Source organism: Ceratotherium simum, chromosome 2 (assembly GCF_057802395.1).
Source record: "Ceratotherium simum simum isolate JZ-2026a chromosome 2, ASM5780239v1, whole genome shotgun sequence".
NCBI classification, from domain to species: Eukaryota; Metazoa; Chordata; class Mammalia; order Perissodactyla; family Rhinocerotidae; genus Ceratotherium; species Ceratotherium simum.
In genome coordinates, this window is record NC_141901.1 from 44,377,911 (window position 1) to 44,519,836 (window position 141,926).

Genomic DNA, 141,926 nt, shown 5'->3' on the forward strand with positions numbered 1-141,926 from the left:
GGGAAAAAGTTCAATGTAAAGTCATCTACCATCACAAGGAAAAGCATGCAGAAAGAATAGGATGGTCCAAAACTAGCTTTGGGGAAAAGAAATCTGTAATAAACTCAAGGTCAAAGATAAAATTCTGACCATTTTATTTTGTCTTGGCCAACAAATGAACAAGGTAAGGTAACTCCTAGCTTTGCAGCTATAGGATTATATCAGCAAGTTTACAAAGAGGGATTTATTACAAGATATTAAATGGAGGAGAGGAGTTGGCTAGCTAATGAAACTGCCCCCCGAATGACTCCCAAATCCGTGCCATAGAACTGGGCCACCAAGGGAGCTGCTGGCTCAGGAAGCTGCCTGCTGAACTGGGAAGCCATGCTACAGCTGGCGGCTCCAGAACCACACAACCCATGGCACAGTCCACACTAGCAAATATGGGTACCCGTTGGCCTGCCTCTTTCCACACAGGACCCAGCTCCTACATCCAAGTCTTAAAGAAGTGCATCTAATTAGCAGAGCCTCAATCACATCAAAACCCTAACTACAACGGAGTCTGGGAAATAAAGTTTTACATTTTCCAACCTCTGCACAGTAGGAGTTGGCATGCTGATCCACCATATCTGCCACAGTGACGATTCTTAATTGTAAGAGAAGTCTTCCAACCTAAAGATTAAAGAAACTACAGCTCTAAGGAAAGGAGACTCTGACAGATAACCTCTTTGATAGCTACAGACAAAAGAGAAGCAAACTGGCCCATCACAGTAAGGCAAACCATCTCTCTCTCCATGATAATATGTATCAGTCCAGATTTACCCCTTTAATTTACATCTCCTGCCTCTTGGGGTAACTGTGTTTATGTTTATGGGTATTATGAAATTGGTGTTCAGTTCACAAATGGGCAGGTAAAATTGTAACACCAAGAGATATTATTAAGGGCTCAGATGTCCCCCTAATCCATAGCAAGCTTTCACAGTATAAGCCTCTTTACCTGAAAACAGAAAGAGAACTATCCCAGAAGAGAGGGCTCTGGGGCTAGGGGAGAGGAAGTATCAATTCATCTTCACAGTGTGTATGTAGATTCGAACAAATTCTAAAGCAATGTGTTATTCCCAGAAGATGACCCCAGATCTGGCATTCAGAAAGGTGGCTAATGCCAGGGAATCACTGGGGCACTGTATTTGTGTGTATGTGTGGTGTGTGTGTATGTGTGTTGGGGGTGGGAAAGGAAGGGGAGAATAACACACTTTCCTCACTTTAGCCCCGTTGCTTAAAGTATTTAGTAGGGAGCTAGTACAAGGAAAATAAAAACAGTATGGTTTGAAATCCTACATGGCTCTCCATGCCAACAAAAAAAAAGGATCCCACAATCGGACGTGCTGAAACAGCTGTCTAGGCTTCAGGGGCCACAGCCTAATAGTTCCCAGAGGGCAAACCTACGATTATGCCAACAGCCATCAAGGGAAACCATCTGGAAAATTCCACTCATTCTGCTACATGGCTGAGTTGTAAAAGCAGATCCCGCCCCTCTCCACACCCAGTTATGAAAGAATGGACAGCAGCGCAGAAAGTCAGTTTCAAACATGCTGCAGAGCTGACCCTGAAAAACACCTCATTTTCTCTCTTGGACTCATTCCCTTCTCCAAGTCTCCTGAACATGAGCCCATTACCTGTGATTTAATACTTTTCTACCCAACTCATGTCAATGGAAGACCAAGGGCAAGTATATAAACCTCTCTCTCAATCTGACCAATTTGAAAGTGATTGTTCGAGTACCTTTTCTAGCTCTTAACCCCAGAGGGATAGTAGTGAATAGAAATTCTATAGTTGGCAAATAATGATGGCTACTATGTGAATGACACCAAGCAAAGTTCTGTGGTGGATATAAAGAAGCAGATGCCCACAGTGCCTGCTCAGGGAGATTGCGATCTAGGTTGAAAGAAAATAGATAAAGCAGACAAAAAGTTAAACAACAACGCAACAGAGCACTGGCAAGGGTGAGCGGTGATGGACACCCCTGGTCACTGTCAATAGGAACGTAATTTATACAGCCTTTTAGGGAGACAAAAGTTGGCAATGTGTACCAGGATCCTTTAATGTGTTTTCTTTGGCCCAGTATTTCTATTCTTATGACTTTATCTTAACAAAATAATCAAAGATACTTACAAAAATGCCTATACAAAAATATTTGATGCAGCATTCTTTAGAATAGCTAAAATCTGAATATAACCTCAATGTCCAACAATAGGGTTATGATTAAATAAATTAAGTATTTAAGTACATGCGATACTATACAACTCATGAAAACCATGACTTTGAAGAATATTAAATAAGATGGGGAAATGTCTATGTAAAGTAAAGCAGGTTGCAAAATTGGTACATAATGGGATTCCTTTCTTTTTAAAATATGTTTGTCTGCACAGACACACAGAAAAAGACTAAGGGAAATAAATCCAGCTGTGTTTTAGTTTCTAAGGTAGATGTTACTGGCTGGGGAAATTGTTGTGTCCTGGAAGAAGTTTATGGGCTTATTTTAATCTTCTTCTCTTTTTTTTTTTTTGTTTTTTTGTGAGGAAGATCAGCCCTGAGCTAACATCCATGCCAATCCTCCTCTTTTTTTGCTGAGGAAGACTGGCCCGGGGCTAACATCTGTGCCCATCTTCCTCCACTTTATATGGGACGCCGCCACAGCATGGCCTGACAAGCAGTGCATTGGTGCGCGCCCAGGATCCGAACCCGGGTCACCAGCAGCGGAGCACATGCACTTAACTGCTATACCACGGGACCGGCCTCTGATCTTCTCTATATGCTGCTGTGTTATCTAAATTTTCTACAATGATTCTACTTTTACAATCCAGAAAACAAAACTCTAAATAATGTTTTTTAAAAGATCATGTGCATTTATTGAGGATCTACCATGAGTCAGGACCTGTATGAGATACTTCTCTAGCATTATCTTATTTAGCCTTCACAATAACCCTGTATTATAGTATCCATTTTACAGATGACACAACCAAGACTTAAGTAACTCCCTCAAAGTCCCACAGTAAGTGACAGTGTCAAGATCTGAACTCAGATATTGTGTTTCTTTCTATTCTGCAGCTGTCTCAAGGTGCTATTTGAGTAAGTATCAAACGTGTTATACTTTCAAAAGAGTGTGAGATCATTGTGGGCTGGGCAAGACTAGTCAGAGAAGATTTCAGGTAAGAGGTAGGATGTTGTCTGGTCTCTGAAGACTAGAATAAATTCAGATAACAGCTAATATTTACTGAGTTCTTACTACATTCCAAGTTCTGTTCTACTGCTTTACAGGTATTAACTCTACTCTTCCCAATAACCTATGAGGTAGGCTCTATTACTGTTCCCACTTTACAGGTGATTTGAACAAGGTAGAGAGCTAACAAGCAGTGGAGGCAGGATTTGAACCCAGACTCTCTCAGGTTTTACCCACTCTTCCCTGCTGCCTCCCCCGACATGGTAATGATGGCACAAAGGAATGTCGAGGACACAGAGTACCCAGGAGGCCACATGTAGTCCAGCAGGCTAGAGTGGACGGTGTTCACGTGAGAAAGTGCATGCAGGCGGAACAGGAAATGTAGGAGGTGATAAGTGAATGATAACTGGGAAAGAGTAAGTGATATGTGAAGTGTGATGGGTGAGGTCACTGAATTAAAAACTCTAAAAATCTAAGGTTTGGGTTATTTCTAATCCTTTGGAAGACAGAAATGACCCTCTTATCTAAAAGGAGGTGACCGGCAGAAAATATGTTCTTGTAATGTTCTAACCACTTTCCTCCAGCGCTCACATTTCAATCACATTCCAGCTTATAAAGATAAAGCAGGGTGGGGACTCATATTTTTCTTTCTAAGAAGTGCTGAGAACAGAGGAGGAAGAAAAAAAATGACCTCTGACAAGTCACGCCAAAACTAAGAGAGAGAGAAAATCCAGATGATAGAGCCACAGGGTCTGGGTGAGAAAGACACCTCCATAGAACACTAATTCATCTCGTTTCCTACCAAGACTCCCATTTATTTGCAAAATGGTATGTTCACTCTGACTGTAGGTACCGTATATTTTTTTAAATGCATGAAAATGGACAAAGTCTGGAGGGGATTATGTCTAAGTGAAAACGGTCATGTTATTAAAGTTTTCTGTAATATCATTACATCATCCTTTCAATAAGATTGACCAAAGGGGGGAAAAGTTTTCAATTAGCTCTCTGGACACAGAACTTGTGCTGCTCAGTGTAAAAATCATATTCATCACGTTATCCAAAACAGCTAATCAATGAGCAGCCCCTGCATTGTGGGTTCTTCCCGCAAAGGCTCAACCCGTTCCCTTCAACCTCTTCTGGGCACATCCATCAAGGTTCTGATGAGCATTAATAGCACTTAGCCTCAAGCCTGTTTTTCTAGAAGGAGGAGGGAAATGATTCAGCTTTGGTCCCTGCGGGAGAACTCTGCTCTGTCCTACCCCATTCTGGATGAGTCAGCGCACAGAGCTAGATTTCTTAGCCTTCTTACAAATTTTACAAATATTGAAATTTCCTTTCAACTATGTGATTTAAAGCACTGCAGGAAGTAGCAAATGACACAGAAAATGTGGTCACTGGCCTGCACAGAGTTTACAGTCTGGTGGAACAAGAGCTATGCATATGAAAGCAACAATACATGACAGAGTGTGAGGTCAAGAAATAGCATGGGTGGTGAGTGGTAAATGCTGGTGCTTGTCCTGAGGGTTAGGGTTTTCATGGAGGAAGGATTATAGCAGGAAAGGTTGAAAGGAAGATCACTTTGGGCGGGAGTTGGTGGGGGTGGGGAGGACAGAGAGGAACACGTAGAAAACCTGGAGAAGGCAAGAACTAGCAGAGCAGTGTGTGGAGGAGCAGGGAGAAGCCTGGCCTGGCTGCAAGGTGGGGAGGGGTATGGACTTCATCACAGCTAATGGGGTGGTAGGTTTGAGCAAGGTGTCTGAGCAAGGGAGTGACATTTCAGGACAATTAACCTGAACAAATGACAGACATGGTGGAGATTAGAGAGAGCGTACCAATTAAGAGTCTACTTCTCACTGGGTGGTCATGAAAAAAACAGGAAGATCTCAATGGGCTGATTTGTGATGATCTCCAAGACGCAATATGAGAGTGAAAAATAAAGTACAGAATGGTGTGCATCTGTCTGTCTGTAAGTGTGTCTATTAAAATACTATTTGGGAGGGAAATGATAGTGGAGAAATATATATGCATAATTACTTCAATGTGCAAAACATCTCCAGAAGAATATACAAGAAACTGATGAAACTGGATGCTTCCCAGAAGGAACAGGATGCCTGGGGGAACAGGAAGTGGGAAGGAGAATATTTGTGTGTCCTCTTGTATCTTTCAAATTTGAATCCACGTAAAGATACAAAAAATAATTAAATTAGACTTTAAAAATAATTCATTGCTTATTTAATATTTTTAAGAACATTCCTGTCTTTAGTAAACATGTATTGGTTTAATAATTACATCTTAACATTATTTTTTTAAAGGCTTAATTGTATACTGTAATAATCCCCGTAAGAGAAGTTAGGGTTTGGAATGAGGTGAACGCAAAATATCTCATCTCCCGAGCCCCCAAAGCTGGTACCTCTCACACTGTGGCTACGGGTGTTTGGGTGAGGGGCAAAAGAGACTAATTTCCAAAACCATTTGTTCTCAGATAAAAAGAGTTTACTCGTGTTATAGCATAAGTAGGGAGCACTTTTCTGGAGCTCCCACTTTACTTCATGGTGTCATTTAAAAGTTTTATATTAAAACAAACAGATAGATCTTCAGTATAAAACACAGGACTTCAAAGAATATTTCCTCCTACAGGTATTCCTTTTGGCTGCACCTTTTGGATACCGCCCCCAACACGAGCGCGCACGCACACACGCACACACAGGCAGGTGTTCACTTTCTTCTGCTAAGAGCAGCACTTTGGAGGACTCAGTTGAGAAGCCTGTGTTTGGCAGTCAGGCTCACCCCATGCCATGCAAATAGCCCCATGCATGCTGGCAAGCTTCAGGCATCCTCACACCTCTTCTGCCCTTAGATCCCCACTATTTTCCCTGACCCTCTGGGCTCCTCACTCTCAGAGCAGGTCCCATCCTCCCAGCATCTGACTTCTTTGATCATGCTCTTATTTGCGGCCCTACTTCACCTTTAGGACCTGAAGCACACCCTCAGTTTACATGCTAACAATCCTGACTTCTCTCCTTAACATAGAGTCTCCCTAATCTATGTTTTCTTAGACCACCCTGAGAAATCTAGAACCTTCTACACCACTGTAGTCTCCTGGGGAGTAGCACTCCCACCAGGCATTCTCAGGTCACAGATAGAGGTGCCAAGACACAAAAAAAATTTTTTTAAAAGGTAACAGGACTCAGTGACTGATTAAAAATGGATGGAAAATAGAAGTATTAGATGTACCTTCAAAATCTATGCGGCTGGGGGCTGGAGTGGCAGACCTCTAAGAGAAGCCCAACTGTAATGAATTATTATGTAGTACAAAGATTTGTCTAAACCAGATCCTGACTCTGACCTGCCATTAGCCCATTGACTATGCATTCCCTGCTGGGGTCTGTTGCCAACACTGTGGGTCAAGTATGTGACCATGGCACCTCCTATGGCCTCCACTTACACTTCCTGGACCAGGCTTTGGCTTCTTATTCCTGCTCCTCTGGCCTCCAACTCCTGGTCTGGTCCTGATTCTGCCTTCTCAGCACTGACCACTCATCACAGTGGGATAGGAAGAGGGAGAAGTCAAAGGAGATGCTTGAGTGGACCGAAGATTGAGCGGTCCATTGACAACATCAAGAAAGTCTGGAGGAGGGGCTTGCTGAGCACAGTGATGAGGACACTTGGGAGATAGTTGGTACAGTAGTTGAGTGTTGGGGCTCTGGAGTCAAGCAGACCTGTGATCAAATTCTGCCTGTTATTGTCAACTTTACAACATATTGATAAGAATGGGTAACATCTATTGCCTATTTTCTATTGGCCAGGCACTCTGCTGAGCTCTTAACATGCTTTATCTCATTTAATCCTCACAGTGACTCTTTGAGTTGAGTATTCTTATTGTCCCCACATTACAGATGAAGAAACTAAGCTGTAGAAATTTAAGTAATTGTCCAAGGTCATACAACTTTTTAAATGGTAGAGCTGTGATTCATACCAAGTCTGACTCTAAAATCTATGCCTTTAGTCAAATTACTAAATTGAATAGACAGAGAAGTCAGAAAACCAGATTTGAGAATCAAGTCTAGTCATTCTCCTTATCAAAGAACAACAGTCCCTGCCTGAGAGGCAGTAGCATAATCGTTTAAGTGCCCAGATTTAGGAGCCAGACTGTCTGGGTTCAAATTCTGGCTTTGCTACTCACAGGCTGTGTGACTTTAAGCAAGTTATCAGCTTCTCTGTGCCTCAGTTTTCTCCTGTGTAAAATGGAGACAATAGTAGAACCTACCTCAAAGAGTTGTTCTAGGATTAAATTATTGTATCTATAGCACCTAGAACAATGCTTGGTATATAGTTGGCACATGTAAATTTTGACTATTATTAGTTCTGCAACTCTTTCTCAATTTAAGTTTAGGAAGTTCAAAGGAGAAAGAAAAAATCCTGGTAGACAGGTTACATGCCAGAGAATATTACAAAGCCTCAAAATTCATCTTCCAATCCGCAGGTCCCTTCCTACCCTCAAGCTACATGAGGCAACGCTTTGTTGAAAGAGCAAGAGTTTCAGAGTCAGAAAGACTTGGATTCAATTCTTACTTCACCACCTACTCTGTGGCCTTGGGCAAGTTACTTGACCTCTTTCAGCCTCAGTCTTCTCATTTGTAACACTGACCCAATTATACTCATGTGGCGGAATTGCTGGGAGGAATAAAGGAGATAATTATACAAGATATGCATGTTGGTGCTTCCCAGCCACACACAGAGACAGAAGCAAGGTTGTTTACTCTAGTAAAGTCTTGCTCAGAAAGAAAAGTCAGACCTTTGGTACAGAGTTGATCAAACATTAATCAAGGGCAGCCTCTTTCACTAGATCTCTACCAAATGGCACTGCATGTTTGTTCCAGTAAAACCTCTCTGCATTCTGGCTTATCAAGTCATAAAATAAGGATATAACTAAAGTTCAGTCATTTTTAGGGCACTTCCTATGGGGAACTTAAACTTTTAAAATATTGCAGGCAAACGAGCATTACAGTTAGGATTCAAAGCAACCTTGGGGTCAGAAGACCTAGGCTGTCCTTTGTGACTTTGAGCAAGTTATCTAACTTTTCCGGGCCTCCATTACATCACTTGAAAGTTGAGGAAAACAATATGTGGCTCCAGAGAGTTTTGTAAGGATTAAATCACATAATATATAACCTACACTCATTCTTTTCTGCTTTTCTCCTATTAAAATGGACTAAACATGCTTCTTCCCCTCCAAGGTAATCCCTCCTCCTGTGCTCTGGCTCTCGTCTCCTCCCTGCCTTCTCAGAGATTTCACTCCACAATCGTCTACTCTCTTATGTATCTTCTTTCCTTCACTCCCTCTACCAGCTCATTCCACTCACTCCCATCAACGTTTATATATGCCTCAGGCTCTCCTATTAAAAGAAAAAAACTCCCTCAAATCCATATTCCACAAATTTCTTAAGAAACTCAAGCTGCTATCTCCATTTCCTCACCTCCTCCTTCTCAATTCTTTCTGATCTGTATGATGCCCATATCACTCCACTGAAAATGCTTTCACCCAAACTACCAAAAACTCCCTCCAACAGACCATTTTTAGCCCTTAATTTATTTGACCTTTCAGCAAGATTCATTCCTGTTAGCCATTCTCTCTTTCAAAACATTTTCCCCTTGGGTTCCATAATGCCTCATTCTTCTAATTTTCCTCCTGCCTCTCAGGTTTATTCTTATTCTCCCTTGTTAGCATCTCTTCTTCTTCCTTAAATGTTGATCTTTCTAAGAATATTGCCTAGGCCATCTTCTCTTTCTACATTAACTATCCCTGGATAATCTCATTTACCACACCTTCTTCCCCATTCAATTACCATCAATATAGTAACAACCCCAGTTGGATGTTCTACAGGTCTCTCAAATTCAACAAAAAAATTACAACATGGGTTTCCAGCCCAGCATGTAAGCTTTCAAGTCACCACTTCATTCTAACAACAAGTAAAAAGCTGAACAAACTGAAAAATCAACAACTTTTCTTAGATCCGTCAGAGAAGTGAGGTCATAGGCAAACCACTGTCCCCCAAAATGGAGATCAACAGGAGAATACAAAGAATCACAGCCCACTGGAGGAGAAACCTCCAGAGTGTCAGGGTAGGGAAACCTGAACTGTAATTGACAAATTACCAGAGGCTCAATGTGGGCAGGTCTGAGAGATAAAATCTCTAGGGAGACCCAGTCATTGGGAGGCCCCCAAAATTCTGAAAGTTTTACCTCCTGGAGCTCCAACAGGTTCTCACAGTGAATATTGGAGAAAAATCCCAAGTGCTTCCAACAGGGGGAGGAGAAAGGGAACCGTTTTGAAATACTCCAGAGCATTCTGTTGTCCTTAATAAGGTCTTCCCTCAGGAGAAACTGTTAAACAAGAGCCTAACTTGCTGGCGATTTATCAGAGCCTAACTGACCTGGGGGAAGGGAAATACCCAATTCCAGCTGGCTCTAGGCATCCTGTCCTACCTAAAGGGAGAGAGGGGACTGAGAAGCATAAGTGAAGTTCACAGTCTAGAGACACAGGCTCACTAAAAGACTGAGACCAATCATAGGACTACAGAACATTTTCTCTCTCCCCACACCTTACCACCACATTACTAAAGGCCTATTTACAGCAGTTCCTTTTACCCAGTACATCATGTCTGGCTATTAAGAAAAACTACAAGACATACTAAAAGGCCAAAAACATAGTTTAAAGAGACAGAGCAGGCATCAAAACCAGACTCAGCTATGACAGGGATGTTGGAATTACCAGACTAGGAATTTAAAACAACGATGATTAACATGCTAAGGGCTCTAATGGATAAAATAGACAGCATGCAAGAACAGATAAGCAATGTAAGCAGAGAGATGGAAATTCTAAGAAAGAACCAAAAAGAAAGATATCAAAAAAACTGTAACAGAAATGAAGAATGCCTTTGATGGGCTTATTAGTAGACTAGACACAGCTGAAGAAAGAACCTCTGAGCTTGAGAATATCTCAATAGAAATCTCTAAAACCGAAAAGAAAAGAGAAAAAAGACTGGAAAAAAAAAAGAGAACAGAATATCCAAGAACTGTAGGACAACTAAAAAAGGTATACCATATGTGTAATGGCAATACCAGAAGGAGAAGAAAGAAAGAAACAGAAGAAATATTTTAAATAATAATGATTAAGAATTTCCCCCAATTAATGTTAGACACCAAATTACAGATCCAGGAAGCTCAGAGAACACCAAACAGGATACATGCCCAAAAAACTACACCTAGCATATCATTTTCAAACTATAGAAAAATCAAAGATAAAGAAAAAATCTTGAAAGAAGCCAAAGGGAAAAAATGCCTTACCTATAGAGAAGCAAAGATAAGAATTACATCCAGCTTATCCTCAGAAACCACACAAGCAAAAAGAGAGTGGAGTGAAATACTTAAAGTGTTCAGAGAAAAAGCCACCGTCTTAGAATTCAGTATCCTGTGAAATTACCCTTCAAAGTGAGGAAGAAATAAAGATTTTCTCAGACAAACAGAAATCGAGGGAATTTGTTGCCAGTAGACCTGTCTTGCAAGAAATGTTAAAAGGAGTTCTTTAGAGAGGAGGAAAATTATATAGGTCAGAAACTTGGATCTACGTAAAGAAAAGAAGAGCATCAGAAAAGGAATAAATGAAGGTAAAATTAAAACTTTTATTTTTCTTATTCTTAATTGATCTAACAGATAATATGTTGTTCAAAATAACAATTGTAGCAGCAGGAAGAAAATCAGTAAGGACATAGTTGAACTCAACAGCACCATCAATCAACTGGATATAATTGACATTTATAGATTACTTCATCCAACAACAGCAGATTACACATTCTTCTCAAGCTCACATGGAACATTCACCATACTTTGATAGACCACATTTTGGGCCAAAAAACACACCTTACCAAATTAAAAAGAATAGAAATCATATGTCTGCTCTCAGACCACAATGGAATTCAACTAGAAATCAATAACAGAATGATATCTGGAAAATCCCAAAATACTTGGAGATTAAACAACACACTCCTAAATAACACGTGTTAAAGAAGAAATCTGAAGCGAAATTTTAAAATATTTTCAACTAAATGAAAATAAAAACACAACTTACCAAAATTTGTGGGATGTAGTGAAAGCAGTGCTTAGAGGGAAATTTATAGCATTAAATGCATATATTATAAAAGAAGATAGATCAGACTGAAGAGTCCTGGAAAAGAAACAAAAAGAAGAAAGATCTAAAATCAATCATCTAAGCTTCCACTTTAGGAAATTAGAAAAAGAAAAACAAATTAAATATAAAGTAAGCAGAAGAAAAGAAGTAATAAGAATTAGAGCAGAAATCAATGAAATTGAAAGCAGCAAATCAATAGAGAAAGTCAATGAAACCAAAAACCGGTTCTTTGAAAATACTAATAAAATAAAAAGAGAGAATACAAATTACTAATATCAGAAGTGAAAGAGGGGACATCACTATAGATCCCATGGACATTAATGGATAATAAAGGAATACTATAAAGAACTCTATGCCCACAAATTTGATAAACTAGATGAAATGGACCAATTCCTTGGAAGACACAATCTACCAAACTCACACAAGAAGAGACAGACAATCTGAACAGGCCTATATCTGTTAAAAAAATGGAATCAATAACTAATACGCATTCAAAACAGAGAGCAGTAGGCCCACTGGTGAATCCTACCAAACATTTAAGGAGAAAATTATACCAATTCTATACAATCTCTTTGAGAAGATAGAAGCAGAAGGAATATATCTTAACTCATTCTATGAGGCCACTATTACCCTAATACCAAAACAAGACAAAGGCATTACAAGAAAAATGAAAACTACAGACCAGTATCTCTCATGAACATAGATGTAAAAATCCTCAACAAAATATTAGCAAATTAAAACCAACCATGTATAAAAAGAAAATATACACCATAACCAATTGAGATTTGTCACAGATATGCAAGGCTGATTCAACATTCAAAAATCAATTAGTCATTCATCAAATCAACAAGCTAAAGAATAAAAAATCACATGATTATATCAACTAGAAGCAGAAGCATTTGACAAAATCCAACACTCATTCATGATAAAAACTCTCAGCAAACTAGGAATAGAGGGAAACTTCCTCAACATGATAAAGAATATCTACAAAAAACCTACAGCTAACATCATACTTAACGGTGAGAAAATAGAAGCTTTCCCACTGAGATTAGGAAAAAGGCAAAGACGTCCCCTCCCATCACTGCTTTTCAACATCATACCAGAAGTCCTACCTAATGCAATAAGACAAGATAAGGAAATAAAAGGTATATAGATTGGTAAGGAAGAAATAAAACTGTCTTTGTTCTCAGACGATATGATCATCTTTGTAGAAAATCCAAAAAAATTGACAAAAAATCTTAGAGAACTAATAAGTGATTATAGCAAGGCTGCAGGATACACGGTTAATATACAAAAGTCAATTGCTTTCCTACATACCAGCAATGAACAAGTGGAATTTGAAATTAAAGAAACAATACTATTTACAATAGCACCCCCAAAAATGAAATATTTCAGTATAAATCTAACAAAATATGTATTAGATCTATATGAAGAAAATTACAAAATCCTGATAAAAGAAATCAAAGAACTAAATAAAAGGAGAGATATTCCATGTTCATGGATAGGAAGAGTCAATATCATCAAGATGTTGGTTCTTCCCAACTTGATCTATAGATTCATCGCAATCCCAACCAAAATTCCAGCAAGTTGTTTTATGGATATCAACAAAACAATTCTAAAGTTTATATGAAAAGGCAAAAGAGCCAGAATAGCCAACACAGTAGTGAAGGAGAAGAACGAAGTTGGAGGACTGACACTACCCAACTTCAAGACTTATTAAAAAGCTACAGTAATTAAGACAGTGTGGTATTGGCAAAAGAACAGACAAATAGATCAATGGAACAGAAGAGAGTGTCCAGAAATAGACTCACATAAATATAGTCAACTGATCTTTGATAAAGGAGCAAAGGCAATACAGTAGAGCAAAGATAGTCTTTTCAACACATGGTGCTGAAACAACTGGACATCTACATGCAAAAAAATGAATCTAAGACCTTACACCCTTCACAACCCTTCACAGACCTTACACCCTTCACAAAAATCAACTCAAAATGGACCATAGACCTAAATGTAAAATGCAAAACTATAAAACTCCTAGAAGATAGCATAGGAGGAAATCTAGATGACCTTAAGTTTAGCAGTGACTTTTTAGATATGACACTAAAGGCACACTCCAGGAAAAAAAGAATTCATAAACTGGACTTCATTAAAATTAAAATTTCATGCTTTGTGCGGAGACACCAGCAAGAAAAGGAAAAGATAAGCCATAGACTGGGAAAAAATATTTGCAAAAGACATCTCTGATAAAAGACTGTTATCCAAAACATACAACAAACTCTTAAAACTGAACATTAAGAAAACAATCCATTACAAAATGATCTAAAGACCTTAACAGATATCTCACCAAAGAAGATATACAGATGGCAAATAAGCATATGAAAAGATACTCCGCATCACATGTCATCAGAGAAATGCACATTAAAACAATGAAATATCACTACACATCTATTAGAATGGCCAAAATCCAGAACACAAAGATGTGGAGCAACAGGAACTCTCATTCATTGCTGATGGGATTGAAAAATGGTATAGCCACTTTGGAAGACAAGTTTGGAGATTTCTTACAAAATTAAGCTTACTTTTACCATACAATCTGGCAGTCACGCTCCTTGGTATTTACACAAAGGAGTTGAAAAAACTTACATTCACACAAAAACCTGCACACAGATGATTACAGCAGCTTTATTCATAATTGCCCAAACTCAGAAGCAACCAATATGTCCTTCTGTGTGAATGGATAAATAAATGTAGTACATTCAAACAATGGAATATTATTCAGCACTAAAAACAAATGAGCTATCAAGCCATGAAAAGACATGGAGGAAGCTTAAATGCATATTACTAAGGGAAAGAAGCCAGTATGAAAAGGCTACATACTGTATGATTCCAACTATGTGACATTCTGGAAAAGGCAAATATGGAGACAGTAAAAAGATCAGTGGTTGCCAGGGGTTAGGAGGGAGTGATGAATACGCAGAGCACAATGGATTTTTAGGGCAGTGAAACTACTCTGTATGTTACTATAATGGTGGACACCTGTCATTATACATTTGTCCAAACTCAGTTAATGTACAACACCAAGAGTGAACTGTAATGTAAACTACAGACTCTGGGTGATGATGCATCAATGTAGGTTCTTCAGTTGTAACAAATGTACCACTCTGATGGGGAATGTTAATATGGGGGGGAGGCTGTACATGTGTGGGGACCAGGGTATATGGGAAATCTCTACTTTACACTCAATTTTGCTGTGAACCTAAAAATGCTCTAAAAAATAAAATCTATTTTAAAAAGAGCTATATTCATTATCTTCCCCACTCTACCCCACCCCACAAATAAAAAAGTTGACTTTTTCAGAGTTCTTGGTTTCATACAACAAAATTCACTCAGGCTTATTCAAGCAGAAAGGAAATTTTATTAAATAACTCAACTCATCTGTCTACTTCAGTTTTGCCCCACTCCAGTCCACCCTCTCCATTTAGCCAAAGTGAGCTTTCTAACATGCATTCTTGAAAACTCCGCAATAGATTTCATTTGTTCTTTGGACAAAGTTTAGACACTTGGGAGATGCTGTGAGTACCCTGCCCACAGCCCCTGGGCCCACCCTGGATATCACCTACAGACTGTTCCCACACATGGAACAGCTTCTGTCTCTCTCAGCCTGCCTGAGGGCATTCTCTGAGGAGCTGGGGCAGGCCCCCAGAAGCAACCTCCAACCAATGAGGGACGAGAGTGCTGGATAAATGCCACTCGTTCCCTGGGTCAATGTGACAACATAGAGGCATGTCCCGGGTCTCTCGGGTCTCCAGTGGCACTGACCTTCAGCTGCCCAGAGCAGTACCGGGCTGGTTAACACAGCCCTTACAGGCTTTCTTCCCTTCTTTGTCTTCCCAATTCCTTCACCATGCTTCCTGGAACCACCTTCCAAATAAACTACTTCCACCCAAACCCTTGCCTCAGTTTCTGCTTTTGGGCTATCCCAACCTAAGACAGTCCCCTTACATGGTCTACAATTTCCTTCATCATTGGGCCCCTGCTTCCTTTTCCAACACTAGCCTTCGCCACTTCCCAATTTGCACTCTATTCTCAAAGCGCATAGAACTTCTTTCAGCTCCTTTCATGCTTTCTCTCCTCTAGGCCTTTGCACATACTATCTTTCTCCTCCTACAACACTCCGTCACCTAGTCATAATCTGACCAACTCCTATTCAACCTTGATATATCTGCCTAAATGTCACTTCTTCCAGCAAGCCTTCCTGAATTCCCGATTTTGTGTTCTTTCTCTCTGCATTTTTTTTTTTTGTGAGGAGATCAGCCCTGAGCTAACATCTGCCAATACTCCTCTTTCTTTGCTGAGGAAGACTGGACCTGGGCTAACATCTGTGCCCATGTTCCTCCACTTTATATGGGACGCCACCACAGCATGGCTTGACAAGCAGTGTGTCGGTGGGCACCTGGGATCCGAACCGGCAAACCCCGGGCCAACGCAGTGGAGCGCACGCACTTAACTGCTTGCGCCACTGGGCCGGCCCCTCTACCTGCTCTTAAGGCATCCTTTTCTTCCCCAAACATAGCACTTATCGTATCATTTTGTAAAAGTTTCTTATCTCTATCTCCACCAGTATTCTACAAGTTTTGGGAGGGCAGAGATCATCTCTTTCTTGTTCATTATTGCAGCAGAACCATCTAGCACAGTTCCAGGCACAAAGTAGAACTTTATGAATACTGGCACATAAGTGCCAAAAAAATATTTGTGAAAATGAAAAGGAAAGAAGAACTGAAACAGTACTCAGAACACGTTACAGGATAACTTAGCCAAACTTCCAGGGCACAGTTCAGAGAAGCAGCATGAGATGTTATGGTTCAACCTCCTTCTGGTTCCCACCTGTGGCACAAAAAATGGACCAACCACCAACTCCAGAATTCATGGAAATAGCTTTCAATAAATAGGACACAAACTACACATGTCTATGGATAGTGTCCTTGTCAAAATAATTCATAATTCATGAACTGATTTAGAGTTGGCCTTAATAAGTTAGCAGCAAGGCCTCAAAGTCTAATAACAAATTTCTATAATTTGGCAACAGAACAGACAGGCTGTATCAGAGTAGGTTATTGCTGAGTCAAATAGCACAATAAAGTCCAATTAGATCTGGCGGCTCTCCTTCAAGTGGTGACTCAGGGACTTCCAGTCAGCAGCCGGGAAGAGGTAAAGAGGGAAGACAGAGTGTGAAGGAACTCACACCTGATATTTAACCACCTTAGCCCTGAAGTAAACTCATCCCTTCCATTTACATTCGTCTGCTGAGAACTAGACACACGGCCCCACCAGGCTGTGAGGTCGAGGGGTGGGTGCTGATGTAGCTTCTGGCTGGACATCTGCTTGCCAACAACTGCTCTACACCACGGAAGGGGAACGCAGTCTTTGGAGGTTAGCTAGCTGCCTCTGCAACCCTGCCAGAAGTATTATTCTATTTTAGGAAACCAAAGTGATCTGATAAGAATTGGGATTCCTTATTAGTACAACTATGATACCTTCATCATATCGAATGGAGACAGAGTCAAAGACGGACATTGCTAGCCTTTCTCACATTGCAATATTCTCTGCCCTTGTTGGTTTCCCTGCCTCCAATTACACTCTGCTCCACCCTCGCCTCCACTTCCAACTGACTATACCATTTGCTTTCAGAATACAGCCACGCGTCACTTAATGATGGGTATACGTTCTGAGAAATGCGTCGTTAGGCCACTTCATCATTGTTCGTACATCTATACACTGTAGGCTATATGGTACTAATCTTGTGGGACCACCGTCGTATATTCCGTCATTGACCAAAACGTCGTTATGTGGTGCATGACTGTAACTGCTCTAAATTCAAATCTGCCCCGTTTAAAGCACATCAATGGCTCCCTAGTACCTTTAGGATGATGTGTACATTCCTCTGCATGCCAAAAAGGCCCACCAAACTCCAGCTTCAGCCTACCCCTCCAACCTCACTTCTGCCACTCCCTCTCCTACTCTATGCCCCAAACTACCTGCAGATCTCCAAAGCATCAGGCTACTTCATGCCTTCATGCTTGTGCACATGCCATGCCTCTATCTGAAATGCCCTCTCCCCTTCTCCTGGGCAACACTTATATTATCCTTCAAGCTTCAGCTCAAGTCTCTCTTCCTCTGTGAAGCCTTCTTTGAATCTACCTATCCCCCTAACTATAGGTGATCATTTTCTCTTCTGAGCCACCACATTTCTTTGTACCTCCATTGATTATCCTACCACACTACAATTACTTACTTATACATCTATCTTACCTATTAGATTACTAGACTGTGAACTCCTTAAGTTAGAGGACCAAGTCTTTTCATTGCTGTTTTCAGAGCCTGACATAATGTCCAACACATACTAGGAACTCAATAAATGTTTGATGACTGAATTAATGCAAGTACATATATGTGAAAGAATCACATGTTTCTAGCATGTGACTAGAAAATTCATGAACAATTTCATTCTGATTTCAGATTCAGCTGAGGAGTCAAAACAGTATTTTCTCATTTCTGCTGATCCTTTTATACATATTCATGCAGGTTTAAACCAAACATGCAGAACTAACTCAGACACCCAGATGGAACACCTAGCAGGAGCAAGCTCCTGTCTAATGAGAAATCAACACAATAGAGAATTTATGCCCAGTCTAAACAACTTTCTCTGGATGAAGATGGACTCAAATTTTGTTTATTTTTTTTCACTTTAAAGTCATTATTTACTTATTTTTGTTTAATTTTTTTAATCTCCCTTTTATAACTAGAACCAGATAAACATAGGTAAATTGGTTTTATTAAAGAACTTTTTAGGGAAAAAAGTTGAATATTCACACTTCTTCTCAATTAAAATGTCCATGCTTATACCAAAAATAGAAGTTTTCTAAGTATCAGAAGACAATGACTTAATATAACCTTTCCAAGCCTGCCTATTCAACTTTGATCTAAATCATACGTCATAATTTCAGTGCTTGAGTTTAAATATATATTCACAATCCCATTCTTCATGGCTCAGTCCTGTTAATTTTATTAACCAGGAAGCTACTAGGAAATAACATTGATTGAGATGTAATATGTACCAGTTACTATGATAGATGCTGTTTATATATCATCTTTACTGTCCCTAACAACCTCATAAGGAAATGCAGTACGCCCTGGATAGGTTTTAGGCCGCGCATCATCTGAACTCCCTGTATACGTTTGAGGAATTGCCATCTTATGAGTCTTCTTGGAGGCAGCCTGCCTCCCTCTATAACGGCTGGAAAGCCAGGTACTCACTTACCAAGACTCCCTTACAACTAGGAAGTTAGCAGGAGGCCTAGGCCACCTATCAGATAGACTGATCCAGACTTGAATCAGAAGCTAGCGACCCAGAGAAGCAGGAACTATGAAGAATTTCTGCTAATTAAATTCTTTCCTGTGGTTGCGGAACTCACTGAAGGGAAGATTTGAGGGACAAAGCAGTCATAGACCAATCTGAACAGTATGGGGAATTCAAGGACTGTGGAGCGGAGTGGTTTCTTCTAATGTCACTGGACAGAATTAAAAAAAGACAATAATAAGCTCAAATTCTTACATTTTACCCTCATCACATGGACTGAAATCCAAAACTTTATATAACTTAAAAAATAAAGCTCTCATGTATTTTCCCACAATAAAAAAAAAGTTAGAAAAATAGAGATAAAACTCTTATCTCTTATGGCCACAAGACTGAGACAGTCAAAAAACAACAAAAAGTTTGATTCTCTGGGTCATCAAATTGCATGTTCAGTCCACAGCCTTGCAAGATCTTTTGTGTGAGATTTAGAGTAGAGCAGAAAGAATTTAACCCCAAGTACCGGCATTGGGAAATATGCTAGCATTGGGCTGACTCTGAGCACTCAAAAACCTCACTCTCCCTGAGTCTCCTCATCAACCAAAGCCGCCACTCTCTCTTTGTCTGATGAGACTGTTTCAGCCTCCCCTGATGATCCTGCAACTTGAGGGAAGCACTGTGCAAGGAGAAGCCAGTTCATCGCCTACTCCACCCACACAGACACTCATTATCTCTGAGCTGTTAACTAGAGTAGATCTCAGCATGCCCTGAAGAGCCAATTACAAGGTCAGACTCCTGATGCCACTGGTGAAACAGGCTTTGTGCTTGTGACAGCGTTGTTTGAGATGACTGATCCTGAATATCAAGTGGAAATAGGGATGCTGCCACATAATGAGGCTGGGAAGAGGACAGCAGGATCCAGGAGATCCTTGGGGTAACTCCTAGTACTGCCGTGTCCAATGGCCAGAATGAAGAGACATATAGACAAGATTGCCAAGGGCTTAGATCTCCCAGGAGTGGAGGCTTGGGTCATACCACTGCGTGAAGAACATCAGTTCAGCCAAGGTAAAAGGATGTAGAAGTCAAAAATACTTACTTTGGCCTTGTGACCTGATGCAGAAGCATGGAATATAGCATCTATCCATATTTTCTTTCTTGCTATGTCATATGTGTAAATACATATTTAAACTAATTTTCTTTCTCTATCTTATGTAGGATATGCTGGTGATAATTAACTTTACAGCTCAGTCTATATATTACCAAACATTGATATAGGATCATGTCAGAAGTGAAGTAGGAACGGACACCATCTAGAGATCCTGAATTTGGAGATGAACACAATAACTTATGAGACTCATGGATGCCCCTTGGGGTAAGGGTGAAAGCATTTTAAATTATACGAATTATAGTTGCATTAGGAACTCCACGCAATTAGGAATTGCGTGGGAGAATTTTTTTCTTTTGGAAGTGTAAATATAGGAAGAAGGAGGTAGGGCGATGTTTGATCACCAAAGGGATGAATCATAGTAGATTTTTTTTTTTTTTTTTTTTTTTTTTTGCTACGTGGCATCTGAATCTCCTTCCTATGTTTGGAGATTTTCCAATCTTAGGAGGTTTGTTGATGGGAAGAGCCCACCTCTCACCATAGAAGCTGAAATACTACATACTTGCTTTCCCAGACTCCTTCACTACTAGAGAATAGCAGATGACCTAAGCTCTCCAAGCAGACACACTTTACTCCAAACATTAAATTGGAAGTTAGTGACGCTAAAGAGCAGAGACTGCAGAGAATGCACGGTATCAGCAGGCAGGGCAGGAGGGGAGCAATCCTGAGTTTCTGTGAGCTAGTGGTGCCAACTAGCGTCCAGTGTCCCGTGCCAGCGGCATCAGCTACCAGGCATCGCTATCTCCACCAGACCGGCTTTGTAACATATTTGCACTTTGGTCCTGGCAGCTGCTTGGCCTCCCTTGTTCCTACGCATTTTCCTTTCTCGAGATTCTGTGAGCTATCCAACACGCTTTCAGTAAATTTCTTTTCTGCTTAAGCATGCAATTAAATGTGTAGTTGGTTTCTGTTGTTATAAACTAAGAACTCTGACTGATACAGGTGGATATTATCTCATTTCCCCCATATGGAAATTGAAACTTATATAGAGTTAAGTAACTCACAAAATAAGACATAACCAAGGAGTGGCAGGGTGGGGTTTGGATCCAGGCCCGTCTGTCTCTCTCATCTATGCTCTTTCCAATTTAGCACACTGAAATATCCAGAACTGAAATGTTTCCCTCCATGAAGGAAAACTGCTCAAATCAAAGATTCTGTTAAATTAATGTAGAGAAAAGTCATGCACACCATTTGAATGGAAGATTAGAAAAAATCGTTTTTTTCCAGCAACATTTCCCAAATTCTGTTTATCAGAATCAACCTCCAGAGTGGAAAGCATAGGAATGCAATACTTCCATCCTCTTCAAAACAAAATCTGTTTCCTTTTTCTGCCAGAGCATGCCAGAAAAAAATGTTCCTAAGAAAGCTAAGAAGACGTTAAAGGACAGTATCTTTTTCCCTCCTGCTATAAAGTGGAAACAATCTTTTGAATAACTAATTGACTAAAGGGACATAACTCCAAGGAGACTCAGGTTCCTGTCTGTCATTAAACAATTGTGGGAGGTGCACAAACTCCAAATCAACAAGGCCAGCCCTTTCGTAAGAACGCAGAGTTGGCTCCATGACTGCTTTTGATTAGAACAACACCCTGCCTCTTCCTCTCAGAGATCTTTGGACTGGTCGTGTCTTGCACGCAGTGGGCACCCAATAAATACTTACTGAATCAATACATCTTCACCATTCCTGCAGTAAGAGTTCAAAGCCATCTACCTGGAGTTCAGATCCTAAATAGATGGAGAGTCTGAAAAATAGAAATTATTTTCATCTTTTTTGAGGCTACAGTGTCTTCTTTCATTTACTTTTGTTAATGCCCCAAATTCCATTGCCTGATGTTGTTAGTGCTGAAGAAGATGAGCTGGAAGCAAATTAAGCATGACCAACAGGGCCAGACTTTCTTTCTCAAGGATCCCTAGAAAAGCAGAGAATTCCATGGGATAGGGAAGAAAAGCTCTGGCCCAGAAAGGATGGTGTTTTCAGCCACTGATGCCTGCTCTCAAAGAATATACACTGATAGAATTAGGCATGCTATTTTCTTATCCCTGAACTAAAAAGAAAGGCAAGACCTAGCATTCTCAGTGTCTGGGATACCCCTCTACCTCCACTGGGAAACCATTTATATCAGATAAATATTTTTATCCCCTCCAGGATCAATATGCAGTGATTCTGAAGATAAACCTAAGACATACCCTGCACAACAAGCTCCAACTCCTGTCTCTCATCTTTAAAAAAAAAATCTTTACCTTGAGGTTTAGGGTAGGCAGAATAATGCCTTCCAACCCCACACTCCCATGTCCTCATGCTATCCTTGGAAACTGTGAATACGTTATCTTACCTCGCAAAAGAGATTTTGCAGATCGGATTAAGGTTAAGGACCTTAAAATTAAGCAGATTATCCTGGATTATCTGTGTGGGCCCAATCTTATCACACTAGTCCTTAAAAGCAGAGAAACCTTCCTGGCTGGGTTAGACAGAAGAGACAGGAGAAGAAGGAGAGATTGGGGGAGTGAGGGGGATTCAACCTACCATTGCTGGCTTTAAAGACGGAGGAGGGGGGGCCATGAATCAAGGAATGTGGGTGGTCTCTAGAACAGCCCTCAGCTGACAGCCAGCAGGGAATTGGGGATCACAGTCCTACAACAGCAAGGAACTAAATTCTGCCAACAACCCAAATGGGAAAGGAAACAGGTCCTCTCCTAGAGCCTCTAGAAAGGAACGCATCCTATGGACACCTGGATTTTAGCCCTGTGAGACCATGTCAGTCTTCTGACTTACAGAACTGTAATGTAAGATAACACATTAGTGTTATTTAAGCCAATAAATTTGTGGTAATTTGTTACGACAATAGAAAAACTAACACAAGACATAAGCCTCCACCTGAGAGTTAATTATTCTTTGCCTGTTCAAGTTCACTTTAGAAACAAGTATACACGCAAGCCAACGGAAGTGAGCCTGCTTCTGTTGTTGCTATTGTTTGTTTGTTTTCTCATTTGTTTTCCTAACCAGCTATAAAAGTCTCTGTCTTTCTCTCCAGAGTGACTGCTAGCATATTCTTTCCTGTGTGAAATTTCTCCAGAATGAGTGGGCCATTGGGTTGTGGTTGTGGGCGGGTCAATATCTAAGCTAGTAAAGAAGGCAGTTTCTCCTCTGTGAATCACAGAATGTTGGAGCTAGTTAGGGGCCTTGAGGTCATCTAGTCTATTCTTATTTAGTGAAGAAAACAGATGCCCAGAGATTAAAATGACTATCCCAAGAACACACAGTGAGTTGTTTCAGAGCTGGGACTCTAAACCTGGTCTTTCCGTTTCCAGTTCAGGACTTGGTTTCCATCACACCTATGGTTCCCAGCCCTGGATGTGCATAGAATCACCAGGGGAGTTTTTAAAGAAACACTGATGCCAGGCCCGCACCCCCGGAGATTCTGATTCAGTTGGTCTGGGGTGAGGCCCGAATCAGTATTATTTTTTAAAAGCTCTCCTATTCTATTGTGCTTTACACCGGGGTTCTCCATGCTATTGATGGTGCTCAGGGCAAGCTACCCCAGGAGGCACCACTCTGGTATGAGGATTATTTCAAGCTGAAGACAATAAGGACTCAGAGAACTCAGGAAGAATATTTGAGTTTCCCCTCCCAAACTGCCTAAAGAATTTAAAACAAAAGATCTGTTTCAGGAAGGAGTTATTATCATGATGGCTGTAAAGATAATGTAGGATAGAGGTTACAATAGGAAAGGCACCAAGCCTCTTTTATCAAAAACTCTGTCTCTCCCTGACCACACTATCTATAGATGACCCTGAAAAGAATTGTCTTCCTGGCCTCTGAAGTCCCAGACCACTACCCACCCCCAACACGGTCCTCGCCTTTAGCTGTAATACTTAAGCAAGCAGCTTAGACAGAGGGACGAGTTGCTCATTTCTGAGTTTCTCCCATGTATACATGTTATTAAACTTGGTATTATTTTCTCCTGCTAACCTGTCTTGTTAATTATTTGGCCATCCATAAGAACCTTAAGGAAAAGGGCAGAGGGAGATTCTCCCTCTTCCCCTGACACTATGCTCGGCCTACAGAGGTCTCTGCCTTTCAGCAGCCCTGGTCTTGCTCCCCTGATGGTCTGCTACTGAAACCTGCCCCACACCAAGGTGAGGTCATTTTGTCCTCCAAAGCGGTGGTTGTGCACAGAAAAAAAAAACTATTTCCAGATGCTTTGGTTTGTAAGATTAATTTTTGGTTTATTAAAGTTAAATTTAAAAGCCCAGTATTTCTAGTATAAATCTTCATATTCTAGTTATTAATCAAGCAAAATTCAACAATCATTTTTAAGGAGTGCCTTCACAAATTAATTAAATGCCCTTAAATATTTTAAAACTGACTGTAGGGCTGGCCCCGTGGCTTAGTGGTTAAGCGCATGCGCTCCGCTGCTAGCGGCCCGGGTTCGGATCCCGGGCGCACACCAACGCACCGCTTCTCCGGCCATGCTGAGGCCGCGTCCCACATACAGCAACTAGAAGGATGTGCAACTATGACATACAACTATCCACTGGGGCTTTGGGGAAAAATAAATACATAAATTAATTAATTAATTAATTAAAACTGACTGTAGATTCAGTATATTTTATTTTTCTTTTTAATTTTTTTTTCTGATTAGTAAGACTTCCCATTTGGCTCTCAAGTCACTGTAATGTCATAATGCCACTTCCTCAGATCCTTCATGCCTAATGGAATTATGTTGTACACTTTTGCACTTTATTGCATGATTTGAGTTGACCAAATTCTGTATTCTTCTCATCTTTTCCTTACTTGGCAGGGACATAACTTGCAAATTTTTAAATAGCCCCCTTTGGATTCCACATGGCTCGCCTGGCTTTGTTTGGCTCCACAATCACTAGGCTATGTGCTACTGACCCCCCACTATATGCTAGTAGCACCCCCACACCAATGCCTTGCCTTGTCCCCAGTTTCTAACCCTCCCATGGATGTTAGGCCTGTCCTAACATCCCTACCTAGACCAAGTTCCAGTGCTGAGACCTGACCTACATGTTGCTCTTGTCTTTTCTCCTTCCTGAATGCCTTCTCCCTCTTCTCTACCCATCCTTCAAGGCTCAGCTCAAACCCTACCTTCCTTCATCACAGCCCGTGAGGATTTCTCTCTCCTCCACACATGTATTGCCCATTGATGGTCCTCTTCATTTTATATCACCTTGTGCATCATATTATTGCTAGTTATTTTTTCCTGCTTTTTTTTTTGTCTTTTCTTACCTAGATCAGAAACTCTTAGAAGGCAAGAGCTGTGTTTTAGAGTGTTTATAGCCCTGCTTACGGCCTAGCATGGTGCCTTGGGCACAACAGCTCAGTAAGACCTAGTTAGGTGATTGAAGGTTGACCTGTATAGCATTCCCAGAGGGTATGTCTAAATTCTGCTCCTGCTCGATATCCTATGGGAAGTCAATAACAATTGAGCAATATTAATCCAAACTAACCACTTGAGGCTTACGGCACATCCTATCAGGAGATAGCATGTAACTGTGCTTCTCAGCTTGCTTGATGCAGATTTACCGACTTCAACCAGCTAATAAATTCCAGAGGAGTCATATCTGGTACAGAGATTCCGTCCTGAAATTACAATGCCTGTAAGTTGTTCAAGTACTTCTATCTGGAAAATGTCTTCGCATGTGCTTAACTCCTACTAAAAAAAAAACGCTGGATAATATGTTTCAGCATGCCTTACTTACAGACAATGAATATGTGTGAAGAGACAGGGAACAAGAGAAGCAGCAGCTCACAAAAAGCCTTTTGCTAGTTTAGTTGTGTCAAGACTTCACAGGAAAACAGATCTTATTTTTATCGGAATTAAGTTGGCAGTTTCTTTATCTACATGGAAAAGCAAAAGGGTATATGTAGTTCCCTCTACCCAGAGGAAGGAAATAGGAGAAAATGTCCACACAACATATAGACCAAGTGTACCCCCAACCCCCTAGACCTGAGATGTGTGATTTACTGCAGGAACCAGGGGAGTTTCCCAACTCAGCTATTAGTCTGGTATTTTTAATTGAAAGCAGTTGTTCTCTCCCCACCCAGCCATGAGTATGACTCATCATCTGTCCCCCAGGCCAAGTGTTTTACAAAATACTCTCCATCACCATGGCAACAGCCCAGCATCTGCCCTCACTTGGGTGTGGTTAGACTAAGTACTACTGCTTTTTTTTTTTTATTTTTTTTTGGTATCTGTTTGACTAGTTAAAAATTTGAAACATTAGTCACAGGAAGAGGCCATTTGGCACACAGCAGTGCAAGAAGCAAAGAGAAAAAGGGGAGACCCAAAATAACACAATTAACCTTTTGTTAACAGCTACTATTCAATCTATGTCACTGCTGTGACTTTATTTTTTATTTTTATTTATTTTTTATTTTTTGTTTATTGCAGTAACATTGGTTTATAACATTGTATAAATTTCAGGTGTACATTATTATACTTCTATTTCTGCATAGATTACATCATGTTCACCACCCAAATACTAATTACAACCCATCACAACACACATGTGCCAAATTATCCCTTTTGCCCTCCTCCCTCCCCGCTTCTCCTCTGGTAACCACCAATCCAATCTCTGTCTCTTTGTTTGTTGTTGTTGTTATCTACTACTTAATGAGGGAGATCATACGGTATTTGACCTTCTCCTTCTGACTTATTTCACTTTGCATAATACCCTCAATGTCCATCCATGTTGTCACAAATGGCTGGATTTCATCGTTTCTTGTGGCTGAGTAGTATTCCATTGTGTATATATACCACATCTTCTTTATCCATTCGTCCCTTGATGGGCACTTAGGTTGCTTCCAAGTCTTGGCTATTGTGAATAACACTGCAATGAACACAGGGGTGCATGTATCTTTACGCATTGGTGTTTTCAAGTTCTTTGGATAAATACCCAGCAGTGGAATAGCTGGATCATATGGTAGCTCTATCCTTAATTTTTTGAGGAATCTCCATACTGTTTTCCATAGTGGCTGCACCAGTTTGCACTCCCACCAGCAGTGTATGAGAGTTCCCTTCTCTCCACATCCTCTCCAACACATGTTGTTTCCTGTCTTGTTAATTATAGCCATTCTGACGGGCGTGAGGTGATATCTCATTGTAGATTTAATTTGCATTTCCCTGATATTTAATGATGTTGAACATCTTTTCATGTGCCTGTTGGCCATCTGTATATCTTCTTTGGAGAAATGTCTGTTCAGGTCTTTTGCCCATTTTTTAATTGGGTTGTTAGTTTTTTTGTTGTTGAGATGCATGAGTTCTTTATATATTTTGGAGATTAAACCCTTATCAGATGTATGGTTTGCAAATAATCTTCTCCCAATTGTTAGGTTGTCTTTTCCTTTTGTTGATGGTTTCCTTAGCTGTGCAGAAGATTTTTAGTTTGTTGTAGTCCCATTTGTTTATTGTTTCTATTGTTTCTCTTGACCAGTCAGACATAGCGCTTGAAAATATGTTGCTAAGACCGATGACGAAGAGCGTACTGCCTATGTTTTCTTCTAGAAATTTCATAGTTTCAGGTCTTACATTCAAGTCTTTAATCCATTTTGAGTTAATTTTTGTGTATGGTGTAAGGTAAGGGTCTACTTTCATTTTTTTGCATGTGGCTATCCAGTTTTCCCAACACCATTTGTTGAAGAGACTTTCTTTTCTCCATGGTACGTTCTTGGCTCCTTTGTCGAAGATTAGCTGTCCGTAGATGTGTGGGTTTATTTCTGGGCTTTCGATTCTATTCCATTGATTTGTGTGTCTGTTTTTGTGCCAGTACCATGCTGTTTTGGTTACTATAGCTTTGTAGTATATTTTGAAATCAGGGAGTGTGATACCTCCAGCTTTGTTCTTTTTTTCTCAGGATTCCTTTAGCTATTCGGGGTCTTTTGTTGTTCCATATAAATTTTAGGATTCTTTGTTCTATTTCTGTGAAAAATGTTGTTGGAACTTTGTTAGGGATTGCATTGAATCTATAGATTGCTTTAGGAAGTATGGACATCTTAACTATGTTAATTCTTCCAATCCAAGAGTATGGAACATCTTTCCATTTCTTTGTGTCTTCTTCAATTTCTTTCAGAAATGTTTTATAGTTTTCGGTGTACAGATCTTTCACCTCTTTGGTTAAGTTTATTCCTAGGTATTTTATTCTTTTTATTGCAATTGTAAATGGAGTTGTATTCTTAATTTCTCTTTCTGCTACTTCGTTGTTAGTGTATAGAAATGCAACTGATTTTTGTATGTTGATTTTGTATCCTGCAACTTTACCGTATTCGTTTATTACTTCTAAAAGTTTTTTGGTGGATTATTTAGGCTCTTCTATATATAAAATCATGTCATCTGCAAATAGTGAGAGTTTCACTTCTTTCTTTCCAGTTTAGATCCCTTTTATTTCTTTTTCTTGGCTGATTGCCCTGGCTAGGACTTCCAGTACTATGTTAAATAGGAGTGGTGACAGTGGGCATCCTTGTCTGGTTTTTGCTCTTAGAGGGCTAGCTTTCAGTTTTTCACCATTCAGGATGATATTAGCTGTGGGTTTGTCATATATGGCCTTTATTATGTTGACGTACTTTCCTTATATACCCATTTTATTCAGAGTTTTTATCATAAATGGATGCTGTATCTTGTCAAATGCTTTCTCTGCATCTATTGAGGTGATCGTGTGATTTTTATTCTTCATTTTATTAATGTGGCCTATTACGTTGATTGATTTGCAAATGTTGAACCATCCCTGCATACCTGGAATAAATCCCACTTGATCATGGTGTATAATCTTTTTAATGTATTGTTGTATGCGATTTGCTAGTATTTTGTTGAGGATTTTTGCATCGATGTTCATCCATGATATTGGCCTGTAATTTTCTTTTATTGTGTTGTCCTTGTCTGGTTTTGGTATCAGGGTAATGTCGGCTTCGTAGAATGAGTTAGGGAGCTTCACCCCCTCCTCAACTTTTTGGAAGAGTTTGAGAAGGATAGGTATTAAGTCTTCTTTGAATGTTTGGTAGAATTCACCAGAGAAGCCATCTGGTCCTGGACTTTAATTTTGGGGGAGGTTTTTGACTACTGTTTCGATTTCCTTACTGGTGATTTGTCTATTCAAATTCTCTATTTCTTCTTGATCCAGTTTTGGAAGGTTGTATGACTCTAGGAATTCATCTATTTCTTCCAGATTGTCGAATTTGTTGGCATATAGCTTTTCATAGTATTCTCTTATAATCTTTTGTATTTCTGAGGTATCTGTTGTAATTTCTCCTTTTTCATTTCTGATTTTACTTATTTGAGCCTTCTCTCTTTTTTTCTTGGTGAGTCTAGCTAAAGGTTTGTCAATTTTGTTTATCTTTTCAAAGAACCAGCTCTTGGTTTTATTAATTATTTCTGTTTTTTTTTTTAGTCTCTATTTCATTTATTTCTGCTCTGATTTTTATTATTCCCTTCTTCTACTGATTTTGGGCTTTGTTTGTTCTTCTTTTTCCAGTTCCTTTAGGTGCATTGTTAGATTGTTTATTTGAGATTTTTCTTGTTTGTTGAGATAGGCCTGTATTGCTATAAACTTCCCTCTTAGAACCGCTTTTGCTGTATCCCATAAATTCTGGCTTGTCATATTTTCATTTTCATTTGTCTCCAGGTATTTTTTGGTTTCTCCTCTGATTTCTTCATTGACCCAATCATTGTTCAGTATCATTTTGTTTAATCTCCACGTATTTGTGGCTTTTCTGATTTTCTTTCTATAGTTGATTTCTAGTTTCATACCATTGTGGTCAGAAAAGATGCTTGGTATTATTTCAATCTTCTTAAATTTATGGAGACTTGTTTTGTGGCCTAATATGTGATCAATCCTGGAGAATGTTCCATGTGCATTTGAAAAGAACGTGTATTCTTCGGTTTTTGGATGGAATGCTCTGTATATATCTACTAGGTCCATCTGTTCTAGTGTGTCATTTAAGGCCAATGTTTGCTTATTGATCTTTTGTTTGGATGATCTATCCGTTGGTGTAAGTAGAGTGTTAAAGTCCCCTACTATTATTATGTTACTGTCTATTTCTCTTTTTATGTCTGTTAATAATTGCTTTATATATTTAGGTGCTCCTACATTGGGTGCGTAGATATTTACAAGTGTTTTATTCTCTTGTTGGATTGTTCCCTTGATCGTTATGTAATGCTCTTCTTTGTCTCTTTTTACAGTTTTTGTTTTAAAGTCTATTTTGTCTGATGTGAGTATTGCTACTCCAGCTTTATTTTCATTGTCATTTGTGTGGAGTATCTTTTTCCATCCCTTCACTTTCAGTTTGTGAGTGTCTTTAGGTCTGAAGTGTGTCTCTTGTATGCAGCATATATATGGGTCTTGTTGTTTTATCCAGTCAGCCACCCTATGCCTTTTAATTGGAGCATTTAGTCCATTGACATTTAGAGTAGCTATTGATAAGTATGTACTTACTGCCATTTTTTAACTTTTTTTTCTGTGTTTTAGTAGTCCTTCTCTGTTCCTTTCTCCTTCTATACAGAATTGATGGTCTCTTTAGTTTGATCTCTGTCTGAAAGCTCTACTCTTTAACTCCCCTCCTCCCTCATTTTATGTTTTTGATATAATATCTAACCTCTTTTTTGTGCATTTGTATCCATTACCCTCTTATCATGGAAATAGATAATTTTTCCTATTTGTGGTCTTCTTTTTTCCCCTTAAATCACTCCCTTTAACATTTCTCGTAGCACTCGTTTCTTGGTGACAAACTCCTTTAATTTTTGCTTGTCTGGGAAACTTTTGATCTCTCCTTCCATTTTGAATGATAACCTTGCCGGGTAGAGTATTCTTGGCTGTAAGTTTTTTCCTTTTAGCACTTTAAATATATCGTGCCTCTGCTGTGACTTTAGTTACAGACAACATTGAACTACCTGAGAATTATGGGAAATAGAGATAATGATAATTATTGAAGTTTTACTATGAGGTACCCTTAATCCTCATAGCATCACTTACTATTATTCCCATTTTACAAATGAAGAAATTGAGACACATGGAGCTTAAGGTTATCCAACTAGTAAGTAACAGAGCCAGGATTCAAACTCAGGCAGTCTGATTCCAAGGACCTACACTCTTAACCACTATATCTGATTACCTCAGGTTATAGGAGATGAAGATCTTCACAAGCTGTTTGGTTAGGTTTTTGTTTGTTTTTGGCAACTTAAGTTAAATTATATCAAGCCTTTAAAGATTAAAACAGGATGGATTTCTAACTTGACAGTTACCTGCTAAGTAGGCTGAAGAAGTGGTGTAGTAGAGACCTGGCTACTAGGATGGATATGCTCCACTCACAGATGCATGGAGACAGTTCTGTGTTTAGTGTCAATCAACCTAAATTCCTCTTTATACCGAGCAGCTTCACCCTCTTTCACAGCCACAGATTCTGCCCACTGTGGCCAGGCATCTCACAAATCCCACCCATCATCACAAGGGGAGTTCTGCTGGATATGGATCAGCACAAGTCCACTGCCATTACTGGAAACACAATTCACAGAACTTGTCCTACTGACAGAGGGCCATCAGGGACACCCAGGACAGCCTTATGCCCTGAAGAAATGTCCTCAATTGCCAGGATTCCCCATCAGCTGCTTGAATTGCTTGAACTTAGGAGGGCTATTAACTCTGGGTCCAGACCCGCTGAGACTCAAGATGAAAAAGGAGGCAATGACCACATTCATTTCATGCACAGCTAAGAGTGGAGGTTTGGTTGAATCTAAATTCAAGAGCAAAACAAGATTTAAATTTAACCACTTTTTTAGGCACCGAAGTGATTTAAGTATTCTGTCATTGTTGGCTAGCAATTTTCTTAGGTCTAATTCGGGTCATTAAAAGTAACATGAAGTTCCTTCAGGCTTACAGCATTATGCTGAATCATATGCTGAAATGCCACTATATAAAAAGCCTTATTTATCTAGTTCGTCTCTGTTTTGCTCATGTTCAGTTTTTCTAACATATTTACAGCCAAAGTGGCCTCACCAGAATGTTGGAGCCCTAACAGGGTGAAGTCAAGCACAATCACTTTTTAAAATTTTGATCATAGTCCCAACCAAGCACCTGGATCAAATTCAAAAGGTGAGTCAGATGGATTTCAGAAAAACAAACCATAAAGCCACCTTGTTTGCTATGAGTCCACTAATGCAGGTATGGCCAGTTCTGAGGAATGGCCAATCCCCATTGTTTTAATTTACAACCTCCTTCAAAGAGAGGGGTGCAGGCTGCCATCAACCTCCCCACATTACCCTGGGAATTTCTAAAAGGAAGGGGTCCAGGAGTAACAGTCTGGGGGAGGAGGACATGGGTGTTTATCTTGCAGCTTCATTTGTGATAGAAAAAGTATTATTTTACTTAGATTGCATATTAACTAAGGGGGAGTCTTCATGGGAGGTACTTATGAAGAAAATGAGGGGCTGAAGTCCCCCAAGTTGCCCCTTGGTTGCTGCCACTTCTCTCATTCCCCACTCAATGACAGGAGTGTTTAGTCACATCAAGGATTTATATTAATTATGTTTTAAGAGTTTTTTTGAGAATTTCATATATTCCCATCTCCCCCCACTGCAGTGAGATAAATGAGGCACCCTAGAGTGTTTCGAAGCTAGGCTTTGCCTAGATGAATTAGAAAAGGGAAAAGAAAAGCCATAGAAATGCTATTTGTGGGCCCGGCCCGGTGGTGTAGCAGTTAAGTGCACATGCTCCACTTCGGTGGCCCAGGGTTCACAGGCCCAGCCAGCGCGCACCGATGCACCACTTGTCAAACCATGCTGTGGTGGCGTCCCATATAAAGTAGAGGAAGATGGGCACGGATGTTAGCCCAGGGCCAATCTTCCTCAGCAAAAAGAGGAGGACTGGCAACAGATGTTAGCTCAGGGCTAATCTTCCTCATACACCCAAAAAAAGAAATGCTATTTGACCAGAGCCATTTTCCTGATTCAAGAACTTCCTTCTGAATTTCCAGCTAAATGTCCCAGTATGACAAGCATATAAATACATTCTTGTCCAAAAGCTGGAAATGTTTCTGAAGAATGGGCCTAAAGCTGCTAAAACTGGTAAGATTACTGACACTCCAGTTCAGTTACAGAACATCTTGAATGATGTGACTTTCAGTACCTTTGCTTTACTGGGTTCTTGCTTCCCAGCTCCTGCACCTAGGAAGGCTAGACACATATTGGCTGTTACCGTTACTAGATGCAGGCATCGGGTAAGGTGTTCTCCATCCCAAGCAGCAGCTAACTCAGATGCCTTGGAGCTGACAGATCACAAGTGAAGAGAGAGTGACCATGAGGACAAGCCCATTTCAGTTCCAGCCTATTGCTGCCATGTAGGAAAGAGGGCAAGGGATTTCCAGACCTTCCCATATTTTCAAGATAAGCTAGAAATTCAGGTCATTATATGAAATCTCTTGATTTTTAAGGTTGGCAAATTACTGGGATGTTTTTAAAAGACAGTATGGATGACCAAACATGTACAGGCTGCTAATTCACAACCTCTGGCCACTAAATGGCACCCCCTGCACCTTTGCTTCTGACCTTTAAAGGTTTGGCAACTTTGGAGCACTCATGATATTAAGTTTGTGCTCCATGTTATTATTCGTGTTGGCTGCCTACTGTGCTGGCTGTTGTACACCCATCATCTTATTTCATCCCCCACAACAACACTATGAGTTAGGGACTAGTACTATCTCCATCCACAGATGAGAAAACTGAGTCTTGAAGAGTTGGAGTAACTTACCCAAGGTCGCACAGCAAGTGCTTGGTGGGGATTTGCCCTGGGGCAGCCACGCTCTGTAGCTGAGGGCTGGGACTCCACTGGCACCTCAGCCCTACTGTCCTGGGATTCCATTGAGCCCATCCCTCAGACTAGGGGTACTAATATATTCAAATTGAGTGTGGTCAGATGTCGACCACTCAAAATACAAAATTTATTTAATTCCTCTCCTTTAGCGAAAGACAGCAGTGTTAGAGAAATATTTGCCAAGAAATATCTAAAAACAGCAATATAAGAAGCCACTGTTGGCTGGCCCCGTGGCTTAGCGGTGAAGTGCTCGCACTCTGATGCTGGCGGCCTGGGTTCAGATCCCGGGCACACACAGACGCACCGCTTCTCCGGCCATGCTGAGGCCGTGTCCCACATACAGCAACTAGAAGGATGTGCAACTATGACATACAACTATCTACTGGGGCTTTGGGGGAAAAATCAAAAAAAAAGAAGCCACTGTTAAGCAAGTCCATGCCATGGATTCAAATGTATGAGCTTGCAAAATCTGGCAAAAAGAGTGTTATGAGCGATGCCAAACATAAGGGAGGAGTGAGGGGAAAGGTAAAGCATGGAGAACTATTGGATTTTTGTTTTCCCATGATAGTAATGAGAACTAGCAGCTGTAAAAGGGGTGGAAAAATCTGTATGGGCTTTTACCAGAGCAAGTTTCAATTTTTTAAAACTACTTATAACAGTTATAGTTACCAAGCAACTGTAACCAAGCTACTACATCAGTGGTGACAATACACACACACATACACGATCTTTCCAATGAATGGTCCCTGACTCATTTTCACCAGTCCTCAATACCATCGTTCACAGATCTGCAGCAGCTATGATATCATCATTTCTTTCAGTGAGCCAGGAAAAGAAATAATGTGAGTGTGGAGTGTGTGTGTGGGTAAGTGAGAATTGGGGCAGGGCAGCTGGAAAAGGAGTCAATTGATGTTGATCCATTTCCCCAGCAGCAGGCTTAGTCAGATTAGCTTAAGACACTCTGTTAAATTTTAATAAAATCACTAAGTATTTGTGGGGAACTGATTCAAGACTGACTGGCTTCTACCACAAGGCAGTGGGGACAGTGGTTACTCACACAGGCTCTGGCATCAGACTGTCAGGTTTGCACTCCAATTTTTTTACTTACTAGCTATGTTTTCTTGAATGAGTTGCCTAACCTCGATAAGCTTCAATTCCTCCATCTGTAAATTGGGGATAATAATAGACCCTACACCATAGGGTTGTTGCGAGGATTAAATGAGTTAAAATAGGTTAAGTGTTTGCTAGTGGATGGCACACAATTAGTATTCAAAAAATGTCAGCTTATTATTATCATCTCTCCTCATGAAAATCATAGGTAACTCAAAAATGCTAACCCCATTGACCAGTGATTCTCAACGAAGATGATATCACCTCTAGAAAGTGTCTGGGAAATTTACAAGTATGCTTTTTTGGTTGTCACAGTGATTGGCAGGCACTGCCAGCACTCAGTGGGTAGGGGAAGGGTTAGGGTTAGATACTAGATGTTCTATAATCCACAGGTCAGTGCAATGGTGAATTGCCCCATGTCCTATACAACTTTATATATCTTCCCAGTCTTCATACAGGTAAAAACTTAGTTTATGATTATCTGAACCTGGACCCCAATTCCATTTTTCATATAAATACAAAACTTTTTTTTTCCATAGCTGGAATATTACTGAATTTTCCAAGAATGCAACTATCATGTAAATCAAGCGAAGCTAAACTTCACATTATTCAGAGCCTTCTCAAGAATTGTTCACATTTTGTAAAACTAGATGACTAACAACAAATTTGAGTCACCTCAAATTTGATACATAATATACCTGTATCAGCCAGTATCTGTAGCTATTGCAGTCACAGTGATTCCATGTGTACTTGCAAGATTCTTATTTCATCATTATGTCTCCTAAGATAGCTATGCCTGAGGAATTACATATTGGAATTGATAGTATCTTATTATAAATTACTTCTTTTTTATTTCTCCTTTGCATGACAGCTTGGGCATTAGATTGGTTTTTAAGCTATGTGTGTAGATGTTATATTATCTATGAATTTTGTTTCAGGACAGCAAAGGGAGCATTACAAAGTATTAGTTATAAAAGAGGATGTTGGACCATGAGTGATGGAAGGACCATACTCACAGAGCCTATAATTAAAAGGGAATTCATTAACTGCCAGATTACACAAACAACAAACTCTTTAGTCAAATAGATGTTAAATATGTCAACTATGTTGGTACCTGTTGTGGTAGAACAATGCCCCCCCAAAGATGTCCCAGAACCTATGAATGTGTTTGATACCATGGCAAAGGGGAATTAAGGTTACTAAACAGCTGACCTTAAGCTAGGAATTATCCAGGTGTGCCCAATATAGTTACAAAAGTCCTTAAAAGTGGAAGAGGGAAGCAGCAGACAGAGTCAGAGGAAGATGTAATTATGAAAAAAAGGTACAGAGAGATGCAGTGTTGTTGGCTTTGAAGATGGAAGAAGGGGACCATGAGCCAAGGAATGTGGGTGACCTCTAGAAGCTAGAAAGGGCAAAAAACAAATTATCCCATAGAGTCTCCAGAAAGGAAAACAGCCCTGCTGACACCTTGATTTTAGCCCAGTGAGACCCATGTTGGACTTCTAATCTACAGATCTGTAAGATAACAATACATTTGTGTTGTTTAAACTGCTAAATTTGTGTTAATTTGTTACGGCAGCAATAGAGAAGCAATATACCTGAAAACATGATATAGTATTAAATGAAAAAGGCAGAATTCAGAATACACACACACACACACAGAGCCTGCAACTGGGTTTACCTTTCAGTGGGCAGATGAAGAGTGTGGAGCTAGTGCTGCAGTGGCCGGACATGGACGAGCTAGACCAGTGCACAAGGGTCAGGACACCCTGGTTCGAGGCCTGGCTCCACAACGGACTTGCTGTGTGAAGTTATAGGAACGAGTCATCTCTCTGGGCCTCAAGTGTCCTCATTAGATACCAAATACTGAACACATGCTCCTGACCAGGGTCTGGGCTGGGCTGTATGGAGTCAAAGAACGGGACATTGTCCTTGGTCTCAAGGAGATTTTCAGTCACTCCAGAAAAGGAAGGGGTCACTAGATGCTCTCTGAGGTCTCATTCAGCTTTAACAGTCTGTGACTCCACGAGTCTAAATAAAATTTAATGCTTAATACCTTTACTGTTTGTGTGTGAGGTTGCCTCAGTTCATAAATTCTTTTAGATTGCAGGAAGCAATTATGTGAAGTTAGTTCACTGAAAAAGTTTCTCTAAAACAGTAAAAGAAATCACAATCTCAATTTATCTCAATTCAAAGCATCTCCATTAAACTTTCCCTTTTTTCCAAACTAAGGTATAAGTATTGCTATTACTTTCTATTCCACGTAATTTTTTTGAGTATGTGAGGAAGATTAGCCCTGAGCTAACATCCGTTGCCCATCCTCCTCTTTTTGCTGAGGAAGATCGGCCCTGGGCTAACATCTGTGCCCATCTTCCTCTACATTATATGGGATGCCTGCCACAGTATGGCTTGACAAGTGGTGCGTCTGTCCACACCTGGGATCTGAACCTGCGAACCCCAGGCCACCGCAGAAGCAGAGCGCACAAACTTAACCGCTATGCCACCAGGCCGGCCCCCAATTCCATGTAATTTTAATTCAGTGCCCCCCATCTTACTTTTATTTTACCTTTAATTTACATGTATAGAGACTATTTTAAATGAATACATTTTAAGACAAATTTGAAGTTCTTAAAAATAAGAGGAATAATCTAAAGGGAGGGGAAAAGAGTAGGGAGGAGAGTGAATTATAAGGAATAAAGAAGCTAAGTTAAGGTAGAAAACAAAATGCAGTTATGATGGACAGGATTAGGACGAAAGTTGAAAGACAACACAAAAACAGAGGTGTTTTAAGAACAGGAAGAGCATTGTGGTAGGAAAACAGCAGGGAGGAAAGGGAGACATCTCCCCTTTCCGCCTGTAGCTTCACTTTGTGTCATTTCTGCCCCACTTCCCCCACACAGAACTACACCCCTGGTCACAGTGCCCTCTGGCTTCTTGAATTGTGCTGAAGACACATGAGTCACAAGGTTCAGCGGGCCTCTGATGCCCCCTGCAGGTCCTCAACGCAACTTGCTTTCCCTCTTTTTTTAAAATGTGACTTATCAGACCATATTTAACCTTTATATAGATACCAGGGTGCCACAATGAGAGAGCAACAACAGGTTTCAATTAGTGTATGTTTCCAAGAATGATATTGAGTTTATGCTTTGGCATTCCCCATATTAATGAAATCAGATATTTCACCATGCTTTATAAAAGACTGGTAGTGTTGTTTGCTGTGATTTAGTTAAAATGCATGAACCTTGTCCGATAGACTGGGTTTGAATTCCTGCACCATAACTTACTAACTGTGTGATCCTGGGAAAGTTCATCAATCTCTCAGAGCTGTTTCCTCACCTTTAAAATGAGATATTAAGATAGAGCTTTTAGGGTACTGTGAGAATTAAACGAGATATTATGGGTATAAAGTGCCTCATTTAGTTTTCTAGTACCTGGTAGCTCCTAATAAGTGGTAGCTTTTGTTACCTCATTCCAAAGAGAACAGAGGTATTGTTAAGAGCTCTATATCCCTTGTAATAATGGAAACCAAGAAAATTTAAATAATAGTCTTAAGTTCTGTCTATCTGTCTGTCTGTCTCTCTCTGCCTATTCCTCTATGCAGAAGATGGTTGCAGTCTCTGTGCTTTCTGCTCTGGAGTGAGAAATCCTCCAGGCGGAGCCAGCTGCCAGCTTCCCTGTGAGAGGCGCTTATCCTCAGCAGGACTCCAGGAGGATCCTTAGAACTCATAGTACTTTTTTTCTATCAGCCCTAGAAACTTGGCAGAGCATTCACTTACAGACTTTTTACACAACAGATTTCCATGCCTTGGAACCTGCTTTCTCTGACCTTAATCCCACTCGGGGGAGGACATGGATCCTGCTGTTTAGCTGCTCTTAATGTGCCTGCTATACAGTACTACCTGGCAGAGTACTCAAAAAGCAACAATTCAAAAGCTATCCCCTCTGCTATTCCATAAGATTTCATGGTGACAAGCTTTGCAGTCCAGGTTTCAAGGACAGCTAGGATGGGTATTCCTGGTGGTAATTTCTGAGCTAGTTTGAATTACTAAACATACTTCATTGTCCTCTAGGCACATTTAGTCCTGCCATGGATGTACGAACTGGAGAAAGAGGAGGGGAGTATCTTACCCCTCTTTTTACAGAAGAGGAAACAGTTCCCCAGATCTCATTTTATACATCTGTTGGCTCTTTCATACCCAATTTGGAAACCAAAAAGGTTAAATAATAGAGCAATCTATCACTAAGTTTTGAAGTTCTTCTAAGCCCCTAATAAGACAGTAGTCATCAGTTAAAGGTACAAACTATTAGGTATTGAGATAGACATACCTGTTAGCTTATTGAGGAAATTTGCCTAAAAGTATATTAGGAAATAAAGATGCATAAAATCTTCCTAATTACTCAAAGAATGTTTATAATAGCCAAAAATTTTACCTACTGACCACAGATTCAGAGGATTCAGGATAAAAGTAAATGGAAGAAATAGATAATTTTCTAAATACATTTCTGGTAGGTAGAATAGAGGGCCCCCCAAAATGTCCATGTCTTAGTCCCCAGAATCTATGACTATGTTACTTTACATGGCAAAAGGGACTTTGCCAAATCTGATTGAGTTAAGGATCTTGAAATGAGGAGATTATCCTGGATTGTCTGGTTGGGCCCAGCATAATCACAAGGGTCCTTAAATGTAGAAGAGGGAGGCAGAAGAGTCAAAGAAGATGTGATGACAGAAGCAGAGGTTGGAGTGACACAATTGCTGGCTGGAGGCCCCAACCAAGGAACGAGGGCACTCTCTAGAGTCTTGAAAAGGCAAGGAAGTGGACTCCCCTCTAAAACCTCCAGCTCTGCTGACATCTTGGTTTTAGCCACATGAGACCCATTTCAAACCTTTGATCTCCAAAACCATAAGATAGTAAATTTGTGTTATTTTAAGCCTCTAAGTTTGTGGTAATTTGTTACAGCAGCAGTAGGAAACTAATACACATCATTTTGGCTATTTCAGGTTAATGTGCAGTTTTGGTGAGAACATATTGATCAAAATTGTCAACAAATTCTGTGATGTTCCTTTTTTGTGTACTCAGTGGTAATATAAGGCAATTTCAAAAGAAATGGAAGGAAAAATTTTTTTTAAAAAAAGAAAGAAATGGAAGGCAGAGTTACTACAGTCTATTTGAAGGAATTAAAACCACAAACTTTATAGAACACATAGCTGCAAACAGTTCCACACAAAGACACAAAAAGAGGGTAATAAAAAGCCACAAGAAATCTGGTGTTATTCCTAATGCATTTCTCCATAAGCTGGTAAGATATCACAGTTGTCAGTGGACTATTAACCTGCTTAAAGCTCACCTCTCCTCATATAGAATATCAGCCTAAAAACTCAGATTTACAGTGTCTCTATAAATGAAAAAAAAAAAACATGCATGCATTTGAAAAGCCAAAAAAATGGCATGCATTTGAGAAAGAATGTCTAATAAGCAAACAGATCTATAATGTTGGTGTTGCTTCTCACTATCTATGAAAATTTTCATATAGCATTATCTGAAGTATATGTAAGTCACAGTACATTTTTCTCTGAATTAGGCCAGATTATCAGAAAGCTATATACCTATACTAAATTGTTCTGCCTCTCCTGCTAGGTCTCCTCTATTTCTCTTGAATTTCCTTCACTGAACCTTGGTGCCATCAGCTTATATAGAGAGACATTACATGGTAGAGCCCTATGAGACTTTTTGTGGTCTTTACAGTAAGGATGTCGTTCATTGCATTATAGAGAATCGCCTCTATGAGAACCCCTCTATAAATCCAAGTCTGAAGGTCTCAGTACCAGAAACAAGTAAGCTGCTTCTAAGCAAAGGGTGGTTCTTCTTTTTAACTCTTATAGAAATATAACATACATGACATTGTACATTTTTCAGAAATATAGAAGTACACAATGTAAAGAGTGAACCCTAATGTAAATTATGGACTTTAATGTATCTCTACAGGTTTACCAATTGAAACTAATGCACCACACTAACACAAGATGTTAATAATAGGGGAAACTCTTTGGAGGCAAGGAAGTATATGGGAACTCTCTGTACTTTCTGCTCAATTTTTCTGTGAACCCAAAACCACTCTAAAAAATAAAGTCTATTTAAATATATATATATATATGTATATATATATATATAAAACATACATAGAGCAAAGTAGACACATCTGTAGTGAAAGGGATTCTAGAAAGATGGAGGCAGCGGTGGCAGCAGCATAGTTTTTCAGTCTCTCTGAATCTTCACATAAAAACAGACAAGAACTAGATAGCAAAACCAAAACCTAATGGACATTTACAATAAAACTAGATGATAAAGTATCCTCATGATCCCCAAAATACAAGCAAGTAGGGATAAATCAACTGTATCGGCATCAGTATGGGAAGAAAAAGGAAGAAATAGGGGCAGTGTCTGATGGACCTGGGAACAGGAGAACTCCAATACAGCAACAAGTACGGAAGGCACAGCTGAACCTGGGAGGGATTTTGCTCTCTCCAATATTAGGTGAGTGCGAGGGGCTCCCAGTATGGACTGAGGGGCTGGAGCAGTCTGGCCACTATAAACTCTCAAAACTCATCCCACAGGGCTTCCTTCCAGGACAGGGCCCCATGCTGGACAGAAAACGCAGGGAGTGGAATCAAAACTGAGCAGGACAGGGACAAGAGAAAGGAGCAAAGGTCCTGTTCAAAGTCAGGGAGCAGAACTGTAACATTCCACCAAAACAGCAGAGGGAGCTCTGCAAAGTTAGAAAAGCTTTCTTGCCTCATTCTAAAAGTCTAGGAAAACCACTTTTACATAAAAATGAGCAACAAAAAAGGATTTAGGTTGAATCCTCACAGTTATTACAATAAAAAAAAAGAGTAAGGAACAGAATAACATCCCTACAAACAACAGAGTATGCCAGAAAGACATGTCCACAAAACAGATCAAAACTGTAACCTATCATTTCAAAATGAGCTAAAAGACATTAAAAATACAATATAAATCTTAGCTGCAGCTCGATGGGTTTATACAAATGGATATCAAATGGATAAATCCATGTAACCACTGCTCACTTCAAGAATTGGAAAATCACCAGCATCCTTATAGGTTCCCTTGTGCCCTCTCCTTATCAATAAGCCCCTCCCAAAAGGTAGCACTATCTTGACTTCTATCATTTTAAATTAGTTTTGCCTGTTTTTGAAGGTGGTATAAATGAAATTTAAATATACTCTTGTATGCCTGGCTTTTTTCACTCAACATTATGTTTGTGAGATTCACCATGCTGTGTGAGGCACAGTCCATTCTTTATCACTATAAAGAAATTGTATGAGTTTACCACAACTTCTCTGTTCTACTGCTGATGGATATTTGTGTTGCTTCCACTTCAGTGCTATTATAAAAGAAGCTCCTATGGGCATTCTTTTCCTTGTCTCTTTCACTTCTGTTGGGTATATACCTAGGAGTGGAATTGTTGGGTCATAAGGAATGTATATGTTCAGCCTTAGTAGACACTGCCAGAGAGTTTTCCAAAGTGGTTTTATCAGTTTACACTCTTAATAGGAGAGTATGAGAATTCCAGTTGCTCCACATCCTTACCAAAATTTGGTATTGTCAGTGTTACCGCACAAAGGGCATGATCTGCTCGCCGCGAGACAAAAGCCAATCATCAAGAGGCAAGATGGTGGAAGGGCATTTTATTACAGCTTGCTAGCAAGAGGGAAGATGGCCAACTAACGTCCGAAAGAACCATCTTAAGTGGACACAAAATCTTACAGCAGTTATATAGGCTGGTGGTTTATAGGGGAGGGAGTTAGGAATGTTGACCCCCTGGTGTTACAGACTGGGAGTCCCCACACCAGATCTTTCAGTTTTCATTTATGATGGCTATCAACATAGACTCTCTGTTCAGAGGTCCTCATATTCCTAAGGAATGCAAAAGGACAAAGTTATCATCTTATCACAGCTGGGAAGTACATGCACAAGCAGGGGTTGTAAAATCTACAGAGCAGTTAGATCTCCTGGAGAGTGCATATCCAGCTGGGTTAGTTAGTCAGAGGTCATTCAAAGTTACAATAGGGCTTCTTTTCTACAATATGGCTTCCTTTATGTCAACCTTGTCTTGAACTGGTATCAATTTTCCCCCTTTTGTTGTTTAATCCCTCAATCTTGTGAGACATCCTGTTGTTCCATCTTATTGAACCAGTCTTTTAGGAAGACGGTGATGCAGGTGGGCTCCCAAAATTTGGCCTATATTGTGGAAGCAAGTAACCAAGTAATTAATAAGACAAAAAGAAAAACAAAGTTAATGGTGGGAGCAAATTATAAACCAGTTTCTGAGAACAGGGTGCAGCCGGTCAAAAAGATTTCTAGATGTCACAGTCAAAGCATCTCTTGTAGTTTGAAACATTTCTGATGAAGTCATCAGGTATTCAGGTATCTGTCTGAGTGGCTTACATGGCAACAGACATGAATCTCTCTTAAGTTTATATCAAGTCCACCAGCTTCAGTTTACAAGGCTTTAGGAAAAAGGGCAGGTTCATCTCTCAGTGATTCTAAATGAAAATGATGCAAAAAATTGAAAATGTTAGCTTGGAGATTTGTAGCCAGATATTTCAGGAGACTAGAAGAATTCAGGATCCAGTCCAGTTAACACATATAACAAAAACCTCAAAGACAATTAACAGAACCAGAATTCAACATCCACAAATGTGTATTATTGTTTCTATTGAAACATAATTTTTCTCTCTAAAATCACCCTCATTTTTTAAAAAAGATAGCCAAATTAAGACTAACTTGTTTGCAAAATAAATCTAGTTTCAGTAAAACTTGATTTATTTATTTACATAAGCGCAGCAAAAATAACCATTGATCCTACAGGCTCTTTTAAACCTGCTTTGCTGGAACTTTGTATAAGGAATCTCAGATTGAACTTTAAAGGCCTCCTGAGGCCAGGAAAGCCAAGCCAAGGACTTTGTCATCAGACTTTGCCTGCAATACATACAGATTTGGGTGAGTTCTTCTCTTCTTTTGAGGTTGCCCAAAATGTTGAGGTTCCAGGCACCTGCCAGATAAGTGACCTTCCTTACTTACCCAGTAAGGCTGCTGGGAAAGCTGTAAACAAGGTACCAGGCCAATATTTCCAAGTGACTTTATTCCATAAAGTCCAATCTTTGTCTCTGAAAAGCTGTCTGGTCATATCTGAGTCTATGCACGTTTCTCTCAAATATGGCATTCCAGTCAAAGCTTTGGTAATATAACCAGTGTTTCCAATCATGTCCTGTTATAAGGAGAACAGACTCTTATTGAACTTATGCAAATAACTATATTGCCATGAATAAGAATATTCACTTACTAAGAGTTTCCAAATTCTGGAGGGATCAGGTATAGAGAAAAATATAAATGTTTCTTTCTTTTTTTTTTGTTTGTGAGGCAGATTAGCCCTGAGCTAACATCTGTTGTCAATCCTCTTCTTTTTGCTAAGTAAGATTGGCCCTGGGCTAACATCCATGCTCATCTTCCTCTACTTCATATGGGACGCTGCCAGAGCATGGCTTGACAAGTGGTGCATCGGTCCACGCCCAGGATCCAAACCTGTGAACCCCGGGCCGCTGAAGTGGAGCACGAGAATTTAGCCACTATGACACCAGGCTGGCCCCAGATAAACGTTTCAATTCTGCTTACGAAAGTATAATTTACAGGGCTGGCCCCATGGCTTAGCGGTTAAGTGCGCACACTCCACTACTGGCAGCCCAGGTTCCGATCCCGGGCGTGCACCGACACACTGCTTGTCTGGCCATGCTGAGGCGGCGTCCCACATACAGCAACTAGAAGGATGTGCAACTATGACATATAACTATCTACTGGGGCTTTGGGGAGAAAAAGGGAAAAAGAAGAGGAGGATTGGCAATAGATGTTAGCTTAGGATTGGTCTTCCTCAGCAAAAAAAAACAAAGAGGAGGATTGGCATGGATGTTAGCTCAGGGCTGATCTTCCTCACACACACACAAAAAAGTATAATTTACCAAGTTGCTATAAGCCACAGTTAGCTTGAGAGAAAAGAGAAAAAGTTTTCCTTAAATCTGAAAAAATATTTTTTAAATCAGCAATATTTCAAACAAACGTCATAAAAATTATAATCATCCTCATCAGTTCATTCAGTCCTGTGTAATTGATTCTTAATCTTAATCTTTTGTTAGCAGTTTCAGGAAGTCATCAGTTTCTCTGTTAGAGTTCTGTTATTTCTTACCCAGTTCAGTTTTCTGATCTGAAAGTTTATCAGAAGCCTGTATTCTAGAGTGAGTGCCAGAGTCCTTTCCATGAATTTCTCTGAAGATGAAACATATTTGGCAAAAGCATCAGAGTGAAACAATAACTGTCTGTAAACAAGACCCTAAAATGGCAATTGACAAAGAAATTTGGTTAATTTTGTGACATACAACCGTTGAAAATAATAACCAGAATTATGACTGATAACCAGGACAGATCAGAATTTTAGTAATGTTATACAATTTCAAAACACCTATATCAGTAACATTCACCAACACAATACCATAGGTCCCCATGAAACAATGCTTAGCTATCCACTTAACCATGGTGACAACCAAAGATCTTGAAGGCAAATAGAGAGAGCCAAATAGTTTTAAAAAACTTAATAGAGAGAATTCAGTCTTTTTGAACATAGGAAATTATTTTAACAAAACATAGTTTTTCTATCTTTTAGGTAGACTTACTCAAAGGTAAAGAAAAACCTTTTATAACCTCTTTATTAAGACCAGACTAAGAGTTTCAGAAAATTATCCATTTTAAGAGAAAGAAAACCAAATTTTAATTTTTGCAACAGCTTACTTTTTATGTTAAAACTTATTCACTTAATTAAATTTACTTCAATCTTAGCCAACTTGACCATGCATAAAACTCTTGTTTTAGGGTTCCTCTTCCACAAACCTTCTATAACTTTCTTTTTACATTCAGAATTCATCCCATGCCTTCCTTTCTTCCCTTCTAGTACTTTAGGACAAATTTTTCTTAACAAAACAAACAAAAATATTTCCGTTATTTATACCTTCTTTACTGAAAACATACATCTTACTTTCCTTGAATACAAAGATGTTTTCCTTATTAATTTTTAGTATAATTATTAGCCCTTACAGACCTTAATGAAAACTAAAAAGTAATTATGAACTGTCTTTTATATTAGCATTTTGTGGCTTGGCAAATTTATAAATACCTTTCATAATTTCTAAAAACATGTTACTTCATAGTACAATCTTCTAATAAAATATAAGACATGTTTACTAATAGACCTAAACACCTTTTAGTTTCTCCTTAATAAGAAGTGATCTAAATATTTAATGAACTTTCTATCATTCAGCTTAACCTAGCAAAACTTCAATGTTTCAAGTTACCAAAGAGATTTTGGAAGCTATTTTATGTACCCATGTTATAAACTATAATTATTATAACAATCATATTTGGATTACTCACAAAAACCTCATGTGACACTAAAGCAGTTAGCCATCACCTTAAGTTGTTTTAAGTACATACATTGTAATACCTAATCATTGTTAAAAAGTTTCCCCAAAAACATTTACCCTTTTTACATTTATTCAGTTTACCTGTTTCCATTAATTACTTAGATTGCCTACAAAACTTCATGAGATATTAGACAAAATTAGCCATTATTATGTTATTATTTTTGCTATCCAGTTTTTTGGTAGAGATAACATCAGCTTATTTGACCAATAAACGTAGAATAAAGGTTGCACGTCTGCATCATAGCCAATGTTGATAACTCTGAGGACATGTCTATTTCAAACAAGCCAACAAATTTAAACAAGCTTTCATTTACCAAAGATTATTTCATATCATGTTAACTTGAAAGACATTTGGCTTTTGCATTTAGAAATAATTGTTGTAAGTGCTTACCTTAAACCAATTGAATAGAGTTCTTTAGAAACTATATCATTCAGAGATAAAATATCACACATATAACATACATATAGACACACATACACAGAGACTACACAGCTATTGTTCTAAAATTACTGTTGTGAATCAGGTACAAGGCTTCCTAATTATGAATCCAAATTTTGTTTTAAGCCTTTTTTACTGATATTTTTAGAAAAGACACTCAAGATGCTAGATTTTTGGTGAGGGTGCATGTATGGCCGTTTTTTGACCTTTTTCTTTTTTTTTCTTCAGTCTTAGGAATTAGTGATGGGCTAGATATCCTCCAGAGGATTTGCAAGCTCTTTGAGATAAGGGAAATGGGTGGAACCTGAACTGTTCAGGTCCAAGCTGCATTTCCAGTCTTGCAAGGATTTTTTAAGGACAATTGCTCTTAATTTATCAGAAATTGGGTTGTAACTTAAATGACATTATAGGTTGATCTACCTGTCCAACTATATCACAAAGGCACAGAGAAACCACTCAAGTTTTCGCCAAGATGGAGTTTCTGGGGCATATCTGCCTTATCAGTTTTTAATGTCCCAATATCTACAAGCATTTATGGCTTAACTATGGATGCCAGAGGTATCCCCAAAAGAGAGTCCAAAAGGAATAGACCACACAAGATCCAGAAAGTTCACTCCCAAAAAAATAGCCCAAGAAAGCAAAGGCTTCCACTGCACAGGTGGTAGTGCACTAACAAACAACAAAGGTTGAGATGACAAAAGCCCCCAATGGACTGGGACCCCTCATGACCAAAGAGGTCACAAAGCCAAGCTCTCAAGACATAGCACTAGACAAAAAGCAGAAAAAAACCCTCATCTTATATGCACATTAACAGCTTTAGATACGCGGTCAGTCTCTTGGAGCCAGACTAATACCTACAGGGAAGGTGCCACAGGGTTGGGGATTGTATATGTGTTGCATGGAAATTTTTTGAGGTTGGCAGGGGACCTAATGATTCTTAACTGCTCGACCCACATCCACCAATGTTGTGGCCCTTTTTGGCTTCCAAGATGTCCCTTAGCAACAGCTTCCACCTTATGCACATACTCCACAGGCAGGCCCTATGGCAATGTTTACTGCGGGCTGACACAGACAACAGGCTTATGGAGATGCCTGCATCTTGCTCTATGGTTTTTCCTTTATGACAAATGACACAAAAAAAACAGACAAGGAAAAATAGTGACCATCTCTGGGAGGAGAAGGATCAATAAACCAATGAGTACTCAGGACCTCATACTTGTAGCTGAAAGTTGCCCAATTCAGGACAATGCAGCCTCAGGAGTTACAGGTGGGGATTGAGTTAGCGTTTCCATTGTTTCAGAATTTAGACACGGCTGGTCAAAAGTATATTTATGCTGCAGCTAGAATCAGATCGTGAAAATTTAAAGCATCCCTGAAATCAAGACCCTTACAATGAAGGCCCAGCCAAGGTTTTCTTTTTTTTTTTTTTAATTTATTTTTCCCTCAAAGCCCCAGTAGATAGTTGTATGTCATGGCTGCACATCCTTCTAGTTGCTGTATGTGGGATGCGGCCTCAGCGTGGCCAGAGAAGTGGTGAGTCGGTGCACGCCCGGGATCCGAACCCGGGCTGCCAGCAGCGGAGCGCGCGCGCACTTAACTGCTAAGCCACGGGGCCGGCCCCAAGGTTTTCTTCAAATGGCCTATGTAATTCCCCTGAGGCTGAAGGCAGTTTGGTAGGGCTCTTAGCCACAAAAAGGAGTGCAACCCGCATTTCAGTCTGGCTATCTCTGACCACAAAATGAGGTGCAACCATATTTTTGTCCAACCGTATTTTGGGACCCCCCCCCCAAACCTGATGATTATCAAGCTAAGCCCTCAGAACACAAAACAGGCTTGGTAAGACACTGCTGTTCTCTGTAAACATGTACAGCTTTAGTTAAAAGGTGGAACACTTGACTCTTTAAAGATAAAAGATTTTTCCTTGTTCCTTTGTTTGGAGGCTCAAAAAGAGCCCAAAATGGCCACTGTAATTTCAAATTATCCCTGGTTATCTTGACAGCTATTTACAGTTATCCCCATTTTAGGGGACTTTTCCCAAGGTGGCTGCAACAAACAAGGTAATTTCTAAAGAGAGTTTGTTATGATCACCAAGAAACTCAGTCCCCAAATAGCCAATTTTAACAAATAAAATAGTCAGACATAGACAAATATGAACAGATACCAAAATCCAATATTCCAGGACTCTAACCCAGAGGTCGGGACTCTAACCTGATCCTTTTGAGTGCCCCAGTGGCTGTGACCCTTTTATACTGTCTTCTGCAATCCTAGCCTTGGGACTTTAACCCAGCAACCACATCTCACCAGTGGGGCCTCTAACCCACTATCCTGATGAGATATTAGACAATTTTAGGCACACGCACATTTTAACTAGGTCACTCACCCAAAAGACATCTGATCCTGGAGCTCTTTACAGACACAGAAATGCCAGACATCAGTGAAGCAGTTCCTAGATTCCAGGTGAAGTCCTATACCTCTTCCCACTCCGGCAGGGCACCATATTAACCAGATGGTCCTCCCTTTCAAAGAGGGGACCCCAGATGGAGGGAAAAGAAAGTTCTCAGTGGTGCACCCCCAAGGCAACTTACTCTACTCCAGATGTGAGCCTGCTGACCCACCAGAAGCAGCCGTTTCTCTTTCCACCATAGGAAGCGTTAGGAGGCAGCCAACATTGCCATGGGAGAGCAAGAAGGGCAGATCCCCAAGACAAACAGAGCCTTGGCAGCCACTAGAGACTTACCCAACAGGTCACCTGTCTGAGGTTGGCAGGCCACAAGCAGGACTTAATGTCCCTTCGTGATCACCAGATTTCTGTTACCGCACTAAGGGCATGATCTGTTCACCACAAGACAAAAGCCAATTGTCAAGAGGCAAGATGGTGGCAGAGAAAGGGCATTTTATTACAGCTTGCTAGTAACGGGGAAGATGGCTGGCTAATGTCCAAAAGAACCATCTTAAGTGAACACAAAATCTTACAGCAGTTATAGAGGCCGGTGGGTTACAGGGGAGGGGGTTAGGAATGTTGACCTTTTGGTGTTACAGACTGGTGGGAGTGCCACACCAGATCTTTCAGTTTTCATTGATGATCGCTGTCAGCATAGACTCTCTGTTCAGGGGTAATCATATTTCTAAGGAACTCAGAACAACAAAGTTATCATCTTATTGCAGCTGGGAGGTACATGCACAAGCAGGGGTTGTAAAATCTACAGAGCAGTTAGATCTCCTGGAGGGTGCATATCCATCTGGGTTAGTTGGTCAGAGGTCATTCAAAGTTACAATAGGGTTTCTTTTCTACAATATGGCTTCCCTTATGTCAACTTTGTCTTGAGCTGGTATCATCAGGGCTTTTTTTCTTAGTAGCTATTCTGATGGATGTGTATTGGTTAATTCGCATTTCCCTAATGACTAATAAAGGTGAGTACCCTTTAATTTGCTTATTGACCATTTGGATATTCTCTTTTATGATGTAATTCATCAAGTCTTGTGTGTGTGTGCGTGTGCATGTGTGTGTGTTGTTAGACTTTCTTATTGATGTGTAGGAGTTCTTTATATACTTGAAGTCTTTTGTCAGATGTGTGTTTTTGCAAATATCTTCTCCCACTCTGAGGCTTGCCTTTTCATGCTCTTATTGGTATCTTTTGATTAATAAAAGTTCTTAACTATAATGAAGTAAAATTTACCAATATATTTCCTTTATGGTGAGTGATTTTTGTATCCTGCTAAGAAACACTGTTTCTACTCTAAGGTCATGAAGCTCTTCTTCCATGTTACCTTCTAGAAATTTTATTGTTTTACCTTTCATGTTTACATCCACAATCCATCTGGAATTGATTTTTGTGCATGGCATAAAATAGTTCAAGGCTAATTTTTTTCCATCAGCTACCCAATGGATCCAGCACCATTTTTTATAAAGACTATTTTCCCCGTTATATTGCAATGACACCTTGGTTGTATATCAGGTGTCTATATATGTGTCTGTGTCTGTGTGTTCTATTCTACTCCATGGGTCTATTTGCCTATCTCAAACCTAATGCATCCAAAACTGAATTCCTGATCTTCTCCACTAAAACCTGTTCCTCTCACTGTCTGCCCTGTCTCAGTTGTTGACAGTTCCATATTTCCAGTTGCTCAGGCCAAAATCCTTGGTATCATCCTGACTCCTTTCTTTCACACTCCACTTGCAATTCATCAGCAAATCCTGTTGCCTTTACTTTGAAAATATATCTAGAATCACTTCTTCCATCACTCCCACCCTGGTCCAAGCCACCATCCTCTCACATCTAGATTACTGCAATAACCTCCTAACTGGTCTCCCTGATTAGTGGTAACTGATTGGATATAAGGCGTGGGAGAGAAGGAGGAGTCAAGATGCCATCCAGGTTTCTGGGTTTAGATGATGGAAACTGCTGTCCAAAATAGGAAAGGGAAGAAATTGGTTTGGGGACTGAGGGAAGAAAGGTCCCCCTTCAGTCTGTTCTCTACCTAAAAGCCAGGGTAATACTGTTAGGTTGGCTCATGTAAGTCAGATCACCTCCCTGCTCTACTCAAAACCCTCCAGTGGCGCCCCATCTCACCCAGAATAAGAGCCAAAGTCTTTACAATGACCTACAAAGCTCTGTGTAATTTGGCCTTCATCAATTCTTTCCATATTGTTCTCTCCTTCACTGACTTTGATCTAGCCACAGTGGCCCCTTTGCTATTCCTTGAAAAACTAGGCATACTCTCACCTCAGGACCTTTGTACTTGTCATTTTCCTAGATACCCAGATGGCTAGTTCCCTCATTTTCATTGTTTTTGCTCAAAGGTCGTCTTTTCAAGGAGGCCTTACCCTGACTACCCTATTTAAATTGTAACCCAACCTCATTCTAGTACTCCCTATCTGCTTTTCCTGGTTTTTTTTTTTTTCCTTAGTTCTGATCACCATCTAACTCTGAACTCAACAAAAGCAATGTTGGGAAAGACCAAGCCAGCACTCTATAATGAGAACCATACACAGAACCTTCTGAGGAATGCATCATAACATGCATAAATGACTTTTAAAAAATTTTTGTATGTTTTGTCCACTGTTATATCCCCAGTACTTAGAAGAGAACCTGATATATGTAGATGTTCAATAAACATTTTATTGAATAAACTTAATAAATGAATGAATGAATGAACCAAACATGTTAAAGATCTCCAACATTTAATGGCTTAGTAAAGGAGAATGAATCTTCAAAGGAGACTGAGAAGGAACAGCCAAGAAGATGGAGAAAGAACTAAGACAGTCTAATACCCCAGACACAAAGGGAATTTCCTGAGTAATACAGTGTCTTTTGCTATTTATAACAAGCCCCTTTCAACCATACCTAAGTTTATGCTAATGAACTGACTCATGGCAGGGCTGCTAGATACCTTCAGGATTGGGCAACTTCAGGATTGATTCAAGTATTAGAACTTTCAGTCCACTCCGTGACCTCTGGGAGGGGAGAGGTGTTGGAGATTGAGTTCAGTCACCAGTAGCCAGTGATTTAACTGATCATGTCTACATAATGAAACGTCAATAAAAAATTCTGACAAGGTTTGTGGGAGATTCCAGGGGGTGAAATTGATGTGCTAGGAGGGTGGCACACTCAGAAAGGGCATGGAAGCTCTGTGCCACTCCCCACTTCTTACATTTGGCTGTCCCTGAGTTATATCCTTTATAATAGGCTTGTTATGGTAAGTATATGCTCTCCTGAGTTCTATGAAGTATTGAACTGGGTGGGGAGGGGCGGTACGGGGAGAGGGGCATAAGAACCTCTAACTTTATAGTCAGCTAGGCAGAAGTGAAGGTAGCCTGGGCATCCCATTTGCAGCTGGCATCTGAAGTGGGGATGGTCTGGGATTGAGCCCTTAATCCATGGGGTCTGCACTAACTCCAGATAGTTAGTGTCATAACTGAATTAAATTATAGAACACCTGGCTGGTATTGGAGAATTGCAAAATCTGGTGTTGTTTGAAATAGCCAAACTGTCGCTCAGCCAGGAAGGGACAGAGCCTGATTTGAACCCAAGCTTTTTACCACAATGTAGTTAAAGAGTAACTAAGGCTGCCAGCTCATACTACACTGAAAAGAAAAGAGGGCAGAACACAGAGTCCCAAGATTCAATGAGAAAGTAGATGACTCCACAAGGAAGCAAATTTCCAGAGACAAGGGAATTAAACTTGGATGAGTTGGTACTGAGGAAACCAAGAGAAAAGGAAGTTTAAAGAAAAGTCACCAATACTGGTAACCACTGCGAAGAGATCAAATAAGATTTGGCTTGACAAATATCCACTGAATTCGGCAATTGTGAATGACAATTCAGTAGTATCAGGGGCCAGAATACAATGAGTTGAAAAATGTAGGGGTTTTTTCAGAACTTTGGCTGTGATAGAAAGAGAGGGAGTAGCAATGGGTAAGAGGTATAGGAGTGAGGGTTTCTACCATCATTATTAATATTGTTTTGGGTGAAAGAGGCTTGAGCAGGTTTAAACAGCAAGGGGCCAGAAGTAGAAAGTGCTTAATGGTAGCTGCCAGGCCCACAGCTCAGGAGTCTGGTCAAAATACTGCTGACAAGTTTTTACTTTTATTTTTGTAACTTTTGTGTTGTTTGAATTTTCTTACCATTTGATACACTTCTTAGCAGTTGATAGTTTCTCTGTATTAAAAAAAGAAAAAGAAGAACCTTATATTGAAAAACAAACAATCCTTTCTTCACCTCTACCTGCTGCCCTCTCTTCTCATGGTAAGGTTTCTGAAGAGCAGTCAATCTATTCCTGTTTGTATGCATTTGTTCACCTCTCACTCTTTCCTCCAGCCTCTCCAGTCTGGCCTCACTTCACCTAAACAGCTCTTGGTGAGGTCTCTAATATGTTCTGCGTTGTTCATCAAAGGACATTTTCAGGTCTTACACTCAAGTTCCTAACTTTTCTATCTATTTGCCCACTGGGCATCTCCACAGGTTGAGTTGGACATCTCCAACTTAATATAGTCTAAAAGAGAACTCACCTTTCTTCCCTCTGCCCCCAAACACACTTCTCCTGCTTTTCCCACTTTGGAGAGTACCTTCCACCATCCCCCATACAAGCCCAGAAACCTGGAGGACATCCTGACTCCTCCTTCTCTCCCACGCCCCAGGTCTCATCCATTACCAAATCCCTTCACTCTCATCCGCCCCCTACAAAGAACTCTCAGTGTATCCCTGATTCCAATGCAATTTCCACCAGCCTCCATCATGATCTTTCCAAAATATAGATCGGATAATGTCATTCCTCTAACAGTCCTCCTGTGGCTCCCCACTTCCTACAGAGTAAACCCCAAGCACATTAGTATGGGTGGTTTTGGTCCTTCAGGATCTCGAAGGCCCTGCCTGCTGCTCCAGTCTCATTTCTCCCTACATCCCCTGCCTAAATGATGCCCAAACCCCACAGAAACAATTTGTAGTTCTCTAAACATGCTGAGTGACTCCATGCTGTTCTTGGGCATGGAGAATTACTCCTAGACACCCTGCACCTGCAATATACTCTCCTGCCTCACTTGTTGGGCCAACTCCTATTTGCCCCTCAAGACTTAACTCAGACTTCACCTGCTTAGGAATTTAGCAACTCATACAGGAACAGTTTCACTATTAATCTATTGTAGCTTTCCTTTTCAAGACTCTAAAGGAATTTGGATTAGTGTCTAATCCAAAATGGTTTTACACAATAGTAAAGGAAGTATGACCTATAGCAATCCCACAACTACAGAAGTAGATGTGTTTCCTTAGTCACATGTTGGTGCCTTAAAATCTGTATTGAGGGGGCCGGCCCAGTGGCATAGCGGTTAAGTTCACCTGCTCCACTTCGGCAGCCCAGGGTTCACGGGTTCGGATCCCAGGCGCGGACTGATGCACCACTTGTTGAGCCCTGCTCTGGCCGGGGTTCCATATAAAGTAGAAGAAGATGGGCACGGATGTTAGCCCAGGGCCAATCGTCCGCAGCAAAAAGAGGAGGATTGGTAAGAGATGTTAGCTCAGGGCTAATCTTCCTCACACAAAAAAAACTGTATTGAGAATTTATAAGTATTTATAAATGGTGCTTTTTATTACTCATAGCATACCAAGGCAAAAATAGGCTTTCTTTAATCAGAATTCTGTAAAGAATGCTGCTTATCCAGTTCAGCCAACCCCACTCATTACCAGAATCTTCATCTAAAGGTTGGTTGGACCCATCGATCCAGGTGTATTTACGTAACAAACCTTACGGAGGTCTTTAACTCTTGATTCAACAAAAGCAATGTTGAGAAAGACCAATCCAGCACTTTGTAATGAGAACGATATAGCAGAACCTTCTTAGGAAGGTTCCACATCCATGAAACCCTGCATTTAATGATGGCACCAGAATATATAATTTTCTCCAGATGTTTCATCTGTAAAATAGGGATAATAATGGTTATTTCACGCAATTATCTTGATGATCAAGTGAAGAGAACTTTGAATTGGAGATAAAAAGTTGGGAGCATCAGCATACAGATGGTGCTTAAATCCACGGGAATTGATGAGATAACCTAGAGAGAGAGGGTTGAGAGAGAAAGAAAGGCCCCAGTCCTCTTTCCAAATGTTTCCCATTAATTTATTCATTCAACAACTATTTTCTGGGTGACTATGATCTGTTAGTTACTGTGCTAGGTACTAGGGATGCAGAGGTGAGCCAAAGGGACATGGAGAAGACTTACAGTCTCCTGAAAGAGGCCGATAGCACACAAATGTGTATGTAATTGCAAACCATGATAAGTGCTTTAAAGGAAAAGTTCCAGCAACTATGGGAGAACTTAATGAGGACCTAATTCAGATTAAACAAAATATTTTTTTTTTGTATGAGGAAGATCAGCCCTGAGCTAACATCCATACTAATCCTCCTCTTTTTGCTGAGGAAGACCAGCTCTGAGCTAATATCTATTGCCAATCCTTCTCCTTTTTTTTCCCCAAAGCCCCAGTAGATAGTTGTATGTCATAGTTGCACATCCTTCTAGTTGCTGTATGTGGGACGCGGCCTCAGCATGGCCGGAGAAGCAGGGCATCCGTGCACCGCCTGGGATCCGAATCCAGGCCGCCAGTAGCGGAGCGCACGCACTTAACCACTAAGCCACGGGGCCAGCCCAACAAAATATTTTTTTAAAAAAGCACTTAGCATAGTGTCTGACACATAGTAAACACTTTAGTCAAGAAAGGCTTCACTAAGAAAGTGACAATTATGGTGACATGAAAGGATTAGTGAGTTAGCAAGGTGGGGGAGGGGGGAAGGGCATTGTCAGCAGAGGAACAACATACAAGAAGGCCCTGAGGCAAGAAAGAGCCTGGGGTATTCCTGGAGCTCAAAGGGGACCTGTGTGGCTAAAGCATGTGACACAAGGAAATGACAACACCTTCTACCTGGCCCCCCAAGGTAGAAATCTCCCTTTCCCCCATGTGATTAAAATGACTTGAAGAACCACATGACAACTCTACATACTATAGCAAAATAGTAATGATGCCAATGAATTGCAGCTGCCTGAAAATGAGTCTGCAGTCTGCAGGTCCTCTTTCCAACCTCCCCTTTCACAGTCACTCTCCTACTGCTACACAAAAGAAAGGCATACCCCTCACCCATCCAGAATCTCAGTTTGGTGCATTGCCCTGGGGATAACAATTCAAGAATACATCCTTCCTGAGGAAGAGTCCTACAACAACAAATCTGAGAGAAATTCAGCAAGAAATATTAAATGGGGTAGCGTCTTATTGTCATCCAGGTGATGGTGCTCAGGGCAAGCTACCCCAGGAGGCACCACTCTGGCATGCGGATTATTTCGAGCTGAAGACAATAAGGACTCAGAGAACTCAGGAAGAATATTTGAGTTTCCCCTCCCAAACTGCCTAAAGAATTTAAAACAAAAGATCTGTTTCAGGAAGGAGTTATTATCATGATGGCTGTAAAGAAAATGTAGGACAGAGGTTACAATAGGAAAGGCACCAAGCATCTTTTATCAAAAACTCTATCTCTCGCTGACCGCATCATCTATAGATGACCCTGAGAAGAACTGTCAGACAAACATTTGCATTTCTATCTCCATGTGAGTTGTCTTCTTGCCCTCTGAGGTCCCAGACCACTACCCACCCCCAACACCTTCCTCGCCTTTAGCTACAATACTTAAGCGGGCAGTTTAGACAGAGGGACAAGTTGCTCATTTCTGAGTTTCTCCCATGTATACATGTTATTAAACTTGGTATTATTTTCTCCTGCTAACCTGTCTTGTTAATTATTTGGCCATCCATAAGAACCTTAAGGAAAAGGGCAGAGGGAGATTCTCCCTCTCTCCCGACGTATATTATGGTAGTATTGGAAAATTTGGAGATTTGTGAAGGTCTTGAAACTTAACTCTCAAGAATATCTAAGGTCCACTGTAGCTTACATGTCTATGTTCATTCTGACTTTTGTTTTACAAAGAGGCCAAAGTTCACAATTTTAAAAATGTGATTTAAAAGTTTACCAGAAGAGAAAAGAATAGTTAACCAGGAACTTAGGCACCCAGTCCAAGGTTAAAAATTAAAAGACCTGCTTGTACTAGAAGGATGTGCAACTATGGCATACAACTATCTACTGGGGCTTTGGGGAAGGAAAAAAAAAGGAGGAGGATTGGCAATAGATGTTAGCTCAGAGCCGGTCTTCCTCAGCAGAAAGAGGAGGATTAGCACGGATGTTAGCTCAGGGCTGATCTCCCTCACAAAAAAAAAAAAGACCTGCTTGTGGCTAACACTAAGTAACAAGGACTGGATTTACCGTCTCACCTTAAAGAACACTCTCTCCCTCTCCCCCTAGAAAACAACAACAACACACACAAAATATATGAAAACAACAATTTTCAAGACACTGGACATCAGGCAATGAAGGACAGTGATTCCTGAGAGACTGAGAACAAACGAAGAGAAAGCCCTACAATTACTTAAGAGGGTTTCCAGGCTGCAGCACAGGGAACGGGGACCCAGGTGAAACTGGTGGACTCCCTGAGTTGAGAAAGAGCAGCTAAGAGTATGGGGAGCCCAAGGTGGCTAGTGTTTTCAGGACAGAGGGCTTGAGAAGAGAGACCTACACAGAGAAAGAACTGTGGAGATCTGCGGAGGGTATTCAGAGTATTGATTGGTGCCTGTGTGTGAGGAAACTACCCGATGCTGGGAAAAGAACTATTGAGAGACAAAGAGGAAACAGTACCCAGCACTCAAAAAGGACCAGGAATAGAACCTGTTCCAACAGCTGGACTGGAAATCCTCATGATTCACAGGGCATTGGATAGAGCATTCAAAAATGTCTTTTTTCAGTAGTGGGAAGTAATCTATCCTAGATCAACTGTTCTCAATCAGAGGCACTTTTGCTCCCCTCCCCCAGGAGACATTTGGTAATGTCTGGAGACATTTTTGATTGTCAGGACTAGCAGCAAGGTGCTATTAGCATCTAGTGGGGAGGCAAGGGATGCTACTAAACATCCTGCAAGGGACAGGACAGCCCCCTGACAACAAAGTACTATCTGGTCCAAAATGTCAATAGTGCTGAGGTTGAGAAACCTTGCCCTAAACTAAATGCTGCTCTGGTCCTTCCTAGCAAATCTTTAAAGCAAGGATCAAAAGGATCACACTGTTTCCAGGTAAATTAACTGCAGCCCAGAGCAAACCTCAAGAAGATTTATAGGAATACAAAACTATCCGGTACCCAATAGGGTAAAATTCACAATGTCTGGAATTCAATTCTTGCTCATCTAATCAAAGATTACCAGGCATAGGAAAATATAACCCATATTGAGGAGAAAAATCAGCCAATCAAAACCAACCCAGAGGGGCCGGCCCCGTGGCTTAGCAGTTAAGTGCGTGTGCTCCGCTGCTGGCAGCCCGGGTTCGGATGCCGGGTGCGCACCGACAAACCGCTTCTCCGGCCATGCTGAGGCCGTGTCCCACATACAGCAACTAGAAGGATGTGCAGCTATGACACACAACTATCTACTGGGGCTTTGGGGGGGGGAAATAAATAAATAAAATCTTAAAAAAAAAAACCAACCCAGAACTGAGACAGACATTAGAAGTGACAGTAAATGACATTAAAACAGTTTTTACACCTGTGTTCTATAAGTTCAAAAGGTTACATAGAGACATGGGAGATGCAGAGATATAAAAAAGACCCAAATCAAACTTTCAGAGATAAAAGTTACAATGTTTTAGATGAAAAGTACACTGAATGAAATGTAACAGCAAATTAAATATTTCAGAAGAACAGCTTAGTGAATCTGAAGGCATAGCAATATAAACTATCCAAAATGAAACAGAGCAAAGAGAATTTTTTAAATGAAATTTAAAAAGAAAGAAAAGAGCATCAGTGAACTGTGAGACAATGTTAAGTGGACTAATATACAAGTATTTGGAGTCTCCAAAAGAACGGGGAGAAAGGGTAGAAATGAAAATATAGTTGAAGAAACAAGGGCCAAAAATTTTGCAAATTTGATGAAAACTATATATCCACAGATCCAAGAATCCCAATGAACCCCAAACACAAGAAATATGAAAAAACTACATCAAGGCACATCATAACCAAATTGCTAAAAAAGAAAAAAAAATGATGAAGAGAAAAATCTTAAAAGCATCCAGAGGAAAAAGACATATCGTGCATAGATAAAGAAAGATAAGGATGACAGATTTCTCATCAGAAACAATGCAAGTGAGAATATAGTAGACCAATAAATCCTATACTGAATAAAAATACTGAAAGAAAAAATTGTCAACATAGAATTCTAACCTCAGCAAAAATCTTTCAAAAGTGACAGCAAAATACATATTCAAAGACATGTAAGATGAGAGAATTCATTACCACACTACACACTACAAGAACCCACTCTACACACACAGACCCACACTACAAGAAATAAAGGAAGTCCTCGGACAGAAGAAAATGATATGAGATGGAAATCTGGATCTCCACAAAGGAATGAAGAGCACCAGAAATGGTAACTGCATGGGTAAATGAATAAGGTTTTTTTCTTATTATTTAAAACTCTTTAAAAGATAAATGACTATGCACTGTGGGGTTTTTAACATTTGTAAAAGTAAAATGCATGATAAAAAGAGCATAAAGGCCAGGAGGGAAGAAATGCAAGTACACTATTGTAAGGTTCTTATAGTATACATGCAGTGGTATAATGTCACTTGAAGGTAGACAATGAGAAATTAAACTCCAAACTATAACCTCTAAGTACTAACTCTAAAGAAGATAGACAAGCAGAAAAGCCCTGCATCTAGTATTAAAGAAATTGAATGTGTGGTGAAAAGCCTTCCCACAAAGTAAACTCCATGCCCAGATGGCTTCACCGCTGAATTTTATCAAACATTTAAGAAAAGAAAAAAACGAATTCTACACAAACTCTTACAGAAAATTGAAGAGAAGTGAATACTTCCCAACTCATTCTATGAAGACAGCATTACCCTAATATCACCAGAAAAAGATATTACAAGAAAAGAAGAGACTAATATTCCTCATGTGGTTTATCCCAGGAAAGCAAAGTTAGTTTCACATTCAAAAATCAATCAGTGTAATTCACAATATTAAACAAATTTGAAAAGAAAATCACATGATCATCTCAATAGATGTAGAAAAAACATTTGACTAAATCCAACATCCATTCCTAATAAAAACTCTCAGCAAACTAAGAATAGGAGGCACTTTTCCACCTGTTAAAGAGCTTATACAAAAACCCTACAACTCACATCATCCTTTTTTTAATTTTTTTTTTCTTTTTTCTCCCCAAAGCCCTAGTACATAGTTGTAGAGTTATAGGTCTTCTATATGGGACAGTGCCTCAGCCTGGCTTGATGAGCAGAGAGTACGTCCACGCCCAGGATCCAATCTGGCAAACCCCGGGCCACCAAAGCGGAGGGCAGAAACTTAACCGCTGTGCCACCAGGCCAGCCCCTAACATCATCCTTAATGGTGAAAGACTGAATACTTTTCCCCAAAGATCAGCAACAAGACAAGGATGTCCACTTTCATCACTACTATTGAACACTGTATTGGAGGTTCTGGCCAGTGCAATAAGGCAAAAAAAGAAATAAAAGTTGTCCAGATAGTAAAGGAAAAAGTAAAACTATTCACAGATAACATGATTATCTATGTAGAAAATCTAAGGAATCTATTAAAAAGTTACTAGAACTCATAAGTGAGTATAGCAAGTTTGCAGATATAAATCAATATATAAAAAGTAACTATTTCTATATACTAGCAATGAACAATCAGGGATTAAAATAAAAAAATATTATTTACAATATCATCAATACATATGAAATACTTAAAGATAAATATGGCAAAAGATGTACAAGACCTAGACTATGAAATGTGGTTGAGAGAAATTACAGAAGATTCAAATAAATGGAGATGTGGGAGATCAAAATTTGGCCACCCTGAAATCTATCTCTTTACCTTGGTTGTTTTCTCTGAGGACATTTGACCTCCCCCACTAACTGCCTAAAAAATTTGACATAGTAACTCCTTTCTGGAACAGATCTATCATGACGGCTGTAAAGATAACGTAGGATAAATGTTACAATAGGAAAGGCACCAACAAGCCCATCTTATCAGAAGTTCTGTCTCTCTGGCCACATTCTCTGGATGGTCCTGCAAAGAGTTGCCAGACAAACATTTACATTTATAAGGGAAATCTCCATTTGTAAAGGTATCTCCCTCTCTGTTTTGGGAAGAGGGGGGATGGCCTCATTTCTAGAGACTTATCAATGTGGAAGGTGAGGCCTTAAATCTGCATAATAACCTTACTCTTGTTTACTGTGCTTTAGTGGTAATCTCCTGTAACTGACTCCCCCCACCCCCAAAATCCTCCTTTGTCATTGGCTGAACATGGTATTTAAGAAGAAAATTTCTGCTATTGTGTAGAGAAACGCAGTGTCCCTGCTTTCTCCCATGTATACATGCTATTAAACTTGGTATTATTTTCTCCTGCTAACCTGTCTTGTTAATTATTTGGCCAGCCATAGGAACCTTAAGGGAAAGGGCAGAGGGAGATTCTCCCTCTCTCCCGACAGTTTTGGCGACGAGGGTGGGATGCTCACTGGCTGGCAAGTTGCCTTCTCTGGCTGGAAGACCTGCCTTCTCCCTGGACTACTGCAGATGATGAGATACAGGAACGCCTGACGAAAGCCGGCAAAAGGTAAGACTTCTTACCACGTCAGCCTCCCGGAATCTCTATCTGCGGGGTCCAGCAAAAGGAAGTGGTGAGAATTTTTTCTCTTTCTAAATTTAGATTGGCAGAAGAAAATATTTGGGAAACTAGTTTCTTGTGCTTTTAGTGACTCTTGGTTTAAATTTAGTAGAGTACTCTTGGTTTTGATCTTGATTCCTTTGCCTCCCAGAGTAGTCTCTGTCTTGTTCTGTGTCCTGAGAACTTGGCTTTGTGACCAGTGAGAATATTCTCCTTGGTCTCCACCATACGGAAGGTGCATTTACCGGGGTGCACCTTGGTGGCCAATCGAGTAGACTGGGGTTCCGAACTGTCTCTTTGTCCAGCTGTGCCAAGCTCTCAGGGGAGTTTGTCATAAAGGGCCCAGTCCATAAGGGCTTTTGTCGTCTTAACCTTCGTTGCTTGTTAGTGCTGGAAAAATCCCATTCCAGTATTGCCTGCCCGGTGTCACAGATTAGCGGGTCTGTTACTGGAGGCATCCCACACTGTTGTGGGTGACCGGAGACACCATCCTTACCGCCTGTGCAATGAAGGTCTTTACTTCCTCTGAATATCTTTGGGAGTGAATTCTGTGGATCATGGGGGCTACATCATCTGCGCCCTCACCAGGGATGCCTCTTGCGTCCATGGTAAAGATTTATTCTAAGCGTGGAAAGTTACCTCTGGGTCTTTCCTTAAAAAGGCTTATTGGATCGAGTCACTATTGGAATAAATATACAAATGAAGATCCTACTAGTCAATGGCCAGACGACGGATCCTTTGAATTGGGAAAACTTCTAAATTGGGGGAAAACAATGTTTTGAGAGCTCTCACATAATTATTTATTTGGTACCTAAGAAAAGGCCAGAAAAAGGAAGGGAAAAATTTGAATAGCCTAAGACCTTGACTCAGGTTACGATTGAATTGAGAACATGTAAAAGTGTAAGTGTTGATAAGATTATAAAGGTTGGAATGTTTGAGCTAATTTTATATAAAGAGGTTACATCAACTTTGCCTGAGTACGTTTTAAAATGTCTGACTGGGAATGCTTCTCTTGTCCAAAATCAGAAGACCAAGACCTATTGATAAAAATCTTAATGATAACTATGTTTAAAGGTATAAGAGATGATGAAATTTACATGAAATTTTGTAGAAAAAAACTGATGTTATTTCTATTACAAAACTGGTTAACAAAAATAGTAATTTAAATGATGGCTAATTTTATCTAATGTCTTATGAAGTCTTATAGGCAATCTAAATAATTATTGGGAATAAGTAACTAAATAGTTGTGAAAAAGATGAATGTTGGATGAACTTTAAACAATAATTATGTGTTATGATGGTTACAGCTTCCAAACTCTTTTTGATAACTTAAAACTTTAGAGTTTTGTTAAATTTATGATAAAAATTCTCTGAGTATCATCATTTCCAAATAAGATATTAGACATTGATTGCTAAATGTACGTTTGTCTACTTTTGGCTTTTCATTACAGGAAAACTAAAAGGTGTTTTGGGTCTATTGGTAAACATGTGTTTTATTAAAAGATTGTACTATAAAGTAACATATTTCTAGAAGTTATGAAGTGTTTATAAATTTTCCAAGCCACAAGATACTAATGTAAAGGAAAGTTTAAAATTGTTTACTTAGTTTTTACTTAGAAATTAAGGTTTCAAAGGGTTAAAATTCCTAATTAGTATATGTGATTGAAGCTACTAAAAAATTAAGAAAAATATGTCTGTGTACAAGGAAAGTAAGATGTATAAAGAAGGAACAAAGAATGGAAATATTTTGTTTGATTGATTAAGAAAGATAAATTTGTCCTCAAGTACTAGGAGGGAAAAGAAAGACATGGGACAAATTCTGAATGTAAAAAGAAAGTTATAGGTTTGTGGAAGAGGAATTCTGGAAAAGGAGTTTTTGCATGGTCAAGTTGGCTAAGATTGAAATGAATTTAATTAAGTAAATGAGTTTTAATATCAGAAGTAAGCTGGTACAAAATTATAATTTGGTCTTATTTCTCTTAAAGGGATAATTTCTTGAACTTGATAAAGAGGTTATAAAAGATTTTTCTTTACCTTTGGGTAAGTCTACCTAAAAAAAAAAAAAACCTGTTAAAATAATTTCCTGTGTTCAAAAGACTGAGGTCTCTCTATTAAGGCTTTTCGGACTGTTAATGCTCTGTTTGTTTTGACTTTTTATATTTTTGACAAGCTCCCCAAAATTCATATCTTAAATAAAGTCTTTTTTTTACTTTTTTTCTTTGAGAATTTTCAAAGGGCCCTGAAACTTGTCAAAAAAATTTGCTTTCTTCCTATAAGGAGAAAGATACTAAACTTATTAGGCTTATTCAGTATGTTAAATTACATAGAAAGCATTATCAGACAAGTGATGATAAGTCTGCTTAGGTGCTATTATGTGGGCAAATGTTATTGACATAGGTGTTTTAAAATTGTATAACATTACTGAAATTCTGATCTGTCCTGGTTATCAGTCATAATTCTGGTTATTATTATTTTAAAGTGTTGTATGTCACAAAATTAACCAAATTTCTTTGTCAATTGCCATTCTGAGGTCTTTTTTATAGACATTTCTTTGCTCTAATTCTTTTGCAAAATGTTTCAACTTCAGAAAAAAATTCATGGAAAAGACTCTGACATTTACACTGGAACACAGGTTTCTGACAAACTTTCTGATCATAAAACTGAACTTGGTAAGAAATTACAGAAATCTGATGGAGAGACTGATAACTTCATGAAGCTGCTAACAAAAAGATTGGGATCAAGTATGGATTACACAGGACTAAATGAACTGATAAGGATGATTATAATTTTTATGATTTTTCATTTGAAGTATTGCTGAATTTTTAATGTTTTGTTTTTTCAGAGTTAAAGAAAACTTTTTCTCTTTTCTCCTGAGCTAGCTATGACATAACAATTTGGTAAATGATACTTTTGTAAGTAAAATTGAAATATTTATCTTTTTCTTTCTATCTGATCCCTCGAATTTGGAAACTCTTAGTGAGTATTGTTGTTTTCATGGCAATATAGTTATTTGCATAAGTTCAATAAGAATCTGTTCTCCTTATAACAGGACACAATTGGAAACATTGGTTATATTACCAAGGCTGTGACTGGAACATCATATTTGTGATATAACCATACAGCTTTTGAGGAATGAAGATTGGACTTTATGGACTAAAGCCACGTGGAAATATTGGCCTGGTACCTTATGTTCCAAGCAACACTTAGCAGGATAAGTAAAGAATGTCACTTATCTGGCAGGTACAAGGAACCTTGAAATATTTTGGGGGAACCTTGGAAGAGAGGAATTCACCCAAATCTGTAGGTATTGCAGGCGAAGTCTGATGACAAAATCCTTGGCTTAGCTTTCCTGGCCTCGAGAGGCCTTTAAAGTTCAATCTGAGATTCCTTATAAAAAGATCCAGCAAAGCAGATTTAAAAGAGCCTATGTGATCAATTGCTATTCTTGCTGTACTTATGTAAATAATTGGGCCAACTCTATTGGAACTAGACATTTTGCAAACTAGTTAGTTTTAATTTGGCTATCTTAATAATAATGAGGGTGATTTTAGAGAGAAAAATCGTATTTCAGTAAAAACTATAGTATACATTTGTGGATATTAGATCCTAGTTTTGTTAATTGTCTTTTGAGGTTTTTGTTTTATATCTGTTGACTAGACTGGATCCTGATTTCTTCTAGTCTCCTGAAATATCTGGCTACAGATATCCAAACTAACCTTTTTGATTTTTTTCCATCATTTTCATTTGGAATCACTGAGAACTGAACCTGCCCTTTTTCCTGAAGCCTTACAAACTGAAGCTGATGAACTTGATATAAATTTAAGAGATTACCCGATGACATCATCAGAGACATTTAAACTGCAAAAGATACTTTGACGCTGACATCTAAAAATCTTCTTAACTGGCTGTCCTCTGAACTCAAAAACTGGTTTACAATTTGCTCCAACCATTAACCTTGTTTTTCTTTTGTTTACATAGAAATGCTTCCATTAAATACTTGATTGCTTGCTTCCACAATATAGGCTAACCTTGAGAGCCCACCTGCATCACCACCTTCTAAAATGAACTTAATTAAACTGATCTATTATCAGGACTAAGAAATGTGTTCAGTGAGATGAAACAGCCTGCCAACTCAGCTTCTGGACTATGAAACTTCTTGAAGTTTCAAAAGGACTGTGAAACTTTTAGTTTCAAAGGCGGGACTCTGGCAGATCAAGATTTGGCCACCCTGAAATCTATCTCTTTACCTTGGTTGTTTTCTCTGAGGACATTTGACCTCCCCCACTAACTGCCTAAAAAATTTGACATAGTAACTCCTTTCTGGAACAGATCTATCATGACGGCTGTAAAGATAACGTAGGATAAATGTTACAATAGGAAAGGCACCAACAAGCCCATCTTATCAGAAGTTCTGTCTCTCTGGCCACATTCTCTGGATGGTCCTGCAAAGAGTTGCCAGACAAACATTTACATTTATAAGGGAAATCTCCATTTGTAAAGGTATCTCCCTCTCTGTTTTGGGAAGAGGGGGGATGGCCTCATTTCTAGAGACTTATCAATGTGGAAGGTGAGGCCTTAAATCTGCATAATAACCTTACTCTTGTTTACTGTGCTTTAGTGGTAATCTCCTGTAACTGACTCCCCCCACCCCCAAAATCCTCCTTTGTCATTGGCTGAACATGGTATTTAAGAAGAAAATTTCTGCTATTGTGTAGAGAAACGCAGTGTCCCTGCTTTCTCCCATGTATACATGCTATTAAACTTGGTATTATTTTCTCCTGCTAACCTGTCTTGTTAATTATTTGGCCAGCCATAGGAACCTTAAGGGAAAGGGCAGAGGGAGATTCTCCCTCTCTCCCGACAGAGATAACCAGTTCATGAGAAGACTCATTTGTGAGATATAACTTGTTTGTGAGAAGACTCAATTTGCTAAAACGTCAATTTGAAATTCCAGCAGGTTTTTTTTGTAGACCCTGACAAGCTGATTCTAAAATTTATATGGAAATGCAAAATATCAAGAATAGCCAAAACAACTTAAAAAAGAACAAAGTTTAAAATGATTTCAACACTAATTATAAACCTACAGGAAGCAAGACAGTATGGTAGTAGCATTAAGAAAGATAACTACATCAATTGTACAGAATAGAGAGTACAGAAATAGACCCATATATGTGGATAACTGACTTTTGATCCAGGTGCAAAGACAACTGAATTGAGAAAGGAGAGTCTTTCAACAAATGGTACTAGAATAATTGGATATCCATATGTAAAAAAACAACAACAAACAAAAAAAACGAAACCTCCTCCCTCCATACCTCAGACAATATACAAAAATTAGCTTAAAATGGATCTTAGACCTAAATGTAAAACCTAAGTCTATAAAACTTCTAGAAGAATGCCTTTGTGACCTTGGGTTGAGCAAAGATTTCTTAGATATGAAACCAGAAGCATGATCCATAAAAGAAAAAAATCATAGATTGGACTATATCAAAATTTAAAACTTTTGGGGCCAGCCCCGTGACTTAGCAGTTAAGTGCATGTGCTCCACTAATGGTGGCCCGGGTTCGGATCCCGGGCGCGTACGGACACACCGCTTGTCTGGCCATGCTGAGGCGGCGTCCCACATACAGCAACTAGAAGGATGTGCAACTATGACATATAACTACTGGGGCTTAGGGGAGAAAAGGGGAAAAAAGGAGGGGGATTGGCAATAGATGTTAGCTCAGGGCTGGTCTTCCTCAGCAAAAAGAGAAGGATTGGCATGGATGTTAGCTCAGGGCTGATCTTCCTCACAAAAAAAAAAAAAGAAAAATTAAAACTTTTGCCCTTTAAAAGACACTTAAGAGAATGAAAAGTCAAGCCACTGACTAGGAGAACATTTTTGCAAAGTACATATCTGATAAAGGGCTTGTATTCAAAACATAAAATGCAATAATAGGAATACAAACAATTCATGTTTTCAAATGGGCAAACTATTTGAGCAGACACTTCACTGAAGAAGATATACAGATGGCAAAAAAAACCAAAAATAACCACATAAAAAGATGTTCGACATCATTCATCATTAAGAAAATGCCAATTAAAACCACAATGAAATACCATCATATATCTAGTTAGAATAGCTAAATTAAAAAGACTGACCATATCAAATGTTAGTGAAGACAGAGAAGAACTGAAACCCTCATATATTGTTGGTGGGAGTGTAATGGTACAACCACTTTGGAAAAGAGTTCAGCAGTTTCTTAAAAAGTTAAACATACACCTACCATATGATCCATCCATTCCACTCTTAGATATTTACCCCAAGGTAAAGAAAGCATACATCCTCACAAAGACTTGTACTCAGAGCAGCTTTATTTGTAACAGACAAAAACTGGAAACAACCCAAATGGTGATCAACAGGCAAATGGGAAAATTGTGCTATATCCAAACAATGGAATACTACTCAGCAACAAAAAGGAATGAATTATTGACACAAGCAACAACATGGATGAATCTCAAAATAATTATACTGAATGAAAGAAGCCCAGACAAAAAAAGAGTATACACTATATGATTTTGTAACCATCATACGCCAATTCGTACTGGCCCTATTGTATCAATAACAATCATTCGCCAATTCGTACTGGCCCTATTGTATCAATAACAATGTTGTATCAAAAATTGTTTTGCAGGGGCAATGAGCACAAACTGCAAGTCATGTAACTGGAGCATGCTCAGAAGATGGAAACTTTGTCCCCAGATGACCTAAAGCTGCCTAGAAACCAAAAGTTCCCTAACTATGGAACTCAATGTGAAGAGAAAGCAGAACAGGGAACCTAACGAGAAGCAAGGGGTCCCTCCATTTGTAGCATATTGGACTTATAAGACTGCTACACTCCCACTCTACAATCAAATTCCTCCAAGTTAGCATTTTGTATAACCACTTCCACTCCCAACTTCTTAAAAGTCTGTCCCTGCTTCAGCTCAGAGAGCTGTGCCTCCTGCCTCCTTGCTGGTAGGCCACACAATAAAGCTCTTTCTTCTGTCAAAAGCTGGTGCTGTAGTATTAGCTTATATGTGCATTGAGTAGCGAGCCTTCGCTCAGTAACAATTTCATTTATATAAAACTCAAGAAAATGCAAACTAATCTATTGAGACAGAAAGCAGATCAGTGGTTGCCTGTAAGGTAGGAGGTTATAAAAGGGCAAAAGGAAACTTGTGGGTGACAGATATGCTTATTGTCTTGATTGTAGTGATGGTTTCATAGGTGTATACACGTATCAAAATTTATCAAATCGTACACTTTAAATACATGCAGTTTATTATATGTCAATTATACCTCAATAAAGCTGTTTACAATATTACAGGCGTATGGGGAGAACACTATTAAGTTTCACATGGTTGACTTATCTAGTTAAAGCATAGTTCTATCAATAGCAAGGATGAAAATTTATTCCTTGCCTAAACCACACAACTTCAAAGAAAAACTCTTCCACTTCCACAGACTACTAATCCTATTCCTAGATTAGTCACTTGCCCCTTTCTCCTCCAAACTTGGCTAGATTTCATATGTGCTGTCAATATGAATACCTCAGAAGAATGCCTTGGAGGAAGCCACATCAAAGTGTGGATGACTGAACCAAATGCATTGCCACTACTTGAAAAATTTGAAAGTTATAGTGAGTGTAATTGAGCTATAATTGTCCTAAGTCCAAGGTCCTTTGAGAAACTGACAGACAAGCTGTTGGTACGTTTACAACATAATCTTAGCAAGCCTGGAGTCTATTTATGGATTTTGATTGACTCTGAGTACATTATGAATTGTAAATATATACAATTTTAAATTATAATACAAACTATTTTCTTATTCACTAACAGAAGTCATCTTGATTTTTTGGGTTCATATTATACTTGTGCCTCTATTTGCATGCACCACATAGTAAGATAATAGACACCCAAGATACTTTGGACTCTTGCTGCTAAAGAAGTATAGAAGCACTATGTGCAAGTTATTACAAGAAATACTACAATTAACAAGACAATTTGGCACTGCCGCTGCCCTCAGGAAATTGGAATACAGTTGAAAACAACTGAGATAAAGGGTATGTGTGTAGGGGGAGGGGAAGGACATGAGGCAATAGTCTGCTAAAATTATGGAATATCAACAGCCACCCTTTATGCCTGATCATCTTCAGTTCAGTCGCTCTAGGATTCAAAGAGTCCCTTTTACATGCCTATCTCTCAAACTCCTTTTGTCTCAGAATGTCATACCTTTCCCCCAGTTAATATTGTAGACTCAAAATATATCTGGACATTCTTTCCTACTGACAAACTGATGAACAGGTTCATATAATCAAGGAAAATAGCTAATACATCCAGGTTCTTGGAGTTTCATAGTTACTAACTCCTCACAAAAAAAGTAGAAAGGAGGGCTCTCTGAACCTAGAGTCAAGCCCAAAGCCAAGTTTATTTATCTCTGATAAATCTCTCCTGATATAATGGTCCCTCCAGTCCCATCTTTACTATGTGAATGGTTAGAGAGCTGTGTTGGTGGGAAAATATTGTGTAATGATGTGCTGGAGGTAAGAAATTCTAGTAACCCTTAGAGTCTTAAGACTTCAACTCAGGATGGACTAGGGCTGTGTATATCGGTAAATGTTTAATAAAGGGGGAGACAGAAAGGCCCTCATTTGCAGTATCTGAGTGAATACTCCCATCCAGTCGATTTCAAGCTACCATTGTATTGTGACTGAATGTGGATGTTGGGAAGGTATGTGCCTAGTATTCCCACCATATAAATACAATAGAGGTAAATAACCTCAACAGCACAGATAATAGTAACATGCAGTAAAATAATCAGGAAGTTACATATTTTTAGTATCTAAAACCTTCATTTTTAATATAATTTAATTGTAAGTTTACATAATTTAAATTCTAATAATGGCAATGTTTAAGAATTGGCTAGCCAAATTCTTTTTTTTTTTTTTTTTTTTAAAGATTTTATTTATTTATTTTTTCCCCCCAAAGCCCCAGTAGATAGTTGTGTGTCATAGCTGCACATCCTTCTAGTTGCTGTATGTGGGACGCGGCCTCAGCATGGCCGGAGAAGCAGCGTGCCGGTGGGAGCCCGGGATCCGAATTCGGGTCGCCAGCAGTGGAGCGCGCTCACTCAACCACCAAGCCACGGGGCCGGCCCTAGCCAAATTCTTAAAGTTTTAACAATCTGTTCCCATGAGCCTTTACAAGCCAGCTCTAGCAAACCACTGGCCTGGGAGCACTTTCTTTGCAAGGGGAGGACAAGGTAACTTCTGGTAACTTCTAACTTCATGACGCCTACTGAAAGAGAAGGTCCTGGCAATAGTAAAACTCGATAAACAAACTTTCATTACTGCACAAACTTGGGATTCTCTTGCCCGATGCACATTAAAAAAGCCAAATATTACAGCATCAGGTTTCAGGAAAAGAAAACAGCTTTATTGCTAGATCTGCAAGGAGACAGGGGCATATTCTCTCAGATCTGTCTCCTCCACCCAGGACTGGAGGGAAAACTTATGGTATGAAGGGCAGGGCGGTATGAAGGGCAGGGCGGTATGAAATGCAGGGCAGTCCGAAGTGCAGAGATAGATGCTTGGAGGTAAGGAGAAGTGAGATAATTGAGTTGCGCAAGCACAGTCAAGCTTCATGGCTCTCCATAGGACACATGTTCACAAAATGGTGGCGTTAGCATGGTCTGAGGGTGGAGGTTTTAGCCCTCTGATGTCAAAAAGGTCACTTATCCGGCATTTGTGCAGGCCCAGTTGATGGGTTGGTGGTCTCAACCAGCCTGAACAGGACAAGGGGTTTCAGTTTCTAAAAAACACTCTCAATTACTCTGTTGATAAGATGGGGTCAGTTGAACTGGTCCTAGAGGGCCGGCCTGTGGTTACACATTCCTTTTAGTCCCCACAATAAACAGATGAAGAAACAGAGGCCAGGAGCAATAGAAGAGTCTATACAAGACATTAAGTGGTGGAGGCAGAGTTTGAACTCAGGTCTGTCTCCAAAGCTAGAGATGAACATATCCTTCAAATGTTCCTATGATTTCTATTTCTATTTGAAATAGCCTGACTTAAGGACTTTTAGCTCTGCCCAGGGCCTAAAGGGCGTGTGTCTGCGTGTGTGTGTGTGTGTGTGTGTGTGCGCGCGCGCCCGCGCGTGTGCAGGGGAAAGCAGAGCAAGGAGCATTTTAGGCATATGAATGCGCTTTGCTCTCAGAAAGCTGTCTATAAATCCATACCAGCCCGATCCCAGGGACATGTCCATGGCCTACAAGGAAACACTTTATTCTGACTATTCATTGTCCGCGCTCCTTCCCGCCCGAGGGCCTAAGTCTTCTGCGAGCGGGAGAACTACTTGGGAACAAGAGGGTACTAAATTTGGCCGGCACGAGACGGGACGGAGGACAGCGAAATCCCCACTCTGCAGCGCACTGGCCGCCAGGCCGCGGCGGTAAGCCCGGGCGGTGCCGGGCCCTCCCCGGCCGCTAGCCTCCCGCAGCCGGCACTACTGGCGGCGCGCGCGCCCCGCTCCAGCCGCCCTCCCGAGAAGGAGGTAACAGCTGTCCCGTAAGCGGCTCCTTGGAGGGCGAAAGGTCTTCCGGGGGAAGACGCCGAGGCTCCGCCAGAATTCACGGCCCTCCCGGTCGCCACCCCTCGAGGGCACGTGGCCTTCCCGTCAGGCTCCGCTCTCCGCTCACCTCGGTTAATACGGACGAGCGGGCGGGTAGATAGGTGAGTCTGCCTCTTCAGCGGCTCTATCCCGCCGCCGCGCTCCCGGCCCTCACCCCGCGCGCCCTCGGAGCCATGCTGAGGAGCTGCCTCGCGCGCCTGCGCACGCTCGGGGCGCTGCGCGGCCCCCGGGGAGGCGCGCGCCCGCCGGCGACAGACACAGGACCCGCGCTGGTGAGTCCCGGGCGCGCGGCGGGGGGAGTGGGCAGGAAAGCGAGACTTTCCGTCAAGAACAAGCCTGTTATAAAGGATACATTTAATTGTTTATCCGTGACCTCAACCAACCAATCCCCAAAGGCATCAGTGTTAACGGGCTCACAGGATCTATCAGTCTTGAAATTCAAAGCATAGAAGACTGGACAGAAAAGTGACTCCGTTTTGAAGCAGCGTGCAGGATGCTTGACTCTGCTCAGCAGGTCAAGGAATACTACTGCTAATATTAATAAAGAAAGATCGTGATTAAGCGAGATCACACAGAAAACACGTGGTAGAGTTGGAATCTGAACCTAGGCAGTCTGGCTCCCAACCGTTACCTTATAACCTCAGGAGAAGACCATTATCTCTTCCAAGGGTTTAATCCTAATTGTCTCTGTCAGATAATCTTACCCTCTCTAAGGCAGTTTCCTCACTTTGTTTTGTTTTGTTTTTTGGTGAGGAAGATTAGCCCTGAGCTAATATCTGTTGCCAGTCCTCCTCTTTTTGCTGAGGAAGATTGGCCCTAGGCTAACATCTGTGCCCATCTTCCTCCACTTTGTATGTGGGACTCTGCCTCAGCATGGCTTGATAAGCGGTGCATAGGTCTGCCCCAGGGTTGGGACCTGGGAACCCCGGGGCCACCGAAGCAGAGCAGGTGAACTTAACCACTACACCAGGGGGCTGGCCCTGCAAGTTTCCTCACTTTTAAAGGTTGTTACAAGGTTTAAATGAGATAATGCAAGTAAAGTGTTTAACGCAGTGCCTAGCGTTAGTATTAAATAAATATTGCCTATTCTATCCCTGTGTTTTGCTTCATCGATGTATTCAATTAATATTCAGTCAGCCTCAACAATACTCCAGACATTGGTGTTTGATGATATAAAGATGAGTAAGAAACAAACCCTTTCTCTTAAGGGGCTCACAATCTAGTTTGGGAGAAAGGGGTGAAATTGTAAAATTAAAAAATATAAGTACTATATGCTGTAATGAACTACTAAGGGAGCATACAAGAGGAAACAGCTCTGTATTGAGCGAGAACTGGAAACTACTGTAGCTTTCTTTTAAAGAATAATGAGTGCAGATTGATTATTAATCCTGTACCTTCTTGCCCTTTAGAAAAGAAAATGATCTGTGCTAACCTCACAACAACAAAGATAAATTCCATTCTTTAATAATATGTTGGTGCCTTGTAATCTGTGTTGAGAATATTTGGTAGTAGTATTTACAGGCTTTATAAGTCATGCTTCTTTTTGTTCAGTAACTTAATCTTAAAAGGAGACACATAAAAAAAAAGTCATAACTTTACTTAATAAGTCCCATTTGAAATATATATAACAGAAAATCAAGCAAGACCTTTCCTCTACTCAGGGCAACAAAAGGTAATGATTATCCCTACCATTTATCCCTCATATACACAGTCTATGCTGTGAATTTACAAGTACCTTACTTCAAGTATCTCTTAGCTCTCACCTCCTTGAACTGAAACTTGCATTATTTTTATTTCTCACTACATGGTAGTGTTCATCTGGGTCCTAAACTTACCATGCCTCAAACTAAAATTAACAGATCCACTCCTACTCTCCCCCTCCTAACCCATACACGAACACTAGAACAACCTCCTTTCTTTTTTTCTGTCCACCCCAATCTGCAAAGCCACAACTCTGGAATCATCCAAGACTCTTCTACTTCCTCTTCCCCCACCATCACTCTCCACATCCCTTGGTCTCAATATCCTAAATATCTCTTAAATCTTTTGTTTTCATTCCTTTTTACCTAGATCAGCTTCTAACCATATCTCACCTGGACCTTTGCAACAGTCTTTTAACTGTTTTCCCTACCATTGCTTCTGACCTTGCAATTCATCCTTTACATCAAGGGGAGCTTTCTAAAACCTAAGTTCACGTTACTGCTTTGCTTAAAACTCCTTAATGCCATAATGGAAAAAAGTATTTTATCTTTCAAGTACCTCCTTCATGACTCTTTAAAGACTCTCTTTCTTTAATTAGCTTCATCCTAAGTAATAACATTTGTGAAATCACAGTATGATGTGCTATTTATGTCCTTTTTATAATATGCATTTAAAAATACACATATCATTGTCCTTGTGCCATCTAAAGTAATCTTTCCTGTTGGCCTTTGGAAACATGGACCTAGATGATAAAATCTAAGCCTGCATTAAAGCCAAAGAGCCTCTGTGATGTGATCCCTCTTCTACTTTGCCATTCACGTCTTGCTGCTATTTTCTTTGCACCTTACATCCATGAAGACTGAAATCCTAGCAGTTCCCCAACGTGTCATACAGTTGTTTCATCTCTCTATGCCTTTGCTTGGAGCAGCCCTCCAGTTCTCTCCTTAGTGAGCTTTAGAAATCACTCCATCAGTCCTCATCTTTTTTTTTTTTTTTTTTTTGGTGAGGAAGATTGGCCCTGAGCTAACATCTGTTGCCCATCCTCCTCTTTTTGGTTGAGGAAGATTGTCGCTGAGCTAACATCTGTGCCCATCTTCCTCTATTTGGTATGTGGGATGCCGCCACAGCATGGCTTGATGGGCGGTGTGTGGGTTCGTGACTAGGATCCAAACCCCCGGCCACCAAAGTGGAACACGTGAACCTAACCAGTATGCTAGGCCAGCCCCAGTCCTCATCTTTTTGAAGTTTTCCCTGAAAATCACTCCTTCTGTGTCTGTATCTACTTCTGTTGTAGCATTTTTCACACTCAAAGCTTCAAGCACTTGAGGGCAGGGCCTAAGTCTTCTATCTTTGTCTTACTTGCTCCTGACACAGAACCAGGGCATGTAGCAGGGCTCAAAAAGTTTGTTGCATATAGCTGAATCCCAGACATTCAAAGTTAAAATCAGGTAGGAGAGCCCACAGTCAAAGAAGACATTTTAATTCCTAAAAGTCTTCTATTATCTCTATTGCACTGGTCCATAAAAGGATGCTGGAACTGATCAATCCTAAAGTTGCCGGTTTAAGATGAGACCTATGAATGAGGTGAGCCCAAATTCACAACTCCAAAGCCTACACATACTATTCTACCTCTCAGTTGACATGTATTGGTCAGTACGTATTAATTTGTGACTAATTGTATCTGTTAGGTTACTTCCAGAATTCATGTACTTTAAACTACGTGATTAGGACTGGATTATAAGGACATAATCCAAAATAGAGAAAAAGCTATATTCATAATGTTCCAATGATCATTTTCTTTTTTTTTTTTTTTTTGTGAGGAAGATCAGCCCTGAGCTAACATCCATGCCAATCCTCTTTTTGCTGAGGAGGACTGGCCCTGAGCTAACTAATCTATTGCCAATCCTCCTCCTTTTTTTCCCTTTTTCTCCCCAAAGCCCCAGTAGATAGTTGTACGTCATAGTTGCACATCCTTCTAGTTGCTGTATGTGGGACGCGGCCTCAGCATGGCCAGAGAAGCGGTGCGTCAGTGCGCGCCCGGGATCCGAACCCGGGCCGCCAGTAGCAGAGCACACGCACTTAACCGCTAGGCCATGGGGCCGGCCCCTCATTTTCATTTAAAACAGCAAAATATTGGAAACAATTTAAATGGCCAACTTAAATGGTTAAGTAAATTATAATACATTAGTTTAAAGGACTATTTTTCTGCTGTTGAAAATGGTGATAATTGAGATTAAGGACATGAGAAAGTGAACACTAAATAATTTTAAGTGGTGAAGCAGAAAGAAAAATTATTTTTCTTACTGAGATTACAAATATATTAAGAAAAATTACATTTAAAAACACTTGGAGGAAATACATCAAAATTTTACCATTGGTTGTGTTAAGATGGAGAGAGATTGAGTGGGTTTTGTTTTGTTTTTCTTTTCTTTCTTTCCCAAATTTTCTGAGCTAGGTTCTCAGGGGATGAGCCACTGCAAAACCATAGGCAAAAAACAAAGGTACAAATACTAGGGAGTGGAGTAGTCTCCACCCTACTCTTTTTTCCCCTCGTGAAGTCAAGACTTCCTTTTGTTCAGCCAGGAAGATTTTAGTTCCGTAGAGTTCTTGAGACAGGCTCCTTTTATTCTTACCATTGGGCTAGGACCAGAGCCAGCCCAGGTGTCAGCAGAAGGTTGCTTGGCTGATTCTTCCGTCACAGTAAGTGCAGCCTCCCTGCTTTGGTTTCAGATTCACATTGAATCTGAATGAATTGATAAGGGTACCTGGAAGTAGAATGCCACAGATAGCTTCTGTGATCTTAATGTTCCAAGAAGTCAAAAGAAGCAATGTTTCTTTCTGGTACCTGTGGGCTTTTGCTTTGTCCTGCTCCTTAGTAGGTCACACTCTTTCCCCCAAGTCCTCCAAAGCCCCTTTACCTTTCCACTTGCTGCCTGGGCACGGGAGTGGTAGCAGTGCTCAGTGCTGCAGAGAAGTAGCATGAATGGAAGGCGTGGTTACTCTGACACTAAACACTCATCCCCGCAACCTCCTCTTCTTTCTTTATGTTCTCTTTCTTGGCAGTTGGCTCTGTCACCCTCTCTGTTGCACAAGTCAGAAACCTGGGGTTGGCACTTATATTTTTCCTCTTCCCTCACTCTCCTTATCCAAAGTCAGTGAGTTCTGCACGTGTTCATAATTTTTCACCACGGTTACCCCAATTGCCTCCAGACAGAGCCCTCTGATTCCAATCTTAGTGACTCCCACTGTCTTTCATGTTATGGCCAGACCTGAACATGTCACTCCCCTGTTTAAAATCCGTCTGAGAGCATTGCAGATGCAATTCAAACCAGTTAGCTTAGTGTGGAAGCTTCTCACAGTCAGGCCCTTGCCTACGTCTCTGCAGCCTTCTGCTCCTCCCCTTGCACTGAAACAACACCAAGCTTCTTTTAGGCCTTAGTTTCATCACCTGTAAATGGAGATAATAATGAGTACCTACTTACTATGGTTGTAGTAAGGCCCCTCAAAACTGTTTCGTCCCTCCTTGCTTTTGCACACGGTGTTCTTTGGCCTACAATACTCTTTCTAGCTGGCTAATTTCTGCTTGTCTAATCAAGATTCAAGTCAAAGAACCCCTCCCTGAATCCCCAATCTGAGATGAATACCTCTCTCCTGTGCTCTAGCTTCCTGTGCCTACGCTACTGGTAGCACTTTTTACATGGAGGAGAATCTCGATGAAGTCCTTGGAAAAGTCGCTCATCTCTCTTCAGCTCCAGTGCCTGGCTCACCTGTGCTTGATTAAGGTTTGATTAAACCTTAATCAAACCCAGAAGACCCTGGGTCTACCAATCTGGGTCTACCAACCTGGGTGTAATGCTGGCTCTGCCAAGAGCTAGTTGAGTGACACTGAACAAATCATTTATCCTCTCTCAGTCTCCCATTTCTCCCAGGAAGGTTGGACCAAGTGATCCTTGAAATTTGCTTTCACTCTGAAATGACAAGCTTCTGGGAAGAGGAAAAGCAGTAAGATAGTCTTATAAAATAGGAGAATATGTTATGAAATAGGATGTACCTCCCATTACTCTTCTTCTCCTCTGTCTTTTAGAGGTTGTTTTCTTCTGAGGAAGTCATTCTTAAGGACTATTCTGTCCCCAATCCCAGCTGGAGCAAGGACCTGAGACTCCTCTATGACCAGTACATGAAGAAATGTGAAGATGGCTCCTGGAAACGTTTGCCTTCGTATAGAGATGTAGCTGTTCAAGAGACTGAAGACTTCAAAAACTTTTTTCATGGTAGGAGCAGCCACTCTCCCATAAAGAATATTTAAATATCAAATGTAAAACTAAGAACAGATTGAAGCACTAATTACCACTTGGAAAAGGAAGGAGTATAGTGCAAGGGTTTGCTATATTTGCCAGTTTTATAGGCCAGAAATCTCAATAAATTTTGCAGATTGTGGGAGAGTGTAAAGCCTATTGCCAGGAATAAGACTGCCCCCCCACACTGGCCTCCTCATCACCATTAGCAGAAGTGAAGAAAGGACCCCAGAAAGCCTCCACCCTCCCACAACCTCTTCACCTCTCTGTCTTGAGGCTGTCATCACTAATCATGTTTTATCATTTATGCCAGTATATGGCTCTGTCACCCTAAGAAGCTGAGGACGCTCAGGTCACCCCCTGATCTCCCAGACTCTAAACTCCCAAGGCACCCCACCTCATCTCCCAACATACACTCACACATTGCACTTCCCATCCTGTGCGTGTGTGTGTTTTAATTAATAGACTTGTTGTTTTCTTAGCAGTTTTAGGTTTACAGAAAAATGAGTGGAAAGTACAGAGTTCCCTTATATCCCTTAACCACGCCCTCCAGCTTCCCTTATTATTGACAAATTGCATTAGTGTAGTACATTTGTTATAATTGATGAGCCAGTATCGATACATTATTATTAAAGTCCATGGTTTACATTAGGGTTAACTCTTTGCGTTGTACTTTCTATGAGTTTCGACAAATGTATAATGACATGTACCTATCATTACCATATCATACTGAATAGTTTCACTGTCCTGAAAATCCCACTGTGCTCCACCTGTTCATCCCTCCCTCCTTCCCCCAAACCATTGACAACAACTGATCTTTTTATTGTCTTCATAGCGTTGCCTTTTCGAGAGTACATACAGTATGTAGCCTTTTCAGATTGTTTTCTTTCACTTGTTTTCTTTCTTTCAATCATATGCATTTATTAAGGTGCATTTATTTTTTCCCACAGCACTTATCACCATCTGACATACTTTGTGTTTTCTTTATTTAATTGTCTCTCATCACTAGAGAGTCTGCTCCATGAGGGCAGAGATTTTTGTATGTTTTATTCCCTACTGTATCTCCAGTGCTTAGAACAGTACCTGATACATAGTGTTAAAAAACAAAATTCAACTGAGTAAATTTTAAAGATCTAGTTGGCTTTATTCAACAATTCATGAATCAGGCAGCATCCCATCTAGCAAACAGAAGGGAGCTCCAAAGAACTGTACAAAATGAAAGACTTATAGTCAGAAGGGAGTGGGACAAGGAAGTTACTAGTAAAGAGTGGATTGTTTCAGGCAAGGTCACCTTCCTTTGAGGGATTTGATGGCAGGGGTCTATCAGGCAGATTACATCACTAGTGCTGACCAGGTAACTCCAAATTGACTGGTTTAAGATTCCACTCCTGGGAGAAGTTGAGACTGTAATTAAGTTAGGTGTTAAGTCTTAGTTTGGTGTTGTGTGCTTAGCACAAGTGACTCCATTTTTGGCCTGTTGTCTATTTTTTAACAATAGTAAATGCATTATACATATTTGTGGTAAGAAGGAAGGAAGGAAACATCCCAGGGGACCTGCTTAAGATGCTCTACTTGTTTTTCTTTACCTAAAATGTCTGCCCTCCTGGAGCAGACACTCTAGTGGTGAGAGACAAACCATTAAATAAAGAAAACACAAAGTAGATCAGATGGTGATATGTGCTATGGAAAAAATAAGTGCACCTTAATAAAAAAAAAATCTGCAGATCTCTGGTATAGGAATTGGGAGGAATAGTGAACCACCTTCTTTCCTGCCCATTGCTTTCTTTTTTTTTAAAAAAAAACTAACAGAAGTTTACTAACATGCACACCTCATGTATACATGGTAAATACCCAGGGAAAAGTGAGTAACTCCCTGAAGTGGCCCAAGCCATCAGTTTAAATACCATCTTCAGCTAAAGACAAAAGAAAGGTGTAGAGGAGGGGGGCCGTTGTGGGGAGGTACCAGGGAAAGCTCTGTAAACAAGGGTAAGGTTTGTTAGGCAGATTTAAGTTGCTGCTTTCTCTGTTGATAAGATTCTCTTGTGATTTCGAGTCATCCTTCTCTTCCTGGTACTCCCTTACAAATGGAGATTTCCTTTATAAATAAATATTTCCCTTACAAAAGGTTAACTTCTACTCAGAGCTTCAGAAGCTCAGAGCTTCTCCTGTGTCTGCCGTTTCTCAAAAATAAGCCTTATGCCAAGACGCACATTTTGGAGTGGCATATTCTGCTACCCTTCATTCCCTGCCTTTGAAGCTTCCCTAAGAAGTTTCACAGTCTGGAAGCTGAGTTGGTCTTAGTCGCTGAGAACCAGTCTCTTAGTCCTGAGAATAGGTGAGTTCAGTTAAACAGTTGTGTCTCATTTCAGGAAGCAGTGTTGCAGGTGGGCTGTAAATGGTGCTATCAATCAAGTATTTAATAAGAGGCATTTCTGTGGAAACAAAAGAGAAAACAAAGGCTAATAGTTAGAACAAACTACAAACTCAGTTTTTGAGTCTAGAGAACAGTGGGTCAAGAAGATTTCTGGAAGTTGGACCCTTCAGATGGAGTAAGGGCATGCATGGCACTCTGACACATTTCCCTGGTTTGCAGTTTGAATGTCTGTGGTGATGTCACCAGGGGTTCCAGTGTACTTTCCGAGTAGCCCACACAGCAACAGGCACAAAGGTGGTCCATATGTGAGCTGTTGTGGTGATTTCTCTGAAGTTTGTATCAAGTTATCCAGCTTCAGTTTGCAGGGCTTCTGGAAAAGGGCAGTTTTTGTTCTTAGTGATTTCAAGTTGAAGGGTAGGAGAAAATTGGAAACATTAGTTTGGAGAGTCATAACCAGATATTTGAGGAAATTTGAAGAATTTAGAATCCAGGCCAGTTTGCAGGTAGATCACAAAACCTCAAAGACAGTGTACAGCACTGGAATCTGATATCCACAAAGGTGTGCTACTGAAACGTAGTCTTTCTCTCTACAGTCACCCAATTTCTATCAAAGATAATCACAGTAAGACTAATTTTTTTGCAAAATAAGTCTAGTCTTATTAAAGGTGGCTTGATTATTTACATAAATGCAGAAAGATTAGTGATTGGCCACATAGGTTTTTTGAGTTTACTTTGTTTGAATTTTTGTAAGGAATATCAGATTGGACTTTTAAAAGCCTTACAAGGCTAGGAAGCCAAGCCAAGGACTCACCATTTTCTTTTGCAGATATATGGATTTGGGTGAATTCCTCTCATCTCAGAGTCCCCCAAATATCCTGAGGTTCCTGGGCCTGCCAGGAAGTCACTTTCCTTAGCTGTAAAGCTGGGAACGGAGTAAGCAAGATATCAGGCAGTTTTTTAAAGGTGTGCTTTATTGGCTCCATAAAGTCAACCTTAGTTCCTTAAAGCTTCTGGTCATATCTGATTCTGTGCACATTTTTCTCAAATATGACATTCCAGTCAAAGCTCGGGTAATATAACCAATGTTTCCAATTATGTCCTGTTATAAGGAGAACAGATTCTGCAAATAACTAAATTACCATGAAATTAAGAATACTTAAGAGTTTCCAAATTCTGGAGGAATCAGGTAGGGAGAAAGATAAATGTTTCAATTCCATTTAAAAAGGTACACTTTACTAAATTGGTGTAAGATACAGATAGCTTAAGAGAGAAAAGAAAAAGATTACCTTAAATCTGGAAAAACAGAACAGTAAACAACCAGCAATATTTCAAACAAAAAGTCATTAAAAATTATAATCATCATCGTTAGTTCAATCAGTCCCATGTAATTAATTCTTGTTCTGCTTTATCTCCTTGGTTTAGCAGTTGTATGAATCCAGTTTTCCATTAAAGTTCTGAAAATTCTTACCCAGTTCAGTGGTATGATCTTAAAGTTATCAGAAATCTGTACTTGTCAGAGTTCTTTCCATGAATCTCTTTGAAGACAAAGCACTTTTGCAAAAGCATCAGAGTAAAATAATAACTGTCTGTAAATGACAAAAAGATTTAAAAATGGCCATGGTTAAAGATCTGATGAGAGTTCATTTTAATGTAATTGACAAGGAAATTTGGCTATTTCTGTGACATATTTTAAGATAATAACTAGAATTATGACTGATAAAATTATACCAGGACATATCAGATTTCTAGGAATTTCATGCAATTTCTGGAACACTTACATTAATAACATATACTCATACAAATATAACCTAAGAAGGTTAAACATCACTTCTTATTTGACAATGCTTTCCCTATAATTTAACATATCAAATAAGCCTAAATAGTTCAATATCTTTCTTTTATAAAGAGAGAAAACAAAGCTTTTGAAATGTTCCGGGGCACTCTGGAAAATCCCAAAGTTAGTTTGAGGTCAAAAAGACTTCATTTAGGGCCGGCCCCGTGGCTTAGCGGTTAAGTGCACACACTCCGCTACTGGCAGCCCGGATTTGGATCCGGGCGCACACCAACGCACCACTTCTCCAGCCATGCTGAGGCTGCGTCCCACATACAGCAACTAGAAGGATGTGCAACTATAACATACAACTATCTACTGGGGCTTTGGGGGGAAAAAAAAAAAGGAGGAGGATTGGCAATAGATGTTAGCTCAGAGCCAGTCTTCCGCAGCAAAAAGAGGAGGAGTAGCATGGATGTTAGCTCAGGGCTGATCTTCCTCACAAAAAAAAAAAAAGACTTCATTTAGACTTTGATTTTGGGTGGTTTGTCAAAAATATCAAAGGGTTTAAAACACTTGATTAAATAGGATCACTGGTCACTGTGAAACAATAGTTATCCATTTAACCAAAGTGAGGATTAAAAGATTTCAAAGGCAAATACAGAAAGTTACATAGTTATAAAAAACAACAGCAACAAAAAAAACCTTAGCTCTTTTAATAGAGAAGACTTAGTTTTCTTAAGTAATCAAAGACCTGATAAAGGCAACATGAAGTACAGGAAATTATTCTGCTAAGACACAATCCTTGCTTTCTAGGCAGATTACTTAAAAGGTAAAGAAAAAATTAAAGAAAAACCTTTCATAATCTTATCAAGAAAACTGTCCTTTTAACAGATAAAAGAATATTAAATTTTAATTTTGTACTGGCCTTCTATTGATATTAAAGCTTATTTTTAAAACCCTTATAATAAATTCATTCAATTTTAACCAGCTTGATCACAAGAGATAAGATTCTGTCTCCCTCTCTTCCTCCCCCCAAGCTTTATCCACTTAGTTTGTCCTTTATTCTCCTCTTTCTCATTCTGAAACAACCATTCTACAAAATTACTTTTTTTCACCTAACAAAAACACATCTCCATACTGTTATTGAACCTGAAGTGAGTTCCCTCTCCTGTCTTGCAGCAAGCCAATCTCTGACACCGAGTGTAGTGGAAGAAAGTAGAATTCTGAGCAAGGAGAAAGAGCAGCTAACGCTGTAATCCCAGACTCCTCAAAAAGCTACAAGCAAGGGTTTTTACTTGGGGTTTGAGGTAGAGGAAGGGGAGCATGTGGCTAAAGTTTAAAGTGGGTCGTTTTAGCTTCTCAGTGCTGGTTGTAGCTTCTCAATGCTCCTGTGAGATGCTTAGTCAGGTTGGAGCTGTCAGCAAGCTACTCTGTTGTCAGAGGCCCTCCTGCTGTTCTGCAAGGCAAGCTCAGAAACTGGTTATTTTGTTTCCCACTTTAACCTGTGTGTACAAGGTAGGGTTTCACCCTAATCCAGGGAAATTTTACCTCCTTCATCCTCAGTTTCAATACTTCATATCTTTTCTTATCAAAAATACATCCTACTTTCCTTGCATACAATTGCCTCCCTTATTTCTAGTAGTTTTAATTATGTATATTAAGTAGAATTCTTAACCCTTAGAAACCTTAATTTCTAATGAAAACTAAGAAGTAAGCAATTGTTAACTGTCTTTCACTCCGGTATTCTGTAGATTGACAATTTTATGAATATATTTTATAATTTCTAGAAGCATGCACTTCCTCATAGTACAACTTTTCAATGTGGCCCTAGACGTGTTTACTAACAGACCCAAATATCTTTAGTTCCTCTGTGATAAGAGGCTAAAAGTAGGTAAACTTAGACTTATGTTTAGCAGTTAATGTTTCAATTATCTTATTTTTTAAATCATCTAGATATTCAATGAACATCCATCACTTAAGTTAGCAAAACCCTAAGAGTGTAAGTTACCAAAGAGATTTGGGAAACTATTTTTAAGTAGTTATATTATAAAACCTAATTATTGTTGAAAAGTTCATTTATAAACTTTTATTTACATCTATTTAATTTACTTGTTATTAACAATTATGTTTACATTACTCATGAAAATTTTGAGACACTAAATAGCTAGCCATAATCTTAAGTTATTTTTCTTGCTGACAAATTTTGTAACAGAGATAACGTGAACTTATTTGACTAGTAAACCCAGGTAGAAAAAGTTGTATGTCTGCATTATATTTAATGCTGACAACTCTGAAGGCATATCAGTTTTTCGGAGGTGGGGGGTGTTTGGGGTTTTTTTACTAAACCAGCAATATTCTTATTTACCAAAGACTACCCCTAGTCATGTGAATTTGAAAAGCAGTTGAGTTAGTTTTTATATTTCTGAGACTTTTTTTTTTTTTGGTGATAAAGATCGGCCCTGAGCTAACATCTGCCAATCCTCCTCCTTTTGCTGAGGAAGACAGGCCCTGGGCTAACATCCATGCTCATCTTCCTCCACTTTATATGGGACGCCGCCACAACATAGCTTGACAAGCCATGTGTCAGTGTGCGCCCGGGATGCGAACCGGTGAACCCTGGGCCGCCGCAGCAGAGCGCGCGCACTTAACCTCTTGCGCCACCAGGCTGGCCCCTCTGAGACTTTTAAGAATACTTAATTTATATAAGTGCTTGGGTTTTTTTTTTCTTTTTTTGTAAGCCAGTTAGATAGAACTCTTTTTACAAATTAATTTTGGCAATACCATTCAGAGGTAGAAAAATATTACACATCTAGAACATACATATGTAGACTACAGACAGATGCAAACAGAGATCTTACAGCTTTTATTTTTAAATTTTAGCCATGTGTCATGTACAATAATACAAAACTCACTAGTTGATAAAAGAACAGTTGAATCCAAATTGTATTTCAGGCAGATGGAATATATTAAGGTTACCTACTCAGATGGCTAAAGCTTTTTACTAATATTTGTGGAGAAGACTTTCTAGAGTTTTTCGTTTGCCCAGTTTCCAAATAGCTCCTTTTTTCTTTTCAGCCTCAGATAGTTGCTTTTGGGGGATTCTGGGTCCCTTGAGAGCCCCCGATGGAGGATAGCGCGCCTAATGTTCAAGTGACTATAGGAAGCTGAGGGGCTGAAGTGAGAAGGGTTGGAGGAGGCAGGGGGTTGAAGAGGGATATATCAAAGGATTCAAGGAAACTGAATGGAAGATTGATGGTGGCAAAAGGAGGAGCAGAGCAATGGGAAGGAAGAGGTCTTAAAGGAGCCAGTTTGGGGAGATCTTAAGTTTCCCAAAGAACCCAGTGAAGTTCCAAATTATCCTTAGCAAAATTGTGCCAACAATAAGGAGGCAGATAGAGTTAGTGGAGCATATAGTGAGCAGGGGTTTGAGAAAGGAGTGTCAGTCAGCTGAGAAGTTTCCATGAGAAGAGCAGGATCAAATAGAGCAGAGAGGACTTTAAAAAATAGCTCTTATCAGACTCTGAATATCAGCCTCCAGTTTGGCTAACTTCTGACCTTTTTTTTTTTTTTTTTTGTGAGGAAGATCAACCCTGAGCCAACATCCATGCTAATCCTCCTCTTTTTGCTGAGGAAGACCAGCTCTGAGCTAACATCTGTTGCCAATCCTCCTCCTTTTTTTCCCCCAAAGCCCCAGTAGATAGTTGTATGTCATAGTTGCACATCCTTCTCGTTGCTGTTGTGGGACGTGGCCTCAGCATGGCCGGAGAAGTGGTGCATAGGTGCGCGCCCGGATCCAAACCCGGGCCACCAGTAGCGGAGAGCGCGCACTTAACCGCTAAGCCACGGGGCTGGCCCCTAACTTCTGACCATTGAGCTCATTTTTTAAAAATCCTTTCAAATATCTTATCAGGTTTTGGTACAAACAGTAAATTTTCATGGCAGTATTGAACTCCTGTAAAAAATTTTTTTTTCTTCTTGTTTTAAACCAAAGGTATACCTATCAAATGACTAAAAACCAAAACCAATAAGCCTTTTATGGCTTAACCATGGACACAAGAGGTGTCCTCAAAGAGACTGCAAAAGATGCAGCCCTTCTAAGATCCACAACCACTCTCAAAGGTTGCCAAAAGAAAGAAAGACTTAGGCAACCTCTGAGAGCTGGCAACAGTTGGTAGAATGCTAGCCACAAATGGGGCACAACCCACATTCCTGTCTGGTCATATTTTGGGGGCCCATGACCTGATAGTTGGGCCACTTGCACATGCAAGAACCAACAACCCGCGTGCCCCGGCAGGGAGAAATCCAAACCAGGTTCTCAGAACACAAAACAAGACCAACAGGAAAGCAATAACTGTCCCCGGAGGGAACATTTCTGGTTGCTTTTACCAGGACGTATTCCAGTTGCTCAGAATCCTTAGTATATGCTTCTCAGAACTAAGCTTGAAACTCAAATTATGGTCTTTCCATGCAGAATAAGACATTAGCACTAGGTAGGTAACCATGTCACACTGTTGACTGACAGTCAGTTGACTCCCTGTGTCTTTTTTTTTTTTTTTGTGAGGAAGACTGGCTCTGAGCTAACATCTATTGCCAATCCTCCTCCTTTTTTTCCCTTTTTCTCCCCAAGGGCCCAGTAGATAGTTGTATGTCATAGTTGCACATCCTTCTAGTTGTAGGGGGGGCCAGCCCCCCTCTGTCTTTCATTTGAACTATTTGTCTCAATTCTTCTGCACCTCTGTGGCTGACTTATTGAACCTAACTGCAGAACTTTTTATATATACCTAATACATTCTTCATTTTTGGAGTCAGCCTGTAAAGACCTTTTTAGTTTCTTATTTGCAACATCCAGTATTTATTCTTTCAACAACTATCTGTTGAGCATCTGTGCTGTGCCAAGCTTTGTATTCCTGAAATAGGCCTGAGTACACAGATAGGATCGCTGACTTCATGGCGCTTATACAGGTGTTTCCTAATTTACTCATTATCTTTTAATCATCTAAACACATCTTTAGGTAGTAGTTTGGGGATTGTGATGGTTTTTTTAAAAATCACCTCAAGTACGCCCTTAATGTTGCCTTATAATCATATTTCATTTTTCTCTCATCTATTCACTCTTCTGTCTTCCTACATGACTATTTCCTACCTTCTTCTCAAGCATCACTCTCAGCTGATCTTGCCTCCTATTTCACTAAGAGAAAATAAAAGCAATCAGAAGAGAACGTCCAAGCTCCCACTGCCTCATTTACCTCTTCCCTGCATCTGTGCCTGATGTTCTGCTTTTTCCTGTTATGAATGAACTGTCCATAGTCTTAGGAGAGGCCAAGCCTTCCATTTGTGCACTGCATTCCATCCCCTTTGGCCTATTTAAGGACATCCCTCTCTGCTCCATCTTTCTCATCATCGTACAGACAAGCCACAACTGCGTTTCTCTCTTCTCATTCTGTCTTGAACCCATTCCAGTCAGACTCTCTGTCCCACCACTCCATCAAAACTACCGTCGTCAAGGACACCAGTGACCTTCATGTTGCTAACCAGTGATCTCTCTAAGCTTTTGGCACAGTTGATACCTCTTTTCTCCTTGAACTTGGCTTCCAGGACACCACATTCTCCTGCTTAACTGGTCCCTCGTTTTTAGTTCCTTTTGCCGGTTCCTTCTTAGCCTCAAACTCTTAATGTTAGGGTGCCCACGTCTCAGTCCTTAATTCTCCTTTCTGTGCTCTACTCTGTTGGTAATCTCACTCAGTCTCGTGGCTTTAGAGGCCATCTAAAAGCTGACAACTTCCTAATTTAATGGTTGGAATTTAGTGCATGGGTTCAAATTCTGGATCCACAATTTAAAGCTGCATGACCTTGGGCAAGTTACCTTACCTTTCCTTGCCTCACTTTTCTCACGGTAGATACTTCAATACTCACTGAAGTAATGAATGAAAGAAAAATAAAACTACCTTAATAAAGAAAAATGGCAGAGTTCATAATTTTCTTTATAGAAACTTCAATAGAGAGAGAAATAAGAATTAGTCTATTTTACAAAAGAAGGGGAAAAGTCAGTAATTTTTATTACTCATTCCATTCTAACTATTTATCATATCGCACAATTAATTGAATGTCCTTAACCCAGTGCAGTCTGGCTTCTACCCAACAGCGCTACTGAAATGTCTTCACTTAAGCCACTAGTAACCTAAGTGCCAAATTTGGTGGGCAGTTTCACTTAAGCCACTAGTAACCTAAGTGCCAAATTTGGTGGGCATTTTTTAGCCCTTGCTGTACTGGACCTCACTGTTGATCTCATTTTCCTTGAAACTTTTTCTCTCTTGGCTTTCATAAACCTCTCTGACCAATCTTCCTTCTCTCCTTCTACTTGCTCCTTAAATGTCAGTATTTTCCAGGGTTTTGTTCCCTCATGGTTCTGCTCATCCCTTCGTCCAACCTCCTACCCCCTCTTGCCTGAAACTTGACCCTCTCAGAATAGGGAGGAGTTTGAGGTCCTCTTTGCTATCCACACTTGCTTTCAAACCATTACTTCCCCTTCCTCTTAGAAAACCCCTGTTCCTTTGAGGTTTATACCAGCTGACGTTATCACCCTTCTCTTCTTCCTCTCCTTGTTGCTATGATCTATCCACGTCTCCCTCATATGTTGAGTATTTCAGCACCTGGTTAACGATCTTCCTCTCTACGCAACTCCATTTACCATTCTCAGTAACTCCAGCATTCACACCATGGCTCCTCAGTTCATTTGCTACCCCATCACCTATGAACTTTCTTTCACCCAGCCCCAGCCACACACTCCTATGGACATCTTTTTTTTTTTCTTTTTTTGTGAGGAAGATCAGCCCTGAGCTAACATCCGTGCTAATCCTCCTCTTTTTGCTGAGGAAGACTGGCTCTGAGCTAACATCTATTGCCAATCCTCCTCCTTTTTTTTTCCCCCAAAGCCCCAGTAGATAGTTTTATGTCATAGTTCCACATCTTTCTAGTTGCTGTATGTGGGACGCTGCCACAGCATGGCCAGAGAAGCGGTGCGTCAGTGCAGGCCCCGGGCCGCCGGGCCGCCAGTACCGGAGCGTGCGCACTTAACCGCTAAGCCACGGGGCCGGCCCCTCCTATGGACATCTTGAGTCTTATTGTCTTCAGAAAGTGCACAATCTCCAAATCCACATGTGCAGATGTTCTGTTTTCTGACCACAACCTTTTTCCTTCCAGCTTACTTGTTCAGGGGCCCCACAGAAACGATTCTTTGACCTCATTAAGACCTTCAGTTCATTGACTCCTCTACTTTCTCATTGTCCCCAGAGCACTCTTCTATCTGAACATCCTAGCCTACCTATCTAGGAAAATCCCAGCTCTGGATGAATCTAACCATCTACCATCTCATGTTTGCATAGGTCCTCACATAGCTGAGCATTGTTGGAGAAAATCACCCTGTCTAACAGTTAAGTTTGGTGATTGTGATTTTTATAGTGTTTCAGTGGTCTTCTAACTCATCTTTCTTATCCTCCCTCAAATCCCTCCTTTCATCCAGCCGGCAGAGTGATTCAGAATGCAAATCTGATCGTGTTACTCCTCTGCTACCTTCAGTGTTATCCCATGTCTTAAAAGACAAGTGCCTCTCAGATTTTAACGTGAATATGAAGCACCTGGGAATCCTGTTAAAATGCAGGTTCTGCTTCAGTAGGTTGGAAGTAGACCCTAAGATTCTGCATTTCTTATAAACTTATTCCACGATCTTTATTTTTCTCATTTTTATGAGATAACCTCATGGTTTGGCAATCTAGACCAGAAATTTTGAACTCCTAAGTAAAAAATAAGAAATAGATGCTTATCTTATCCTGAAGTTCCAGAATGTCAGAGTTGGAAGAGATCTTAGAGATCATTTAGGTTTATCTCCTCACTGTATGGATAAAGTATGGAGAAAGGAGCAAGTTCTAGGCCAGAGCTAAGCCAAGAACTTAATTTTCCCAACTCCCAGGACAAGGTTCTTTCCACTATACCATGATACTGATCCTCAATTTTAAGTTCCTTTGTCTGGCCCTCTAAATCATTAATTTTCTCCACAACTGCTAGACTGCAGATAGTGTGTGCATATCCGTGCCAGTTGTTGAGCATACCAAGTCTAAAAGACGGGGCTGCCCCCAGGATGCTCATGGCCTAAATAAAAGGCATCTTCCCCTGTCCTCTCCCCACTTCCCTCAGATCTTCTCATCTCATATCTTTTTCCAAGTTTGTAAATATGAATTTGGCAGCAATAAAATAAATGTAGACAATATTATACATGGCAAATCATCATGAGCTGTGAAAGAAAGCTAAGAGTTTTGAGAATTAAATCTTAAAATAGACATGAAAGGACAAATACACTCTTCTTTAGAGTAGTAGCTTTCAGCCTTTATTTTGAAGTGACCTACACTTTGTCTCACAACCAGTATGCACAACTTGGGCACAGTCATATAATTGAAAAAACATAGCTAAACGAGTACGCTAGTACTTACCCAGGATATAGGTGAAGCGCTCTGTTTCTTTTTAAGGTCTGATTACAACCTACTAGTTAGATTTCATGAACTCTAATGGTTCTACTCCTAAGTTTGGGGACTCAGAACCACACAGAATTTTGGGTTGAACTGGCCCTGTTTCTGATTTAGTATGATAACCATCTTTTGCTCAGGCTGTACTTCTGTCTGCAAGAAAAACCTTCTCCCTACAGTTACATTATTCATTTTGTTAAATCCCATTTAAACCACACTTATTCCAAGAAGGGTTTTTGTCTGCACCTTACTATTTCATTCAGTATACCCTCCAGCATTTATATATTGTGAGTAAGTACTTTGTTTTGATTTCATTTATGTTTACTATGTCTCCAGTTAAACTGTTAATTTCACAAAGGCGAAGTCTCTTTCTTTGGGACCCTCTCAGTCCCTTCAATTTTGCACCTGATTGACATTTTAATCAATCATCCACTGACCTGTGATTCTAGCAGGGTACAGATGCTTAGGTTTGTCATGGCATTTTTCTCATACCTGTTTCTCATGTGCCCATCTAGACTCCAAGCTTATAAAAGAAGAACAAATGCCACAGGCCCGGATCTTCATCAGAAGCTATGAGGATGGGCTGGGCTTTGAATTTGTGATGTTCCATAATGATGTTGAGAAAAAGACAGTTTGCTTGTTTCAGGGAGGTCCTTACCTACAAGGACTATCTGGGTAAGAATGATAGCCTAGAAATGTGGATCAAAAAAAAATGTTATCTTAAGGCATCCCCATGTATCCATGGACTACAATGAAGGCATTAAGGTGGTAACGTAGATATATATTTATTGACATGGGAAGATGTTTATAATAAATTATTAAATGAGAAAAGCATAGGACATGGGGAATAGAGTATAATTTAAGAGAGTATTGTTAACGTGTTAGCAGTGGTTTGTCACTAGATGGTAGGATTATAAGCCTTACAGTTTTTTATTTATTTTTCTTCTGTTTATCTGCATTTCCTAAATTTTGAAACAATGGTGTGTATAGTTAATTTAATAAAAATATAATATAAATTTTCTAAATTATATTTTAGCTTTTTGCTTGCTTGTGAGATCACAAGCTTAATTACCATTAAGTTCTGGTTTATTGCAAATACTACACTACTATACTATGAACAAAATAAAGTTGGAGACATGGATATTATTTGACATTCAGTACACTGAACATGGACTAAGTGAACCTTTTATAAATAAATTATATGGAGATGCTTGGATAATTTTTCTCTCTCTTGAGAGGCTCTGGGTTTTCAGAACTTCTGAAAATGTTTCTCTTTCCCTCCTATTATAACTAGATGGCTTCACGGAGGTGCCATGGCAACCATGATTGATATTACTTCTGGTATGGCTGCAAGTATAGGTGAGAGAATTGTGACTGCCAATCTCAACATTGATTTTAAAAGGTAAATTCTTGAATATTCTCTGCCTCTTAGGTGTGATAGATTGGGTTCCCCAGCAGCAGACCCCGGGACAAAGATTTGTGTGCAAGTGATATTTAAGGAAGTGCTCCCAGAGGAAAGTAGCAAGAGAGTGGGAGAAGCAAGACAGGGAAGGGGAAAGCCAACCAAGGATAGGCTCTCAAAGTCCTGCAAACGAAAGCTTCAGCCTAATCATACAAGGAGCTCAGGAGTGAAACCTGTGCTCACACATCAGTCACAGGATAATCCTATCCTGGAGACTAAATTTCCAGGCACTTCTGGCTTTCTGTGTTTGAGCAAAGCAGGCTTTAGGGAAAATAACCAAAAAAACAAAAACAAAAGTGAAGAAAGAATTGAAGGGGATCTGAGTGGAGCACCAACATTCACTATATAACAAAACATGTAAGTTTTACATAACTTCACACAGAGAAATAAAAGGGCAGCAAGATGAGTTTGGTGTCCATCAAAAACAAAGCTCAGCATGATCTTATTTAATTCTTCAATCATACAGCTATACCCCTATAGTCAACAAAATAGTATGGATGCTGGCATAGGAGTAGAGAAAGAGAGCAATAGGGCAGTAAAGAGTTTAAGAACAGAGTTCACTAGATGAGGTCTCCAAGTGAGGTTTTGCAGGTTATTACTTCACGCAGTAAGGAGCATTTAAGTTACAAAACATCTCTATATTATACCCCAGAGAGTTGTATGGCTATGTGGCAGCCATCAGGGAACCATGCTTCATAGCTTATGGGCTTATTTACTAGAAGTAATCCTCACCCAGGCGTATCCTACTTAGGGGATTCTATAGAAAAGGACTCTTCCCCCTAGCAAATATCATTAGTTTATTTCAAGATCAGCAAAACGTTTTCTGTAAATTTTTCATGCTTTCTGGGCCATACAATCTCTGGCGCACCTACTCAACTCTGCCACTGCGGCACAAAAGCCGCCATAGACAATACATAAACATAAATGGATATAGCTGTGTTCCAATAAAACTGTATTTACAAAACAGGTGCATGGCCAGGAATATATCACCTGCCTCCTTTTCTTTTCCCTGGCAGTGTTTATTTCTGCTACACACCCACACACGCCCACACACACACACACACACACACACACACAGAGAATGAATTGGAGGCCAGCTGCTTTAACTTCTTCCTCTCCAGTGCCAATAACAGTAACTTCAAAATAAAAATGACTTAAACAAGATAGAAATTTATCATGTAGAAGAAGTCTAGAGGAAGGCATCCTGAGCTGGTATGGCAGCTCCCTTGCTCCCGGAGATGCAGGCTCCTTCCAGCTCACCTTTTCATAGTCCAGAGTGGCAGCAAGAGCCATCACATGTCCTGGACAACAGGATTGAGGAAGGGTTGAAGAAGAGCTGTCTCCTCTTCTTTAAGGAGACTTTCTGGAAGTAATGCAGAACACATCCATTAATCTTATTAGTAATGAGGGATATTGGGAAAGTGGTCCCTTAACTGCTGTCATTATAACCTCAAATAAATTCAGGGTCAGCAACTAACACAACCACAGACATATTAATAAATGCAAACTTATAAATTATACAGTATAGATTATTTTAAATGTTGAAGCATTAATTTAAAACAATCAAATTTTACTAAATACTTCAGTGAATAAAATAACAAGCCTGATATGGTAGTTTCTTCTAAATGCCTCAAACACAAAATTATCTCAATGATTACAAAACTTACTATTTCACCTATACTTAACCTATTAATTTTTTCATTCTGGGTTTGGTTAATTTCTTTAGGATGTCAATATGTATATTTTCCTGAGGTTAGAATACTGGTTCTTATAACCTCTCTAGGTTTCCAGTAATTGTGTCAGACCCTAAAGAAACGATCTCAGATTAGCTGAATTTGTGGGTTCTGGGCTGTCAACCTAGAGATTCTTGATGGGACAGAATTTTGCCTTTGAAGGTGATTGGAACACAAGCCTGAGTTCATGAGGCTAAGCCCCTCTTGGAGTCAAGGTTTCATTACTGTGTCACAGGGACTTTCCAAGCCTACACTTTTTCTTACAACCTAGTACTTCCCCTTTTTTAGTATCCAAGTCTGTTGTGTCTTAGTCATGTATTTTCTCCTTTGGTTTGCTATTTGCCTGTAATTAAATATATCACATTTCATTGGCAGAGGTTCCATCTGCCAGGAGACAGGACATGAGTCGGTAGTTTTCTTTCAGGGATATTCTGCTGGGCAAGACATTCACCTTATTTCTAGCTGGTTATTTTCTGTAATCAGTCCTTTCTGTTAAGGGTACAATTCCTGCATTTTCTGGAATTGTTTGGCTTCTTCATAGTTCTCTGCCTATTGGTACAGGGGAGGAAGTTAGTTGAGGTTCTTATGGAGGTTATGCAGGACTACAAACTCCCAAATGGCATTTGTCCAAGGGTGTAGATCCACTGAATGTACATAGATGTTCTTTTCACCTGTCAGCTCACCTGCACCTCACACACTTTGGGGGTACATAAGAGGTAACAACCCTGATAGGGATGCTGAGGGCTGTCCAAGTCTTTGCCTACTCTCAGTTCATGCAGACTCTCAAGCCCTTTTGACTAACATATGGGAGAGTCTTTGCTGAACATAGGTATCCTCTAAATACCTCTACCTGTACCTTACAGCTAAGAAAACTATTGGTTTCTTATGCCATGATGTGTGTAAGCATAAGTCTTTGAATGCAACCTCCCCAAACCTGACCTGTACACACTCCTTACTCTGTGTCTACCATCTCCTACTTCCATAGAGTAAAATACATATAAGATAGACATCTACTTTGTAGAAGAAACACTTACTTGTCAGCGCTGTTCTCTATGTGTAAACTGCTTAAAAAATTAAACTTATCCTAACATAGTCGTCCTTATTTTTGAATTGTAGCTCTAGTTTTGTACTTTTTGCACTAACTTTTGCTTTTTTTTTGAAGAATCGTTAGGAACTCATGGCTTTCCATAACGTAGATGGCTATAATTATCACCCTCTTTTCTGTGCTTAAATTACATTTGTTCTGTAGGTATCTCTTTAGACTGGTTCCTTGTCCTTTCAGTTCTATCCAAATATCTTTTAAGTACTTTTGTCTCCTGAGCAACAACATAGTGCACTGGTTAAGAGGACAGACTTTGGAGCAGGTTCAAAAGCCCATTTTGCCACTTGTGTGACCTTGGACAAGTTACTTAACCTCTCTGTGCTTTAATTTCCTCATCTTTAAAAAGAGGATAATAATACCCACCTCATAGGGTCATTGTGAGCAGTAAGTGACTTAGTCCATGTGAAGCACCTAGGATTTAACAAGTACTCAGTAAGTGTTGGCTGCTTATTATTATTATCATTAACATTATTGTTGTTACTTTTACTTCTAGCAACAACAAGGCGTAGCTGTGCCAAGACATGGAATAGCTACTCTACAAAGATCCCTGACTCTTTTTAATGGAGAATAGTGCTAAAGACCAGAAAAATATTAGATTGTTCCACGTGTTCTCATGGTAGGCGGGATGACCTTGCTGCTGGGCCATGTCAGTGTCACAGCTGGAAAGTTATTAATGTTTAATAAGGTCGTGACTTCACACTGATATTTTAGATTTAACATTTTTTGTGCCTTATATTTTTAAATTTTTTTTGAAATTTTTAGTTGTGGTAAAAAAAAAAAGAGACATAAAATTTGCCATCTTAACCTTTTTAAATATACAGCTGAGTAGTGTTAAGTGTATTCACATTGTAGTGAAACAGATCTCCAGAACTTTTTCATCTTGCAAAACTGAAACTCTGTACCCATTAAACAATAACTCCCCATTTTCCCTTACCCCCAGCCTCTGGCAACCACCATTCTACTTTCTGTTTCTATGAATTTGACTACTTTAGTTAACTCATATAAGTGGAATCATACAGTGCTTGTCTTTTTATGACTGGTCTATTTTCACTTAGCATAATGTCCTCGAGGTTCATCCATGTTGTAGCATGTGACAGGATTTCCTTCTTTTTTATGGCTGAATAATATTCCACTGTATGTATTACATTCCATGTAATATTCCATTGTATGTATAATAATGTTCCATTGTATGTATACCACATTTTGTTTATCCATTCATCTGTTGGTGGATATTTGAGTTGCTTCCACCTCTTGGCTATTGTGAATAATGCTATAATGAACGTGAGTGTGCAAATATCTTGTGAGATCTTGCTTTCAGTTCTTTTGGATATGTACCCAGAAGTGGAATTGCTGGATTATATGGTAATTCTGTTTTTAATTTTTTGAGGAGCCACTATACTGTTTTCCATAGCAGCTGCACCATTTTGCATTCTCACCAACAATGCATAAGGGTTCCAATTTCTCCACATTTTTGCCAACACTTTGATTTGGGGTTTTTGTTTTTGTTTTTTTATAATAGCCATCCTAATGGGTGTGAGTTGATATCTTGTGCTTTGATTTGCATTTTTCTAATGATTAATGATGTTGAGGATCTTTTCATATGCTTATTGGATTTTGTATAGCATCTTTGGAGAAATGTCTATTCAAGTCCTTTGTCCATATTTTAATTTTGTTTTTTTGTTGTTGAGTTGTAGCTGTTCTTTATGTATTCTGGATATTAATCGTTTATCAGATATATGATTTGCAAATACTTTGTCCCATTTTATAAGTTGCTTTTTTACTCTGTTGATTGTGTTCTTTGATGCACAGAAGTGTTTAAATTGATGTAGTCTCATTTGTCTATATTTTCTTTTGTCGCCTGTGCTTTTGGTGTCATATCCAAGAAATCATTGGCAAACCACGTCATAAAGCTTTTCCGCAGTGTTTTCTTCTATGAGTTTTACCGTTTTGGGTCTTACATAGGTCTTTAATCCATTTCGAGTTAATTTTTGAATATGGTGTATACAACTTTATTCTTTTGTATGTGGATATCCCGTTTTCCCAGCATTATTTGTTGAAGAGCCTGTCCTTTCCCCATTGAGTGGTCTTGGCACCCTTGTAGAAAATCATTTAATCATATACAAGAGGGTCTATTTCTGGGTTCTCTGTTCTTTTCCATGGGTCCGTATGTCTGTCTTTATGCCAGTACCACACTGTTGTGATTATTGTAGCTTTGTAAAATGTTTTGAAATTAGGAAGTGTGAGACTTGAACTTTTTTCTTCTTTTTCCAAGATTGTTTTGGCTATTCAGGATCCCTTGAGACTCATATGAATTTTAGAATGGATTTTTCTATTTCTGCAAAAAATGCCACTGGGATTTTGATAGGGATTACATTGAATCTGTAGATCAGTTTGGGTAGTATTGACATCTTAACAATATTAAGTCTTCCAATCCATGAACACGAGATGTCTTTCCAGATGTCTCCTTTAATTTCTTTTAGCAATGTTCAAGTCTTTGCCTCCTTAATTGAGTTTATTCCTAAGTATTTTATTTTTTTTGATGCTACTTTAAATGAAATTGTTCTCGTAATTTCCTTTTCAGATTGTTCACTGTTAGTGTTTAGAAATGCAACTGATTTTTGTGTGTTGACTTTATATCCTGCAACTTTGCTGAATTTGCTTATCAGTTCTAACAGGTTATTGTGGAATCTTTTGGGGTTTTCTACATATAAGATCATGTTATCTGTGAACAGATAATTTACTTCTTCCTTTCCAATTTGGATACCTTGCATTTCTTTTTCTTGCCTAACTGCTCTGGCTAGGACTTCCAGTACTATGTTGAATAGAAGTGGCAAAAGTGGGCCTCCTTGTCTTGTTCCTGATCATAGAGGAAAAGCTTTCACCATTAAGTATGATGTTAACTGTGGGCTTTTCATATATGGCCTTTATTATGCTGAGGGAGTTTCCTTTTATTCCTAGTTGTGCCTTAGATTTTTAACCCCTCACCCAGACTGTCATTGTACCTCCTTCTCTTATAGAATCCTATGTCTCACCAACCGCTTCTCTGTATCACTTATACGAACCAAATGGAAGTTAGAATAAATTTGTCAAAATCTACCCAAAAACAAAATGTGATTTTGATAGCAGTTATATTGACTTTAAAGATTAATTTGAGGAAAATTATCTTTACATAGAGTCAGTATTTTATATTATTTATGACTATAAAATTAGATCCTGGAAATGGCTTTCTTAACATGATGAAGAATATATTAAAAATTAAGTTTTTAGTATTTTTCCATGTTCCATGTTTTTTAAAATATTTTTCTATGTTCAAATAAAGTTGAAGAATGCAGCATAAACTCCTCTCTCAAAAAAAGTAAAAATGGTTCATTTGAAAACAAGCTCAGCAAACTTGGATGACGATTTAGCTCAACAAGTGTTTGTGTCTTTAGCACATGTTACCTGCCAGGTACTATGCTTAGTCCTTGTCCCATCCAGATAAATCAGTTTCATTGCTGTTCATTTGTTACCCACGATTAGAAAACTTACTGACAAGTTTTACATGAAATCACATGGATAGAGGGAATTCTAATCAGAATTAGAACTCAAGTCTTCTGACTCTAAATCTGGTGCTCTTCGCTATAATACCCAGCCTCCATTCTCTTCTGTTAATTGATGATTAAAGACCAGAATAAAGCATTGGATGATATAAGTAGTTTAGAATTTAATATTTATAAGGCCCTATATTTTGTATAGAGCTGTTAGATTCATAATAATAATAGTAATAACAATAAATTTAATCAGTTGATGGCCCTCCAAGATATTAAGAGGTAACAACCTGGGATTAAAATTTAATTGAAGATAATTTACAGTGTCAATTAATCATCAGGTGTCTTAATCCACCTTCCTGCTTCTAAGAAGCAAGACTACTCCTTAATCATCTCAAATCTTTCCAACCCCTGATCCAAATGTGACACTTGATTTATTTCCTTGTGCTTAGCACATTAAGATAAATAGACAAAGCAGCTAATGATTAGTGGTCGCTCACCAGCTGAAAGGATCAATATCTGAACATTTCTATAATCCATTCCTGGCATATTGGTTGGGAAGCTCTGGATTAGATTTTTTCACGCAAGATGGTAGACAAGAAATTCTGAAGGATGTTTTTCCTTCAGAATGACTAGATCCAGAGACAAATACACAAGGAAATAAACCACCATAAGTGAGAATCAATAGGAACAATAAATAACAGATTTAGACCCTCAAGGACTTAAGATATCATGATGATGAGGTACACAATATAAAAGATGATATAAGGAGATGCTTAAATAAAAGCAAAGTTTGGTTATTCCATCAAGAGGTTCAGGAAAAGCTAATGGAAGCGAAAACTGGGCAGCGGGCTAATCACAATGATAACTTCCTTTCCACCTGGAGTAGTTCCTTCGTCCACATGGTGGTACTAAAGGAGCACCAAACACATCTCCCTGCTCTACAGTTTAGTTTCTGCCAACTAAAATTTCACCTCTAAAGAGGTATCTTTTTCATTATGGTATTGTATCTCCAGGATTCCCAAAGGTGACTGTAGCCACTAGTCATATGTAGCTTTTTAAATTTAGATATAAATTAATTAAAATTAAATAAATTTAAAGATTCAGTTTCTCATTCACAATAGCCACATTCTGAGTGCTCAGTAGCCGCCTGTGACTACCATACTGGACAGCTCAGAGATGGAACATTTCTGTCATTATAGAAAGTTCTGTTGGACAGCACTGGCTTAGCACATAGAGCTGTTAGCAGCAATTTATTGTTATTAGCTGTCTTTTTAGTGACAGTTAAAAGGGGATTGGGTGAGAAATTTCAATTATGATGGAGAAAATGAGAGAAGCTGACTGGGACCATTCCATGGTCCTGTTTTCATTTCTTTAAAGGATTTCAGCTCCCTTCAGACTTTGCTCTGAATCTTCAGATGGGACAGCTCTGCCATCACGGAGCTGGAATCTCTGGTGATCTCTTTGAACCTAACCCAGAAGGGCAGTCTGGGACTGATGCCCAGGAGAGCAGTAGTTCTTGGGAGGAATTCCTTTAAGGAATGTTTTTAAACCCCTTTAAGCAATGTTTTATCTAAGATAGCACCCACCAATAACCAGGTATCATAAATTTCCACTCCTTGTCATGCACCTGATCATCTTTCAGTGTTACATAAATCTGATAAAAACTAATTTTTTTCTTTTTTTTTTTTCTCTTTTTTCTGCAGACCTGTCCCCCTTTATTCTGTGGTTGTGATAAATAGCCAACTTTATAAAGCTGAAGGAAGGAAATTGTTTGTTTCCTGTGATGTTCGAAGTGTTGATGGGAAGACCCTATATGCAGAGGCAACAAGTGAGAAGCTGCCACTATCTTTTTTTGGTTTGGTTTAGTTTGGTTGGGGGTTTTTTGTTGTTTTTTTTTCCTTTTGGTTTTATAACTCACAAATGCCCAGAAATTCTTAATTCCCTGTCATGCAAAGAACAAGTTAAAGGTATTTTTATACATTTCTGGTAGAGAGCTATTTGCCAATGTCTATCAAAATTGCAAAGTCATGTACCTTTTGACCCATATCCAAGACTTTATCCGACAGGTGTACTAACACGTGTGCATAATTACAATGTATTAGGTTGCTGTAGGGTCCCAGTAATTGTGTTACTCATGCAGCGTTATTTGGAATAGCAAAAGATTAACAAACATAGATATCCATCGATAGGAGACTCGTTAAAGAGACTCCAGTTTGTCTGTAAACTATATTGTGTATACCATAAAAAATATTATGGTGCCGTAAATAAAAATAAGGAAACTCTTTATGTGTGATATGGAGCTCGTCATTAATATATATTGAATGAAAAACACAAGATGCGGGACAGTGAATGTAGTATGTTATCATTAGTGTAGGAAAGTGGAGAAGTTCTTCCCATTCTTCCCTTTACTGCCCCCTTCCCTTTCACCCCTTCCTTCCTTCCTGAATAATTTATTCCAAAAGCTATTAGGTAGAGTCGGGCATGATAGACTTGAGATTGAGGGGGAGGCCACAGGGAGGGGTGGCTGCAATGGCCCAGCACCACGTGGGAGCCTGAGTGAAGTGAGGAAATGCACTGGGGAGTGGCCCAGTGCAGAGTGTCAGAGCCCAAGTAGGGTAAGGAATGGGTCCACATGGGGAGCAGCATGGGTGTCAGCCCACAGGGTGAGGGTGGCATCTGTACGGGCTGGCTCCTGATGGGAGCTAGATTTCTCACTGTCAGAGAAGGGAGTTCTCTTCCTTCTAGAGGAAGGACTAGAACTCCCTTCTAGAAGGGAGTTCTCTCTCTTCTAGAGAGAAAACTAGAATGAACCCTGTGATGTTGGATTGGAATTGGAGATATTATTGGATATGAATGTTTTCCCAGTCTTTTGCTCTTACAGATAATATTGTAATGAATAACTTGGTATATTGTCATTTTGCACACATTTTGGCAAGTTATTCTCCGGTGGTTCAGGAGAAAATAGTTCTTTGTACTAGTCTCACAATTTTTATGTAAGCTTGAAATGATTTCAAAATAAAAGGTAATAAATGAGAGGGAGGGGGAAATATCTGTATATGTTTGTATCACATAGACTATTTCAGGAAAGTCACACCCATTAACATTGGTTGCCCCTGGGAAGGGGACCTGGTAGGTTGGGAGGGAGATTCCTCTGTATGCCCTTGTGTACCTTGTGAAAGTGGTTATGTGAATGGATTACCAGAAGAAGCAGCTAGGTTTTTTGGGGCCTAAAGCTTATACAATTTCAGAAATTTAAGGAAAAAAGTGCAAAATTGGGTACAAAAGTGAGTTTTTCTTTTAAATGAGAAAAGAAATCACAGTATATTACTACTATCTTAGAGATGCAGGTCCTTTCCTTCTGAGATCTCTGTAGGCGGTTTACCAGAAATGCTCACATAGAAATGCTTCCTGATTACATCCTTGAGCACTGCACAACTCCCAGCTCTCACCGGGCCTTTGCAAGTGAGGGGCCCTTGAAGCCTCACATTCAGTAGCTTCAGATTTAGACAAGTTAATTTAGATATTCGGTGCTTTTTTTGTTTTTATTCTTTTTTATTTTAATGGACCTCAGATGCACAGGTTTGGGTTCATCAGAATCCTTGATTTAGGACACACAGTCATCGTTGGTACATGTATGGTCATATTTTATTTATTCATTCATTAAGTGTATTTATTTTTTTAGTTTAATAATAAATACCCTGAAACCTACCATCAAACAAGAACCAGAATCTTAATGATAATATATCCCTACCTGATTACTTTTCCCCATCTCATCCTCCTGCTTTTCCCCCAGAGGTAACTCCAATCTAGAATTCTGTTTTCATTCCTTTGTACCTTATTATTTTTTATTTTTTTAAGTTTTATCAAAGATATATGTGTAGGGCCGGCCCCGTGGCTTAGCGGTTGAGTGCATGCGCTCCGCTGCCGGCGGCCCGGGTTCGGATCCCGGGTGAGCACCGAGGCACCACTCCTCCAGCCATGCTGAGGCCGCGTCCCACATGCAGCAACTAGAAGGATGTGCAGTTATGACAGACAACTATGTACTGGGGCTTTGGGGGAAAAATAAATAAATAAAAAATCTTTAAAAAAAAAAAAAAAAAAAAAAAAAAAAAAAAGGAGATATATGTGTACCTAAGGAATATATTGTTTAGTTGTTTGTTTTAGAACTTTGTAGAAAAGAGGTCGTGCTGCATGTGCTTTTCTGAGACTTGATTTTTTTTTCACTCAGCTCCGTGTTACTGAGGATCACCCATGTTGTTGGCTATGTAGTTTGCTCATTTTTACTGCTATATAATATTTTCATTGTGTGACTATACCACAATGGATTTATCTCTTCTTCTGATGATGGGCCTCTGACTATTTTGAATGGGGCTGCTATGAACATTCTTGTTCATGCCTCCTGGTGGTGTGCATGGGCAAGAGCTTGGCATACACTTACAAGTAGAATTTCTGGGTTGTAGAGTATGAGAGTGGTCAGCTTTACAGGGGAATTCCCGATCATTTCCTAAAGCTCCCACCAGCAATATATTAAATTCTGTTGATCCTTTTCTTCTCTAGCAATTGGTAAAGTCGGACTTCTTGATTTTTGCCAACCAAATTGTTATATAGTATCTCTGTGTGATCTTGATTTGCATTTCCCTGATCACCTATGGAGTGGAACATCTCTTCATATATTTATTGACCATATTTGTTTCCCATTCTGAGAAAGTCCAATTTGTTTGCCTCTTTTATTACTTTTTCTAATTTTTTTTACTGATTTATAGGAGTTCTTTATATATTTTATATTAAACTAAGCTGTTTGTTGAATATATAATTATTTGCTTTAAGGCAACTTTTTTATTAACAGAAGTTGTTCATGTTAATGTGGTCACATTTATTAAATTTTTTCCTTTATGTTTACTACTTTTTATTTCTTAAATTCATTTTTTGGCTAAGTCTCAGCTGTTTGCAGGAATGATAGCTAAAAGGAAAAGGAGGAAGATCATGAATAATTTGAATTCACAGTCAGTTTAAAACTGCATTCCAGGCTGTGGTTTATACTTCCCATCTCACTAAACCTTTCAGTATCATAGAGGTACCAGATGGCTCAGTTGCAATTTTACTTCCTTTCACTTCCCTATCTGTAATGGGAGTGATAATGAACCATGAAATGACCAAGTGGTAGAGGATCTGGTTACCTGGGGGAGGTAATACAGTATTGTTATAGTCAAAAGTTGATTCTTAATTTGGCTGAAAAATGAGAGTGGGCAGATAGACTGAAGGTATAAATATGAATCTAAATGCCTTTCTTTGTATGTATATTTCTACTAGAGAAGTTCTGTCAGATTGAAGTCCGTTGACTTATAATCATCTTCTGTTATTTTGTTTGTTCAGGCTTATTTGTGAAGCTGGATCCTGAAAAAAGTTCAACATAACAGAGCTTCTGGTGAATTCCACACCAACCTGCATAAGCCTCCCCCTCCTCTTGAGGAATCTGTTTTCCCCAGTCCTGCTCTACTTACCCACTGTTGAGTCCCTCATAGAGTGAAGCCTGTTAACACTGACCTTCCTGAACAATTATTCTGAATACAATTCCAGGAGCTCTGTTTCCACCTACTAAACTTTTTAATACAGAAACACTGTCTGTGAGAGTATCAGCAATTCTTTGTGTCTCCTTATGATAAGTGTCTGGTTCTCCTAAAATTTGAACGGGTGGTAAGGTTGCACAAGTGTGATGTCTGCCCTATTGTAGATTGGAGAAAAAATTCATATTGTAACTTTTACCACAAACTTGGAAATGCCAGAAAACCAAAGGAAGGAATAAACATGTGCGTGTGTATGTGTGTACATGTGCATATGCATTATAAATTAGAAAGCTAGCTTTTATTTTTGGCTAGTAGGAGACACAACTAGTTCCTGTAGGAATGGATACCTCAGATCTGTAGTCTTGGGTTCTAGAGATTAAACCACGGTATCATTTGTAACATAGGCTGTGCTGTTGTATCTTACCAACAGCATAGTTTATCATCACTGGAAGGAGCCTGTCTTAATCCTTTCAGGCTTCTATAACAAAATACCGCATCGTGGGGTAGATTATAAAGAATAGAAATTTATCGCTTACAGTTCTGGAGACTGGAAAGTCCAAGATCAAGGCGTCAGCATGGTCACCTTCTGGTGAGGTCTTGCTTAGTGGTTCATAGCTGACACCTTCTCACTGTGTCCTCACATGGTGGAAGGGGCTAGGAATCTCTCTGGATCCTCTTTTATAAGGGCACTAATCCCATTCAGGAGGGCTCCACCTCATTACTTAAGCACTTTCCAAAGGCCCCACCTACTAATACCATCACATTGAGCATTAGGATTTCAACATTTGAATTTGGGGGGGACACAAACATTCAGACCATAGCATTAGGGCTACTACAACAAAGTACCACACGCTAGGTGGTGTAAAACAACAGAAACTCATTGTCTCACAGTTCTGGAGACCAGAAGTCCAAAATCAAGGTATCAGCAAGGCCATGCTCCCACTGGAGGCGTTATGGAAGCAACTGTTCCGTGCCTCTCTCCTAGCTTCTGGTAGCCTCAGGCATTCCTTGGCTTGTAGATGCATCACTCCAATCCTCCATCTTCATATGGCATTCTCTTGTGTTTCTTCACATCATCTTCCCTCTGTGCATATCTGTCTCTGTGTCCAAATTTCCCCTCTTTATAAGGACACCAGTCATATTGATAGAGCCCACCCTACTGACCTCATTTTAACTTGATTACCTCTATAAAGACCCTATTTCCAAATAAGGTCACGTTATGAGGTATCGGAGGTTAGGACTTCAACATACCTTTTTGGGGAGACACAATTTAACCCATAACAGAACCTTAGACAAGACGAAAAATGAATTGGGAGACTAATATTCTAGAAAACATATTTTGCTTCTAATAGATTGAATAGAATCTATTGCAGACTGTAGATTCTTTGGGCTTCAGTTTCTTGCCTTCCTTTCCCCTGAAAGTTTAGTCTGAATCATATGAAATCACCATTTTTGAAACCACCATTTTTGAGTGGTCAAATATTGACAATTTCCTATGGCTAAACCTAATAACCTAGGGACAGTCTTGTGTTACCCTACCCAGTCATCCTTCCACAGCCAAAAGATCAGCTGGACTCCTCCACTGCCAGAGCCGACTGACTCTGGGATGGCCAAGACTGAGGAAGACTCATGTCCTAGAAGCTCTGTCGCTAGGGCCCACCCGCAGTTCCCAAGCTGTAAGAAAAGCCCCAGCAGATGGCTCACTGCAAAGGTGAGGCTGTCAGTTCCCTCTCCCTGGAAACCCTGATAGAGCTTGAAAAAGTGCCAGGGAGGTGCCTGCACTCACAGCTCTGCAATTTACACATTTGGCAACAGCCATCCTTTGTTCCTGGTCTTCCTTCCGTTTAATCCTGAAACTACAGAGACAGTGGGCTCTCATGACATCTGTATCTCACAGCTTGCTTTTCATGGACGCTAAGCCTGTTAAAAAGATGTGAAGCTGAAGGAATGAGTCAGCACTGCTGTCTAGCTTCACTTAACCAGTAGCAAGTTTCAACAGTGAAGGTACTTGAATCATTTGATTTATCCAAACAGGCTTGCAAAACTGGAAGCACACCAGACCTTCATCTAAGGCAAAAGAACCTAAATGAAAGAATGCCAAATGACCAGTTTTTCTTCTTTCTATTAGTATGTTCATACCTCCCTTTCTGTCCATTGTTTCAGTTTTAGTTCTGACGCTGGTTTCATCATGTGCAGGGTACATTGCAGCATGTGAGTGCGATTACACAAGATCAACCAAGAGAAAATCTCAATGGCTGTTAACACAGGGTTTCCCCATAGCCAGTGAGGGCAAAATAGTTTCTCTGCTTTGCAGCAGATTCTTTTCCTAGGCTTGACCAAGCCCTGGCATTCTTGCCTTCATCAGGTTGTATTTTAATAAATATGTAAGATTGGCAAAAGGTGGCTGAAGAGTCAGAAAGAAGGAAGGAGGTGTGATCAGAATTGTTGCCAGCTCCACTCCATCACTAGCTTGCTGCGTAGCCCAGTGGAACTATTCCTCATTGCCCATTTCCCCTCTTTACATTAGGTGGTAAATAACGTTTCGAATGAAGATTAGGAATTGATGCCAGTGTTAAAATATCTTTGAACTATCAGTGCAAACATAATTAGGCAGTGAGTTATTGCTCTTAACCCCAGGTTTCTAAATGTCTAAGAAGCACAATAGAAAGATAGTCACATACAGAAATACGTTGTTGGAGAAATAAAAAATAATGGAAAATAAGATTAACTTTTTTCTCTAATGGGAAGGCAGAATGAAACACAAAAGGAAGTCAAGAAAAACTTTTTTTCTGTATTAAGGAAGCTCATGTCCCCCATGTGTGTATGTTCCTCACCCCAATACTTTCTCAGGACCCTAACCTTCCCTCTATACCAGGGAGTTGTGAGGTCACAGTATTGTTCTACCTAATAACCAGCCATCATGGAACCCTAGCCAAACATATATCTTCCCATGCTAAGTATACAACATTCTTTATGATAGAGACAACAAAGAAATCTCTTTCAAATTTAAATAACTGAAAATAAGTCATGGTTTTTATGTCTGAGGAAGGTTTAAATTTTTTTTTTATAGTATTCTTGGTCTGGCACTACTATAACCAGTTCAAAATTACAGAATTGGCTTATTCCTCATCTTAATTATGGATTTAAAATTAAGTGGGATGCAGACAAAGATACCACAAGAAAGAAAAAAGACAAACTACAGACCAATATCCTTTATGAATATAGATGCCAAAATCCTCAACAAGATACTAGCAAAGTGAATCTAACAGCACATTTTAAAGATTACACACCATGACCAAGGGAGGTTTATCCCAGAAATACAAAAAAAGTAGTTCAACATAAGAAAAGCAATCAATGTAATACGCCACATTAATAGAACAAAGGAATGATCATCTCGATGCAGAAAAGGTATTTGACAAAATCCAATGCCCTTTCATGACAAACACTCAGAAAACTAGGAATAGAAAACTTCCTTGACATAAAGGGCATCTATGAAAGCCCACAGCTAGTATCATACTTGATGATGAAAAACTGAAAATTTTTCACATAAACTCAGGAACAAAATAAGGATTCACACTTTCACTACTGCTGTTCAACATAGTACTGGACATCCTAGACAGAGCAATTGAGCAAGAAAAAGATATAAAAGGCATCCAAATTGGAAAGGAAGAAGTAAAAATATTTGCAGATGACATTCTGTGTATAGATAATCCCAAAGAATCCACCAAAAAACTACTAGAGCCAATAAATGAATTCAGCAAAGTTGCAGAGTATAAGACTTCATAATAATTAAAAACTTTTGTAGATCAAAGGACATTATCAAGAAAGAGAAAAGATAACCTATGGAATGGGAGAAAATATTTGTAAATCATTTATCTGATAAGGATTTAGTATGCAGAATATATAAAGAATTCTTAAAACTTAACAAAAGGAGAACTCAATTTAAAAATGAGCAAAGGAGTTGAATAGACATTCTCCAAAGAAGATACAAATTGCCAACAAGTACATGAAAAGACGTTCAATATCATTTGTCATTAAGGAAATACATATAAAAAACACAATGAAATCCACTTCACTAAGATGACTATAATTTTTTTTTTTTTTGCTAAGGAAGATTAGCTCTGAGCTAACATCTGTTGCCAATCCTCCTCTTTTTGCTGAGGAAGATTGGCCCTGGGCTAACATCCATGCCTATCTTCCTCTACTTTATATGTGGGATGCCTGCCACAGCATGGCTTGATAAGCGGTGAGCAGGTCCCCGCCCAGGATCTGAACCCATGAACCCTGGGCCGCTGAAGTGGAATGCCGAACCTAACCACTATATCACCGGGCCAGCCCTTATAATTTTTTGTAATGGAAAATAAGTGTCAGTGAGAATGTAGAGAAATAGGAACCCCCATACATTGCTGGTCAGAATATAAAATGGTGCAGCTGCTATGGAAAACAGTTTGATGGTTCCTCAAAAGTTTAAATGTAGAATTATTATATGACCCAGCAATTCTACTCCTAGGTATATGTCCAAGAGAAATGAAAACATATACTCACACAGAAACTTGTACATAAATAGCAGCATTATTCATAATAGCCAAAAGGTGGAAACAACCCAAATGGAAAATAACAAGTGTTGCAAGGATGGGAGAAATTGTAACCCTCATATAGTGCTGGTGGGAGCATAAAATGGCGTGACTGCTATGGAAAACAGTTTGACAGTTCCTCAAAAAGCTAACATAAAATTACCAGTTGATCCAGCAATTCCACCCATAGGTATATACCCAAAGGAATTGAAAGGAGGGACTCAAACATGTACTTGTATGCCAATGTTCATTGCAACATTATTCACAATAGCCAAAAGGTAGAAACAACCCAAGTGTCCGTCAACAGATGAATGGGTAAACAAAATGTGGTATACGCATACAATAGAATATTATTCAGCCGTAAAAAGGAAGGAAATTCTGACACATGCTACAATATGGATGAACCTTGAAAACATGCTACGTAAAATAAGCCAGACACAAAAGGACAAATATTATGATTCCACTTGTATGAAATATTTAGAATAGGAAAATTCATAAGGACAGAAAGTAGATTAGAAGTTACCAGGGGCTGAGGAGAGGGAGGCATGGGGAGTTATTGTTTAATAGGTAGAGAATTTGTTTGGGATGATGAAAAAGTTTTGGAAATAGTGGTGATGGTTACACAATATTGCGAATGTATTAATGCCACTAAATTGTACACTTGAAAGTGGTTAAAATGGCTAGTTTTATGTTATATATATTCTTACCACAACTTTTAAAATTTAGCGTAATATACAAAAAATCATTGCATTGAACACTTTAAATGTGTAAATTGTATGTTACATAAATTTTATCTCAATTAAGCTGTTTTTAAAAACACAGATAATACTAAAAATGCAAACACAAGAAAATGGCAGAACTGGCACTTGTATGACCAGAAGTCCTTTGTCAGTCCTGTTACAAAGATAAAACAACGCCTGATGTATTCCATTTCATCGATCTCACTTAAAATACTATTATAATAATGTTTTTCTAGTGAAAGCCAAAATATGATTTGCATTGATACTAAATAAAATAAGAATTATTTTAATTGTTAAAAAAAATTAAGCGGGCTGGAAAATCTATCAATCTTGTGTTTGTGATGTGTTTACTTTGTAGATCTTACTTATTTTATTGCTTAGAAGAAATTAAAACTACCCAAGCAAGAGACTGAAAAGTTTCCATTTTCTTCCATTCCTTCTCAGCCAGTTTCTTCCTACGCTATGTCCATTCCAACTAACAGAACTTTTTCAAACTCATTCCACTTATCTTGAACTCTCAAAAATCTTTCAGAACTATGACCTGATTCTTACCTAATTGCCTAATCATCTAACAAATAAGAAACCAGAAAGTTTCCTCATTGATGTCTTAACCTCAAATTCTTAAAACTGCCTAAACTCTTTCCCTGAAAGACAGGAAATTCGGAATAGGAACAAGCTGGTCTTTTGTTTGTTTGTTTAACATCTTTACAAATTCTATCTAGTCAATTCTGTTATTTAAACAGGGCAGAGGTCAGCAAACTTTATCTTAAAGAGCCAGCTGATAAAGATTTTAGGCTTGCAAGTCATACAGTCTCTGTCACAATACTCTGCTGTGACATTGTAGCACAGAAGCAGCCACAGATAATACATAAAAGAATAGGCATGGCTGTGTTCCAATAAAACTTTATATAAACAGCTGGTTGGCCCACAGGTTGTAGTTTACCCATCCATGAGTTATGGCATGGAAAGGTTTTTAAGTTCACAAATTCTTTGATGCTCCTCCCCTCAAGAGGTGGAGCTTAATTCCCCCACCCTTTGAGCGTGGGCTGGACTTAATGACTCACTTCAAACAAATAGAAGTCTTCCAGCTTGGGTTCTCTTTCTCTCTCTCTCTCTCTCTCTCTCCCCCTCTCTCCCTCTCTCTCTCCCTCTCTGATCATTCACTTTGAGGGAAGCCATGTCAAGAGCAGCCCTATGGAGAGGCCCACATGGTGAAGAACTGAAGTTTCCAGCCCCAGTCAAGTCTTCAGAGAATGCAGCCCCAGCCACCATTTGACTGCAACCTCATGAAAGACGCTGGGCCAGACACACCCAGCTAACACACTCCCAGATTCTTGACCCTCAGAAATAGTGTGAAATAATAAATGTTATTTTAAGTTGCTAAAATTTGAGGTAATTTTGTAATGTAGCAATAGATAACTGATAAAGAGGCTTAAGGGAATTTAAATGTTAGTGGCATAGGTGATCCCAAATCAGATAATCCTACAGTGGTTGAGGGAGTGGTACTTGAAGATTTTAACCTAGCAGGTTTGCAAGTCTAATTATTAGACTGATATTAGGAATGGTTTGTAATTCCTGAGCGTACACTGCATTTATTTGTGATAAAAGCCTGGGCGTGCTATTGAAAACCATCAGGGGTTAAAACTTGGCAGCAAATAAATCACAGAGTGGAAGACCAAGAGTTCATGATATTTTAAAAAATAAAACCAGTGGGCCGTCCCAGTGGCATAGTGGTTGGGTTAGTGCACTCTGCTTCAGCAGCCCAGGGTTCACAGGTTCAAATCCCAGGCATGGACTGACACATCACTCATCAAGCCATGCTGTGGCAGCATCCCACATGCAAAATGGAGGAAGATGGGCACAGATGTTGGCTCAGGGCCAATCTTCCTCAGCAAATAAATTAATTAATTTAATTAAATAAATAAAACCAGGATTGAAATGTTTATGCAAGTAATCAGTACTCAATCTATAGATAAGAAAGATATTTAATGTGAGGACTAGCCCAGAAGTGCTCTCTTCCCCAGGGAATAAAGCACTCTGGCAAAGCATGGTTTACAGCATGATCATATACCATTTCAGAACAAAGAACATACATCAAGCACGACAGAAATACAATTTTCTTCCCCAAAGTCACAAGGAGATGTTTTGCCGAAGTTTAGCACATGCAGAGCAGGTCGAGCTGACAAGAGTTCTCTGGGAAGAAAAGCTTATCTTCAAAGAAGTACTGGTATTGGTGTCAGAGGGAGACATTACATCCCCATCTTTAAAGGGTGCATTCTTTGCTTTGGAAAAATGTTTGAAGCAGGTGTACAATGCATGTTCGGTGGGCCATAAGTCAGACTGCTCTGGGAAAAACCAGTTTTAGGCTGAATCAAATTTAAACCAGAATGGCTTCCCCATTTACCTCAATATGTGAAACTTATTATTATTATTATCATCATCAGAGGCTCCCAATGCCAGGATTGAGTTTTTTAATTTTGTTTCCTAAGAGACAACTTAATGTAATAGAAATCTCAAACATTTAATCACTGAATATACAAGTTCTTATAAAGCTCTGAGTAAAAATATAGCATATATATTTTGAAGTTTCATACATTCTAATTCAAAATAAAATACGGAAATGTTAGTAAGGGAAATGAAACCAGAGTACTTTGTCAAGTATAAACCTAACACTGAAAAATCGAAAAGCACTTTAAGCAAGTTTAAAAAAACAAAAAAAAACAGCTATAATAGTTAAAAGTGATTGAATCTGTGGAAGTGGGAACTGGAGCAAGGTGGAGGGAATACACTGCTTTTTAATATTTGTTTATTGATTGATTGATTCATTGATTGATTGATTTAGTGTGTGTGAGGAAAATCAGCCCTGAGCTAACATCCATGCCAATCCTCCTCCTTTTTGCTGAGGAAGACTGGCCCTAGGCTAACATCCGTGCCCATCCTCCTCCACTTTTTATGGGACGCCGCCACAGCATGGCTTGACAAGCGGTGCGTTGGTGCACACCCTGGATGTGTGTACATACCTCCAGGTAGAGAGAGAAGTGGCTTGACTAGGACACCCTTGTCCTTACAGGGAAGACAAAACTTGGTGAAACTTGGCTTTTGTTGGCCAGGGTTGGGCTCTATACTCATGTAAGGAGATGCTTAAGCTGTGATTTACAGCCTCTGCCTGGTGGAAGAGGCTGGTAATGTTGGGGCAGGGGAAAAATCCCCTTTCTTCTCTTCTTGTGTTCTTATGGCTGGACTAATCGTAAAATTGACGCAAGATCAGATTAACGGGAAAAACCCAGTTTAATATGTACGTATTGGAGACCATAAAGAAATGATGCTCGGAGAGTGAACAAAGCAGACAGTATATATATCTTTTACACAAAGAAACAGCAGATTTGTGAAGAATTGACAGGACAAAGAAACCTAGGTTTGGGGTACATAAATAGTGAAGAATTTAAGCAGAGTTTAGGCTTGAGGTAGTAAATTAGCAAGGTTTGTTTATGCTGTCTCCTCGGCCCTGACTTCCCTAGCTCCAGTGATAAGGCTGCAAGGAGAGCACCTCTCACAGGGGAGATTTACCTCCTGCTTTCAGGGGAACAGAGACAGGAGGGTCAGAATGCCCTTTTTGCTTCTCAAGTAACTTTAATTCAAAATAATCAGTATGCTATCCTGGGATTTTGGGGTGGCCTGCCCTGGGCCCCAACAGTAGTTATAGGTCCTTTCTCTGGTAGCTCCTCATCTGCCCAGGCTGCCTCAGAAGGGAAGTCTTCTGGCAGCCCATGATCTGACAAGGTTTGTCACAGTGAAAGTCAGAGCCTGGGCTTCGGAGCTCGACGGCCTGGGTTCAAGTCCTGACTGTGTGCCTTTGGGCAAGTTAGGTAGTCTCTGAGCACCCCCATTTCCTCATCTGTAAACTGAAGGTAATATTAGTCCCTATTTCCTAGGATTGTCAAGAGGATTAAGTGAGTAAATGAATATAAAATGCATATTTTCTGTAATTGCCGCTCTTATCTTCACCCACATTGATTGGGAGCCATGTCAACACACTCTTGAGCCCACAAGACACGGCAATGTGTTAGGTGTTTGGAGCTTAAATATTAAATAAGCATAGCTATAGTCAAGGAACTTATAAGCCAACAGGAGATAAGCTCAACATGTAATCAACAGAGAAGTACATGGGGAGTTAATATAGCAAAACATTTTTCCAAGAAAATTAGCCATTTCTGGTTGATGTATCACCCTCTTTCTTTCTCCAATAGCAGAATCTTGTCAGGCAGCCAGAGGGACAGGTGGCACCAAATCACCGTTCTTGTCACCCCTTCCACCCACATACCCACCTCCTTTAACTACTGATATGTAGAGCCTAGCGAGTCAGTGCAGAGGTGGGGAGGGGGTAATTTGCATAAGGATCCTGGGGGCTTTCTAAGATTCAAAGTTTTTTAATCATGTCTGGAAGTACCCAGGTGGCATGAGTGGAGGTACAATGGGAGGGAGGAGGGCAGAAAGAGGCAGGAGCAGTGAGCAAGAGTTGGAAGGGGAAGGAGTTTGTGAAGTCAGGGCCATAAAGTGGCCGGACTCCAAAAGTGGCCCCTTTCAGCCCTTTGGGTGACAGATCTGCATGCCCAGAAGTGGCCATGTGTGTGACCACAGCTGAAGAACTGCGTCTGTCCGTAGAGCACCGTAGCAGTGGGGACCCAGGTCTGCCTGGTGAGAGTACCCAGATGTGAGCCTTACTTTTGGAAGAAGTTCCTCTTCTCACCCACTCCTGAGAAAGTATTGGCGGCTCTCATCATGGAACCAAGGGTGTGCCTGGGCGGCCATAGCAACTGCGGAAGAAAGACAAGATCAGTGGGGGACATATCTCAGTCACCATAGTGAACTAAGGGTCCACTGGAGACATAGCAGAGCACCGGTCACAGAGATTGTGTCCCTCAGCACCCCTCCCCCACTGTTTTCCATGTTAGGAACTAGAGCTGCCCCGTTGGTCCTCAGTGGCTCCTGGCTTCTTGGACTTCCTACAGGAGGACAGGAGGAGCAACCCTGGGGTGAGGTAAGCTATGACTCACCTGCCTGCACAGACTGGGGGTAACTTTTGCAGCGCACGTGTTCAACTTGAGGCACAGTCTGCTAGACCAGTATTCACATTCTGAATGGCATGTGCACAATTACGAATGACATTAATGACAATGAGGGCCCAGCTGGCTCCCCCTAGCAACATGTGGCCAGCCTTGAGCTGTGGCAGTTCACTCACCTCCTGTAAGCCCTTTCATGCCCTAAACCTTGCACTTCCAGAACATGGCAATCTAGCCAGATGCAGAAGGGTGGGGGAAGGAAGAGGGCCAAAAGCTGAGGGCTGTCAACTTCCAGGTGGCAGTGATTTACATTGACCTTAAAGAATCTTCTTTATGAGCACGTGTGCAATAGATTTTAATGCAAAACTTTTGCCCTCCTCAGCTGATGGTGTCTTGACTTATCACAGAGGAGAAGCAGTGTCAAAGATGACGTGCAGAGGCTGTTTATGAAGAGTCTGTACCCATTCGTGAGTGAAACAAAGATGAATTGGCCCATAGGGCTTCTCCAGAGTGATTCAAGCCTACCGCCGTACAAGTATTGTGAAAAAGGTGATGGCTATTACTTAAAATTACAATTTTCCAAGCATTGTGTAAACATATTATTTGCCTCACCTCCTTTACTTCTTAGATGCTATTGATGGTCTTAACATTACAGGTGAGTAAACTGTGAGGTTAAGTAAATTTCCCAAAGTCACAGAGCCACCCTATGAAGTAGGGACTCTGATTATTCCCATTTTACAGATGAGGAAACTGAGGCAAACCTGGGGTTTGCTTCTGGGTCCTCCTGACTCCAGATCCCAAGCTTCCAACACTGGGATTTACTGTCCGCATGTGATTACAAACTCCGGCACAGAAGTGCATAAAAGTGTGATGGAGTAAGTACCAGGCCATGGAGAGATACCCCGGAGAAGGCAGAGGTGGAATGGACATTTCCTTTATTACTGACTTAAGGCCTGAGTTTTCAAACTTGAATTTTGAAACTTTATATTTTATGTAGAATGATACCCTGATCAAGAAATTGATAAAGTTTGAATAATAAGGCAAAATTTGATAGTCGTGTATTATTAGTGTCCATTTTAGGATCAGAAAAGAAAAAAACAACTACCTCTTAAATAATAACAATAATAAGTAAGTAAAAGTATAAAAGACTGGGTATGGATGTTACCGAGTTGTAGCCGATTGTCTCTAATTGTACATTAGCTGAGTCAGGAATACAAATAAGCTTTCTAAGTAAGGAGACAACACTCCAGCCAATGATTCCCTCTGAAGTACCTTATTATTTTCAGGAAAAGATAAATCCACCACCGCAGGTAAGGATAGGTGTGACAAAAGGAAATGTCCTGGACACAGAATTCACAAATGATATCCACTTCACCCAAATCTAAAATATGATAAAAAATACTTTCATAAAGTCACCCAGGTCCTCACTCCATTTGTGTCGTGCCCCACAAACTTTCCCAAGTTTCTGAAGAACTCTCGAGTTAAAAAAACTCTGAACTGGAGCACTTCTAAAGGAGCCTCAGCAGAAGGGCCACTTTTACTCCTCTTTTGTCTTGCTTTGTCTCCATTTCATGCCTTCTGTCCCCAAACACAGTCTTCACACTGGGGACATACCTTGGATTCAATCATTTGCTAGAACAGCTCACAGAACTGAGGGAAACTCTTACTTATAGTTATCGGTTTATTATATTTTGAAGGATATGATAAAGGATACAGATGAACAGCCAGATGAAGCGATACATAGGGCGACTCTGGGAGTGTCCTGATACATGGGCTACTGTCTCCATGGAGTTGGGGTATGCCAACTTGGAAGCTCTCCAAACTCATATTTTTGGGATTTTTATGGAGACTTCATCACGTAGGCATGATGGATCATTAGCTCAATCTCCATGCCTCTCCTCTTCCTGAATGATGGGTGGTGGGGCTGAAAATTCCAAACTTTTAATCATGGCTTGATCTTTCTGGTGACCAGCCCCCATCCAGGAGCCATCCAGGAGCCCACCCAGAGTCACCTCATTAGAACAAAGACACTCCTATCACCCAGGAAATTCCAAGGGATTTAGGAGCTCTGTGTCAGGAACCAGGGACAGAAACCAATATATATATTTTTTCTATTATTTCATAGAGGGTGTCACTCCTCTAGTCAGGCAACAAGAGATGCAGATTGCACTGGGATGTGCAATCAATGAGGAAAGTCTGGCCACGCAAGACTCCCACATGGCTCTTGGACAACGAAACAAGGATTGCCTTTCCCACGTTCAGCTACTGACTCTTCTGGGAGGACAGCCCCTGCCTCCTCCTGGGGCAACCTTCCTGGGATCAGCTCCCAGCCTTCAGGGGCTCTTGGGGGAGCCCCTCCTTCTCCCCACTCCCTTTTTCTCCAACTCCTCTTCAGTCCATCTACCGTTTTCAAGATTCCTCTTTTCTCCCTTGTCTCCTCAAGTCTCATCTTCCAAATCAAATATCACACAGAGGCTGGCAAAGGGAGTGAAGGAGAGCCCTGCACCAGAAGAAAAGCCTGTGGCACAGGAATGAAGATGCACAGTTGCCAGATCTTTCCACTTATCTAGAGATCCTTGATCTTCCACTTTGTATGAAACTCCCTGTTTTTAAAAGTTGGCAACTAATTCAAATATTTTTGGTTAGACCTAGAGACTAAATCAATCAAAAAACCCGTTCCCCAGTCCTTGAGGAAGTTTCATTCAAACCTTCATAAGAGGTGAGGAAAATGTTTATGTTCTAGTCTTGCAGGGCAGCCAAATACAGAAGGTGGGGCAAAACTTTTAAATTTCCATATTAAATCAGTTTGATCTTTCAGAACCTGCCAAAATATCATCATCATCGTCATCATCATTATAATTCCACCTTTGCATAGTTCTGACCTTTAGAACATACTTTATTCTAGTGAAGTAAAAAGTAGGACTTTTAGTTGAAAACTAGCAGTTTTAATTCAATAGAAGAAATACCAACACCAAAAAAGTCCACAACCTTGCAGACACTGGCTGAGCACTCCTCCCCTCCTCACTCAAAGCTGTCTCTTTTCTACGCTCGCCAGTGACACAGCCTCCACTGCCTCATTCCCCATCTCACTCCCAAGACCATCTGCTGCTATCATCCCCTCCCTAGGGTTCCCAAAGCACAAGAGTGCCCTTGCTAAGCTGCTTCCTCCTAAATGATTTTCTATCCTCCCCTCTAAGACCTTCCCCTCCTTATCCCTATTCCCACCGCCAGGGATCAGCAAGTAGAGGCTTCCCACCCCTTGCCTGGGATATAAGAAGAGGGTGGCTGAGGGCTGTGCGTTGGTTTTCTAAGTCCCAGAATTATACCAGAACTTTCAGAGTCTTGCTGCAGGGCACATGCCACAAACGCTCCGCCAAAACACACAGATACTCCACCAACGCCCTCCGATCAAGAGACAGACCTCCCTTATCTTTCTGGGTTATTTTCTCAGGTTCTCCCCCAAAAACTCCAGGGCAGCTCTCCAAGGCCCCATGTACCCTATACTATTTCTTTATGCACCCTTTTGCTCCTTTAACAAATATTTCTTTCTGAACCAGGCCAGTCCTGCTCTGCACTCCTGTCCAAGCAGCATCTGCCCCTCCCCAAGCACGGGATAGGGCTCTGAACTAAAGGCTAGAGGCCCCAAGCATCTATGGGTGTTGTGTCAAACCAGCCCAGTCTTGTCTAATCATTTGCAGTGGAAACTTGCTGCTGAAAGTCTTGTGACAGACAGGAGAGAGGCTTGTCTGAGGGTGGCTGCACCTACAGCCACAAAGTGCAGTTGAAAAGGCCTCACTCACTCTGCTATTCCTCAGGAGTCAGCCAGCAGCCCCTGCCAACCCAATCCCAGCACTCAGCCATGATAAGGAAAGGCTTCCAGGTAGCAGCAAGACTCGGCTACCACAGAGTCCTTCCTGGTACCCCCCGCATCCTGCCCAGACTCAACACTGCTGCAGCATTTGGATCCTCCACGGAGTCCCTGGTGAGTGAGTCTCCAGCTCAGCTAGATGGGCAGCCCTTCTTTTGCGAGCCTAAGGCATAAGGAGCACCCCAAATCTCCTCTTCCCAGATCATGGCTGGGGCAGGTGGGCAGTGTGTTGGGGAGCTATTAGATTTGGTAAAGGGAAGGTGCTCTTGGGATACCAAGTAGCCCAGATCCAAAACTAAGACCACCAGGACAGTCTCACCATGGTCTGAATCTTGTGTGGCCACCAATCAATCATTTTCCTCCCATGGGACTCAGATTATTGCAACTGAGTCAGGGTGTCCCTCAACGGTGGACCCTGTGTGTGGTCTTAGCAAGCAGTTGGATTACTGCCCACAGTTGTTTTTGGTGAGTGAGCACTTGATGCCATAGAGGACTCTTCCTCCTCCCACAGATGGCACCACACCTCTATGGGTGCCCAAAACATGTTTCAAAGGAGCCACCCTGCCCAGGCAGGCCTACAGCTGTGGGCAGAGCTAGAGAAGCCCCTGAGGTGACGGGGTGGTAGCAATGGTCCATACCAACTGTGGTCGTACTCCCTAGGGAAGATAGTGTCTTAGAATGGGCTCTAGTCTGACCATCAGCTCTCACATTCACAAGCTTGGCAATCTTAACCACATTTCCTCAGTTTCCCCATCTGTACAGTGGGGCTAATACTAGCAGTTCTCAGCCTCAAAGAACAGCTCACAGGTCTTAGAGCAATTGTAACGCAGCACCACAGAGGGGCATGCCTCTACTTGTCATCCCCATTCCTTTCCTTCCCTTTCTTTGCACTTGAGCCTCTCCTTGCCTAGTCACCCACAGGGGTCCCCAAACCCTCTGAAAGATGGGCTGTTTCCCTCAAGTCAACACTGGCAGAAGGGATTGAGGCACCCAAGACCCAAGAGCACACTCCCTAAAAGTCCTGTGGCCTAAGCAGCAGCCCCCACACCCCAGGAAGCTGTCTAGTCTCCCTGATTTTCCCTGCCCAGGTCTCAAGATTCTGTCAAGAGAAGACAGATTTGAAGGATTATGCCCTTCCCAATGCCAGCTGGTGTCCAGACATGCTGAGCCTGTACCAGGAATTTGTGGAGAAGACCAAGGCTGATGGCTGGATCAAACTGCCCTCCTTCAAGTCCAACAGAGACCACATCCAGGGGCTCAAGCTGCCATCTGGGTTAGCAGTTTCCTCAGGTAAGGCCTGGCCTGAGAGTACCCATTCAGATACACACACCCCAGCCCACAATGGTCAGTTCACCCAGTCCTCGTGTTCAAGACCCTTGGGAAGGAAATTCACAATCTCTCTTCCAGTTCTCAGCCAGAGTTCTTTCTGCTGTCTGACTCCAGCCCTCATGCTGCAGCCCCAGGCAGGTGGATGAGAAGAGATTTTTCTCAGGTCTCTGGCTCCGCTCCACCTATCTGAGGAGAGCACATCCTAGCAGCCCGCCTTTACTCCCAGCTAAGAGTGTTCCCACCAGAGGGGCCAGCCCAGTGGCATAGTGGTTAAGTTTGCCTGCTCCACTTTGGCAGCTCAGGGTTCACAGGTTCAAATCCCAGGTGCAGACCTACACGCTGCTCATCAAGCCACAGCGGCATCCCATATACAAAAAATAGACGAAGATGGGCACGGATGTTAGCTCAGGGCTAATCTTCCTTTGCAAAAAGAGGTAGATTGGCAAAGGATGTTAGCTCAGGGCCAATCTTCCTCACCAAAAAAGAATAAAAAACGAGTGTTTCCACCAGAGAACTGTCAGCTCAGCTCCCTGCTCTTTTGCCTACTCATGGAGTGTTCTTTCCTTGTTGTCAAGCTGTAACCCATGTCCTCCTCCCCCACCCAATAATGGCCTTGGGGTGGGGGTGGGGCCCCTCCCTGAGCACACCATCCCCACTCTGCTAGGCCCAGAGTGGCTCTCTCAAAACACCTGCTGATCAGATTGATAGAGCTTTCCACCTTCAGCTTTCTTTGTGTGTGCGTGTGTGTGTGTGTGTCCGTGTTTTCTTGTCTCTCTCATTCATATATGTGGTCTTCCTGCCCAGTGATGACTGGCGGGTACAGTAGGCACACTACCCTTGGGATTATTGCAAAAGCAAGAGAACCAAAATCATTTTTTTTTCTTTCTGAGGAAGGTTCACCCTGAGCCAACATTTGTTGCCAATCTTCCTCTTTTTGCTTGAGGAAGATTTGCCCTGAGCTAACATCTGTGCCAATCTTCCTCTATTTTGTATGTGGGTCGCCACCACAGCATGGCTACCACCGAGTGGTGTAGGTCCGCACCTGGGAACCAAACCCCGGGCCGCCAAAGCAAAGCACGACAAACTTAACCACTAGGCCACAGGACCGACCCCCAAAATAATTTTTTAAAAGAATTTGGTATCCCTCCAAAAAGAATGTAGTTGTTTTAAGAAAAAAATCAAAACTTTGGTGGACTTTTCTGCACTTATTTTATTGTTTAGTATTATTGTTGTTTTGAATTATATGTGAATTATATGAGTTACATATTTAATTCTCAGTGTTTAAGCTCTGTTAAAGTCTTGAACTGGCCTTGATCCCATCTCCACCCTCAGCCAGGGAACTTCCTGAGTGTTTTTCCCTCCAGATCAAGGACTCCCTGAGCTCAGGGATGTGCCCCCCTCAGACCCAGGGCTCCCTGAGGACAGGGCTCTGCCTCTGCTCTCTGATTGACAGCTCTCTGAGGACAGAGCCTGGATGTCCTCTGGTTCTCTCCTCAACCTTGTGTCTGAGGCAAGGCTCAACCCACGGTGCTAAATGACTGACCCTGCATCCTGACCAGACCCCACACCCTCCACACTCCCTTGTCCAGCTGCAACACTGTCCATCTCTCCCCAGACAAAAGTGACTGGCGCATCTTCACCAGATGCATCCAAGTGGAAGGACAAGGCTACGAATATGTCATCTTTTTCCACCCATCCAAGAAGAAATCTGTCTGTCTTTTCCAACCAGGCCCCTACCTGGAAGGGCCACCAGGGTAAGGCCACAGGCAGGGCCACGGTGAACATCCTTGGCTACTTCCTGGGATTGGCTCAGCAGGTCGATCAGGCACAACCAGGCCCCAGGGCCTCTCTCTAAGGAGCTGGGTCGGGGGTGAGGGGGACTGGGCTTCAGTCCCACAAAATCAGGCCTGGAAGGACATCCTGGGTCATCTTGTCCAGTCCCCATTGTACAGACAAGGGAGAGCCTCCTATTCAAGGTCTAGGGGTTTTCCAGTAAGAAGGGGGTCTTAGAGGCCACTTGGAGAAGAATGTGGTGAACTTGGAAGAGGATAAGATCTGGAATTAGGAGCCAGGCTTCCAGTCCTGCTCTGCTGCTGCTGGCCTTGGGATCCCAAGAAAGCAATTTAACCTCTTTCAGTCTCCTTACCTGAAACCTGGGGCAATCATATCTACCTGCCAGAGCGGCTGAGAGAGATAATACTATGGGCTTACGTGTATGTGCTCATGAGCCATAAAGCACAAGATAGCTATCAGACACCATCTATCCAAACTTCATGTTTTACTCATAGACAAACTGAGGCACACAGAAGTAAGGTAACTTACCCAAGATAGCACAGGCAATCAAGGTCAGATCCAGGACTCTAACCCAAGAGTTGAGACTCTAAGTCCATTGCTCTCTCCACTGTGCTCTGCTGCCTCCAAACTTGGAATAGACCCAGGAAGGAGCTTACACTGGACATAAATACATCCACAAGGGAAATCAGGCTGGCTCTGAACCTCTTGCTTAGGGCTACTGGGCCACCAAGTCCATGGTTGTCTGCTCTCTCCTCCATCCCTGTTCCTGCTTTAGACAGTCACTGAAGGCTATTGGTGGTGCCTGAGTTCCTGCAAGGGAGAGAGAGAAAGGAGGAGGCAGGAGCAGCTTTAGGGCATCAAGGCCTGAGAGGGACTCAATTGTGGTTAAACAGAATTCAGAAAGCTTAATAGATGTCAGCACCTCCACTCTCCACAGATTCAGACTGCAGCCCTTGGTCACCCTGGCCATCCCAAAGGCATCTTCCATGGGGACACTGATTTCCACACTAGTGCATGCAGACACCGAGGGACTAGGTCAGAGCCATATGTAGGCCAGGGATCCCCTCCCTCATGAAGAGGAAAGCCCCAAGAAGGCAGGGATGGGTGTGACTTTTATTTAGGAGCTCATGGAGGTAGAGCAGGAGAGGCAGAGGAGGACCATCTACACTGAGGCCAGTGGATTGAGGGGGTCCCAAGAAGAGATTAGTACTGAATTAGAAAAACCCAGTTCAGTCTATCTCCTGTGTAGGGAAAAACCCAGCTCTTCTCTACTTTGTGTTTCTTCCCTGTGAGTCTCCTTCGTACTCATACAAGAATACTTCACTTCTGACACTTCTGATCACCAAATGTGTGGAGCTTTTTCCCCACACCAAGCAATTCTGTGACACCAGCTGGGTGTCCTACAATTTAACTCAATTCTGACACCATCTGCCTGTAGATAAAGTTAAGGGTTCAGTCCCACTGCACCCCCCCACCCCAACTTCAGATGCCAACTGCAAGTAGTAGGTCCCCAAGTTACCCACAACTTCTGTCCTACTTGGCTACAAATCGGAGGTTCCGATGACACCCTCATCAGTTTCGATTACTTTGCTAGAGAGGCTCACAGAATTCAGGGAAACACTTACATTTACCAGTTTATTAAAGGATGTGATTAAAGGCTACAGATGAACAGACAGATGAAGAGATACATAGGACGAGGTCTGGGAGGGTCCTGAGTGCAGGAGCTTCTGTCCCCATGGAGGTGGAGTGTGTCATCCTCCCGATGTGAATGTGTTCACCACCTGGAAGCTCTCCGAACTCCATACTGCCGGGATTTTTATGGAGGCTTCATCGTGTAGGCATGATGGATCACTAACTCAATCTCCAGCCCCTCTCCTCTTCCTAAAGGGTGGGAGGTGAAAATTTCAAGTTTCTAATCGTGTCTTGGTCTTTCTGGTGACCTCATCCAGGAGCTACCCAGCAGCCTACCCAGAGTCACCTCATTAGAACAAAAGACACTCCTACGATCCAGGAAGTTACAAGGGTTTCAGGAGCCCTGTGTCAGGAATCGGGGCAGAGACTAATATACACATTTTCTATTATCTCGCAAGTACCCCCCAGCCCCTAGGCAGAGAGGAAGGTTAGTTATTGGCTGGCCAAGAGCTACCCTGCAGATTCTATGCACTTGCCAACAGGTCGCCAGCCTGGCCAGTGAGGACAATGAAGGAAGAGCAGTTTTAGGGTTCTTTGGCACCGACTCCTTTTTCCCTCTTTCAAGCAATGTGGGGAGGGAAGTGACTAGAAGTATACCTGAGGTTTTGTAAACATTACCTTATTTAATCTGATGAGATAGTAATTATTTTTTTCACAATTCATAGTGGAAAAACTAGGGCTCTGAAAGGTTTAGCAATGTGTTCAAGAGTGAGTGGCAGAGCAAGGAGTCAAACCAGGTAGGTGTGGTTCCATGGTCCCCAGCTCTTTCCACCAAAGGGAGGGGGAAGCAAGGGTCTGGGAAGCCTGTTGGTGGCAGAAGCAGGAGGGTAACCCATGGTAGTGCAGCAAGGACAGCTGACCCAGTCCATGAAGACTCAGGACCATGCTTTTGAAAACCAGAAACTCAAATCTGTTTTGTGTTATCTGCATTCTAACGTTGGGTGCATTTCTACTTTCCCCAACTCAACCAACAATGCAGTAGCTTTGGCATGAAGGTCAGCTTACACACGTGAGGATGAGAATCTTACTTTAAACAAAGCAAATGTTTGCAGCACCCTGCTGAGGTGGGCTCTCAGCTTCCCCAAGCAGTGCTGCTCAGGAGCCCATCTTGTCAGCACTTTATGGGTCATAAGTGACGGCTCACATTTACCCGACTTGAAAAGATGGGCTCAGCACTGGCCGTAGTGACTGGAAGGTGAGAGCTGGACCAAGCTCATGCCTCAGAGAAAAAGCCAAAAAGTTCAGGGGCTTTTCCATCCCCTGTATGTAGGCACCTTTCCAAATTATGGCAATTGCTGCCAGCAATTAGGCGATGAATCAGAAAAATGTTTTTTCATTAACTCCATCAGAAAAAAATTTTTTTCCTAGTGAAATAAAATAATTGTATCAATGGTGGCTAACGCATGCTGAAGCAACATGGAAGAAAAGCTCAGTTGATTTTGACCTGTTTGATCAGACGGGACCCAGCTCTGTTTCTTTCCTTTCCTGGGGAAATGTAGAGGTGGAGGTGGTTCCACCTTAGGGTCAAGGAAGGCCCAGAGGGACAGTCTGCCCAGCAGCTACAGCCCTGGCCTTGCTGTCTGCCCCCACCCCCAGGTTTGCCCATGGAGGGTCCCTGGCAGCCATGATGGACGAGACCTTTTCTAAAACTGCCTACCTGGCTGGAGAGGGGCTATTGACATTAAGCCTCAACATCAGGTTCAAAAAGTAAGTACAGGTCCTCGGGGCACTGGCCAAAGTCGTGGCCTTGTTCACCACTGAGGGGGTAGCCATCATCGGCAGTTGGGGTGCAGGAGCCCTGTCTGTCACTCTCCCTCCCCAGCCTGCTGCCAGCAGTTCCTCCAGTCCCTGGCCAGAGCACAACTTCTGCTGTCCAACTCTGGGGCCTGGCAGACGGACCCCGAGCCCAGAGCCACTTAAGTCCTGAGGCAGGGTGGGATGAAGAGAAGGATGGGGGGCCGGGAAGGTGAAGGGATGGGCTAAGCTGCCTCCTCTCCCAGCTTGATCCCTGTGGGCTCTCTGGCTGTGCTGAACGTTGACGTGGAAAAGATTGAGGACCAGAAGCTTTACATGTCCTGCATCACCCTGAGCAGGGACCAGCAGACAGTCTATGCCAAGTCCTCAGGTAAAGAGGTCCTCAGCTCAGCCCCAGGCCCTGTCCTGCCACCACCACCCCCAGAGCAAACAGAAGGGAGAACACTAAGGATCCAGTCCCGAGCTGGGGTCCAGCTTTTTAGAGTGGGATTGGGCACCTGCTGTAGACACAGATGAAGTGAGTGAGAACCCACTAGGATTTTTTTTGTCTGTGTATGAGTTGCCCAACCTGTACCATCAGGACAGGATCCAGGCACTAGGTAACTGGATGCAGATGCTCAGAGCGCCCCATCAAGCTCCTGCCACTCGGCTCGCCCTTCTCTTGCAGGTGTTTTCCTGCAGCTGCAGCTGGAAGAGGAGTCGTCACAGTAACAGTCACTATGCCTTCAGGAGGGCCTACTGCTGACTGCCTGCCTGCCTGGGACCCACCACAGAGCAGGGAGGGGTCCCCAGGGAAGTGACTGGTGAAGTGAGGGAGAGCGCAATTTCCTCTTGAGTAAATAAAGTCTCACAGCTGCATTCTCAGCCCAAGACCCTTCTGTAACTGGAAATCAAAATGCTTCCAGGGCCTCCCAAACACCCACCTTCCCATTAAGCACCAAAGGAAGAGATTTACTGAGCATCTGCCAGGTACCAGATGCTGGGGGAAGCTCCAAGCACACCATGATGAAAGGCAGGGCCCTTGGCCTCAAGATGCACAATCGCAGACCAGGAGCAGAGTGCACAGGGTGCCCCTCAGCTCCCCCACCCCACCCTGGCTCCTATTGTGGGTGCAGTGCAGACACAAAGGGAGGAGGGGTCAATTTTACTCTATGAAAGCAATCAGAAAAGGCTTTCTAGAAGAAGCTGTGCTTGAACTGAGTCTCAAAAGTTAAGTGGTGTTCACGAGGCAGGCAGGGGAGAAGAGGATACTCTAGCCAGAGGGAGCAGTAGGAGCAAAGGCACAGAGGGGTGAAAGAGCACAGTGACCTTGGAGAACAGCACGTGTTGAGTGGGGCAGGTGTTCAGGGAAAGAGAAGGTGGGCTGGTGCAGGAGCAGGCCCTGGAAGGCTTCATAAACCCTGCTGGGGAGCTTGGATTCTGTCTTGTAGGGAAGAGAAAGCCTTGAGTAACCTAAAGTTTTATTTTTTAGAAAGATGACTCTGGTGGCAGTAAGTGGTCAGCAAGACCGAAGGAGGGAGTACTGGTGAGGAGACCCCTGCAGGGCTCCAAACTAGAGATAGTAAGGGCCTGACATGAGTCAGAGCCATGAAGACAAGAGCTATGGGAAATGTACAAACAAAAGAGTGCCGGACTTTGCCACTAACTGTATATAGTGGATCTGTGAAGGGAACCTTCGAGGATGATGCCAAGTTTCTGGCTTGGGGATTCCAGGTGGCACCACTGGGAATGCAGAGGAGCAGGTTTGAGGTGGGGGGTAGATAAGGAGCTCGTTTCACACATATTGAGCTTCAAGTGCCCATGATACTTCTACCATATGACGAGCACCAGCAGGAACCTGGATATTGTGATTTGGAGCTCAAGATTGATGAGCCACTGACTCAATTTGTAAGTCATCAATATAAAAACTGACACGGAACCCTCGGGATTGGATTATGCAGTGCAAGTGAGGAGGAGGCAAGGGGAGTGAGAGTGAGGGGAGGGGAGAGAAAGGAGATCAGGGAAAGGGGTCAAAGAGAGAACCTTTGGTCACACTAAGGCTTAAAATTGGAGCAGAGGACCAAAGACCACAAAGGAGGCAGAGAACAAGACAGGAGAGACCATCCTTAAGAGGCCGAGGTCAGTATCAAATGCTAAAGAGAAGGCAAAGCAGATGAGAACTAAAAAGAGGCCTTTGGATTTGACAGTGAGGAAGGTGATAGTCTTCTTTGCCGGGAGGTGGGAGCAAAATCCAGATTATGGTGAATGAAAAAATGAATGAATTTTTTCATTCATTGAAAAAATTGAATCTAGATAATTCTTTCTAGGAATTTTGTTGTTGTTATTGTTATTTAAAGAAAGAGGTTGGAGTATATTTATAAATTTATTTGGAAGGAGCCAGTGTAGAGAGGCTGAAACTCTAGGAGAGAGAGAGATGTCATCCAATTGAACAGGTCTCTGGTCTTAGAGATGGATCAAGAGCACCAGTGGAGACAGAAGTCATGGGAGAGCATCAACGTGACTCTGAGGCCAAAAGGAAAGAGGTGGAGGGTGCAGGACGGGAAGTTGAGGGGATTCACACCAGAGTGCCTAGAATTCCTCAGTGAAATAGGAGGCAAGGCCATCAGTGGGAAAGAGGTCTGGAGGAAGGGCAATGATTTGGATAAGCCACTTGGGGATCAGGAAAACAAATTGATCAAGTACATGTGGGCCAAGGCATGCTGAAGGCCCAGCCACTGGTGGAAAACAGCTATCTGGAGTGGCACCAACCTGGGGTAAGAGGAAGGTGTGAGCTAGCTGGCAAGAGCCAGGGGCGATGGCAGATAAGTCAGGTGAGAACAATGGTAAAGGAGGAAAGAGAACGTCGTGGCTGGTACACATTTCTAAGGAGGAAAGGTTTGATGTGAGGGAGAAGAACACAGACAGAAGGAGGCAATGGCCATCCAGGAGAAGTCTGTACCTCCTCTGAGCCTGCGGAGGAGAGGCGTGGGAAATTGAGCAGCTTGCACCTAAACAGGCAGGATTCCATCAAGGCCAGTAGGTGGAGGGGATGTTCAGGAAGAGGTCAAGGATTAGAGAAGTTTTGCCAAAAAATGAGAGCTCCGAGGGACATATCATAAAGGATTTTATTATTAGGTATGGTATGGTCAAATGCTGAAACAGAAACCTTTACATCTCCATAACTTAACTCATATCTTAAATAGAATATACTTCTCATTCACATAAAGTCCAGTTGCTGGTGTCTAGGTGTCATTCAGGAATCTGGCTGACAAAAGCTCTGCCATATTCACCACATGACTTCCTAAGTCATCTTGGGTAATGACATCCAGTTGCCAGATGAGAGAAGATAGAATCACAAGGGAGGTGTTTTCACGCCAAGCCTTAAAGTGTTGCCATTGGCCAGAACTCAGTTACAAGGCCCCACCAAACTGCAAGGAAGTTGGTTGGAAAATATGGTCTAACTATATGCTGTAGAAGAAAGGGAAATGAGTTTGGTGAGTAGCTAGCAGCTACTTCCTCAGTTTGAGAGGAGGACTGGCCCAAGAAAGAAGTGTCTAAGTCCAAACCCATATCCCAGCAAGTGAAGAATTTGAGTTCAGGCCTAAGCTGAGGTTCCAGGATCTGGGGCTGGGGCTGGGGATTGAGGGGATCAGAGAGTATGAAACTCTTTGTGGCACGGAACAGGGTCACAGAGTGGTGCACAAGTTCAGCAGTGGTAGGGAGGGAGGTAGATATTCTCTTTCCAATAACTAGACCACACACTTCCTAACCCATCAATCTTGAATAACGGGCAAAGGATTGATGGACATGGATTTGAAGGTCCTTGACCCAGTGCCCTTCAAAATCTAGAGACATACTGGAGGCCATCCCCAGAAATCTTGTGGCAACCAACTATCCCCTCCCCAATATACTCAGAAAAATACTATCTCCTTTTGTGCTTTCACAATTGTCGTTGATAATCGATTAAACCCAGAGTCTTAATCATTGTATACCAAAAACCTATTCTCCTTTACTTATGGTCAAGCGGAGCCTAATTTTCATTTAAACACTCCCAAGAGAAGAAGGGAAATATATTCCACCCTTCTTATGCAGTCAAGAAAAGGAAGAAAAACAAAACAGTTGTACTTGAGTTTCCATATTAAAATAGTGCATCCTGGCACTTCTCTGCTGGAGCTAGTTTCCAACAGAAATAGGCACAAGCTGCAACTCTAACAGACATGGAAAGCTCTCAGGCAAGGCCCCACAGCCAGGTTGGGAGTGTCAGCCTTGAGTGGATAAGGCCCAGATGGCAGGCAGGGATCTTGGTAAGGGAAATGTCATCAGCTGCTAGAAGGCTTCTCTAGTGTCTAGGGCTTTGATAGATGCCTCCCCTCTCCCCGAAGGCCAAGTATTGCAGCTTTCTAGGCAGAAACAAGGAGTTGCTCCCTCTACATTTTAAAAACCCATTCTCATGTGTAGTGCATTCATTTGGAATGCAACTACTGCCGAGGTAGTTGGGGTGGAATCCTAGGCCATCCAGGCAGATGTGGCAGCTTATTCTGCTTGAAGCAGAGGATATATGTTCTACAGATGCATAAGTCAAGAGTCAAGAGAAACCAAAGAGTGAATAAGGCAATTGTAAGAACAACCAGTTCAAGAAGGCCGAGGACATCAGTAGCTCATACCAGCTCTTAAAGAAGGGGCCCCTAAGGCCTTCCTGGAACTGCGACTGCAGAGCTAGGTCATTCATCGCAGGTCCTGGGTGAGGAGCCAGAGCTGCAAGACACAGTATATCACCAACCCCGTTGCTTGCCAGAACCCACAGTGAGCATTGGTGGCCAAGTCATGCAGCCTGAGGCTACCACTCAAGGCCACGGGACAGACGGCTAAGTGAGAACTAAAAGTCCAGGGAGTCTTGTAGCAGTTGCCTGAGGAAAGGCTTGTTACCTCTCTGCCTCTTCATCTGGCTTAAGCCCAGGAAAGCACTCTGTACTCCCAGTCCTCCAAGTGTCCTTCTACAATGGCATCAGCAAAGAAAGGAGGTCAGGGCCCTATGTCACCTGTGAAGTTCTCAAGGAGTGACAGCAATGGTGCTGGAAGAGGTGAAGAGGCAGCACTCCGGGCCCTCATTCAAGGGAGCAGCTCTGCTCACATCTGAAGAGCCCTAGGGTACAAGAAAAAACAATGCTCTTTGAGATAGATCTGGGTTTTGGTTTCAACTCTGCTACTGTTTGGCACATCATTTCTTTCTAGGTCTCTTTCTTGCTTTATAAAAATGAGAAGGTAGACAAGGTGACCTCTAAGTTCCTTCCAGGTCTGATATCTTATTGTGCTAATTAAGTTAACTTTTGGCCACCAGGTGTGCCAGTCATTTGCTTGATTGCTCTCAGATCCCCACCCTTCCTCCACTCTGCCTTAGATTGCAGAGGGCTAGCGCCTACAAACTACATTTCCCAGTCTCCTTTGACATCCAGCTTTGAAAGGCTCTGGTGGCAGATTGGAAGGTGGGAAGTAGGGAGAAGTAAGGGTATTTCTCTCCTTCTCTTTGCTTTGGGAGGCAACTCAAGTAGTGGCTGTGGCTCCATGGTTGTAGATCCTGCTACACAGCCCTCACCATCCTATTTGCCTTTTTAACAAGTTCCCTGTGTTAAACTCCCTCTCGTGAACCACCTAGCAAGCACTGTTTTCCTCACCAGACCCTGACTAATACAGCCAGGCTGGAGATTATCCATAGTCAGTTTTCAGTCCCACCACTATACGGCCCAGGTGGTGTGCACTCTTGTATGCCCCCTTAATTTCATCCACCAAGAGAAGGAAGTGGAAGGAGACAGGGAGCAGGAAAGTGAACTGTCAAAAATTGAGCACAATCCTGGACAAATCCAAATCTTTGCCTATTTTTCCCTGCATGCTGCACAACTGAACACAGCTGGAGAAAAAACCACACCACCATGCTGTCCGGTCTCGCTGTAACGTCATGATCGCTATCCTAAAGTGGGCCCGCGACGCGGCCCAGCAGTCATCCTGCAGTTCCCTAGACCACTCACTGTCCTGCTCTCCCAGGTGACTGTTTCATTCCTGGTCATCTCTGCTCAAACCCCAGGACCACCTCCTCCCCCATCATCACTCTCAGCTGATGACCTTGCTTCCTATTTCACTGCGAAATTAGAAGCATTCAGAGAGAACCAGCTCCCACCACCTCCTCTGTCCACCTACTACCTCTACCCAGTTAGTCTCCCTTCTCTCCAGTAATTGTGAGTTAACTGTCCACACAGCAGGCAAAGGACAACCCTAGATCTGTTCTTATGCACGACACCTATTTCTTCTTGTCTACTTGAGAATATTGCTCCAACAATTCTCCTTTCTCTCTTCTGCATTATCAATTTTCCCCTTTCTATTTGATCTTTTCCATCAGCATGCAAACATATCATTATTCTGTCATTTGAAAAATTCTCTTGATTCCATGCCCGCCTCTGGCCACTGCCCCACTTCCCCCCACTCTTTCAGCAAACTCTTCAACAGAGTTGTCTTTGCTCTCTCTCTCCTATTCTTTCTCAAGCCCATTCCAGTCAGGCTTTTGCTCCACCACTCCACCGAAGCTGCTCTTGTCAAAGTCACCAATGACTTTTTTTTTTTTTTTTGGGAAGGAAGATCAGCACTGAGCTAACATCTGATGCCAATCCTCCTCTTTTTGCTGAGGAAGATTGGCCCTGAGCTAACATCCATGCCCATCTTCCTCTACTTTATATGGGACGCCGCCACGGCACAGCTCTACAAGCAGTGCGTTGGTGCGCGCCCGGGATCTGAACCGGCGAACCCCGGGCCGCTGCAGCGGAGCGCGCACACTTAACCGCTTGCGCTACCGGGCCGGCCCCGAGTCACCAATGACTTTGCTGCTACATCCAATGATCGGTTCTCAGTCCTTGTCTTGCCGGACCTTGCCACAATATCTGGCACAGCCGGTTCCTCCTCCTCTCCCCCTCTAAATGTTGGCGCACCCAGGATCAGTCTTTGGATCCTTTCTCTTTTCTACTAACATTTCATCAAGTCTCGTGACTTTAAATTCCATGTACATATCTCTTGGTGCCCACATTTATACTTCCAATCTGGACCTCTCCTCCGAGCTCCAGATTCGTATATCCAGCTGCTTTCTCAACATCTCCAGTTCGATGTCTAATCGGCATCTCAAATTCAACAAATCCAAAACTGAGGTCCTGATATGTCCCCCTCTCAGTAAATGGCAACTCCATTTTTCCAGTTGCTCAGGCCAAAAACCTTGAATCATTCTCTCTCGTTAGGTAAGGATTGATCCATCAGGAAATCCTATTGACTCTATCTTCAGAATATACCCAGAAACTGACTACTGCCACCCTGATCCATGCCCCCATCATCTTGTGCAAAGATTATTTCAATACTGCTTATGCCCTTGTCCCCTTCTTTCTATTCTCAACACAGCCACCAGAGTGACCCTTTTAGTGAATAAGTCATATCTCTCCTCAGGTCATCACAAGTAAAAGCTGAAATTGTCACCGTGACTACAAGCCCCAACAGAGTCCGGCCCTGTTATGTCTCTGACCTCATCTCCCCGTCACTCACTCTGTTCCAGCTACAGTGGACTATTTGCCTCCTTGAACACTCCAGGCATGCTTCTGCCTCAGGGCCTTTGCATTTGCAATTCCTTCTGCCTAGACTGCTTTTCCCTCAGACATCCTCCCTCCCTCCTTCATATCATTACTGAAATGTTACATTCTCAGGGCCAGCCTGGTGGCGTAGTGGTTAAGGTCACGCCTTCCTCTTCAGCTGCCCCAGGTTCAGCGGCTCAGATCCTCCGAGCGAACCTACTCTTAGCTCATCAGGCCATGCTGAGGTGATGTTGCACGTAGAAGGGCTACAACTCTACAACTATGACACACAGCTATGTACTAGGGCTTTGGGGAGAAAGAAAAGAAAAAGAGGAAGATTAGCAACAGATGTTAGCCCAGGGCCAATCTTCCTCAAAAAAAAAAAATATATATATATATATATGTATATACATATACATTTGTAACCTTTGGACACTTTAAAAAGAAAACATGTTACATTCTCAAGGTGGCCATCCCTGACCACTATTTAAAATTACATGCTCTCCTGACACCCTCTGTGATCCTTCCCTACTTTAATTTTTTCCCCAACACTGATTTCCATCTAATAAGCTGCATTTTTTACTAATTTATTTTTGTCTATTGTCTTTCTTCCCCTACTAAAGTATAATCTCCATCTGGCCAGGAAATTTATCTGTTTTCTCCCTGCTCTATCCCTAGAGGCCAGCACAGTGCCCAGCACATAGCAGGTAGTTAATAACTATGGATGAATAAATGAATGAGTGAATGAATGAAGCCACAGAATCAAACTTCTTTGAATCCTACCCTACCTCTGAATTTCTTATTATAGAAGCCAAAAATGTCCTTATTGTCAAGTCAGATTGAGCTTGGGTTTCTGTTTTCTTGTACTTTTGGCAGAAGTCAGGCTAACTGATGCCCACGTGTTATCTCATTTAATCCTCACGCCAACTCTGAGAGTTACGTTTATTTTTCTCCATTTTCCAGATGGGAATAGTGAACCCCAGAGAGATTAAGTTACATGCTAGATGTCACCCAGCTAGTAAATTGCAGAGCCCAGATCCCCGACCCATCTGACTGATGTCAAAGCTGTGAGTTCTTGGCTGCAGCACTCCACGCAGACTACCCTCCCAGAAACCACACCGGGGCTGAGCTGAGTCAGGAGCCACAGGAATGGAGGGTCTAAGGGTCGCCAAGGATCTCCACAAAAGAAACACTGGCTGCCTCAAAACACTCAAGTATCAGATGTCAACATAATCATCTTGTGTGTTTCCTGCATTTCACAATTTTTCTTTTTGTTGCTGTTGTTTGCATGTTTATTGTCTGTCTGTCCCCTTAGACTGCTCCCCATTGTATGTATCCCTGGCACCTAGCACAGTGAATGGATGAACAAACTGATTCGTTCGTACATTCACCGTACAATTCTTCTTAATATCGTTAATTCATTCAATAAATCCTGCTTGAGCACGTGCCTTGTGGTAAACGGTGTCCTTGTGATGCTTACAGTCTAGTAAAACATTAAATACATAATAACAGAAATAAATTACAGAAAAAATAGTGACCAACGCCATAAAGGAAACGTGTGGCGTGCTGTGAAAGTATACAGCAGGAGCCCCTGATTTAGACAGGAGGGTGTCGGTGAGGGCCTCCAGATCTGAAAGATGAAGGGGGAGTGGTCCTAGGAGAGGAAATAGCCTGTGCAAATGTCCTAAGGAGGGAATGAGCTTGATGCCTTTGAGGGACTGAGGGATGGTGAGTGTGCCTGGAGTGCAGTTGATGGTCTCATCTTGTGAGTGGTGGCCTGTGCTGCCTAGGATCTGCCTGCCAAGGATGGAAAGGAAGGGGGAGACATCCTCCATGTTTACAGTTTAACAGGCTTCTGCCAAGGATGGTGGGCACCGGCCAGCCTGACCTTGACCCACTGATGGAACCAGCTCTGTCCCCAGCATCTCTGTGTCCAGAAATCTTGAGCCTGGTCACTTTTCCTTGGGCCAGTGAAATTCAGAGAACTAGTCACTGCAAGTCAGTCTATCTGGGAGCTATTGGGATGGCTCCAGAACAGGACAGTGCAGGCCAAGGCAGGACTCCAGCAAGGAGGGCTTCGCACAAGATGTGGTTTGTGTGGCCATGGCTATGGGCTTGCCCTAGGAGGGAGTCAGTGCAGCACAGAGGGATGCAGGCCACTGCCCACTGATAGCAGTCTCTCTCTTGGCTACAGCCCTCCCCAACTCCCAAGCAGCCCGGGCTCAGAAGAAGAAGCCACGGCACAGGGCTGGCTTGCTGCTAGAAACCTGGAGGAAGGAGTTAAGAAGGCCGGGCTGATGGCCGCGGAGACAGAGCTGTGTTTATCCAGGAAAAGAGGTTGTACGTAGGCAACGGAGGCCCTGGCCAGCTCCTCCCAGAAGGACTGGGCTGGGGGAGAAACCTGGAGAGGAAGCTGCTTCCCTCTGGGCTCTGAACGGCTCCCGGCCAGAGGTCAGGACCCAGCGGCGGCCCCCAGGTGAGGCCTGCACTCTGGGCGCCCGACCGAGCCCGCCGTGGGTTCGGACTCCCAGGCAGACGGTCTGAACATAGCGCTCGGGAGGTGCGGCGCGGGGTGCGGTGAGCGCGCGTCGGTGGATCCTCCCGGAGGCAGCTCTCGGGGTGCCGGAGAATCAAAGCTGCCTTTGTGCTCAAACGTTTCCTAAGGAGAAAAAGGAGTGGAGAAGGGGAGGGACGCCCCAACGGCCGGGCCCCGCCCTGCAGACTCGGGATGCGGTAGGGCTGGGAGCGGGACAATCAGGGCTTACGGAGGGCCGTGAGAGGTGGCCCTGAGAGGTGCGCCCGAGAGGTGCGTCTCCTTGGACCGGCCCTGGGTGCTCGAAGGGCAGCAGCCAGGTTTGCAGCGAGTCCGCTTCTGGCCTGGAGCGACTCGGGAATGCGAGGGAGGAGCAAGAGGAGGCAGGTGGGGCCAGAGCCCCAGTCTGGAGAAGCCTGGCCCGGGGCGCGGGGGGCGGGGCGGGAGGCAGCCGCAGGGCTGCCTGACCTGACTTTGGAGGAGAGCCCGAGTCTTCGGAATGGGCGGAGGAGACGGCGACAAGCCTGCCTAGGGCCGCGGTGTCTCTTCAGGGGGAGCGGGGCATATGAGCGGGGCTCGGGGTCAGGGTCCGTGTTTGTGACCACAGACCTTTAGAGAATGCGAGTGTTGCTCTATTCTCCTAATAGTAGTCTAGGTTTCTAGTGGATGTGTCGAGCTTTCTATCTCCTCTAACTAAAGATGGACTAATCTTTAGGACTAATGGGAGAGGCAGTCTGTGCACTCGGATGTCCGAGGCCTGCATCTGAAAATGTGACTGTCTGGTCCTGGGCTCCCTCCATTTCTCCCTGGGCCCTTTGTTTTTCCTACTCAAATAAGGGCCCGTGCGCCCCGAGGGCCCGGGGAGAAGGGCGCGGCGGCGGATCACCCGCTGTACTTTCGCAGCATCACTCATCTCTGGCTCCTCTTCTCTCCTCGCCCAGCCCAGCTCCGCCCAGGCCTCCACCTGAGAAGCTGGATTTGGACCTTCTCGGCCTCGCGGAATTCGGACTTTCATCACCTCCACCCAACGCATGTGGCTCTTGGAGAAAGCTGGCTGCAGGGTGGGGACCGCGGAGCCCGGGGCCCGGTGGGCGCCCTCTGGCCTGTTCCCTAAGCGCCGCGCCCCGTCCCCGCCGGTGCGCGCCTGCCCCAATGTCCTCACCCCGGATCGCATCCCGCAGTTCTTCATCCCGCCTCGGCTCCCGGACCCGGGCGGCGCCGAGACCCCGGGCGGGCGCGACTCGGGCAGGCGCGGCCTCCCCGCGGCCTGCTCGCTGCCGCACCTGGCGGGCCGCGAAGGGTGGGCCTTCCTGCCCGAGAGCCCGCACACGCGCCGGCGCGAGTCCCTGTTCCACTCGCCCCCGCCCGCGCCCGCTGGGGGGCTTCCCCCGGTGCAGTCCCGGCTGCACGTCTCCACCCCGGATCTGCGCCTCTGCCGGGCCCCTGACAGCGACACGGCCTCGTCGCCCGATTCGTCGCCCTTCGGCTCGCCACGGCCAGGCTCCGGCCGGCCCCGACCACCCAGGCCGCACTCGCCGTCGCCGGAAGAGGCGAGCTCGGCGGACACCAGCCCGTACGCGTCGCGCCGCGCGGGCCCCCCCACGCTGCCGCTCTTCCACCTCGACGTCTTGTGCTGCCAGCTGCGGCCGACCAAGGAGAGCGTGCTGCGTCTCGGGCCCCGTGGCGGGCAGCTGCGGCTCTCCGCCGAGTACCAGGCCGGACCCCGGCGTCTGCGGCTGCGCCTGGTCAGTGCCGAGGGCCTGCCCCTGTCGCAGGCTGGCCCCGGGAGCGGCGGTGGCGGCTGCTGCGTGGTGCTGAGGCTGCGGCCGCGCGTCCGGCCGCGGGGCCAGCGGAGCCGCGTGGTCAAATGCAGCGCCAACCCCATCTTCAACGAGGACTTCTTCTTCGACGGGCTCGGCCCGCCAGACCTGGCCGCCCGCACTCTGAGGGCCAAGGTGCTGGAGAGGGGCGCAGGGTTCCGCAGGGACGTGCTGCTGGGGGAGTGTGAGACGCCGCTTATTGCCCTGCTGCCCACCTTGGGTGGGGGGCTAGGTTCAGGGGCCTCCCTGGCGCCTGCCCAGCTCAGCCTGTAGGCTGAGAGACTGTCTCTTCCTCAGGAGGTCTCCACGGGGTCTGCAGTCATTCTTTCCCTCTACCAGACATCTATTTATTTTTGCAAATAAAATGTCTGTTTGTCTCTAGCGGGATCTCGCCCCTTGTTGGCACCCTACACTCTCAGATCTGCAGCCTACCCTCTTCCCTCTGCCCTGCCCATAGGAGGGATGGAAGAAGCTCATTCAGATCCTCTGCCCTGGAGCAGACTTTAAGCAGCAGTTCTAAAACTTGAATGAGCATGAGAACAACCAGACAGAAATCCTGGATGAGCTTGTTAAACACTCAGAATCCTGGGCTCCATCCCCAAGAGACGCTGATGCTAGCTAATTCAGTAGGTCTGAGCTGGGTAGGTCCTAGGGTCCCCGTGCGACAAGGCCCCCACCCCTTCAGGGGGTCCTCCAATCACTGAGTCAGTTAACTGAAACCAACATAAGCCATCTTCCCTTGGGGGTTCCTTGGGGCTGCAAAAGGAAATCAGCACTTCCCCACCCATCTACCTCCCCACTCGCACCTACACCTGTCCTGAAGAGAGATGAAATTTCTATGTCTTGGGAGCGAGTCAGGGGATGTCAGACTGGCACACAGTGCCTGTAGGTGTCTTCTCTCTTGCCTGTCCCATCCGCACTTGTGCCACCCTGGGGGCCAAAGGTGGTGCCAACAGCCAGAGCAGCACTTGGGTACTGAAGGACGGAGATATAATGTCCCAGGGATTGAGATCTTGGGGGAGGAGGGGGTCCTGCCAGAGTGTGAGAGCTGTTCTCAGGGATGCCCAGAAAAGGCCACACCAGTGCGTAGGGGGAGGGTGTGGAAGATGGATAAAAGTAGGTCAGAATGTGTTTACCTCCTACCTGAATGTCCCTGACGTCAGCAGTGACCTTCTTCTCGCTCTCTTCACCTTTCCTGAAGCTGGTTCCTCTTGGCTTAGGCCAGGCTTGGAGAAGGGAAGAGGGGAGGGAGGAAAGGAGGGCGTCACTGCGCTAACTCAGCTTCTTTCCCCCTTCTCCTTGGGCCCTTTCTCATTTATCACGGTGCCCTGAACGAGGGCTGAGCCTGCTAGATCCTGATATCCTCAGTGTGTGTAATAACACACACACACACACACACACACCTCCGTTCAGATTTCTCCCCAGTTCCTTCTCCCTCCCCTGATTAGGCTCCCCCACCCCAGCCCCAGGCCAGGGAAATCTTGCTCCAGATGTCCACCAGGTGGTAGCATTGACCAAATGATAATAAATTCTAACAGCTGCACAATGATTATCACCACGCAGGGAACTGTTCCAACAATTTGTCAAGTGATTTATTCTTCCCAGCAACTCCCGTGAGGGCTAACTACTATTGTTATCCAATGTGACCTTGGGCTTTACTCAACTGGTGAGGAGTAGAACTAGGATTCGAACCCAGAGAGTCTGGCTCCAGAGTTTGCGCTCTTAATCACCTCACTATAATACCCCTCGGATAATATCTCTAGGCAGCCGGCTGCTGCCTCCCCACTAGGTCTCTCTCCCATAACAACATTTGGTGAGCAGCTGGAGTTGATGCCCATTGGAAAGTAGCTGGAAAGAAAGGTAGAGGTTATTAACCTTCATTCACGCTTTCCTTCAACTAATACTTCGGGAGGGCCTACGAGGTGCCAGGCATTGGACGCAGCAGTGATCTAAACAGACGAAGGGATCAGACAAGTTACAAAATGAATAAGTAAAATATTAAAAAATGTTACTCGGTAATATAGAGAAAAATAAAGCAGGAAAGGAGCATAAGAAAGGGGTCAGATAAAGAGAAGGAAGGGAGGGAGGGACAGAGACATCTTTTTCTGTCCACAGTACTTTGCACCAGGTCCTGTGCTTTACCTGTGTTATCCCAGTAAAGTAGGTATTGTTATTCTTATTTTACTGAGAGGTTAAGTAGACTTGCCTGGGGATCAGGCTGGTGGCAGGGAAGGTTTAGGACTGTGGCTCCACCCAGACACACACCTCCCCCACCCCCCACCGCTCAGAGGAGGCTGTGAGCTGGGAATTGAAGTACACTCCACTCAGGAGCAGTTCACTCAAGGTTCACAACTGTGAACTGTCCCGTGATGGGGGCCACAATGTCCCTGAAGGAACTTCCTTGCTAAAGCCACAGAAAGATGCCCTGGGGCAAATAAGGTCCTAAGAAGCCCTCCTGCATGCAGACTGCTCTGACCTCAAAGCATGCTCACAAACAGTCAGGACAGTTATTATTGTCCCCTTTTTACTGATGTGGTAATTGAGGACTAAGAAATGGCAGGCCACATTCTCATCCAAGTCTTTTGGCTCCAAAAATCAGAGCTCCTGATTTTCAACGCTCTTTGCTTCGTCCAAGCCAAAGTGACCACAAATGTTACTTGACAGGGGAGTGGTACAGGCAGGGTCATCATGGAAAGTTCAGGGCCAGGAGCTGGGGTCAATCTCCTGCTGTTCCCTCCACCCACAGTGGCCTTTGTGACGGAAAAGGGGAGGGGTGGAGGCTGTGAGATCTACAGATATTCATAGAGCCTGGGTTGTCTGTTTTTTAATGGTTGAGGGAGGAGGGGGTACAGCCTCTCCCTGAGTCACTCCAGTGGGTTGAGGTCTCCCCAGGAATGGACCTCCTAAGGAGGACCCAAAGAAAGGTGGTCCCCGATCACTATCTCAGGCTTCCAGAGGGGGTGGCCCTTGAAGGATGGGGCTGGGGTGGTGTGTGGCATGCAGGCTGCCCAGGCCTCACATACTTTCCACCTTCACACCCTCAGGACCTCCCTGGAAGGAGAGGCTTACACTGAGCTTTAAGTGGTTTCTGCGGTTTAGGGGGTGGGGAGGAAGGGAAAGAGAAGTTGGTGAGTGCTCCCCAGTTCCAAGCCACCACCACCACCCTCCCCCACCCCAGGCTGCTTGCCCCCTGCGTTGAGATGCCCCAGCCTGATAAGGGAACTTGGGCACGTGGGGGGTGACATGATTCTCCGATCCCTATCAGCCTCTTCCTTGCATAAGAATGTAAGAATGTATTTGAGGAGGAAATAACCACTGCCCTGCTTTGAAAGGAAAGATTCCTCCAGAAAATGGGCTGTGATTGGAGCAGGAGGGAGGAAGGCTAGGCATGAGGGGGGACTTCCCAAAAGGATGACCAAGGTACTTTCTTGCCCTAGGGAGAAGGAACTCCAGCCATCATGCTTAGGGCAGGGAAGGGGTAGAGACAGGAGATGTCTAGGAAGCATGTGACTCACTTAGGCCTAGAGGCCTGGACCCTTCCCCCAGTCACTTCCTCCCCATCCCACAGTGGCACAAAATGGCAAGGCTGGGAGAGGCAGCCATACCTGTGGTATGTGGGGCGGCAGAGCTGTATGGCATGGTGCCAGGGCCACATGCCCATCGCCAGGCACTGTGCATAGCCTCCACTCTGTGCCCACTAGTGGGAGGTCAGGAAGGGCCCTGGGAGACCCAGATTCACAGAGGAAGAAAGGCTTAGAGAGGAGAAGAGATAGAGAGGGAAAAGCTGGAAAGGCATAGAAAACAGAAGAGCCATAGGCAGGGAGAGGCTGGCAGGGAGAGGCACAGACAGAGGCTATGCCGTGGAAGCAAAGCCATTCACCTGTGGGTGTGCGGGGAAGGGGAGAGCAGAACAATCCTACCCCTGCGCTCTCCCACACCCCTGTCCCTCTGCCTCTCGCTGCCTCTACTTGTCTGCCAGAGGGTGCTGAGTGGGGTAGTGCTTCAGAGAACTTGGCTTCTTACTCCAAACCTGCCCAAGGGGCAGAGCTCCAAAACAGACCAACATCCTGTTCTGTGCAGAGAAGTGTACAGAGACGCGTGGGCCACGCATTTACCAAAAGGACACAGGATAATCAGAGGCTCAGAGGCACAGACACACACCCTCAGACTCTCGGTACAAGAAGGTCCCCAAAAGTTTCCACTCCACTGTTCCTCATACTCTATCCCCTCGTTAACCATGCTAGGAGTTGGAAAGTCCTTTTCTACTTCTAACTTTTGTCCCTCTGCAGCCACTGGAGACTCTGGGAGCTACCCAGGAATGGAGGTGCTGATGGTAGCAGAGTGTGAAGCTCCAGGGTCGGGCAGGAGTGGAGGACAGCAAGATGGGAGGGCAGGAGAGGAAAGGGA

At 41.8% G+C, this 141,926-nt stretch overlaps 3 protein-coding genes and 2 long non-coding RNA genes across 6 annotated transcripts; 4 read left to right on the plus strand and 1 right to left on the minus strand.

The window, feature by feature from the left end:
- Window positions 1-42,530: 42,530 nt before the first annotated feature.
- On the minus strand, window positions 42,531-72,876 carry LOC147917946 (uncharacterized). Of its 2 annotated transcripts, none has more exons than XR_015555071.1 (4): window positions 72,794-72,876; window positions 45,091-45,234; window positions 43,935-44,121; window positions 42,531-43,396 (listed from the first exon to the last, which is right to left on the minus strand). It is a non-coding gene; the product is annotated as an uncharacterized LOC147917946 (long non-coding RNA). The 2 variants fall into 2 exon arrangements; XR_015555072.1 differs by having other exon boundaries at window positions 45,091-45,170; window positions 72,794-72,873.
- On the plus strand, window positions 61,249-66,861 carry LOC147917947 (uncharacterized). Its single transcript, XR_015555075.1, has 2 exons — window positions 61,249-62,025; window positions 65,126-66,861. It is a non-coding gene; the product is annotated as an uncharacterized LOC147917947 (long non-coding RNA).
- On the plus strand, window positions 72,804-104,846 carry THEM4 (thioesterase superfamily member 4). Its single transcript, XM_087443091.1, has 6 exons — window positions 72,804-72,998; window positions 78,512-78,698; window positions 91,902-92,061; window positions 92,681-92,788; window positions 100,917-101,041; window positions 104,587-104,846. Exons 1-6 carry the CDS (start codon window positions 72,900-72,902, stop codon window positions 104,625-104,627), a joined length of 720 nt encoding a protein of 239 aa, XP_087299217.1. The 5' UTR covers window positions 72,804-72,899; the 3' UTR covers window positions 104,628-104,846.
- A 14,164-nt stretch (window positions 104,847-119,010) lies between these two features.
- THEM5 (thioesterase superfamily member 5) lies at window positions 119,011-126,405 on the plus strand. The gene is made up of 6 exons (XM_004436033.3): window positions 119,011-119,133; window positions 120,108-120,309; window positions 121,964-122,102; window positions 125,431-125,541; window positions 125,835-125,959; window positions 126,257-126,405. The coding sequence occupies exons 1-6, from the start codon at window positions 119,011-119,013 to the stop codon at window positions 126,298-126,300; spliced, it is 744 nt and encodes a 247-aa protein (XP_004436090.1). The 3' UTR covers window positions 126,301-126,405.
- A 9,113-nt stretch (window positions 126,406-135,518) lies between these two features.
- Window positions 135,519-137,900, plus strand: C2CD4D (C2 calcium dependent domain containing 4D). Its single transcript, XM_004436032.3, has 2 exons — window positions 135,519-135,642; window positions 136,641-137,900. Exon 2 carries the CDS (start codon window positions 136,731-136,733, stop codon window positions 137,790-137,792), a length of 1,062 nt encoding a protein of 353 aa, XP_004436089.2. The 5' UTR covers window positions 135,519-135,642; window positions 136,641-136,730; the 3' UTR covers window positions 137,793-137,900.
- Window positions 137,901-141,926: the final 4,026 nt, after the last annotated feature.

What these genes read in the sequence shown, in the direction of transcription:
- THEM4 (XM_087443091.1), top strand. Translation starts at nt 72,900, where the DNA reads ATGCTGAGGAGCTGCCTCGCGCGCCTGCGCACGCTCGGGGCGCTGCGC. An exon ending in CAGACACAGGACCCGCGCTG is followed by an intron (nt 72,999 to 78,511) that starts GTGAGTCCCGGG and finishes TCTGTCTTTTAG; the next exon opens with AGGTTGTTTTCTTCTGAGGA. An exon ending in CTTCAAAAACTTTTTTCATG is followed by an intron (nt 78,699 to 91,901) that starts GTAGGAGCAGCC and finishes GTGCCCATCTAG; the next exon opens with ACTCCAAGCTTATAAAAGAA.
- C2CD4D (XM_004436032.3), top strand. Translation starts at nt 136,731, where the DNA reads ATGTGGCTCTTGGAGAAAGCTGGCTGCAGGGTGGGGACCGCGGAGCCC.
- THEM5 (XM_004436033.3), top strand. Translation starts at nt 119,011, where the DNA reads ATGATAAGGAAAGGCTTCCAGGTAGCAGCAAGACTCGGCTACCACAGA. An exon ending in TGGGTTAGCAGTTTCCTCAG is followed by an intron (nt 120,310 to 121,963) that starts GTAAGGCCTGGC and finishes ATCTCTCCCCAG; the next exon opens with ACAAAAGTGACTGGCGCATC. An exon ending in AGTCTATGCCAAGTCCTCAG is followed by an intron (nt 125,960 to 126,256) that starts GTAAAGAGGTCC and finishes CTTCTCTTGCAG; the next exon opens with GTGTTTTCCTGCAGCTGCAG.